The 121226-nt window shown below is 39.9% G+C and overlaps 7 protein-coding genes, 1 long non-coding RNA gene and 6 other non-coding genes across 19 annotated transcripts; 11 read left to right on the top strand and 3 right to left on the bottom strand.

The window, feature by feature from the left end:
- The first annotated feature begins 1938 nt into the window (after positions 1-1938).
- caln2 (calneuron 2) lies at positions 1939-31871 on the top strand. Its single transcript, XM_044369596.1, has 6 exons — positions 1939-2714; positions 9088-9212; positions 15058-15201; positions 17249-17361; positions 24743-24896; positions 28543-31871. The coding sequence occupies exons 2-6, from the start codon at positions 9095-9097 to the stop codon at positions 28668-28670; spliced, it is 657 nt and encodes a 218-aa protein (XP_044225531.1). The 5' UTR covers positions 1939-2714; positions 9088-9094; the 3' UTR covers positions 28671-31871.
- Positions 31872-32754: 883 nt separating this feature from the next.
- sdf2 (stromal cell-derived factor 2) lies at positions 32755-37045 on the bottom strand. 3 transcript variants are annotated; one of them, XM_044369856.1, is made up of 3 exons: positions 36967-37045; positions 34893-35089; positions 32755-34155 (listed from the first exon to the last, which is right to left on the bottom strand). In XM_044369856.1, the coding sequence occupies exons 1-3, from the start codon at positions 37043-37045 to the stop codon at positions 33856-33858; spliced, it is 576 nt and encodes a 191-aa protein (XP_044225791.1). In that variant the 3' UTR covers positions 32755-33855. The 3 variants fall into 3 exon arrangements, with proteins under 3 accessions (XP_044225791.1, XP_044225793.1, XP_044225790.1); XM_044369858.1 differs by having other exon boundaries at positions 36933-37005; XM_044369855.1 differs by lacking the exon at positions 36967-37045 and adding an exon at positions 36441-36886.
- On the top strand, positions 37007-55551 carry supt6h (SPT6 homolog, histone chaperone and transcription elongation factor). Of its 2 annotated transcripts, none has more exons than XM_044369853.1 (37): positions 37007-37109; positions 38466-38576; positions 38667-38840; positions 41012-41085; positions 41232-41412; positions 41557-41638; positions 41844-42099; positions 42315-42416; positions 42541-42654; positions 42778-42867; positions 43116-43258; positions 43412-43557; positions 43701-43808; positions 44013-44293; positions 44416-44570; positions 45093-45288; positions 45387-45526; positions 45709-45826; positions 45946-46022; positions 46109-46244; positions 46378-46515; positions 46921-47088; positions 47182-47309; positions 47460-47667; positions 47968-48115; positions 48395-48537; positions 48643-48783; positions 48999-49194; positions 49333-49478; positions 49732-49824; positions 49963-50076; positions 50219-50343; positions 50792-50904; positions 50998-51075; positions 51181-51359; positions 52406-52671; positions 53499-55551. In XM_044369853.1, the coding sequence occupies exons 2-37, from the start codon at positions 38477-38479 to the stop codon at positions 53689-53691; spliced, it is 5250 nt and encodes a 1749-aa protein (XP_044225788.1). In that variant the 5' UTR covers positions 37007-37109; positions 38466-38476; the 3' UTR covers positions 53692-55551. The 2 variants fall into 2 exon arrangements, with proteins under 2 accessions (XP_044225788.1, XP_044225789.1); XM_044369854.1 differs by lacking the exon at positions 37007-37109 and adding an exon at positions 37184-37441.
- A 205-nt stretch (positions 55552-55756) lies between these two features.
- Positions 55757-63947, bottom strand: rab34b (RAB34, member RAS oncogene family b). Of its 2 annotated transcripts, none has more exons than XM_044371645.1 (11): positions 63718-63947; positions 63188-63361; positions 62548-62639; positions 61486-61551; positions 60863-61000; positions 58787-58851; positions 58606-58657; positions 58439-58520; positions 58023-58113; positions 57783-57890; positions 55757-56687 (listed from the first exon to the last, which is right to left on the bottom strand). In XM_044371645.1, exons 2-11 carry the CDS (start codon positions 63233-63235, stop codon positions 56626-56628), a joined length of 804 nt encoding a protein of 267 aa, XP_044227580.1. In that variant the 5' UTR covers positions 63236-63361; positions 63718-63947; the 3' UTR covers positions 55757-56625. The 2 variants fall into 2 exon arrangements, with proteins under 2 accessions (XP_044227580.1, XP_044227581.1); XM_044371646.1 differs by having other exon boundaries at positions 60863-60964; positions 63718-63944.
- Positions 63948-65074: 1127 nt separating this feature from the next.
- LOC122996100 lies at positions 65075-68797 on the top strand. The gene is made up of 9 exons (XR_006406929.1): positions 65075-65352; positions 65908-65989; positions 66188-66234; positions 66438-66514; positions 66726-66792; positions 66997-67075; positions 67879-67934; positions 68133-68186; positions 68682-68797. It is a non-coding gene; the product is annotated as an uncharacterized LOC122996100 (long non-coding RNA).
- LOC122996245 lies at positions 66034-66105 on the top strand. The gene has a single exon (XR_006406967.1). It is a non-coding gene; the product is annotated as a small nucleolar RNA SNORD49 (small nucleolar RNA).
- Positions 66287-66360, top strand: LOC122996250. The gene has a single exon (XR_006406972.1). It is a non-coding gene; the product is annotated as a small nucleolar RNA SNORD65 (small nucleolar RNA).
- On the top strand, positions 66558-66632 carry LOC122996246. The gene has a single exon (XR_006406968.1). It is a non-coding gene; the product is annotated as a small nucleolar RNA SNORD49 (small nucleolar RNA).
- On the top strand, positions 66839-66912 carry LOC122996252. Its single transcript, XR_006406974.1, has one exon. It is a non-coding gene; the product is annotated as a small nucleolar RNA SNORD65 (small nucleolar RNA).
- LOC122996247 lies at positions 67707-67783 on the top strand. Its single transcript, XR_006406969.1, has one exon. It is a non-coding gene; the product is annotated as a small nucleolar RNA SNORD49 (small nucleolar RNA).
- On the top strand, positions 67988-68061 carry LOC122996251. Its single transcript, XR_006406973.1, has one exon. It is a non-coding gene; the product is annotated as a small nucleolar RNA SNORD65 (small nucleolar RNA).
- Positions 68798-78935: 10138 nt separating the features above from the next.
- Positions 78936-85216, top strand: LOC122995702 (calpain-1 catalytic subunit-like). Its single transcript, XM_044371041.1, has 23 exons — positions 78936-78979; positions 79578-79719; positions 79811-80072; positions 80207-80294; positions 80404-80519; positions 80615-80748; positions 80863-81055; positions 81135-81209; positions 81375-81460; positions 81626-81697; positions 81796-81953; positions 82096-82259; positions 82416-82427; positions 82565-82767; positions 82862-82943; positions 83041-83115; positions 83232-83289; positions 83438-83493; positions 83647-83715; positions 83923-84001; positions 84115-84228; positions 84465-84517; positions 84951-85216. The coding sequence occupies exons 3-23, from the start codon at positions 79833-79835 to the stop codon at positions 84975-84977; spliced, it is 2154 nt and encodes a 717-aa protein (XP_044226976.1). The 5' UTR covers positions 78936-78979; positions 79578-79719; positions 79811-79832; the 3' UTR covers positions 84978-85216.
- A 1-nt stretch (position 85217) lies between these two features.
- nsrp1 (nuclear speckle splicing regulatory protein 1) lies at positions 85218-90846 on the bottom strand. Its single transcript, XM_044371042.1, has 7 exons — positions 90755-90846; positions 89444-89534; positions 89179-89235; positions 88918-89046; positions 88463-88670; positions 87769-87871; positions 85218-87371 (listed from the first exon to the last, which is right to left on the bottom strand). Exons 1-7 carry the CDS (start codon positions 90772-90774, stop codon positions 86495-86497), a joined length of 1485 nt encoding a protein of 494 aa, XP_044226977.1. The 5' UTR covers positions 90775-90846; the 3' UTR covers positions 85218-86494.
- A 5558-nt stretch (positions 90847-96404) lies between these two features.
- ssh2b (slingshot protein phosphatase 2b) lies at positions 96405-119431 on the top strand. Of its 2 annotated transcripts, XM_044371056.1 has the most exons (15): positions 96405-96650; positions 101818-101861; positions 111209-111321; positions 111516-111580; positions 111666-111787; positions 111879-111944; positions 112084-112149; positions 112312-112506; positions 112709-112802; positions 112992-113120; positions 113469-113515; positions 113667-113813; positions 113971-114171; positions 114791-115835; positions 116330-119431. In XM_044371056.1, the coding sequence occupies exons 1-15, from the start codon at positions 96588-96590 to the stop codon at positions 117629-117631; spliced, it is 3699 nt and encodes a 1232-aa protein (XP_044226991.1). In that variant the 5' UTR covers positions 96405-96587; the 3' UTR covers positions 117632-119431. The 2 variants fall into 2 exon arrangements, with proteins under 2 accessions (XP_044226991.1, XP_044226990.1); XM_044371055.1 differs by lacking the exons at positions 96405-96650; positions 101818-101861 and adding an exon at positions 108298-108739.
- The last annotated feature ends 1795 nt before the right edge of the window (positions 119432-121226 follow it).

The following is a 121226-nucleotide window of genomic DNA, read 5'->3' as shown; positions in this document are numbered from 1 at the left end:
TTTTCACTTGACTCTAAGAGCTTGCAGTGATAGTTGCTACTGTTGTGTAAAGATCATGTACAGTGTTGATCTCAGTGTTTTATTATACAAGTGTATGGGGACTGAATTCAATACTAACCTTCATCAGGGTTTGTACTGCTTTTATTGTTGTGAAAAGAAACAACCATGACTTATTTTATCATGTATTAAAGACACGCAGTAAGTTTCCATCATGATTTTTTTCTTCAAATTACAAGAAAGAAGAGACTCTGGAGAGTTTTAACTCTCAAACAATGCATGCTGGGAAATTGGGAAATATTCTGATCATGTTTCTTTAGAAACTTAGTTTAAGGAGTTGAGTGAATCTCAACAGTATATTCATCTAAGTTATCATTACAAGTCAAAAGACTTGGGTGAATTAACTTGAAATATATATATATATATATATATATATATATATATATATATATATATATATATATATATAATGTTTAGCAATGTGCATGTACCTACAATTTACAAATTGAAAAAAGTTTTTGGCTATTTAAAAAGTAAGACAGTGGTCATAAAGTTCTATTTGGGGGTTGAGGTATTGTTATTGTTATAATATAGGGGCTTATTCATCCTCTGTGACATTAATGGATTTATTATAGAATTAGGGGTGAAGTATGAATGGAAATAGTCTGCAACTCTAACTCAAGACAATCCTCGTGCCTTTGAACAAACTTAAATCTAATTTAAAATTGCATGAGTCTTAGTCATTCATGTGAAGTTGTTTGGAAATGCTGACATGAGGCGCATCACTTCACCTTCACTTGTCCTGCTGTAGCTGGCACTTCAGCACCACGGACAGCTCCAAAACAAACAAACACTCGCACGTGTTCAGACATCCTCCTTTTTGTCTTGATTTCTATGAGGATTAAAGTGTCAATTTAATGATTTTGAATTTCAGATTGGTCTGATTTCCCCATGAACCAGGAGAAAATCTGTTCAAACCCTTTGTTTGCCTCATTAGATATGCCTACAGTGCTGCTATAGAGCACCAGGGTGAAACGTGCATGACTCACTTTTGTTGTCTTTACTTTTCACTGATGCCTCCACTCTCAGCGAGAAACAGCAGTCTATTGACCCATCACACTGTTAAAACCCCCGAGGCACACACATAATGTATTAACCCTTCACAATCAACGGGAGGGGAATAGATTGAGTGGTTAAATAAGTTGCTGTAACCACTTTTAATTATAACAGCGCAGCCGCACGGGAGACACAGTTTTCAACCTCAACGATAAGACTGCAGTTGAGCTGCAGATGGCAGGGGGGGAAGAAGCCTCACATGTTATATAATTAGTATAGGAGATGCAGCCTAAATGTGACAGTTGGGTTTTCTAATCAGAGGCGAAGAGTGAAAAACACAGACAGCCTGATGAGGAGATAACAGGAGAGGAGAGGAGTTATAATGCAGAAAAGAGGTTTGGGTGGAGGATGCCGCCTTGAATCTTGATCCCACGAAGAAGAAGAAAGATAAAAATTTAGGTTGGGTGGTGGGTGGGTGGGTGGGGGGGGGGGGGGGGGGGGGGCGCTTTGGATTAGACACACTGCATCATTTAAGTGCTGCGGCTGATGTCATTTCCTAAACACCATAATTGGTCATCAATGACTCTTAAAGCTGTGAAGAATGGCTAAATGAAAAGACACACTTTCCCAAGGGAGAGGTTGTTGCTGCGCTGATCCAATGAAACCTTAATTGCTCGGACCTCACGCCTTTCCTGCCTCTCTCTCTCTCTCTCTCTCTCTCTCTCTCTCTCTCTCACACACACACACACACACACACACACACACACACACACACACACACACACACACGCAGACAGACACAAACACACACACCTGCGTGGAGTGTAGCTCCGACTGAGCGCCACAGCGTCGCATATTTCCCGCTCACCTATACACACAGTCGCACCTCTGCTGCCGTGGCCCCCATGTGGCCCCTCCCTTACCGGACTGGACCGATAAATGGGTTAACTGTGTCACCGGGAGTAGCCGAGATAAATGCACCGGGAGCGTCGGGAGATCCCTTCCCATCCCTCCGCTGTTTGACCGATCTGCGCTCAAAGCTTTAACCGGGCATCACCCTCTCTGCTCCGCGGTATTGATTCGACAAAGTAGATTGAATTTAGATCAAGATTTATCATTTTACAAGAGGCGACCGGCAAACAGCAGCACCACCGGTTTCCAGACCCGTGGGCGGCTGGGTGGCGTCCGTCTGGGCGAGCTGATAGGACGAAGATTTGGCACTCTACCTACCAACTGCTTCATCCCAACAACACCCCAAATTCTCAAGATATGGCGATGAGAAGTGAGATGTAGAAGACGAATGGGAGGCCATTCATGTGGGTCTGGGCTTCAGCTGAAACGGACAAAATCTTTCTCCTCCTCCTCCACCACCACCACCACCATCATCATCCTCCTCCTCCTCACCTAACCAGTTGATATTTTTTAATAACTATCCAAAAAGTGTGGAGCACATGACACACTGGTGAATCCCCAGGGCAGATCTAACACACAGACTGAATGAGTCCATCTTTGGCTGTCGGACGGACTCCTCAAGAGCACAGGACGGATGCAAACAGGCTAAACACATCTTGGCAATTCACAAAAACACCCTCAGCATCTCCGCCAACGGTGTTTTAGCCGAGCGGGGTGAATCTCACACCGGGGGACCAGTCGTTTCACAGGTAGGTAGGCTATACCCCGACTGCTAATTAGTGTGACACCTCTGTGTTAAAGGTGATAAAGGTGATTACCACGACCGACCGCCCATGCGTCGGTCCCGCTGATGGCCGCAGAGCCGCGCAGGCGACTGCACCTGTTGTAAATATGGGGAGGCGTGCTTGTTGTGCGTGAGCGTGTGCGCGCGTGTAAAGCAAAAAAGAAAAAAAAAAAACAGACCTACATGTACAGTAGGCTATGTGTTGACAGTCAAGATGAGCTGTGCTGTTTTAATGGCTGACAACCTGACAGCACAATGATGTCTGTGCCTATTTGCATTTAGTATCCGACTATTTCAACTGCTCCTGAAAATCTCTTTCCAGCTGCTTGTGTGCGACGCGCGCGTCAGTGCGCGCTGTGTGGGCTTGATCGGTGTGATTAGGTGATTATAGGTCCATCACACACACGCCATAAGTGTAATTACAGTATAATTGTCTCAATACGCAGCAGGATGTAAAGCACTCCATCACACATCATGCTTTGTGGCTTTATCAACCGCTCTTCTGTTCACTCAGCCTGTAGCAGCTCACATATTGGTTCTGATAAATGGGGACTGGCTGCAGTCTAAAGCCCAATTGTATTCATTCTCATTGCCAGATGCTCTAAAACTCCACGGCCATAAAGCGTGATGGCCAAATCTGTCACCTGCTTCACTCACATTCATCATCTGATATCCCGGGGGAGACCCGCCTGTGGATGGTGACGGATAGAGGGTGTTATAGACGTGATGGAAGGTGGGTGCGAGCATTTTTGGGGAGTAGCGCGCATGAGTATCTGTTTTTTTTTTTTTTTTTTTTTTTAAATCCTCGGACACCCCATTCTCGGTGCAATGAGGGTGACATGTAGCAGCAGCTCGGAGCAGCAGGCGGTGTGAGTCCAGCTGCGCTCCCTCCGCTGCAGATGCGCTCAGCGTGGCAGACCATTACGGGTGTCCAACTCTTTTCCCGTCGGCTGGGACTCTTTTAACATCCAACAAGCGTCGTTTCAGACCACCTGACAGAAGATCGAGGACGCACACGTCCACGTCTGCTCTGCAGGGGCTGATGGTGAACCACCAGAGCTATTACAATTGGAGCTGATGGTGGGGCCGGATAGAGCGTGTTGGATGACCCAGGTTGACCTCCGGCAGAGGTGGCTGTAGGGGACAAGATGCACAGCCCATCCAGCGCCTCTGTTGAGGAAATGTTTTTAGAGTGCAGCCTTGATGGGTAAGAAAGAGACAGCAGAGATCACAGCTGTGTGGTGGCTGCCTATCTTTGCCCAAGGTGACTTCAGTAGGACACTGACAATGTGACATTGAGCAGAGACAGGAAAGCGAACACAGCAAGTTATTTCATTTCCATTATTCATTTCCATTATTGGTTTAGCTATAAATCTAATAAAAAGCCATTTCATTGTTGGTTGCCTGTTGAGGTGACACATGTCCTTCTTTGATGCGTAAAAATTGTCTCCTGTCTATTCTGTTTGGCTTTGTGGTTTACAGCAACTAAGAGATGACAAATCGCAGAGTTGCAGTTTACCTTTATCCAGCACTGCTGCTTCAGCTGATTAACTGTGGTCCCTCATTATTTTTGGCAGGCGGCAGGGGCCTTATCTCCAAAACAAGAGAAGACATGGAGAGCTAACTGACGCTTTAGTGGCTTGAAGTAAAAAGAGAATAATTTGTTGACGTATTTTGAAGTCCACCTGGCCATCTAACAGATCTCAGACACATCAGAGAATCCTTGGATGGCGTTAAATCACACAGTTGTACATGTTTTGATGGTAAATTGGCGGCTGTGAGAGTAGTAACAACCTGTTTTCTTTGATTTGGCGGATAAGGCTTGATTCTGTTAATACTGTTGTCTACTCTGGCTTGTGATGGCAAAGTTATGCGTGTGCTGTTGGAGAAAAAAACACTGTTGTGACCCCTCAGCTCTTTCCTGCCATTCTGCTAATGCATTTCTCTCCATGGGGACCGCGGGAGGTGAGGAAAAAAACATGATTCTCCTTTCTCCCCTTTCCCAGCTTTTGGCTAAATCTCTTTCGCTCCCTCTTTCCCCTCATCTCATCCTCTTCTTTCGTTCAGGCTCAAATCCGTTCTGATCACTTCACTTCAGACTTGAAACTCGGGCTCCCTAGAGTGCAGATGACCCCACAGTTCAAACACTGCCATTCAGCCCACTTTCATTTGCTCCTTTCATCCCACCCCCCATCTCACCTGTCTGCCTGTCTGTGTTTTTGTCTTTTTGCCACTCCTCTTCCTGCACTGAGCCAGTCAATGAGGCTTATCAGATGGAGGTTTTCAGCAAAGCTTGTCCTTGTCAGCTCTCATGTCCGTCTCTGTGACAACAGTCTGTGTTTTCACAAGAAGAAAAATCACAATCCAAAAATATATGGAAGGAAAATAGGAAGTGAGTGATAGCGAGAGAGAGGAAAGAGTTTGATGTATGTGTATGCCTGTCTGCTGGTTTTGCCATGAGTGAGTGGGTGTTTTTGCCAGCGGAACAATTGAGAGCAGATGGACTATTAAAATACATTCTCATATTAATTTCATATCATATGTCTTATTAATTTGTCTACTGATTAAATAATTGCTGGGTCCTGTTTAATTTGGGGAGTTGAAGAATTTAAGGATCTCAGCCTGCTGCTGTAGTTTATTAACAGTCATTAAATGTTCATCATTGTTGTTGTTCATCTTCCCTATTTCTTTTCCCCGTGAATATATTCACTTGTAAATGCACAGCTGATCAATACAGATCAAACTGTATGCATCATAAATCATTCTCCTCTGCTCACTGCCCCCACCTCCACGACAATCTCATCAACCCCACCCAAAGAGGAGAAAATAATTATGGTACACCTCATTTGCATGCATCTTCCCAACAGGTACACACACACAAACTTGTCTTACAGTAATACATACACAGACATGCATGCACTGATGTACCCGCAGAAATCTAAATATGCAATGGAGTTGTTCATTTACAGCTTCTGTGGAAATGCACCCAAAAATAAACCTTTTATGTGTATGCAAATGTGCATGCATGAATTCTTATTTATTTACTCACTTGAACACATTCACTAATAAATAAATGCACAACAAATCAATAGTACATATCGAGAAACTGCATGCATCATGCTGTAAATGCATAAATGCAAAAAGATATACATGCTTAAATATCCACAGTATCTGCACATATATCATAACACATGAACTTAGAAGCCAGTATCACAAGTAACTTAAGTATATGCACATGTACATGCACACCTGAAAGCCTAATCGTTCATCATTAAAAATAAATGTTGTCAGGTGAAATGTGATGCCAGGATGTAGTTATCTTTAAAAAAAAAAAAAGAGATCAAGGTTGAGACAGTTTGTCACTTCCATCTCTCTCAATCGTTGATATTGGTAATTAAACATTTTGTATAAACCATGTTACCTCCTGTGACAAAAGATGTCTTTGTTTCTTCTGGCAAGTGTTTTTGCCCTTCATTTTGGGATATGTATGTCTGACATGACAATTTTTCAGTCAACATTTCAATCACTTCATCTTCGATTGAGAAAAACTGAAGAAAAATGACTATACTGTCATTCTGTGTTGTAAAACAAACCTGAAGCTATTCAAGGTAAAACGCAGTGGGGACACTGCCAATCTTCTCAGTGATGGTTGTATTTATTCATTTAATTAAATTTCAAATCTGTTTAAATCTTAAAATGTATGTGGTAAGATGTCATTGATATTAAATGATACATTGGACACAAATATTACAATTAAGAGAGTTTATTCTGTACTTTGCTGGCAAAGGCAGACAATAATTAGACACTAATCCAAGAATGAGACCCTGGCGTGTGAGTGTCCCCTATGGGCGGCAAATGCAAACTCCCCCAAATCACTTTAAAGACCAGTGCTGGCACCATAAGTCACCATCAAATCTAGACTCTCCGCTACACTATCTGTCTGCCACAAAAACTATTTAACTTAACTCAACCCTAGTCTTTGTGCTACTACTTGTGGGGGGGTTCTTATGCACTGCAAACTGCTGGGGCAGAAAAGCAATTGGAAAACCAGCGACCCCTCTGCATCTAGGGACGTGCTCCCGAGACAACTGCTCTACCGATGTTTGCAGCCACACTAAATGTTTACATGACCAATACCCTATTTGGAAAAAGCCATCCAAACCTAACAGGGCATTAATGGGTCAACAGAAATGGCTACCCCAACCAAAACATTGTAATTCAAATGGCCCAACACTTACCTGATTTAGAGTACCTCAACCAAAACAGCCAAAGTAAATTAAACCAAAACAGGGGACAAGTGCTACTCCTCTACTCCCAACCCCACCAAACAAACAATGCTTACCCCAAAACCTGAATTCAGGGAAGAATATAATATACAATGTCATATGTGAAACGACTCCACACTTACAATAAAAGGCATGCTACTAAGGCCTACAAAAATGCCATGTGGATACCACAACATACCCAAGACAGGCCAACAAATAATCCTACAAAAAGCCAATTTGACTCAAATTTACAAAGGATTAAGTTTACCAAAGAAAAATCCCTCATTTGTCACACTCAGGTTAGGCTTTAACCTTACTAAAAAGTTTGGACGAGCCCTCATTTGTCACGAATTGGCTCAGAGTCAGCGACAAAAAAGAGAATCACACATGAGTTAAGCCTTAAATGACATTTATTGTCAACTTAAGAGAAAATATAATAATGGTAGTCAGCTAGGTCAGTAATGAATACAGTGTGTGGATGAGTGAAATGTGTATGATGTGTGCAAACAAAACAGAAAACCCTGACCCTAAATCTTAAACCCTAATCTGGCTGGTGGAGGCCTGGGAGGAAGAGAAGACAAAGATGTTGACAAGGAAGCCTGAGGTCTAAACTACCCAGGTGCAGGTAGTTTCTTGACACCCTCTCCAACACTTCCCATCGGCTCCTGAGCCAGGAAGCCAAACCAACCTCAAGCAGAAAGCAGAGAGAGAGAGACGTCATAGTTTGTATCCTTGTTGGCTGAAACTCATGTCTGCAGAACAGATACATGTTGCCGTGGTGACCTGAGTACCTTTAATGCGCAGGTGGGACAAGAGTAGAACCAGGAGCAGATGGACCGAAGAATACATTTCCTCAGAGCTCTCAAACTATGAACACACGTACACACACGCACCTCTCTGCACACACAGTGTTTGCTGTCTATCTCTGTCTCATGCACACGTACACACAGCCATCTTCACACCTGGTGTCCTCTACAGATCACCAGAGCAGACTTGCACCTATCCCACGTGTAACCTTTTACGCTATCTTTGTTTCTGCACTCAATCAGTGTCTTTTTTCCTTCCTTGGCTTTGATTCCAAGCTCCACAATGGATTTAAGCCTCAAATAACAAAGAGGAGAGGAGAGGAGAGGAGGGGAGAGGAGAGGAGAGGAGAGGAGAGGAGAGGAGAGGAGAGGAGAGGAGAGGAGGGGAGAGGAGAGGAGAGGAGAGGAGAGTGGTTGTTTATACTTTGACCATGTTTCCTGTGACAAAGACATCCCTGCTTATCTCTATCTCTCCTGTCAGCAGCGGCCCGCTCACGAAACACACTCTCGGGATCGCTATCTCTTCCTCCCTTTCTATCTTTCTTTTTTCTCTTCATAACCTTGACACAGTTCATTCAGTTCAACACTTACTATTGGCAGGAATATTACATGAAGCATATTGCCAAAGTGTCAAAATATTACAGCGGGAAAACCCTCGGAAGAGTGTCTCTCATGAATCAAAGTAGTAAATCGCTCTGATCATACGACAGCAAGGGCCGTCGCTGATTGATGACCTGTCAAGCCCTGAGGTCTCTTGGTGAGGTGTTTGGTGGCACTGGGGATTGTCTGGTGGGACAGAAAGTCAGTAGATCTGACAGGGGGGGGGTTAGAAGGAGCGATAGCGAGTGACAAGACTTTAGTGCTTTTCCTCTGTGGACCAAGGAGACCAAACAAAGAGAGAGCAGGGGAAAGAGAGAAAGAGAATGATTGTTTGATACTACCATGTTCCTGATTGTACTCTGATGGTATTTATCAGAACAATAAGAGTGGAATGTATTTTTTTGGTTCCATTGAATTATAATGTGATTACATAATTTGTCACAGTGATTCTGCCACAAGGAGACAGCAGTTTCTCCCAGAAACAAGCATTAGCAGAGTGGAAGGAACAATGTTCCCTGCACTAGAGCTTGTGTTTCTAAAAAGGGCTCCTGCCAGAGTTTCAATACACATGCACGCACTGAGACACCTCTAGCTTTCTCATTTTCACATACACACATGCACATGTTTATTTAGACTCTGTGTGTGTGTGTGTGTGTGTGCTCTGCAGGGAGAAGATGCCATTCCACCATGTACGAGCGGGCCTGCTCTATCCAGACAACTACCTGAGCAGCTCCCTGACGGAGGGCAGTGAAGCCTTCCAGCTTACCAGTATCTCCACAGAGGAGCTGGGAGGTGAGTGTGCTGACTGAGAGAGCAGGGATGTGGAGTAGAGTGTGAGGTACTAGCAATTAATGTTTCACTACTGGAACAATGCAGTTACAACGCTTCAATTCTCCCAGGGAAAAGTTTTTCCATTTAGCCATTTTGTCAGCGCTTGACTTGATGCATTGGTTTCGAATTATGGTGCTTAGGAAATAAAATCAGTCACAGGATTCAAAATGAAGCAGTGTCTGAGAGAAATGCAGTGTATATGTATATATATATATATATATATATATATATGTGTGTGTATATATATATATATATATATATATGTGTGTGTGTGTGTGTATGTGTGTGTATGTATATATATATATATATATATATATACACATATATATACACACACACACACACACACACACACACACATATATATATATATATATGTACACACTGCGTTTCTCTATATATGTATATGTATATATGTATGGATATGACTAGACTAGAATTAGGATCTACTGATATTGGGATCCTCATTCAAATTTTCATTTTCTTGATGAGAATTGATGGCACCGGTGCTCACAAAGGCCTGTTTCATTGACAATTTAAACTACAATAAAACTAAAACATCACTATAGTTAATGTAGCCTTTGTTAAACACAAGTATGTTATTTTACATTTATCTTACATGGCCTGAAAGGTTTTTGGTTAAACTACAGTCTTCTAAATTTGATAGATTAAAAAATAACCCATGTGATTTCTTTCTGATACAACACCCTTATAATTAAAGGAAGACAAAGGTTTATTTCAACTTGGGTTTTACTTTTGTAGATCTGGCCATTGGCACTTTTGGATATGACATTGTACTCACTGAATCAAGTGCTAAGATCTTGGAACGTGGCAACATCAGTTAAAATCTGGGGCAGCAAGCAGTGTTCAGACAGTCACACAGGTTGTAAACAAACCCTAAGTTAGTCAAATTTATTTTTAAGAGAAAACAAAGGTGAATGGTAAAATTTTAAGCTGATATCAGTTGTAAACATCCATCACAGTTTACAGATTGACTTCCTTGTTTGACTTTGACTTATCATTCTTGTTATTGTTGTGTGCACTCATATTTTCCCTGTGCCACAAGGGATTATTAGCTTCATTATGAGGGTGCTTGCTTCCAGGTTTACCTTCAAATAAAGTGGTAGTTTATTTAGCAAAATTGCCAGCATCTTTTCCTGTATTATCATCTCACCACTCCTGTTTGTTGCCCCATTGGACATATTTACAGTATATTTCCCTGATCTCAGCATTTGCCTCAGTTCCAATGAGTTCCAATAAACCCCAGTTTTCCTTTAAGTTCTCATAAATTGACACAGAGAAGTTTTATTTTCAAGCTGTCTGTTTGTAGCTATTTTCAAGCCCAGTTAGCGCCTGTTTTTGGGACCGACTGCAGCCTAATGCATACTGTATGTTGGGTCCTGTTTGAGGCTATCCTATGACATAACCTCATATGTGCTAATTGACCGTCCATACAAAACAAAGTCAATAAGTGCATATATTTCTGACATGGGTTGCTTCGGTGAGGAATAAACAGCTAATCTGGTCACTGAGTTAAAACCGAGACTGTAAAAGTGTGTTTCTGACTGAGACCATTTGTTTGTGTTTATACATATGGCCCATTCCAGTTTGCTCGAATGAGCTTTGGTATGAAGTACTTTGTAGCATAAATCTTTTAATCCAGTGTCCCTCATGCGCAACTCGACTCAACCCAGTTCACTGAAACAGTTGCTTTAGGAAAGCGGAGCTGGTACAGCGACTGCACCGTCTCATTATAATCATCAGCCTGTTTGGCTTCTGTGTTTTGTTTGTCAAGGGCAGCGAGAAGGGTAAAGTAGTTTGGACCTATGTAGGGCTATTATATAAATTGAATTTGGACTGTAAGACACCATACATTATGATGAGGCATTATCTAGGCCCTGTCAGCCACAGAGCCACAGAAACCAATGGGATTGTTTGATGTGGACAAAATATCCGTGGTATTTGCTGCCAGCATTTGAAAACTCCTAATCCCACTTCAGAGAGATGCCGAAGGTTCTTCTAGGATCATCTGTTAGCGCCGATAGAAGGCTAGTTAATCACCCCTGTGTTGGATCGCCGCTGTCCTTTTCTCTGGTTTTGAAGCATTTCATCAATCACAGTGAGAACATGTACAGTCCTGGGGGGTTGACTTCGTAATACACAGCCACGCACAGGCAGGCAGGCAGACAGGCAGGGCTGCATGCTCAGACACACAAACACACACACACACACACCAGGCATTGCACAGTAATACATCAGAGACCAGCTCATTCGTACCCTATTGAAAATGTACTCTTCACTGTTGAGCTGCATACAAATACATCTCACTTTGTTTTGGGAGGCTGCACAGTCAACCGCATTCCCAATCCCTTGCCTCCGATTCTCACTTTATTTAGTGAGAGAGAGAAAGGGAGGCAGTGGCATGGTGCTTGAGTCTAGTTATCAGCCGTAGGGGATATTTACAGGCTTAGATGGGGGCTGCGACTGAACTTCGGCTCTCTTGCAACTGACAGAGCAAAGACAGGCATAGGAGACAGATCTGAGACGGACTTATTACACAGAGGAAGGAAGGAGCAGCATGTCAGGACGAGAATATTAATGACACACAGACTGAGAGAGACAGAGAGAGATGAACTTCATGTAAAATTCATTGTTTCAGTTAGGAAAAGGATTAGTCTCAGGGAAATCGTGATTTAAATTCCATCGTGCAGCAGGCTATTACTCTTTTCGATTGTGTTTCTCCTGTAAAGATTTGCACAAATGCTGAACGCCAGCTGAAATGACACCCTCGCCCACCCGCAAAGTGTAAAGACCCACAGAAAAATTGAGTGCTCCTCTGTGAAAAGATGTTGAATAAAGACCAGAAAGTCTGTCTTGTCTCTGTGGTCTTTATCATGTCGATAAATTCGACCACCTCCACCCCAGCCCAAAGCGCCGCCTCCCCCCTTCCACTTCCACTCACATGATACCAACTGATTGACAGGTAATTAACCACAGATTGACCAGGGTATTTTGTAAGAAGGTCCTCAGAGGTTTAAGTAATTCTGCTGCACGTTCACTTACAATCTCAAGTTAGAAGGAAGCCTTTTATGCGGGAGAAGAGGGCCGGAAATTCTCTTGGCGATGCTAGTGGTGATTGTGTTTGTGTGGAGGGATTGGGACTGGCCCCTCTGGGATTGTAAAATACAATAAGTATATAAAGATGTAAGAGAGACAAGGAGAGTGAGTGAGGGAGGGAGTGAGGAAGGGAGGGAGGGAGGGAGAGAGAGGCAGAGCAGGAGATCAGCCTCACCTTGATTTGTCTGAGAGAAAGGCTGCAGCACTTCCCGTTAATGGGAAAACCTGTTATTAGCGCCAGGGAAGCTTCTTTAAATACCATCTACCGACCTGCTAAAATCTGTTACTCATTTATTTCCTCGCATGGGTCAGTCCATCTCACTGACACAATCTGATGGCTCACAGTTACATGCTTTCTATGAGACTGAACACACACACACACACAGACACACACACACACACACACACACCCATTTAATATTGTGTAGGCCTAAGTCTCTATTTTTAAAGCTACAATGTGTTCAAATCAAAAGTCCTCCAACCTAAATGACAACGTAGATAGTGTGTCATTGCCCTCGAAATTAACCCATATGAGCATTTTCTCATCCACCGCACTGATTGTCAGGATGTCACTGTTTGATAATTCCCTGCAGAACTGTTACAAATGACCTTTGCAAGACATGAGTCATATGAACATTTCTGATCTGCCACCACTGGTTAACCCTGCAATAACTGATTTTGGCCACTTTGGGCAGCAGAAACAAAGCTGTGAACACAGCACTGGCAAATTATTATTGATAAATTGATAGGGCAAACTAGTTTGCAAAAAGTTGCCTGACCAGACATGGACCAACTTAATTTGGAGCTGTATTTCTGGCCACCTCGCTGATGTAACTCCAATATTTACTCTCCTTTCAGCTCTGCTTTTGGTCTCTACCAACTCCTAAGAGAAATATCTGTCTCTTTAGCTGCTAAATGCTCCACTATGTTTACCAGCTTGTCACTAACTTTTTCTGTTTGCTTTTTGGTCCCGGACAAGTAGTGTAGAGTTGGTTTTGTAAAGCTTTTTCACTGAAAACACCTGTTTGCCAATAATTATGCTATGAGAATGGTGGGAATGAAACAAAACAGTTGCGGGCTTTAAAACCAAAGCAATGAGAGTTGCTATAAAGCTACATAGATAATTCCTTGATAATTTTTTGCATGAAAATCACTACAATCAACCCCTTTTACATACAAGCAGTCATATGATCCATCGTTAATGTTAAAAATATTCACTATAGGTTAATTATTCATTTAAAGATGCCTTGTGGAGCTTTCTTGTGAACAAAAGTTTACATTCAGTTTTTCTTACTAAACCACATTGTATGTATCCAAACATGTTGAGTACAGTTGCCTCCTGATAAAACATTTGCAAAGCCAATTCTTATGAATATTTTAAATCATGCATTGTTTACGTCTACATTTGTTAGTTTGCAGTGTTCTTCTTCGCTACCCTTGTAGGTGCATTGTGACACTTCTTTGTGCATTACCGCCACCAACTGTCGATCAGTGGAATAGCCTGAAACCAGCAATTATACAAACAAAATGTAGACCCACTCGTAAAAACAGCTCCATTGCGCTACTAGTGGTTTAAAACTCCACAGGGTACTTTTAAGGCTTGGTTAGGTATAGGCACAAAAAGTACTTGTTTGAGGTTAGGGAATGATTGTAGTTAAAAGAAACCAGCGCTGACTGTTGATAGGAGATGCAAACAGCTTTCTCCCATATCAATGTCACACAGTTTGATGACCCAATCATCCAGCCCGACCTCCTCACTAAGAGGTTTTGCGGTGCTATAACAACATCACGCTCCTTCTGCCTTTGCTCCTAGGAGACAACCGTCATTATTCACATGAGCAGGTCCTTCTTTGGAAAACGTAAACATAGATCATTTTAAGTTTTGAACAAATGACCGAACAAACAAGGACAGTTAAAATTTATAATGTAACAAGCAGTGTAACAATATAGACAAAAGAATGATAACAGACACTGAAGAAAAACAAAGATCAAATGCAAAGAATGTTGAGGAGACAATTTGAAAAAAAAAAAACCCAAACACATTTTACAGACTAGACGATTACAAGGCAGAAATATTGCACTATAAAAATGAAAAGAAACCTTTCAATGATATTATAAATGTTTCACAGAATAAGTCACAGCATCTCAATTATGATAAAGGTAGATGAATAAGATATGAACACAAACACACACACAGAGGACAGACCAGAGAAGTCCCTCAATCAACTATGTCCCGGCCTTGGGGTTTGTAATGGCAATAAAGAATCAAGATGAACAGATCATCTTCTATGATGAGCTCTCAACCTTTAAGACAAAACAAGGAGAGGAAAATTAATTTAAAAAACAAAGTGGAGATGAAACACATTTCCACATCTTACACCACACCTGGTAACCTTGTCCTGAACTAACCAGAAACCCACACATCAGCAGAGACATGAAACAAATCACATTTACCTCCACTCAAGGAAAAAAGGATCCAATGCTAACAAAATACATAATATATTGGTTATCTATAGAAATATTTCTGTAAATATAAAATAACCATAATATAAAAGACCATAATCACCCATAAGAGTAAAATGTGTAAGTTGTTTTTTTTAAAAAATTTTTTGGTCTAATGTCCCCAGAAGAAAGAAAAACAGGATCAAATCAGTAATGTACAGTAATACAATGTGTCTTTGTTGTGCAGAGATCCGTGAGGCGTTTCGTGTTTTGGATCGTGATGGAAATGGTTTCATCTCCAAACAGGAGCTGGGAATGGCCATGCGCTCCCTGGGTTACATGCCCAGTGAAGTGGAGCTGGCCATCATCATGCAGAGACTGGACATGGATGGTGAGGCACTACATAAGGACACACACTTGGGTGCATGCACAGAGCAAGCTTGCAAACACACAAAAATACAAAAAAAAAAAGATCTTTTCATCAAAGGACAGGTGTGACACACATAATGCATGTGTAATGTTGTTTCTGTATTAAAATATGACGTGTTCAACCTTGAAGAAGGTTATTTTCCATCCAAACAAAGCAAGCCATATGAATATTTCTTAGAAATGAATTTTAAAGTGATGTGAATAAAAAAAACACTGTTGAATGATGCCAAAAACACAGAACTTAATACCTCTTTCACTTTATTGAGGCCAAATGGGATTGTGAGTTAAAGCTATCTTCAAAATATTCCCTCTAAACTGCCTTAAGAGCAGCAGGTGATCAATTGTCAGAAAGAAATTCCCCTGGAGACAATACAGAGATAACCCGTTTGCTCCTGCACCTTAAACTCCAGCTCTGCTTCACAGAGAACTACAATTACTCCTAAGCAGTCCCTGCATCACAAACAAGCTAGTCAATCTTTCAACTGGTTCTTATCTGCTGCTCTTGATTCCACAGCTCCTGGTAAATATCAAAGGTCAGAGCTAAAAGCTTTTTGCTTTCGCTTCCATGAGTAGTCTGACCACCTGAGAGCTGCGCTGCCATTTGTTCTGAGGAGAGACACTATCTGTCTAAAAATCCTCCACCTCTGACTTCTATTATCTCTGTGTAATCGCTAATAAAGCTCTGAAAGCAGTCACTGGTACAATTAGTTAATTATTGTCAATTATTATCAGGTTTTAGACAACCAGCACAAGCCTCTCAGATTATTCATTTTATGTCATTAAATCAAATTCAATTAAATCCCTCCTTAAGAAATCTTGATCTCTTGATCTCTGGCAATATCTTTTTACCTGTCATTCAGGTTTCAGACAAAATGGTCTTAATATACTGTATAACATATGAAAGGTTAATCCGAAACTGCATTTTTGAGAAACTGCAGTCAGATTTTGGACCAGAGAACTGATGCTCATGATACTAATTATACAAGGTAATACTTCATTTTACAGTTCTGTAATTCCCTAGTCTTGTTGGAAAGAATTATGCAATTTGGCACTAATTTCCTTGGAAGAACAGCTCCAGTTAAGTAAATACTGAGAACTTAATTCTCTGTACATGTTAAATTTGGCCTGTAGACAAATTTCACATTTTTGCATGTTCAGCTGGCCTGCCTGACTAAAAGACTAGACAAATGAAGTTCATTTATTGCAAGTGCGCTGCCTCTATTTTCTCTGTCATTTGTACCTAATTACATAATTCGTTCTAGGGGACTTCTTGGAAATTACTCGGAAATTACGAACCACAAGATGATGATGAAGAAGTGTTATCCTACTAACACAACAGCACTGAGACATGTGGAGACTACTATTAATGCTTCTAATATGCTACTTATTATAACAAATAATAAACAGAACATTAGACAGCGCTATAAACTGGTGGTGTTATCAATATTGGCAATAAATAGAATAATAGCTCTGCAGTAACTCAATTTATAAGACATGCAGTCGTAAAGATGTCCAGTGAGTATTAATTCTATGGGACGCAGGCTGTTGATTGCTATCTCTAACAACATGCAGCAGTAGAATACATAATGCAAACACTTGCAAGTTGTGTCTTTAATTTAAATGTTTGCTGAATTGTCACAAAAAAAACAAACAAAAAATAAACCAATACCATAACTGTTTATGTATACACACACACACAGGCATGCAGTCACACAGGTGCACACACTTTATTTGAAAAGTGAATTAGTTCTGATGATGCATGGCTGTTTGTCATGGATGAGGGTGCTTCCATCTGTTGATCTGTCTCAGGGTGCTTCTCTTTGTTTTGGCAAACAAATAAACTTCTGCATAAAATGTGTTATTTAGCTCCGGTTTGACAGCCTCCCTGTCTGTGTGTCTGATTTTCTATTGTCTCCCTGACTGTCGTGTGTGTGTGTGTGTGTGTGTGTGTGTGTGTGTGTGTGTGTGTGTGTGTGTGTGTGTGTGTGTGTGTGCGCACACGCCTGCAGGAGACGGCCAGGTGGACTTCGAGGAGTTTATGACGATACTGGGGCCCAAACTGCTGTCATCCGACAACAGAGAAGGCTTCCTGGGCAACACTATTGACAACATCTTCTGGCAGGTGAGAAACAAAGTTGTCTCCTCCCAGCTGGCAAAGAGTGTGTTTCTCATCACTCAAACTCATTTGATCATTTATCATTTCCATCTATTACGCCTCCTCTCACTTACGCTGCCTCTGACTGTGTGTTTCAGCAGTGAGAGCAAGTCTACATCCTTAAGCACAGCCCTAGTTTCTGCAGAGACTCTAAACAGGCGCACAATGAGTGTAAAAACACACACAAACACACACACTTTCAGGCCCCCTACCTGCCTCTTCTGTTCTTTTGCAGAAACAGACACTTTTTTTTTCCGACTCTGAGCCTTAAAGGAAAAAGAGACCTGCTGAGAATTAAGCGTGTTTCCTTATGTGGGTTTGTGTATGTTTTTGGATGTGCGGGTGTGTTTATTATTCACAGTGATGCAGAAGGTATTACCATAATAAAGATTGCAGGGATGCGCCTCTGTATGTGGAAAGATATCTGAGCTTGTGTGCTTTCAAGCGTCCACACTGGGCTCAATGGTGATTAAAGCTCCAGCTCATCTACATGTTTTTGAACGTGCTCACTTTGTTTTTGAAAATTGTTGCATTCCAGATAAAAAAAATTTGCTGCTGTCAGAGTGTTTTTGCCTCTTAGGTAAGACAGGCAACAATAATGAAAAGTGCACAGTTTTGAGTGTGTGTGTGTAAGTGTGTGTGTGTGTGGGGGGGGGGGGGGGCAGCTCTCAGGAAACTGTTCTCTGCTTTCCTTGAGTTAAACGAGAGGAGAAGCATTTAGAGGGTGACTCACTGAAATGAGGAGGTGTGCGTGTTTCAGGTTACAAACACATACTGGGCCACATTTACATAGACATGCTTCATCATAGATAACATTGTGCAATCACTTCAGAAAATAACATTAAAAAAACCCAACTATTTATGCCATTCACACGTCATAAAACAATAGAAATTAAAACAAAAAAACCCCCGCAGGACCATTCCTTTCTAAATCAAGTGAAATATGACACCTTTTATAAATGAGACCCATTGCATCTATAAAGGAGAGGAAGACAGACTACAGTGTGCCAGGAAGGGAGGCTGAAAGAGATGAGAGAATAGAGAGGCGAGCTGGACAATATGTGGGGAAGGGGAGGGTTGGGGTGGCGCGGGAAGGATGCCCCACATAAAGATACAGGAATATAAAGGAAAATCACAAAGGAGGAGAGTGGGAGAAAATGAAAGAAGAGGTATAAGCGACACTGATTCATGAAGGTCGCAGACAGTGTGCGTCTCTGGGGTGATTTAAAATGTTCACCTCCCACAAAAGGAGAGACAGACCAAAAGAAAACAGGAAGAAGGGGACAGGAAAATAAGAGATGCAAGAGGAGAGAGGGAGTGGAGCAATGAAAGCAGAGAGCAAAAGAATATAGGAAGAGAGATGAGGAGGATGAAATGGTGGGAGGAAGTGTGTCTCTGAGGACCGTGAGAGCAGCGTTTTGTGTGTGTTGTTGCGTGTGTGTGTGTGTCTGTTTATATTTCACAGACCTCAGAGGGAGACGGGCAGAAAGGGAGAGCCATTGTATGGAAAAGAGAGAGATGGAAGAGAAGGTGGGCTATAATGACTCAGTTCAGTATGTTCAGATAATATCCTCGCACTGTGATGTGCGATGTGTATGTATGATTGACTTCATTGGGGAGACTGGAGTTGGTATGTTTTGTGTGTAATTACATTACACCCCACGTGTGTGCATTTGTGTATGTGTTGAATAAATTGCGTGCATCCTTGTTATTGTATCTTGCTTGTTTGACTCGGTGTACCATTGAAATATATGAGAAACATTGGTGTTTTTCTGTTTATTTTTCACTGAAGCATGGCCCGAGTAAAACCTCTGGGAGATTCAGATATCTGCTTTGAAAAACTCCTGACTCAAGTTATCACATTTCTGCTGACAGTCAGTAAATTAGATTTGAAAAAGGAAGCAACCAGTCTTCCACTGCAAATTAAGCTACAGCGCCTAAAGATAGTCATTTTCAGCTGTGTTAAAAACAACATTTTTTTTAGCCAATATCATTAGTGTTTAAAGCCTATAAGAAATACTGTATGTTTGTGCAGAGTGAGTGCAGGATAAAAGTCTGCAGAATCTTCTAGCGTGTTAGAATAGCTGAAAAAACATTGTTCGAATTAAACCAGCCAGTGTTGTCAGTAGCCAGCCTTACATTACATTAACTTGACAGATGCTTTTTGATTTAAGTGATTCCTACAAGTCAGGAGCAATTTTGAGGTTCAGTGTCTCGCTTAAGGACGATTCCACATGTTGGAATGAGGGATTGAACCAACCATATGATTAATGTCCAACCTGCTCTACCACTTGAGCTGCTTCCACCCCATTGTCCACCAATTAACAAACCATGTTGAAGCCCATTTACTACAAAACATGCATATTTTAAGAGGGCATAACATACACATTTCCGGGTGTATATGCTTATTCTGGGGCTATACTGGAATATCTTTGCATGATTTGCAGTTCAAAACCTCCTTATTTATCTTACACTGGTCCTTTATGCAGCCCCTCAGTTCAGCCTCTGTCTGAAACAGGCTGTTTTAGCTCCTGTCTCTTTATGTCTCCCAATGTCTCCCAATTAGCTCACTTTGTTCTGATTGGTTAGCTTCCGCCAGCTCCAGAATTTGCTTATTTTTCCCATTTTTTAAACAAAATATAAATTCAAATACTTCCGTATATGTTCAAGCCCTAATTGATGTGAATATGTGAGTGGACAACAAGAACAACCAGTGGAACAACCTTAGCAACAACCTTAGCAACAAGCGCTACAGTAGGGACAGCCATTTGTGGGCATGTGTGAACAATCTCATCACAAGGGGGAAGCAAAGGGAACTCTGCAAAGCGTTCAGAGCAGGTTGAAGTCCTGGCTTTTGACTTTCAGGAAGCATTTTTACATATGTTCACCTCAGGTTTTGGACCTTTGACCATGTTGAACATAGACATCTGACATCATAACAGTATAAAAATAAATGAAAATCACAAAAAGCACATTATGTTCCCTTCAAACTAACAACTGGCCATTTTGAAAACCTGCCGTAGTGTTTAGTTGGTTATAGGGTTAATTTTAGTAATATAAAAACATGTTAGGGGAAGATTGTTGTGATAGTTTAAAGTTGACTGTCAGTAGAAAATGGGACGTCCTGGTTTCTGTCTTTGTACGCCCAATATCAACCTTGACTTTTTGCAGTAATATTCAGTAACACCAACACTCTAGGTCCACCCTTGTCACCCACCCTTGAAGCAGTTATTACTCCCACAATTGCAAGAGGTTGCATGCCAGATCTTTTTTTTTTTTTTTAAGTGAAGACAGTTTCTCCAGGCAGCCGTTGGTTTCAATTAATTTGCATAAAGTAATAAAGTCAAATGGGTCTCTTGATTGCGTTGTAATCTACTGTATCTAATTGAACATCAGTTCTGCACAAATTTGTGCCGGTAATTACATTACAAGTGTTAAGTCAAAGTTATGTCAAGTTACAAGTTTTTATGAAAGTTTTCTTCTATTAACTTGTAGTCTCGACCACCTGTCAGTATTTTTGTCAATGAAAACAGTAACTGAAAAGAAGGGTGAAGGAAGCAGAATGAGATAGTCAGTGTCAGGCTTAGCGCTGCCATCTACATCTGTTGAGACAGTCTGCAACGCACATACTGATGACCAGTGATGCCAAATGTAGAGTAATTTTTTTTTTTAAACGTGTTGAGTCTCTGTTACATAATAACTGCCATTTGGTGGATGGTTTCATCCAAAGTGCAGCACTGTGAGTAATTATTTTAAAAGTGACTGGGACAGAGCCTGTTCAGTTTCAGCGCCTCGACTGTGGAATAGTTTGTGTCAGATTTATTGAATATGATGTTATTTTAAAGAGTCATATAAAAACATATTTTTATTCCATCATGTACAGTTGTAACTGATTCTTTTTTGCGCATCTAATTTATCTATTATTCATTTGTGGTTCACTGTAGTCTCTGCTTTCTTTATGAAAAATAACTCACCATACCTGCAGTTTTATGCTATTACAATATGTGTCCTCTATGTGTGTGCATTTGTATACATAGAGGACACATGTGTGCGTCTTTTTGTATACATTTTCCTTTTGGTTAAAGCACTTAAAGAATAAATCTTGAACTTAAAGGCGTCTAACCCTGATAACACTGAAAAACAGGAGAAAAGGAGTACTGAACAAAAGAAAGAAATGCCTGCAGGATGTTACTCTGGGTGACTTTTTAGAGAAGGGTCAGAGGACAAAGCAGGTGGACGACTGACGAAACAAGCTTGTGCTGTTCGAGGGCAAGCAGGATTAGACTGGAAGGATGGTGTGTAAGCACCTGTTCCTCTGACTGATGCGTCCTGGCTCCTCCAGTATGTCACCGGTCACTGCTCACGATCCCCGGCTGTTTTCCTGTCACACGCACACTCACATGCACCCACACAAACACACGTCACATACTGTAGTTCATTCAGTGAAAGACAAAATGCACTGACAGGCAAACTCTTGAGTTTTCACATCTCCTGTTCATCACTCCGTGTGTGTGTGAGCATGTGTGTGTGTGTGTGTGTGTGTGTGTGTGTGTGTCCTTCAGAGACTGGGCAAGGGGAGAAATCACTGTTGGTTGGTAACAGGTTGCAGCTCCACTGTGGCTTTTCCCCCCTCAGACAGACAGACAAGAACATTGTACATTCTCCATGCTCCTGCCCTGAGCTGTCAAGTTGTCCGTCCTGCGGCTGCAGTCCAAGAAGTTTTACCTCCATTTTCCTGCATCTACTCAAGGCAGAGACAGTTTTGGCAAGAAGGGGAGCAGAAATCAGGCAGCTCAGTCCCTTTGCCCGCTGCTGCCACTCCCTGTTTCTCTGCCCTGAAGTGCCAAACAAGGCATGCATGAGTCAGAGCGTGTGAAGATCCAATCTGTAATTTCATTTCACCACATTAATTTGAAGTATAATCACATAGATAATTTAAGAATTTTAAATATAGGCCTGTTTTGCTGCTGTGTCTGCAAACATTACTGATGCAAACAACCTTAAACAGCATCAGAAAATATTGATAACTGGGATTAAGTTGATGTCTTGTGTCTTAAACATCTATCACATTGGGAGTGAGAGGTTCCAATTCTTAAATTTTGGTGGTGAAGAAGCACTTTTGTTTACATCTAGATATTTTTTTTTCTTTACTCTGTCTAAGGTGCTTATAACTTATGATGCTCTTTTTTGTTGGTTTTCTTTGTGTATAACTGCTTCTCTATCTTTATCTCCTCCAGTGCTTGTTTGCTATTTCAAATAGAGTATCTGCTTGTGTGTGTGTGTGTGTGTGTGTGTGTGTGTGAAACAGAGATAGAAAAACGAGACAGAGACTGAGCAATTTCCGGAACGTGAATCGTGAATTCTTACTTTATTTATTGCAATATCCCAGGTTTGCTATTAATCTTGTGTATGTTTGTGTTGTACCTGCACCTGTGTTTGTTATGCATGTTTCCATAATTACAGTGTAAATCACCTGGAAAGGCGGCATGAACGGTTAGATTGGAATCAATACACATTTGCTGAGTTTTTTTGGCTACACGTCAATGCACACAGAGGCAGACATGCAATAAATTAATAAAGAACTGATTCAATAATCCTGGTTTTATGCAAACATAAAATATGTGTTTGCATGTATGTGTTTGTGTATTGTATGAATTGGAATATCTTGGTTACGTCCCAGTGATTGCTGTGTTGCAGTGTTGAAATATGACATTACAGAGAACAGCAATCAATAGGGATGGGTATCGTTTGAAATGTTTGTGATACTCAGGCTAGAACAGCTCCTTCAACAATACTTTTCTCAATACCTTACTCCGAGAAAGGTTTTTCTACAAAACCCTTTTTTCATTTAAAACAAGTGTTTGTGTTATATAAACACAAACCTAAATCTGGTTGAGGAATAGTTTGACACTTTGGAAAATATGTTTATTCGCTTTCTTGCCAAACATTAGATGAGAAGATCAATACCACTCTCATATCTATCCGTTAAATATGAATTTACAGCCAGAAGACAGTTAGCTTAGCTTGGCATAAAGACTGGAAGCAGGTGGAAACAGCTAGCCTGGCTTTGTCCAAAGATAATAAAAGTGTGCCTACCAGCACATCTAAAGCTCACTAATTTACATGTTATATCTTGTTTGTTTGTTGTTGAATGTAAAAATTACAGCTTGTGGTTGTCTAATGAGTTGTGTGGTAGAACTATTTCTTGGGTGGGTGCAATGACTTTGCTGGTTGTTTGGCACCTCAAGGTGACTATTCATTTAAAGAATAAATAAACTACAAATCTGACCTGGTGTTTGATGTCAAGTTTCAATAACATAAATAATAATGTGTTTTGATTGTCAGTGCCACAACAACATTTCGTTCAGTACCAAAAAAGTCCTAGTAATACAATTTGAAATTAGCTAGATTAGCTTTATTAGCTAGATTTCCTTTGTTACACAAGATCTGTTGCTTTTAGCTTAGAGCATGAGTAAAATTATCGTTTTCTCGCTGAAATGAGCATCTCCTCCTCACTATCACAACTCTTTTATGTCCCTACCAGCATTATCTGCCAGTTCTGTTTTCTCCATCTGTCCCCCCTCTACTTCCTTCGTCTTCAATTTTCTCTGACCTCGCCATACTTTCATCTTACAGTATCTCTCTCTTCCTCTCTCTATCAACCCCCTGTTTTCTTCCTCTTTGCCTCGTCTGCCTCAGTATGTCCATCTGTTGTGCTAAACCAAGCGACTGATTGTATTTGAGGCTGTCAGTGAGGTAAATAATCTAGACACATGCTCGTGGGTTTGAGGATGGTGTGTGCATGTGCATCTATGGATTGGAGGAGGTCAGGGGTCTGTTTTGGAAGGGCTGAAAGGACGTGATGTTTTGGAGGGGAAGAAAGGGAAAAGGACAAAGGCTAAGAATCAAGTCAGTGATTGCTCAGGGCCTCCCAAGTTATTTTAAACACAAGCATGCACACACAACTAAGAATACAATCACCTACAAGAGAGTAAATGCACCAGCGTTTCCATTTTAATTGATGGGTCCATTAAGCGCCATGTGTACGCATACATATATCCACCTATATCAGCATACACGCACAGGTTGCATACTGATTCGGGCACAAAATAGCCTCAGTGATGCATACGCAAACACGTTGCCATTACATTACAACTGACACCTTCCCTACTTACATACTGTACCTGTACATCACACATTGAGGCAGTAACATACAAATCACACATGTCATCATTTCTTGCAGCTTGTACATTTCACACCTCAGTCTTATCTTCTGTATTTATCTGCCCTCATAATGCCAGTTTGTGGATGACTGTGTCGCTGCATTGATCACCTTGTGTCCCTGCAGTTTGACATGCAGCAGCTGTCTCTGGATGAGCTGAAGCAGGTGCTGTTCCACGCCTTCCGGGATCACCTGACAATGAAGGACATAGAGAACATCATCATCACTGAGGAGGAGAGCCTCAATGAAACCTCAGGGAATTGCCCTGAGTATGAGGGAGGTGAGGAAGCTTTTCTCATGGAAACTGTACTGTATTTCATATGTTTTAGGTACTAATTTGAGTTAAGTAAACATAATCAAAACATTAATCCAAGTAACTAAGCGTATCCTCAATCAAACTGGAAAGGAGTCATCTGGGAATACACATACACTTATTTGCTTTCTACAGAGAGTTGAGAGTCAGGGAGCAATTAGCTTAGCTTAGCATAATGACTGGGAGCAGGGGGAGACTAGCCTAGACTAGCCTGTTTCCAGACTTCTGAATTACTGCCTACATCTCTAATTTGTTCAGTAATTCGAATAGGTCTAGTGTTGTGCTCATTGACGGCTGTTTCTGCTAGCTGGAGAAACAACTGACCAAGCAATGCTTAGTTGACAGGATTAAGAATAGGGACGTCATCTTCCTACATAGCTAGAAAGTTATAGCAACATCCATGATAAATAGAGACAAAGAAATTGGAGCAAGCGTGGGCAAGATTGTTGTTGTAAGTTAAATTGACATATTTAGGATTAGTTTGTTTACTGCCCCAAGCAACTACTATTGCAACTTCTGTATCAACTGAAAATCACTTCACTATTGATTAGTATGGCTCATAGACTGTATGGGTGGAAAACATAAATAGATACCCTACACCCTCTCAACAAGAAACTAGCTAAAATGAACATAATGTCAGGTTGAATGAATGAAGTGAAACAACATGGCAGTTAAATCTGTTAGCAGGCTAAGACGAAACAGCTACACACGCCTACAATACCTCTAAAGCTCACTAATCAACATGTTGTAATTTGTTTTTATTACTCCATACACAAATGGAAAGTTACAGTTTTATGGGGAGTTACATGCTGGAACTATTTGTTAGTGACCAGTGGCCGCTGGTTGCTGGCAACGTCACAGTAACAACGACAAGACAACAAATTATTATGTAATTGTGCACAAATTAAACAAACAAGATGCAACTTGTTAATTAGTGAGCTTTTACAGTGAATTTTTGAACTTTGGACAGAGGCAGGCTAACTGTTAACTGCTAAGCTACTTAATGGATCGATATGAAGCTGGTATTGATTTTCTCATCTAATTCTCAGTAAAAGAGCGAATAAGTGTACTTCCCAAAATGTCTGTTCCTTTAAAGCTAAATTATAGAGAAAAAGACAAAGTTGCAAATCCATTTGACATGAATGGAACAATGGTGTGTATTATAAAATCCCAATTGATGTCACAAGTCAAGGTGTCACCGAAAACTCATTCTGAAGTCTAAAGTGAAAAAGACAAGTGCAGTGTGTAGAGCGTGTTAAAAACCAGTTACCCTTACTCCCATGAACATAAAGTACAAGGACTTGTAAATGACTTTCTTGGCAAAATTCAAGGTAAAATCCTACATTTTTAATTTGCTGCTATTTTAACATGAATACACACCACAGAGTTTTCATCTCAAAGGTCTCAATGGAAAGGCCAAGAAAGCTGAGGCATATTCAAGAAAACAGATGTAATATTTAAATATTAAAATCTGCTAATGTCGAGGTCACGCATTAGTTTCTTAGACCATAAAGCTCTAGTGCCCAAGTAAAACACTGAGGGTATTTTCTTGAGACACAAGACCAAGTTGCTTTAAGCAGAAGAGAGAAACAAAAGCTCAGCTCTGACCCCCTGTTAGTTTCGGTGCACATCCAGAAATTGCCTTTCCGCTGTGAAACATCCACCGAGTCAGGATAGGACAAAGGTAAAGACAGATCAAATGCGCTAGCAAACTAGGAAAGTCTTAATGAATCCATTGAGTTCTGGCCTGCAGTTTCAGGGAGACCTAAAAAGAGACAGCTGGGAGGAAATGAAGAAACTTAGCAGAGAAGGGACAGTGAAGGAGGTGATAAGAGGCTAAAGAAGGGATCAGGCAACTGCTGGGTGGGCATTCTCACAAAGTTTCTTGTGTTGAGGGAAGGGTGGAGTTAGGGAGAGGGAAAAGAACAGTATAAAGACATAGAAAGAGGAGAAGTAGGCAGGAGGAGGATAGAGAGGAGATGAAGAGGTATAGAGCCTCTCACGTAAAGATAAGCTGTATGTCTCCCCACATTTAACCTCGTCAACTTCTTTCTTTCATGCTTGGTTTCTTCCCATCTTCTCTCCTGTCCGGTGGGAAGTCAGCGCCCTTCACAGTACCCTGTTAGATCCATGACTCAGAGCTCTGACTTGATTTATTGATGCGGTACAATATGTGATTGTAACAAACTGAGACAAGAGAACTGACAGAAAGGAAGCTTTTGGTTATTGTTCTTGCTGCAAAGCCTCCTTTCCTCTTTCGATCTTCAGAGATTATGTCTTTGGGGGAAAAAAAGGCTCTCAGTCCAAACAGATAGGGTCAGATAACAGCACAAAAAGTTCCACCTTACTCTTCTTATTTCTTTGTAGTAGTTGCCTCAGTTTGTGCCTTTTTATCTAATCATTTTTTTCACATTGGAGATGCCACAATAGGTAGCGACTAGATATGTCGGCTACTATTTAATCCAGTTTCCATCTCTGTTTGAGTGAAAAGAGAAAGAGGTCAAATTTCTTAATCACTGTACACCAGTCTGAATATTTTTATGAAGACATAAGAGAAGAGAATGTCTTTAACAAACAGTGTAGTTTGTTAGTTGTTTTAAATAGTTTTACTTAATTTTTTTTGATATGAGGATGAAAAATTCACTCTTGTATGTGTGACAAAACAACTCAAGGGTCAACTTAATAGCATTTTCTGAACATTTGATCGCATATCACTCAGCGAATATAAGCGGCTCAGGTGTCATCATGATCTGAGTATGACGCCTCAGATACGTGGTAACAAGTGGTCAAGATCATAACACCTGTCTCAGTTAAAGTATGTTCTTTGGCATCAAATGTAAACTTAAATGGCCTCCTTGGTCTTTCTCCAGCCATCCACTGATGTTTTTTATGCTGTATACTTGACTGAAATGCTGGTGCATGATCGTATTGTTCAGTAATTGGATGTACTGACAGGAATGTATCGATTATATAACATTTTTTGGACCTAATGCTTTCATTTAATCACTTAAAGGAATAGTTTGACATTTTGGGAAATACACATATTTGCTGTCTTGCCAGGAGTTAGATGAGAAGATCGATACCACTCTGTCTGTACATTAATTTGCAGCTAGAGACAGCAGCCAGTTAGCTTAGCTTAGCATAACACCTGGAAGCAGGGGGAAAACACCCAGGCTCTGTAAAAATCTGTCACTCAGCACTTCTAAAGGTGTTAAATCTTGCTTGTACATAATGATATATGCAAAAATGTCAATTTATGATTTTAGGGGGGGGTTGGGGTGGCTGAACTATTTCTTGGCCAGGTGCAGTGACTTCCTGTAGTATCCCCTGGCTGTATAACATGTTAATTGGTGACCTTTAGAGGTGCTGCTTGGCAGATTTTTTAACCTTTGGACAAAGCTGTTCCCCTGTTTCCAGTCTTTATGCTAAGTCAAGCTGTCTCCCTCTCTCAGTAAGAAAGCGTGTTTCCCAAAATAAACTATTCCTTTAAAGTTATATTGTATTTATTCATTCATGTGTATTTTATTGTTACACTGGTGTTAATAAATTAATTACCTAACCATACAATTTTCTTTCTTTTCCTTTCTCTTCTCTTCCCTTCCACATCTCTCAGTCCATCCTAAAAAGAAGAATCGACAGACATGCGTCAGGAAAAGCCTGATCTGCGCCTTCGCTATGGCTTTCATCATCAGTGTCATGCTTATCGCGGCCAATCAGATGCTGCGGAACGGCATGGAGTAACCAATTGCACTGTGAGCATGGGAAGTGGACAGAACAGCCATGACCTCACATCTTGTCTTTGCAGCCAAAGCTGGACCAGCCACAACCCAAGCACTTCTCTGAACAATCAGTTGTGTTTTGTTTTTTCATTTAATTTGAACTTATCCTTATAGAAGCAGACGATATGAGTGAAATGAAGAGAGATGTGTTTGTTTTGCATTGAAGATGTCACCATGTAAAGTATCTGGACTTACTGATTATAGAGAAGAACCTGAACTGGAAAATAATTATGTTTTTATATAAATTGTGAGAATAAATAGACGGTTTTATTTTGCCGTTCTCAAGACTAAGAATGCCCTTTAAACTTGATTTTCTAATTACCGAAAATGTTTCTAACATTTATCAGGTGCTTTGAGCCATTCCTGATTTCAAAAGCAAACACTGGTTATTATGGACAACTGCATATTTACCCCAGAGAAGTCGCTCTGAATGTGAACTGAGTGAATGTCGTGCACAGCATTTAAAAGCATTGTAAATCCCTCACATTTCATACAGTCATGAATGAGCATCACACTTTTTGTGAAACGTCACACCCTCGACTCAGTCTGCAAATCTTGGGGCACATGAAGTCTTTACATGTATCTACAAGGAACACAACTCAGTAAGCACTTGAGAATCACCACTGTCCCGCTTAGTCTACTCTTTAGTCTTCGTACTGATTGATTGATTGGTTACTTAGCATTTATGTGGGCGTGTATTAGACAGTATTGTCCACATAAGCTCAGGCTGTGTGTGAGGAGTAAAATATATGATGGTCAAAAACAAGAGACAGCTATGGTTTTGGTTAAGTTAGGACCGGGCTGATATTTTTTAGCTATGCTTTGGGAGAAAATGTTTCACTTAAGCATCTCATTGTAATACTGCCCAACTGTGGTTAAATATAGACCACACAAAAGCATGCCAGTACATACACTGCCATACCAAACACTACTCTAACTCCAGTTTCCCATTGATTTCACTGTATATATAGCACTACTTACTGTAGCTTGTGTGATGTATAATTCCTCTCAACAGCAGAATGTATAAAGGTTAGAAACTAGTGAGATAAATCAGGGATCTAGAGTAGAGCTGTGACACACTGTTGGTACAGCTGTTCTCTTAGAAAAGGTTGCATTCTAGTGGTTTAAATGAGAACTGCAGCTAAGTGTGTGAACAACCATGTTTACAAGGTGTTCAGAAGTGAAGAGCAACACCGCTGAATTTAATCTTTGCTGTGTGTTGTGTCAATGTCACAAGGGCAGTTTGGTCTGTATTGGTGGACATTTTAAAGGCGGAGACCAAGAACATTTTTTTTCCCCACAACCCTAATTGGTTTTGCCGCCTGCACCAGTGTACAGTACAGCTCAGGATTGGTTGTGAAAACTGAAAGTAACTGCTGCAGTACTCGGGGTTGTTTCTGGGGTCATAGCTATGTTTTATGATTCAAACCTGTTAGCACTACAATTTTATAAAGCTCACTGGAATGAAAAAAGTTTGAGAACGACCTTGTAGGAGGTTTACAATCACCCTCCTCTTCTTTTATAATGGAGCCGCTCAAGGTTGAACATCCCAGTGATGACAGAGATTAAATTTGAAGATTAAAATGTTTTTTTTATGTGGATGTAGGGCTGGGCGATAATGAAATGTCATTGTTTATCTAATGTAATTATCATAATGATATATTAATTTCTTGTTATTTTACAAAACACTGTTATCCAAGTGAGCGATTCCAAGCAAAATTTCATTCAAGCTAAGATTATCTGAGATTAAGTTTTTGACACATTTAATGAGCTTTTTCTGATGTAATGCATAACAGTGGAACACATTACATCGCAGTCAACAGTCTGATTATTTTACTAATCAATATCATAGAAATATTTTTATTTACTAATATATTTCAATCAAATCACCCAGCCCTATGTACAGTAGATGCTATCTTGGTGATAGACTTGTGTCTGTTCATTACTACTGATTGCAACACTACATGCCATAATGGCAACAGTGAATTCCTAAAGTGCACGGTGCTCCCCTTGGACATTATAGGATCAGAGACTGATTTGTTCCCATTAATACTTTGGAGCAATCATTTGTTCTCAAGTCTCTCGCCAGGGTGGATGAATACATGATATTTCAATCAAACCAACCGTGTAGGTTTATATGATGTCCAGGTTAGACAAAATATGAAGAAGGCAAGAGGGGAGAGGGCTTTCTTTTCAGATAAAAAATAGCTTTGTAAGATCAAGAATTACAGCAAAAATGTATTATACTGTAAATCAGTATGCATGTTGTTGTTTAGATTTTCATGTCTTTGAAAGGCAGGGAAATCCATTTAATCTTTCTTTGTGGTGGCACAGCCTTGGTTTACATGTAGGTATGTATGTACTACTGTCACATATTTGAATTTCCAATTTATACTGTAATAGCCATTTTTTCTAGTTTCTACCAGCTATTAATCAAATCAGAGTGCAGGAGAGGGCATTTTCATAAATATGCAAATACAAGGTCACATCATCATCATCATCTCTGTTTCATCTCATCTAAGGTAGAGTCTGTAGGCCTCACTGTGGACGGTTAAAATTGACACTGAATACAATATATCGTGTGTTCTAGTCACATTAGGTTTTTATGGTACGTTCTCACTGCCTCATTGTCCTGTATAAACTGCTGTATAATGTAAGCTACACTTCTCCTTGTAAGTCAGTTTATGTCTTTGATTTTCTCAGCACATTCACATTTGACTAATGGACCATGTTTCCACCTTTGTCTATTAGCATCTTGGTCCTTTTGAAACCAGCATAGACCATTTTATCTTAACAACTATCTAATAATTGTGCCACTCAGACATCCTTGCATGGCTGTGTAAGGGGAAACTCGTTTGAAAGACCTTTTATCGACACTTTTGAAGTTTACATGGTTATACTGTACATCTCTGGCAAGACAGAATCAGTTCATGAATTTCATGTTTTTGAAAGTTGCTTTTGAGATTTGTTTTTACCAAAACATGTTTTTACCTTGTAGATTGTATAGAGATAAAAACTAAACACAGATATGTAATACAACCTTGGCATGCTGCTTAGAAAAGGAGAAAGAAAACAGCAATAGTTACCAACTGAATGGATATTTAAAAATGCAAATAGCAAATTTAATCTGTTTAATCTAAAAAAAAAATATATCCATATATGTTTATGCAATAAAACCTTGTTTTGATAGAAACATAAGGCATCTGTGTTTACTTGTGAAAGATGTTTGTGCCTTGGGATACTTTGGAGTACAAAAAAAACGTCCAAATGTCACCGGTATGAATAGAGTATGAAATTATTACTTGGAAGAACGGTGAAACGTTCTTTAATAATGGACCTAAATTACATATAACTTTTGACTCATACTAAGCTGGTGAGTCACTGACTGTTACTAATAGTAATATAAAGTAGGCTTGTTGCTTTACTTGTTATCATCGTTTCAGTGTCATTTTAAATACCAACTTTAAATATAGAATGACAACATGCAGTGGTTCCACAGAGCGCCCTTCACTACATTTCCCCATGCAGGTGCCAGAGCACACAGAAAGGAGCTGTGAGTCAGAAGAGCAGACTCTTCAAAACCAGAAAACTCACTGCTCTGATATTATCCTCGCACAATACACACAGGTCATGGAGCACTGCAAACATAAATGCATTGAGTGGAGAAACCTTGTGACAGATGTGCACACAAAAGTTAACCTCCCGCCATTGAAATCTGCATAAAACTCTTTCCCTTGATGCAATAAGTAATGGCAAAGGTGCAAGGTTGGACTTTACAACCTGCTTAACTGAATGATCAAGTAAAAGGGCACACGTAAGAAAGAAATAGCTACTGTCTATATTGTAGTTGAGTATTATTTAGCTTTTATCTCATAATGCATGTCAGTGAGTTATTTATGTAGTAATCAGTAATCAGGAGAGACAGAAAATATGAATTTATCATGCAGAAAGGACCACATGTGAAGAATAGTCAGATCATTTCAACTGTCATGGTGACCAAATGCAAAAATTGAAAATCCAATAAAGAAGTCACACTGATACTGATATGCATAAAAATCTATTTATTATGAGGTATTTATTGCAGTTTTGTTGCTCATATGAACCTCTTGAATAGAGTTAATCCAACATGTAAGCATGCAGAGACAGCATGAATGTAAAACACCTGGAAACTGATCAAACAATGACAACAAGAATCCAGTTCAATGATGTAAATTCAAATAAGGCATGTGGATTTCTGCTTAGTCACGGTTGTAGAAGAACCATGTCTGCTAAAAGGGTGTTTATTCAGGCTAAACAGATCCTCCACATACAAGACTGATTATTCTCTCATGTCAGTTAGAGTAGGAATAATTTATAACAATACTGAATCTGACTTAAAGAAAAAAAAAAGAAATTAACACTGTTCCTCCGCTGTCTGAGTATAATATGGCTTACAAATACTGTAAAAACACAATAAAATTCTTGTTTCCAAAAGTTTAAAAGGCTCCACAATGTAAACACCTACTACATTTTAAAACAGGATAAAGGCACACGTGTAACAATGCATTTTCGATTGAGTCCAACAAAACACAAAACTCCCTTGTTGACTTAAATGTACTGATCTGCAAAAACTGTGCTGCCTTCTGTGTTGTAGTGTGACTGCTGATGGAAGTTATTCAACAATAAATAACAGCTGAGAGGAGCACCTCTTCTTAGATGTAAAGTGTCACAGACTATAATAAAGATGAGTCTTTATACAGTCAAACAGCTTTTATAGTAACTTTACTTCTTCTTGTACCTGTCAAGGCAAACTACAGTACTATTCAAGTATTGCAGCTGCTGAAACTTCAAGGATGCGATAGTGTTTCCAAATTAATGTCCACAGATATTTTGTCTGTTAACATTAAATTTAAAACACAATGACTGTTTGAAGTTGATAATGATTGATAAAATGAAGTAGTTGTACTCTGATCCATGATAGACTTTGGCAAAGTCTCCTCAAAAGATGACAGACAAAGGTTTATGAGAGAAAAATGCGAGAAGAAAAGTGGGGAAAGAGACAGATTTGAAGGCTGCTGGTGCCGATGTAATTTGAGACAGAGGTAGGAAAACAGAGGTAGACAGGGAGGAAAATGGGAAGAGACAGAAGCAGAGAAGAAACGTGAAGCTCAGAACTCTGTGTGTGAGTGACTGTAGTCTCGGCTCCCTGCCGGGCTCTCGCTGGGCTTCATGAAGATGCCCTCCATGGCCTTCCACAGGCTGTGCTGGCTGGGGTTCGACATGGCGTGAACTTCTCTCTGACCATGGATCGGCCGTCCATACTGCTCCCCTGTCACGGCCAGTAATGCGTCAGTGGCCTTGTGACGAAAGTGGACGGCCTCCTCGCGCTTCCATACGGATCCCCCGCACTGAACTGTCCACTCGTCCAAGTGGTCCCCTTCCCCCTCTTCACCGAATGCACTCACCTCCTGTCAACAAGTGAGAAAGAGATTAGAAGACAAGATAGAGAGGAGGGGAGGAGGTGCCTTGCTTTTGTGAAGCAAAAGAGGAACTTCAACACCATCGATGCAACAATCCCATAAATCAAAACGTCTCATAAAGCAGACGTGTTTGTTGATTTGCAATATTGTCCACAATGATCTAATACACCCCGAGATGTTACAGGAATACCTACCTTAGTATAAACAGCATGGCAAAATGTCTGATAGTTGAGAAATGTCTGTCATCTCACGTTACAAATCGTTCAACCCTGTTACACTTTCGATAGACAGTGTTCATACTTCCTAAAAATTGGAGAGGCTTTTGCTGAACTGAGATTTGTTTCCCAGAGTGTTTGGTATGTCTGTTGAAGTGTAAACACTGCTGTCAGCTCAGGTCCACTTCTAAATGTTGTTCTGGGTTTCACTTCCAGTATACTCCAGTGCTGTTCCCCTGGAATCTGCACTAAAAGCACTTGGTATTTTACATCTCTGACTACATTGAATTTAATCTTACAGCGTCTGTTACTTGGCAGGGTAGGAGTGAATTATCAGACATATCACAAACATTCTCATAATCAGCTTATTTAAATTAGGCTGGAAATGTCAAAACCATCGTTCAGACTCTAACAACATCCTTTGCCAATCTCTGCAGGGAGCTGTGCGGATAATCCTTCTCATAACACCAAATGTCTCCTCTTTCTCCATATGTTTTTCACACCACCCACCTGATTAGAGGAGAGCGGGGAGGCAAAGTAGTGGCTGTGCAGGTTACGGCCTGTGTTGACATGAGTGAGACGGATTGTCTGCCCACACTTGACTGGGGTACCCCGATGGCACAAGGTGTCACTTGTCCCACGAACACTCCAGTAGCTGTTACTGTCTTCCACTGCAGTCACTCCTGTTACAGATTGCTGCCCGCTACCTGTCACACACACACACACACAAACACAAACATTGAGCAGAAGACTGTTATAGAGATACTCTAAGTGAACAAACACTGGGGAAAGTGAACAACAAAACTAGGTTTTTGGCTACATAATCTATTTAAATTGATGAAGAAAATGGTCAATCTTCTTGTTTTGATCATGATTTGAGGATGTGAAAAACACTTGAAGAGTTAAGTTAATCAGAGTTGTGTTGGGTTTAACTTTGAACCCAAGGGCTCATGTTGGCAAACAGCAATCTCAACAGCTTGGGTGGTTATCTTTGAAGGCTTGAGTCTGATATTCCTCAGGCATGATATTTATAACAACAAAGCCCCTGAGTATCTCAGTATCTCCAAGACCACCTTTGTAAGGATGGGGGGGCTTCAATACGAGAGCCACTGTGGCTGCCTCGTGCTTGCCTAGATTTAATACCATTCATGTTCTTTTACCTTACCTTTGCATAAAAATTGGATACAAACATAATAAAAAAAATAAAAAAATAAAATAATAATAATAATAATAATAATAATAATAATAATGGTTAAAACATGGCTTGCAGTAAACTTATTAGTGTAAGCATATCATTGTAGTTATAACTTGTTTGAAATTTTTATAATACAGTTTCTGCTGTTTGATTGGAGGGATTTTATCGATTATAATTTAGTTACCTTAAATGACCACAATCAAAATAACTCTTCGACTTTATATTGTAATAACCTGACATTTTGTAGTTGTGTGTGATTCAATGTTGGATTGGAGTGGATAGTCTTTATTGTCCCCAAGGGACAATTTGCAAACAGTAGTCAACACAACCAATACACATCATAAAAAGAAATAAAAAGACATAAATATATATAATAAACATACCCTTACGTCGCCCTTATCTTAGTGTCAACTCAACAAGAAATGATAAGTGAAAGATGTATTGGAAGGTAAAGACTAACCATTAAGATTCAGATTTGAATCTTTGTGAATTTGAAGTAGGTAGGCTACTTTGTTATCTAGGCTGATTAAACAAAAAATGGATATACTTTTTGACGGAAAACCAGTGGTTTTTCATATAATGTCTATTTGTTTCATCACTTGAGTAGATATTTGCTTTGTAAATATCACCATTTACAATCATCATTGTGAAATTGTACACACAATGGAGTCGACATGAATTATATGTCAGCTTGACACCAACTCAGTTAACCTTTGTGGATAGAAATCAGTCATTTCTAATTTCTCATCGCTCAACACAATTATCATTACAGATCGACGAGGGTAGATGAAGTTAGTGAATAACACGATGCAACTATTTATTAGTGTAAATAATCTGTTAATGACAACAAAAAAACAACTCACCGGACCCGTAGCGTACGTCGTGCGAGTGTAGTCTCACATTGTGCTTTATATTTAACAGTTTAATAACTGACCCGCATGTCACAAAACTCAGCTCCGTACCGGCTGACAGCCCAAATATACAGGATAACAATAATAAAAAGGTGGAAAGTGCAAAGCGTGGCAGAACAGCGCCGTTTAAGTGACCCATTCCTACTACAAAACCGAGCTGCCTCTCTCAGATTTGTATTATTTTTCGCTACGTCATTAAAGCGGTACAGTATGCCAACGTGAAGCTACACGAACAGTGCCTCTAGCGGCGCGGAGTGGTCACTGCAGGGATCCGACTATGTATTGGTTTATTTTGGGGTTTATTTGGCGTCGCTGTGATTTATTTCTATTTTTTGTGATAATATGACAGTATCTCTATTAAATATTACCAGTGGCTAAATTGTGCAGTCTTATCTATGTGTTTTGTTATGTGTTGTTATGGTTGCAACCAGCAGGGGGTGTTACCGCGCTCAAAGAAAAGGATGGAAGTTCTTCTCACTCTCTCGCCGCATCCCGGAATTGTCATCACGCCGCTCATTCTCGGCCATTTTTACAAGTACAACAGCTCCCCGACACATTAAACACAACACAACCCCATTAACACTGTAAATATATACGGACTATACCACCGCAGTGAGACGTGTAAGTCCAATTTCACACGGTCCTTTGCGATCTTATTGTTGCGTTGCTTAGCAAACGGCCGTTAACTGGCGAATACAGTTAGCTGTTGTTGTCGTTGCAGCTAATGCTAAGCTAACGCGCTGTGATAGATATACGAAAGCTTTGAGTAAGATAACGGTAGACTGCGAAGTTGGCTCATTAGAGGCCTTGGTTTATTTCTGTGATTATGGATTGAGTTCGTTTATTCTTGTATTGTCTGCTGTTGTATTGTTACGGACACTATTGTTCAGAGAGCCGACGTGAAATTTGAACACCGGCTAACCTGCTAGGTAAAATGCTGCATGCAAGCTAACGTGAGTAACAGCCTAGTCGGTGGTTGACGATAACCAACGTTGGTTATTGTAATTTCCAATATAACATCATGGTGTGTCGCTCATCAGCTAATCTAATGTTAAAGGAGTAATATGTATAATGTTAGCCACCGTTAGCAAGATTAAGTAATCGCCTGTCATCTTTGTCGATGTTGTGTGTGTGCGCATTGCGACATCTTAAGGTGTTGCTTTTTTTTAAAAAAAAAAACACTGTCCTGCCAGGTTATTCTAGTTTTTTTGTAATTTACTGGCATATAACACCACTGCCAGCGTGTAAAACCATCACCAGGTCGAATACAAATGTGAACAATAAGCGTTGTTAATTATAATTTAATAGGTTTAACGTTGTCTGCCAAGAACAATAAGCATTAACGCTAAACAATTAAGCGAATATGCCAAGAAACGTATTGTTAGCTTTCATTTGTAATGTGTTCACCTCAAATTAAAATATCACTGTAATGATCAAGTTGTTTGAAAAAACAGTATCACGTTGAGTAAATATTATCCATCATAGATGACAGATTGTACATATTCGTACAGACAGGCATGGCAGACCTGGAGTCTGTAAAAACCATACAACCTTATTTTAAATTCCGGAGGAAACCCAAAAGTTTACAAAGATACAAAAGGAGTCCTGTTGAATTCTGTTCAGACATGCACAAAATAATGCACAAGACATCCAGAATATTTCTACTTGATGGAAAGGTGTAGCCATAAAGAAGTCTTGGGTTTGAATATATCACTCATTGTCAACATCTATGGAGAATATATATGTAATACTATCAGTTTGAAATAAGATGATTGTCCAACCTTGAAGCTTCTTAAAGGTTAAATGAAAGGAAACTGGATGTTAAGGGGTGTAATGGCAGTTACAGCACAATGTTATAAAATATATCATGATTTATTGTGTGTTTGGCTTTTATATTTGTGACTAGCCTTTGAGTACAAAGTAATACTCGGCTGATTCTTAGAGAGTTTGCTAACAGCATTGTGCACTCCTCTGCAGGAACTGCAATCATGTCAGACTTCATTGAGAGCGAGGCTGAGGAGTCAGAGGAGGAGTTTGAAGAGAAAGACCTAAAGCCCAAGAAAACCCAGAGGTTTATGGAGGATGACGGTAAGATTTGAATTGTTTGGTTCTGGGTTTGTGTTTCAGAGGTGGGGGTTGTATGATGGTGTGGACCACTCATCTGTCATTTGCCAACAGATGAAGAGGAAGAAGATAACACAGAGGACCAGGATGAGCGAGGCAATTTACGTGGACTGATCGATGATGGAGACGTGGAGGAGGAAGAGGAGGAAGAGGAAGAACCCGAAAAGAATGCAAGTCCAGCGGGCAGTGACTCGGAAGAGGAAGTTAGGCACCGACGTAAAAAGCGCAGTGAGTTCATTTGATGTTTTTAAAGAGTTGCAATCATTATACAGCGTATTGTTGCAGGTTGGACTTAGTTAAAAGAAGTCCTGAACATAAAGGTCATGCTGGCCAGGAACCTTTCTATATCTGTTGCTGCTTTGGCCTGTTGCAGTTCAATCATATGGGGTCACATTCTTCTCTGAGCTCCCATCAGCCCCTCAATGACAAAAAAAACATCAACATTGTTAATTGTCTTTGTGAAAGGTCTATTATTACGATACTTAATGTTGGGGCTTTAGTGTTGAAAAAGCTAAAAACACCACAGAAGTCTCTTACTCTATTGCTGAATGTTACCTGGGTTTGTTGAGTCAAACCCGTCTTGATTGACAGTGTTAGTGCTCTCTTACCTCATCACTTCAATAAATAATATATTCATGTTCATTTAACTTGGTAAATCAGTATGAGGTAAGCACTGATTTTAACCATCGCATGACACAGGAAGCTATAGTGGTTATAGTGGTTTCTATGAATGAGAGAAAAAAATCTTGCAAATACAGAGGTCATCAGAATTGACAGTGATCAGAAAACTGTGTACTTCTAAGATTCTGTGTACTTGGTTATTTAATGGCCCTTAGAAATGATTGCCTCATGTTGCTTTCTACTCTCAGCCCTTCAGTCGTCTGTAAAAACATGTGCCTGATTTATTCAGAATCTCTTTGTTCAGTCAGTTGCACAACATCGTTTTATGTTTTAGCAGTGTTTTCAGTAAATGGCAGATACTGAACGCCTGCTGTTTGACTGTCATGCCGTTTGCACTGACATAACATTAAAATCCACTGCAATTGCACTGCATATCAACAACAGTGTACAACAACTGAACATACATTACATGATACAATACATTTCTGAATAATCAGAACAGACCTAAAACAAATTTCTGGCATCTGTTGCACAGGTAAAATAACGACTTCATCTGCTTTCAGCTCCATATATTGTGGAGCCACATGCGCCCACATATTGGTTGCATTAACTTCAGCAGGTGCTGCTTAATGTTACATTTCTGCTGGTGTTGTGTATGATCTTCCTTCATATTTTTTGCTTTGCCCATCGTATCGGTGCAAAATATGGATTTAAAGTCATCATGGTCTAAAGGTGTGAATCATATCTGAATGGATTTTTTTTTCCAGCAGCCTTGTACTTCAGCATTTGATTTCTTCAACAAACTATCATGCATATCTTATCGAGGAGAAAATCACAATTTTTATAGTGGTAGAAATGCAGTATATGAAACGTCAGTGAAGTCTTTTGTTGATACTTTGAGTAAGATTTGGAGGCAGATAGAAAATCAACTCTTAACACTGAAGGAAAAAAAACACCTACTGTTAGTATGCTTTTGAATGATAGCTTTCATGGCTGGAAGCCCACTTCTGAAAAAAAACATAACATGGCAGAAAAAGGAGAAAAAATAAACTGTGCTGTAAATATGTGTTATGCCGCTGTCAGCTGTAATGACCAAAATATTGGTAAAAATATTCTGCTTACCCTCAGTGAGACACTTGGGCTTTCTTCTGGGAAATGATGAGATCAAGTTGTGGTGGGATGGGTGAGAGGCTGAACCGCAGAGTAGCATTTACAGTTTCTTTCAGTTTGTTCCTTCCAGTTGGTTTTGTGACAGTCACAGTGGAAACCCCTGACTCACATAAATAGGTGGTGGTGAAAGGAAACAGAAATTTGATCACCCGTTTTGACAGAGAGGGATATTGACTGGCAGCCAGTATCCAGAATGAAGCAGGGTCAGCTTGTGTGAGCTGAAGCTTCAGGCTGCCGTCTGCTGATAGTTCCATCAGTTCATTTTCCAACACAGTGGATAGAGCCATGTTTCCTGAAGCAGAATCCACAGAGAAAGCTAGCTAGCTAGCTAACAGTGGCAAAACAGGTAGTTTGTGTCTACCTGATGATGTGTCGTGATATTCAAACATAAATGGTCATTGAAATTATGCATATTAATTTGACGTTTTTTATTTATGTGAATTCTTGAGCCCATGTAGATAGAAAAATAACAAGCTTTGTTAATTAGGAGGGAAAAAAAAATAATTTAACCACTTGGCAGTCCCACTGCCTCCGTGGTCTACTGGATGCTGCTCTGAGGCCCACCGGTTGAGAATGGCTGCTCTAGCTGACACTTATCCTCTTTGCAGATTATGACGACTACCTGGATGATGATGATCTTGACCTTATTGAGGAAAACTTGGGTGTTAAAGTAAAACGGAGGGTAAGAATCATTTGTCATTACTATCTTCTCTGTAGTTAAGCTTCTCACATTTAGCTCAACTTCCAACGTTTTCATGTTTTCATTTTTGTACTCTTGAAAAATTCTAAGCGAGCAGTGCTGATTCTACATCTGTCAATGTATTACAGAAGAAGAAATATGACCGTGTGAAAACACTGGACGACGATGAAGAAGATGATGATGAGAAGGACTTGATCGCAGATGAGATCTTCCATGCGGATGGAGAGGGCGAGCTGGATGACGGCGAGGCTGCCGATGAGCCTCTCCAGCAAGCAGATGACGATGAAGAAGGAGAGGACGAGGAGTCAGGTACGGCAGGAATGAAGGATGTTTAGATCTGTGTTTGAGTATCTAAAAAAAACAGATAAATAAAAGAATAATAATGTAAATTAGTCTCATGCTTGATGTGGTATACAGATGATTAGTTTTAAAATTTGTGCTTTTATTCCACAGATATAGACGATTTTATTGTGGATGATGATGGTCAACCCATCACCAAAAAGAGGGGCAAGAAATTCTCAGGATACACAGATGCGTGAGTGTCCTGTTTTTACTGGTTTTCACCTTCGTTTTCCTTACTGCCTTAAATGTTCTAGTTGGGATCAAGTATCATCTACATCCATCAATACAAAATACTGATATATTTAGCAAACAACAAGATAAACAACAGATAATGGCAAGCATGAATTAAGAAAATACATAATCTTTGCTACTTCTCATCACTGTTGATCCTCCCACAGAGCCCTCCAAGAGGCCCAGGAGATTTTTGGTGGCGACTTCGACTTTGCTGACTTTGACGCAGATGCCTACGATCAGGGTGAGGAGGAGGAAGAGGACCAGGATGAAGAGGGCTGGGACAGACCCAAGAAACAGACAAAGAGGAGGCAAGGGAGGAAGAGCATCTTTGAGATCTACGAGCCCAGTGAGCTGGAAAGTAGTCACATGACTGACCAAGACAATGAGATCCGCTCCACGGACATGCCCGAGAGATTCCAGGTGTGTGTTTGTTCATCTGTTCCAGTGTTTTGGATGCTTTCACTGTTGTTACATTCTAATATGGGCCATATAGGTTTATAATGACCACTTTTTCTTTGCCCATGTTCACCATGTTTATGAATCAGCAGTTAAGTCTTGAACGCCTCTTATTCTGTGTTTGCCTAGTGTTGTCTTTTTGAGTGAATGTCTTTCTGACTCCTTTCTCCCTCTTTTAGTTACGATCCATCCCTGTTAAACCTGCTGAGGATGATGAGCTGGAAGAGGAGGCAGAGTGGATCTTCAGACATGGCTTCTCCACTCTTACTATCTCCATGCAGGTACGACCTTTGCTGTTCACACTTAGGAAAAATGCACACACAAAGAACTTTCTTGGATTGTTAGTCAGATCTATCTCCTATTTATCACTTTGTGAATCTTCCTTTTTTTCTGTGTCCTAAACAGGAGAGCACAGATTATCTAGACAGAGGGACCACCACAAACTTCAGCAGGAAAGGCCCCAGCACAATTGCCAAGATCAAAGAGGCTCTCAACTTCATGAGGAATCAACAGTTTGAGGTACATTGAGCTCACCTTACACATATGTATCATCTGTTCCCTCCGTTCAGCGCTAACCTTGTCGGGATACAAAATGTGCTGCTGTTGTAAACAAACCATTTTATCCAATGTTTTTTCTTTCAGGTTCCATTCATAGCTTTCTACAGAAAAGAATATGTGGAGCCAGAGCTAAACATCAATGACCTGTGGAAGGTGTGGCAGTGGGATGAAAAGGTATAGTTGGTGGTGTTTTTTTCACAGAAAGCCATCATTGGGAGTCATTATGAAAGGGTGAATCCTTTGGGTTCACAGCTAATCCTATAATAATCACTTCAATAAATTCTTCTATAAGTTCTAAGAAAAATTAAATAAATTCTTCTTCATTGTTTTAAATCATGCAGAATACATTTCTTTCTTCAACCTGGCACCCATATGTTGGTTCTGGTTTTGTGACTTTAACATTTTCATTCTTTACTCACCAGTGGACTCAACTGAAGACCCGGAAGCAGAACCTGACCCGTCTGTTTCAGAAGATGCAGTCCTACCAGTTCGAGCAGATCTCTGCAGACCCTGACAAACCTTTGGCTGATGGCATCCGTCCTCTGGACACCGCTGACATGGAGAGGTACGTCTCTGTGACACCGGAGGGCTGAGACTGAAATGATTACACGTCATCTCTATTTGGTTGTGACTGCTGGGAATAACTGTAGGACATTAACATGTAGTAAACAATGCTATACACCTGTCCTATTTAAACCCATTTTCTCATTTTCTGTAGACTGAAAGATGTGCAGACTCTCGAAGAGCTGGGTGATGTGTACAACCACTTTCTGCTCTACTATGGCCGAGACATTCCCAAGATGCAGAATGCTGCGAAGGCCAGCAAGAAGAGGCTCAAGAAGATCAAAGAAGAGACAGAGGATGGTAAGATGGAAGTTGCTCAATGGGCGTGCTCTGTAGATGATGATGGATGGATACTCCAGAATTCTTGTGTTGTAATTGAAACAAGTGTTCGCCCTGTTTAAATGATTTACCACAAGACTAATTCTGATGGGCTCCCCCCTTAGGTGATGAGGAGGAATTGGAGGTGGAAGAAGAAGAAGAACAGAAAGGACCTGACCTGAAGCTGGCATCTCGTAGGGATATGTACAGCATCTGTCAGAGCGTAGGACTTGGTTAGTCTTTGTTTTTTTTTACCCTGCACAACACAACATCAGTGTTTCAGTGCCTCTGGTATATATAATGGATATTTACACAATCCAGCTGCATAAGTTATATGGCTTGGACAGAATAACACATCAAGGTCAGATGGAAAGCAGCCCTGGACAGTAACTTAACTCTGCACTTTAACTTCTTTATCTTTTTCTTCCTTACTGCAGATGGCTTGGCTAAAAAGTTTGGGTTAACTCCAGAGCAGTTTGGAGAAAATCTGAGAGACAGTTACCAGCGTCACGAGACAGAACAGTTCCCAGCTGAGCCTGTAGAGCTGGCCAAAGATTACGTCTGCAGTCAGTTCAGCACTCCTGAGGCTGTGCTGGAAGGGACCAGGTACATGGTGGCCATGCAGATTGCTCGAGAACCTCTGGTCAGACACGTTCTCCGACAGACCTTTCAAGAGAGGGCCAAGATCAACATCAAGCCTACCAAGAAGGGCAAAAAGGTACGGACACATTTCATTGATGACTTTTGAGAAACAAAAAAATTGAAGATATTTCATCCTAAACAGAAAAGATTCCTGAACACCGTCCTAAACCTGCTTTGCTATTTGATTACTTCTTGTAGGAGATAGATGAGGCTCATTTTGCCTACTCCTTCAAGTATCTGAAGAACAAGGCTGTAAAAGAGCTGAATGGGGATCAGTTCTTGAAGATGTGTCTGGCAGAGGACGAGGGACTGCTTACCATTGACATCTGTATAGATCTTATCGGGGTCAAAGGGTAAGTACAGTGATGACACTGATGACCAAAACCAAAAATGGAGGAAGATCAGTAGCTTTATGTTGTTCTTCTGCGAGATCTGCATTTGATGAACCTCTGCAGTCGAGACTTTGTGATTATATTCAGACATAGGATTAAGACACATGTATCAAGTCAGTTTAAATCAACTAGATGTGGCAAATCATAAATATACAAATATTCCCAGGTCTTATAATTTCTGTTTTGTTGCTCACATCCCTTGGCCAGACCAAGCACAGGATCTGATGTTACTAACTGTTGTGCCATTTTTAGTATCTGTACAGAAACCTAGCTTGGATGTTGGGGGGAAAGGAGGGTTGAGAAGTAGGATAGGCCCCCTGAGTTTAATTTCTTTAAATTTTAAGACGCTGCTTTTTTTTTTTTTTTTTTTTATCCACATCCTTGTCAGCAGTGCACGGAGCTTTTGAATTATGACTCTGGTAATACTAAGGCACTCTGTTCTGTCTCTGCTTCTCTCTGTGCCTTCCCTCTGCTTCTCTTCAGGTTTGCTGGGGACCAGACATACTTTGATGAGATCAAACAGTTTTACTACAGGGACGAGTTCAGTCACCAGGTGCAAGAGTGGAACAGGCAGCGAACCTTAGCCATAGAGCGAGCCCTCACTCAGTTCCTCTACCCTCAGATGGCCAAAGAGCTCAAGAGCAAACTGATCGCTGAGGCCAAAGAGAGCATTGTCAGGGTAATTTGGCATGAGAATCATTAAACTATGAATGTTTGTATGTTTTTAACCTTAGAAATCATTATGAACCCTATGTTGTACTCCATTTCTTCTTGTAGTCCTGCTGTCGCCGGTTGTATAACTGGCTTAAGGTGGCTCCTTACAGGCCAGATCAGCAGGTTGAGGAAGACGATGATCTGATGGATGAGAGTCAGGGCAAAGGCATTCGGGTGCTTGGTGTTGCCTACGCACCCAGCAGGTATGTGTCCACAGTATTTGCATTTTTTCCCAGATATATCAGTCACTCTAATGTGTTGGAGATATACTGTATGTTTGTTTCCAAAAAGATGTTTGAATTGTAACCATATAAGACTGAGCAATGTTTGTAAGTAAAAAAACTATGTTGTTACATCACCGTTTCATCTAACTTTGCTCTGACAGAGATACTCCAGTTTTCTGTGCTCTGATCAACGGAGAAGGAGAGGTGGTGGACTTCCTGCGTCTGCCCTACTTCATGAAGAGGAGGAATGCCTTCAGGGAAGATGAGAGAGAGAAGAAGGTACAAGCAAAGAAACAACTGTACTTCTATACAGTTAACTGCTGTTTTTTCTGTTTTAGAAGAACATGTTACTTGATGCATTTTTGAGATGATAACTCATTTGTGTGTGTCATCCTCAGGCCAACGACATCGAAAATCTCAAGAAGTTTCTGTCCAGCAAGAAACCTCATGTGGTAGCTGTAGCTGGGGAAAACAGGTAAATAATTGATTCCTTTCTGTGCTGTAGAGCTTCATGTATACAGGTATAAACTTTCTAATTAAATATTGCCCATGTTTGTGCAGAGATGCGCAAATGATCATGGAGGACATCAAGAGGACTATCAGCGAGCTTGAGCAAGAGTCCTCTCTGCCTGCTGTGGGAGTGGAACTTGTTGACAATGAATTGGCCACACTGTATATGAACAGCAAGAAGTCTGAGGTAAATAATTAATACCTCGCCATACTATCCATACCACATCAGTGGTTTCGTTGTTGGACTGTGGCAGAGCAATATATTTTTCAGTCCTCCCACTGCTCACTTTCCCCTGACCCTCTGCTGTCTCTCTGTGCAGGTTGATTATAGGGATTACCCTCCCTTGTTGAGACAGGCAGTGTCAATAGCCAGGAAGATCCAGGATCCCTTGATAGAGTACGCTCAGGTCTGCAGCACTGACGACGACATTCTCTGCCTCAAACTACACCCACTGCAGGTGAGAGATGGAAGAAAATGATGGAAGTTTGTACTTTCTACGACATCACTTAAAAACTAAATTAATTATTTTTGTTTAATGATAGAATTAGAAATTTTGGTGGATGTGATTTTCGGCGGTTGTTTTTTGTATCACATTATTTTGGCCACTTCCAGGTTTGGTCAAGGAGTTCTTTTTTGTCCACCACTCAACAATCTATTCATTCTATTCTATTCTGATCATTATGTATCAACTAATCAGTGAAAATTGAGATGATAATGGGACTCGCGGCTTCTCTTCCCTTCTCTTCTCAACAATAACTACTATTAAAACTAAACTTTGTAGATATCAAGTGAAACATGATGACTGCAGCACAGCTTTGTGAAACCATCGGTGTCTTTTTTTTTCCTCTCCGTTCTGTCTCAGGAACATGTGGTGAAGGAGGATCTGCTCTGTGCTCTTTACTGTGAATTCATCAATCGTGTCAATGAAGTCGGAGTGGATGTGAACAAGGCCATCGCCCATCCTCACACTCAGAGCCTGGTCCAGTATGTTTGTGGTTTGGGACCCAGGAAGGGCTCCCACCTGCTCAAGGTTTGTTTTGTTTTGCATTTGTGCTGCAGACATTAAGTGCTCATATCTGATCTGATGACTTCATAACCGTCATGGTCCTTTTTGTTTGTGCAGATTCTGAAGCAGAACAACACTCGTCTGGAAAACCGGACCCAGCTCGTCACAATGTGTCACATGGGGCCCAAGGTTTTTATCAACTGTGCTGGTTTCATCAAGATCGACACTGCATCACTTGGAGACAGGTCTGTACAGAACAGGGTTTTGTACTTAGTCCTTCGTCTTCATGCATAATCATGTTACATTGTTCTCTCTAAGTGTGATCTACCATTTAGCCTTCTGCAAGGTTATTTTTAATCAGCGTCATTATTTCCTCTCTCTAACCCTCCACACAGTACCGACTCCTACATTGAGGTTCTGGATGGGTCTCGTGTCCACCCTGAGACTTACGAGTGGGCTCGCAAGATGGCTGTCGATGCCCTTGAGTATGATGAGTCAGCAGAAGACGCCAACCCAGCCGGAGCTCTGGAGGAGATCTTGGAAAATCCAGAGCGTCTCAAAGATCTGGACCTGGATGCTTTCGCCGAAGAGCTCGAGAGACAGGTCAGTGTGTGTGTGTGTGGCTTTGACTGTAGAAATGTGTCATACATTCTGCTGCCAAAATAACAGTCTGAAAAAAATTATTTGAGTATGTCGCTCTGGTTTATAATTGGTCAGACTGAGAGGGTTGTTCAGACATCTCGCTTTGCAAGGTGATGACAAATCTTAGTAATTTGGTAGCAGAATACTGTATACATCCTGACCAAATGAAGCCAAAAGAAACTTAAACCATCTCTCACATCCACTCACCTCTCCCCAGGTCTTATCATAATTTTTGTTTTCTTCTTTGTTTTGTTCCTGTAGGGTTATGGCAACAAGGGAATTACTTTGTATGATATTCGTGCAGAGCTGAGCTGCAGATACAAAGACCTTAGAGTTCCCTACAGGGTCCCCAATACTGAGGAAGTGTTCAACCTGCTCACCAAGGAGACTCCAGAGACCTTTTATATCGGTAAGACACGCTGCACTGAAGCACACACATTTATCTCTTGAATTAAACTTCATCAAAGATCAATAATATATATTGAATTCCTAACTCTCAGCACTTAGCCTAAGCACTTGGTATTGTAGTAATAGCACATGACCTTTAAAAAAGGACTGATGTTTTTGAAGTACCACTAATTGAATAGAACTGCAGCTCTATATTCTGATGTAGTTTTATTTTTACTTTTACACTGACATGGTTGATGTTTTTAATCCCTTAGTTTGCTTTCTTACTGTGCATTTCCAGGTAAGCTGATCACCAGTGTAGTAACTGGTATCGCTCACCGGCGGCCTCAGGGAGAGAGCTACGACCAGGCCATCCGTAACGACTCCACAGGACTGTGGCAGTGTCCCTTCTGCCAGCAGGACAACTTCCCAGAGCTCAGTGAGGTACCAGAGACACCTGACTTTTTTTCTTTTGGCATGCAAATATTAGAAAACAGCTGAGAGTCTGATATCAAAATGTCATCTTTTTTTTCTTGTTTTGTGTAATAGGTGTGGAACCACTTTGACAGCGGTTCGTGTCCCGGTCAGGCTATTGGGGTGCGGTCCAGATTAGATAACGGCGTCCAGGGATTCATTCCCACCAAGTTTCTCAGTGATAAAGTGGTCAAACACCCTGAGGAGAGGGTGAAGGTGAGACATGGTTGTTGTCATCCTTTGATTTGCTTTTCTTTTTCTTTTTTTAATCTCACCTTCAAAATTTGAATGTTTCCTGGTAGAACCAGTTATACTAACCAAACCCAATAGATATATGATTCATTTTTGCATTTCTGACCTGCCTGTCTTGTTTCTTTCGATTGTGGCATCTGTGTAATACTTGTTTGTTCTTTTTGTCTCTCCTCCTTCAGGTGGGCATGACAGTTCACTGCCGCATTATGAAAATCGACATTGAGAAATTCAGTGTGGACCTCACATGCCGCACCTCAGATTTGATGGACAAAGCCAACGAGTGGAAGCTCCCGAAGGACAGCTACTATGACTTTGACACAGAGTCGGAAGACCAAAAACACGAGGAAGAGCTCAAGAAGAAACAACAGCGGACACGTTAGTATAAGAACAGGATTAATAGTTGTTTGAATCCAAATAGCTTTTTGGGGATTTTTTTCCTCATGATACACTGTTTTTACATCACTGTCCTTATTCTGTTTGTCTGCTCTTTGTTTGCTCTCTCTGTCTCTCCAGCATATATAAAACGTGTGATCGCCCACCCCAACTTCCACAATATCAGTTTCAACCAAGCAGAGAAGATGATGGAGACCCTGGACCAAGGAGACCTGATTATCAGACCCAGCAGCAAGGGAGAGAACCACCTCACCGTCACCTGGAAAGTAAGAAACAGAAAGAGGGCTATAGATGGGCAGTAAAGAGTGAAATTAAAAAAACACAACTGAATGAATGAATGGATGGATACAGAAAAAAGACGCTGGGTAACAAAAGGCAAAACTTAACAGTAACATGAGAGATTAAATATAAACACAATATGAGAGCACTTTAATGTAGATAATGCAGTCACTTAACTTTGACGTACATAATTTGTTTGACACAATGTATTCCAGTCTGATTCTGTGTGATGTTTTGTAGGTGGCTGATGGTATCTACCAGCACGTGGATGTGAGAGAAGAAGGCAAAGAGAATGCATTCAGCTTAGGGCACACTCTCTGGATCAATAGTGAAGTAAGCTGTTCCCTCCTCCTCCTCCTCCTCTTTGTTTAGAATTGGCTTCCTTAACAAACTAAGACAAGATGTATTATGAAGCATCAGTTTTGTTGTGGCTGCTGTATGTTCTTAAAGAGTGTCTTTCATTCTCTGCAGGAGTTTGAAGATCTGGATGAAATCACTGCTCGGTACATTCAGCCAATGGCGTCATTTGCCCGAGATCTACTGGGACATAAGTACTTTCAGGAGTGTCATGGGGGAAGCAAGGAGGTATACACCGATTTTCTGTCTTTGCATCATTATATTATTTTCCGAGTATTTAGGAGTCTTTGAATAATAATCTTACCACTACCTGTTTTTGCCACTAGTTGCATGTCTCATATTCCCTTTTGTCTTGTTCTGTCTTTAATAGAAAATGGAGGAGTTATTGATCAAGACGAAGAGGGAGAAGCCCACTTTTATTCCTTACTTTATTTCGGCATGTAAGGATCTGCCTGGAAAGTTCATACTGGGCTACCAGCCTCGTGGAAAACCACGGTGAGCAGAAATGTTCTTGTCTCCTCTGATTTCTGCTTACTCGCTGTAATGATGCCACGGGTGGAAAATAATTGGAATACACAAGTGGGACTGTTGTCACTGAAAGTATTTGTTCATGTTGATTTTTCCTCAAATTTACAGTAAACCACAGAAGCAGCAGATGATGCTATTCAGTGGTGTAAATGCTCACAAATGTCAGTGACATATGGTAACATGCAGAGGTCCGTAGCTGCTACAGAAGCTCATATTTGCAAATCTAAATCTGTCTGAGTCATATCAGAGCTGTCATGCCAAATTACTCAACACCACACCATTCTTGTCAACTCTCCCACACAACTGCTCCACTGCCAACACATTTATATCAGATGGTTACTGGTTTGATTGACAGCAAAGTTGACATGCCTGTAGATCTGAATGTCAACATGTCTCTCTCTTTTTTTTTTAACAGCATTGAATATGTGACCATCACCCCAGATGGCTTCCGTTACCGTTCACAGATATTTCCTACAGTGAACGGACTATTCCGCTGGTTTAAGGACCATTACCAAGAGCCTGTTCCAGGTATGAGAACAGTATACCAGTGGGTTATAGCGTATCTTACAACAGCTGAAATATACAGTGGGTGATTTTCTAACATTTTCTCCTCTGTCAAAGGAATCACACCCAGCAACAGTAGCCGAACAAGGACACCTGCATCCCTGAACGCAACCCCGGCCAATATCAACATCGCAGGTCAGTCCCGCTCTCTTCCTTCCTCAAACACAAGTCAACATTTTCAGTACAAGTAGAGTTGTAGTACATGTTTTTGTATCTCCTAATATATTCCTTCCTCCCCAGACTTGACACGAGCTGTCAACGCCCTCCCACGCAACATGACCTCTCAGATGTTCAGTGCCATCGCCGCAGTCACAGGCCAGGGCCAGAACCCAAACACCACCCCCGCACAGTGGGGCTCCAGTCAGTACGGCTACGGTGGCAGCACAGGAGGAGGAGGAGGGAGCTCCTCTGCTTATCATGTGAGTGCAGCTTTTAAAATTAAAAACTACTGTGAAAGGAAAGAGGTTGCAGGAAACCTGAAGTTGCTGTTTTGAGTTTTGGAAATGTTTGTGGCTCTTAACAGACCAGAACAGAACATTTGGTTCAGGTCTTTATAAACTGTCAATACCCTGGTGGCATGTCCTGCAGATTCATGAATCTAATATTTTCCGTTTCCCAAAAATTTGGACAGAATTCCAACATGAGACAGGATGTTATTTGTTTCTTTATGTTGTTTTTAATGATACAGTTCTTAGTTTTTCTTAAGAAGAAATGTATTTGTTTAGTCCAACAGGCTCACACTTTTTGTGTTTATGTTTAAATATGTAAAATGCTTAAATGATAGGTTCACAGTGTTGAAAGTCTTTCTTAAAACATATAACCAGGTGCCCAAATGAACATTAAAACAGGTTTTACTCATTGTAAGTAGTCATTCTGTTCATATGAAGATCCCCACCAAATGTGCTTACATTGTAAGTGATGGGGGACAAAAATCCCACCCGTCCACGTTTTGAACAAAAATATGTCTAAATGTTTATCTGAAGATAATATGTGGCTTGAGTAGTGCGAGTGAGTCACATAAAGTGGATATCTTCTAAAGTTACACCTGTTTTTGTGTAAAAATTTCCCTCTTTGTGTCACAATGTTTTCCTGTTGAGCTGCAGTGGAAGGATCATAACAAAAAGAGGGAATTTGGCTCTAAAAAGATTGTAACTTTGAAAGATTTTGACTTGATTTGACTAATTTGGACTGCTGAAGCCACATATTAATTTCAGACAAACTTTTAGATAGGTTTGGAAGGAGGGCTGTGGATTTAGTCTCCCGTCACTTACATTGTAAGTGCATTATGAAAGGATCTTCTAATGGTCAGTATGAACAGGAAGAACGATTACAGTTAAACAAATCATGTATCAATGTTCATTTGGGCATCTGACTGTTGTTTAAGTAGTGACAGTGTGACATATAGTGACATGGATTTTCTCCACTCACTGAGCCCAGTTCATGAGCTGTACCTCCACCTCCGCAGGTATTTGCCACACCTCAGCAGCCCATTGCGACGCCCATGATGACACCCAGCTACTCCTACACCACACCAAGCCAGCAGACCCTGGGCACGCCGCAGTACCCGGGCTCCACCCCGCAGTCCTCACATTCTCACGCACACGCCCACCCGCACGGAGGCCACGCGTCACACCACAGCCATCACGGCCACAGCAGTCACCACGGCCACTCCTCTGGCACACCGTCTTCATCCACCTCATCCAGAGGACGGACGCCACAGCAGCAGCCAAAGTAAGTACAGGCTGAATGTGTGTGAGTGTTACAAATTCACATCCTCATGAAATTCTGTGCTGATAGAGCTTCACTAGCATAGTCATTTAAAGTTTATTTGTGCTGTAGTGCCACCTAGAGGTGAAACACCATCAAAAGTCAACACTCAGGGGGGAGGTGTCTACCACATAATTCTTGTCTCTGCCTCACAGTTCATAAGTCATTTGGCAAAACACAAAGTGCTTAATAACTGGGCACAAGGTGGAGCTATTGGTGCCAGGCTTCAGTATGTCATGCACATGCTCAGGGAGAACATGTTTATCAAATGTCATTTCATCAAAGACAGCAGAATTGTTAAAATGTCATGTAATATTTTTACTGTAGCGCCCCCTGTGGGCTGAATTGCATCAAATGTTACATACTTGTGCAATATGGCTGAATGTACAATATTCCCAAAATTGGTTGCAATTGAATTATGTTTTCAGAAGTTATGTAAGTTCGTTCAGAGTCATCCAAATATGGTATGTACTAAGTGTTATGAACATTAATGAAATATGTGCCAAAAGAAGCAAAAAATGTGTTAACTAAAATATTGAAAATGGCAGAAAAATTGTATAGGTGCAAATGGGCGTGGCCTATATCAATTGAGCCTTCAGCTGCGTTGACTGTAGGGAAGTCCACACCTCAACCACTTCAACTCAATGACCATTTTCCCCCCTCTAGATGGTGCTAAACACACAATCTGCATCATTTTAAAGCTAAGCAGCAGTCCGCCATTCAACCTGGCTTCCTTTCATGCACTGTCCTTTGACTAAAAACACCTCCCTCTCTGTCCTCCTTCCCCGCAGGCCCAGCAGCAGCAACTCCTCCGCAGTGGACTGGGGCAAGATGGCCGAGCAGTGGCTGAAGGAGAAAGAAGCAGAGGGGCGGAAGAAAGCCCAGAGGATGACGCCGCGACCATCCCCCAGCCCCATGATCGAGAGCACACCGATGTCCATCGCCGGCGACGCCACACCCCTGCTGGATGAAATGGATCGATAGGACATAGAGGGGGGCGTCGATACAACCCCCCCCTACCCAACTCCATCCTTTGTACTGCTTCTTCATCTGGATAACTCACCCAACCCTCCACCCTTTGTCTCTCCCACAGTCCATCCAGCTGACTCCACTCATACGTTCTCTCTACTTCCTGATATTGTAGCACCAGTTCATCAATCTGGTATCATGGCTCATCTCAACTCCTTCCTCCCTCTTGTCTCCTCCTGTCTACCCTCTCATCCCAAATGTTTCACCTCCTCACCTCCAGCCGACTCCTCTGGCTGCAAAGTATTTTGTATAGTCAGACTAACACTGTATATGTCACGCAGGAAGTCAGTACAATGAAAAAAAAACAACAAAAAAAACCTTGAAATATCCGACAGCAGTTAAATATAGGATATGGACCTACACAGACTTTGTCAGACAAGCTGTCCTGCTATCTTTATTTCAGCAATTTGTTTTAGTTTCATCCATGAATGGTTTTGACAGAAGGGCGCAGTTACAGTCTCAAGAACCCACCTTTCCTCCTTTTATGGTTGGTGGGTTTTTGCGAGCTGTTGCCAAAAGAGCGCCTCGCCAAGCCAATCAGGAAATTGAATTTTTGTATGGAATGCGTCAGAATGAATAAAGACTTGTGTTTTTTTTTTTCTGTTTGAATCTTAAGCCTCCGCTGTTCACATCCTGTCAAAGCAAACACATCTGTGACTGAACACACACACACACACGCTGAGTGTGAGGGATGAGGCTGATTTGAAAAGCAAAATTAATTCAAGGAGAAGCTTTTACGTCAGCTTGAGTTTCTATCACACATGAGTTACTAGTTGTCTGTACCACATGCTGTATTATGATCAGCTGACTATTTTGGCTTCTGTAGATAGTCTCTAATGTATTGTTTGACTCTATCTGGAAATACTGTGTGGACGTTGTGTCCCACAAAGGTAACAGTGGTTGTTTTTGGTTAATTGGTATGAATTCATGCGAGGCTGTGAGTAAGAAGTTAGTCCACATTTTAAAGCAGTTTATTTTAGCAACAAGTTTTCCAGGTGGATGTACCTCGCTGTGTCAAGCAAGCATTCATTGCAGTTTGTCGGAGTGTCATTTTTATAAGTTTACTAAAACTTGTGACATCCAGTTATCATGTTCGCCACCTTGTAAGATGTGATCTCGTACACCGCTGCTGCATTTCAGTCCCAGACAGTATCACTTTCAACTTGTCCAAGATCCAACGGGATGATCAAACACCAAAAAAAAAAAAAATGCAGTTTTCTTATCAGGACAGGTGTTTTTCTTCACAAAAACAGGATTATGAAGATTAAGATGTTTCAGTGGATGAGTTTTAATTACTTTACAATAAACCGTAACACTATAAGCAGACAATACTATAACAAACTGACTATCCACTGTGTTTATATTCCTAACTCTGTATAATATTCTCAACTGCACGCAGTTATTTCAATAGAATGAATATATTGTTAAAAAGACATCTTTTGTGATTGTCGTGCCCCAGTTTTAGGCCACTCTGCATCCCTCTTGCATTTTTTTTTTTTTTTTTTTGGTTGTGCCTCTGTGCCACAGTACAAACAAGCAGCGCTGGTATTCAATGGTGTGCTTCATTTTGCAGTGTGCAAAAGTATCATGGTCCCATCATAATATGCATATTGTTATATATAATAATATGGTTTTAGAGTAAACTCACTTGGTTTTACGCCTCTTGCCAGATTAATATATCGCATCTTTCTCAGCAAGACTGTGATTGGTTGTCAGCAGCAGTTGGTGATAAGAGAGAGAAATGATGTCTCTGGCACTGCTGATGACCTTTTCTACCTGTGATCCCTTTAATAAAAGTGTTCATATTAAACCTTTGTTCAGTCTTGTTCATGCTAATTTGGGAAACAAACGTGGACATGTGATGTGTGTGAGTGGGTGGGTGTTTACATTCTTGATTTTCTTCATGGTAGAAATATGATTATCTGGGAACAGAATGTGAAGAATTTCCCCCAACCTTTTCGCTTCATGTTTTACACCACCTTGCTTTCCTGATTTTTACAGGAGGAAAGGGACAACACACTGATCAAAACCAGTTTATTTACAATCCATTATCTATGAGCTATAATAAAAGTATATCTACTTTTAATAGGACAGAAGAAAGAACATATGCAGGCTTATGACAACATCTTAACGAGCGCTCGGCAACACTACATCCTTCTGTCTGACTTTACTGAGCGAGGAAATCAATTGGCTTCAGATGAAAACTCACTGCTCATTTCTGTGCTTGCAAACAATCTCTCCATTTTCGAGATCATGGGAGCCCTTATGTCAGAGGAGAGAGATGCGTTTGTGAGTATGACCGCGGTCATGGGAGCCGGCGTACGCATCACATTAGCAGCACAGAGACACATGACAGGAGACCAGTGAGGAAACCAAAAAAATGCATTAAGTCTGGTTCTGACATTTCATCCAGAAATGGAGAAAAATGTTACTGGAGAGACAGACAGACAGACACATTTATGAAAGCATCAAGCAAGTGCAGTTTAATGGCGGTATGCTGCCAAAAAACAAACAAACAAAAAAAAAAAACAGAATAATCTTCCTCTTTTGATAAATGTTTACGTGGCCAAGCATATCACAAAGCTTTATTTGTTGTAGCCGTGGCCAACAGTACAAACATTCCTCAGAGGACACTATTCAGGTCATTCTGCTGACTGACTTCTTGTTGTTTACAACTCAGAATTCAACTCCCGACTTCCCTCTCAGATGATTTGCAGAGTGCCACTAATGCAACACAATGTAGTTTATGAGGTCTATTCATGATACCCGTGTCCACACTGAGCACACTGAGTCCATATTTCAGTTTCATTTTCCTGTCCAGTGTGCTGTTCTGTGTAGCTGTGATGTTGGTGCAGTAAAGTATCCAGATGGTCACTTTGTTCTCTCTCATCAGCAGCAGTTGGGTTTCCTCTTGCTGGGTTTGTGATCATTCTCTGTGCTGTCTGTGATCCCTGTTTGGAGCACACATATTTAAAAAAAAAAAAAAAAGGGGGGAAATGTGAGTTAGTGGGAAGGTTTAAATGATAAGGCTGGCAATATTTTATATTTTTACTTATTGTGAACAAATCCCACAAAAACGCCAAAACCAACAATAAACTGGCTTTACTAATAAAATAACCTACAATTATAAAAAGACACATAAATAAGCCACAGTGTTGGGTGACATCTTCCTTCGTTATGAGCCATTCAAGCTGCTGTAAATACACTAGAATAGTGGTTCCCACAATAAATCTCAGTGGCCACAAGATGATTAAATGGATAAGAAAGAAAGTTTTTCTTACTTATTTCTTTCCTTTTGAAAAACTGGCTACTTTCATATGTTCAGGCCTCTAAAAAAATCCTTCAAGTAAAATAAAAATAATTTTTCGGTTGAGCTGCTCACAATTCCATAACCTGTGATGAGGGGTCATAAGTACACATTGCTTAATTTTATGGGGCCAAAAAAGGTTGCAACCACTGCACCAGAGCACAAAATGTGTATCAATCCACATCTGAAAATAGACCCCAGCAAGTGCAGAATTTACATCTGTTTGATTTATTTTAAAGATCTTCAGTAGTAACTGACAGGTTTGCAGTTGAGTGCAACAGACAGAGTAGGGAGGTCGGAAAGTACTGAGAGATGGACTAACATGTTATATATTTTGTTTTTTCATGGGATTTATTGACAAGAAGAATAATAAAAGGGAATAACGCCAGCATCGTCCTCTAAATTCTTTGATTCCAACCTTACGAGGTGTAAGACACGCAAGAGCCATAGAGCTGAGTTCATCTGTGTCATGAGGAAAAGCTGAATGCCATGCTTCAACTATATCTGAAGAAAGGTTCGCCTGGGAAAAATCTGCAACCTTTGAGCTTGTATGAGTTCCAGGATAAATGGTTGTCAATCAAAAAACAAGAGTATCATCATTACTGAGAACTTGACATTTGGAGACACAGTCGTTCCCATGAAGAGCTAATTGGTTGGCAAATGAATCAAAGTATAATAATATGAAAATGTGATGCCACCCTTTTGAATAATGACACTTTTTTGGAGCGAACCGACTCACTGATAATGTCACCGACATGCCTCGACCCACTTTTCTCCAGCTCAGACAGAACGTTCGCCTCAAAAGTCAGAGAGGCCACACGGAAGAAGAAATCCCTGACACCATCTCCTGCAACGATAAAGACAACAGAGGCAGGAATTTAACGAGACAAGAAGAGGATAAAAACAGAGCCTGATGAATGCGGGAGTCAGCCGGTGGGAGATGGGGATTTATCTGTGTCAATGTGTGTTTGAATCCCACCTGACTTTGCAGACACGGCCCAGTACTCTGCTTTGATTTCCTCAGAGAGTCTCATGGCTTCCTGCTCAACCTGAGCCAACTGATCAGGAGACTGAGAGAAACAGAGAAAGAGGGAAGTGGGAACAGCAAAGAGGTAGTTTGCGATTAATTTTCTGCCCCTCGACCAATCGACTAATCGTTGCAGCTTTAATATAATTAAGGTTATCATAAAGTAAGATATTATATATTTCTGACATTTCTACTGTATTTTTTTTATTATTACTGTTAAAATCTCTCCTGCCAAAACTACTTTACAAAAATAGAAACTACATGAAACTAACTTAAAACATAACATTGATTTTTTTTTTAAATCTATAACTTCAAATACTTTGGCTGTCACTAATATTTTTGTAATTTTTTTGACAAATTGTACCCACACTGAGGTCCTTCTTGGTACCGACGAGGAACAGTAAAACACTGGATGGGTCATTTTCCTTCATAGCGTCTTCCAGCCACTGCCTACACACACACACACAAGTTATCATATCACTTCTAATGGCATTTTAATGGTATAATTATTAGATCATAATATAATATTCCTCACCTGGCATGTGCTAAAGAGCTCACACTGCTTAAGTCAAACACCACTATGATAGCTGGAGACAAACAGTATGAACAGAAGTAAAACAAAGAGCATGTGTTTGCTTTGTCACCATTCAGAGAGACAACACTGTTTCAGTCTTTAGTCAAATGTGAGGGGTGTATTAATGCACTGCTCATTTCACCTTGTGCTCCTCTGTAATACGTGGAAGCGATGCACTTGAACCGCTCCTGACCTGCTGTATCCCACCTGAAATAGATCAGATGCAGCTCTTATTATTCTCAGTGGGATATTTGGTGTCAGATCCTTTCATGTTCAAACTAACATGAAGTGTTTTGGTAATGCAATAGACAACATTTTGGGGGTTGAGAATGGAGCCATAAGGAAATAGTAGGACCAAAAATGATCTTTTTGAAGGGGTACTCCAGCTATTTAGTATTTCACACCCAAAAAGTAGGGGACTTGCATTATTATATACTTAGTGCACTATTTAGTGTGTAAATTTATCCACTAATGCCCTCAAATTTTCCAGCAGTGGAATGAAAAAAGTAGTGTCCCCTGGTTGTACTCTACTTTCTACTAACAATCCCACAATATCAATACAAAAATGACCATTGTGCAACTCTACATCTGTGAACAATGATGATGATTTATAAATGTCATTGTCTTGATTTACTGCTCACTATATGGTGAACAACTCCATGTCTGTTGGATGTAGTGAATGAGTGAACAGTCTATAGCTGACAGCTCTGTGAGGCTGTATTTATGCACAGCAGTGCTTTGAGCTGCTAATATCAGCTTGTTAACAGTGACGATGCTAACATGCTGATGTTTAGCAGGTATAATGTTTACCATGCTCCCTATCTTAATTTAGCATGTTAGCATGCTAACATTTAATTAGCACTAAACACAAACTACAGCTCAGGTTGTTGGATTGATGTTGATGTCATCAGTTTTGCAGTTAAACCAAAGTTGGACAAATTATAATTTCGACCTGATGGTGTCAATGAATGAAAGGCCAGGGGATCATCAAGTTAATTAGGACATATCATCTGGGAACCATGAATGTCTGTATAAAACTTTGTGCCAATCCATTTTGTAGATATTGAGATATTTCACTGGATAAGTCAAAACTTTGATCTGCTTGTGGCGCTAGATGGAGAGTCATGGAATCATCAAAGTCAGTAAGTAGGACTTTTGAGTTGCTGAGATATTTCAGTCTGGACCAAAGACTGACACCCACTGGCATCCTTAAAGCCACATTGTGGCTAGAAAAGGATTGACAGAGTTGAAGCAGCAGAGATTAAGATATCCTGACTTTGTCTGATAAATCAAGATTATAAAACACTGGATAAGAACAAACTACATTTCCCATAGTGCAACTCAAGCCTCCATTATTAGACCACCCCCTGACCCCTAGTCCTAACCCTAACCGTCTCACTGCTCATGCCTAAACCTAACCAACTGGGTGTGTCATGTAGACACTAAGAGTCCGCAGATAGACTTACTTGTACTTACTGGGTTAAAGATCATGAGATCACACATGTTGGGTTATTGTTACAGTAAATGTCCCGTTTATAGTGCAGGTTTTGTGTCAGATATTTGAAGTCACAAGCCTAACTCAAGAAAATAATCCTTATGACATCATCAGGGGTTATTTTCTCAGATGTTTAGAAAGTTCCTCCAGAGCTACAACAGGCATCATACAGCTGAGTGGTATTACTTACTATGATATGTATATACAGTATAAAATCAGTGGAGTGCCCCTTTAAAAAAGCTCAACATGGAAAAGAAGAGGAAAGGAAGGAAAGAGTGCCAGAAGATAAAACATTGATGATTCACCACTGGAAGAGTAAAGTCACTTTAGAGGTTCACTTTGAGTTCAACTCATTAACTGTCCCATGCTGTCAGTCTCTCTGGGATATTAACCTTAAAATTACATAAGTGTGCACTTTCATCCGCGGCTAAAGCCAACACAGTGAAGGCAAAACGTGTAATTCAAGGTCCACTTAACAGTCTAAACATCATCAACTTAATTATACAGAGGATGTTCAGTAGACTCAGAATTAACAAATCATGCAGTTTCATTTAGATACAGACTGTTCAGATGTCCAAGAATTTTAACTTCATCATGGTATGTGATCAAATGTTGGACCTTGTCAACCCATTTGAGCCCAATTATCTGTTAACACAGTAAGTGAGTTCTGTTGGGCTGAATCAATGAACTGAATGTTTCTCTGACGTAAAGACAAATACTTACAGCTGTAAACTGAAGGGAACACCGAGCACCTCGAAACGCTCCATCTCAAAATCCACCCCTATGGTCGCTTTGTAGTTCTTCTCAAACGCACCCTTGCAGAACCTTACAGGAACCGAGTAAAGAGAGAGAGAAACTATTCTAGGCATGCAAAAAACAACTGTTATTCTCTATTTCTATATCAATTAATCTATCAGCTATTTTTGATTGATTAATTTATTAGTCATTTTGGCTATAAAATGTTGAAAATGTCAGAAAAGTTTGTGTAAACCAAAGTGATGTCTTAAAGCTGATAATTCTGACTGATCAATACTAAAAACCCCAAACTAATAAATTACTTTTTATCCTACATGATATATTGATTAGAGAAAAAGGCTCATAAGTTTGTGTCATTGTAGTCGTCACCTTGAATGACATTTCAGATCTAATGAAGGTATAAACTGACTTAATTTTGCACATCTTACTCCTGTATCATCCTGGAGGTAACTCACACAAACTCAGTTAAAACTTGAATGAGGATTTGGAAGAAAACTGCAGCTACGACTACAGAGGAAAAGTCAGAGTGAGGGCTACTGCTGAATCACATGATCCTGTATTTTATCTGATTATCCACGACTGCTTCTTACCTGCTGATCAGACATGTTTTCCCAACTGCAACATCGCCCACTACGATGACTTTGGCGATATTAAAGCTAGAAACACAACACCAAGTCTGTCAACAATCATTCAAGCATGTAGCATGAAATACACAGCAACATGATCACTGTTGACTAATTTACCGTCTTAATTTTATGTCTCACACGCCTCCTTAAACTTTTTATATTCTTTTATGGCATATTGTGAATAGAATACGTAACTTTGAACCTTAAATGCTCCTCAGTCTTCTCTTATGTTGAAGATGAAGGATTTTATTAACTTAACTAATTTAACTAATTTATGTTTGATTTAAACAGCCTGTCCCCTGTTCTACTTAAAGCACAGATGTAGCTCTAACTCTGCTTTATCAATTTAATTCAGTAAATCTAGAGTTTGCATGTGTGTGTGTGAGAGAGAGAGAGAGGACTTTATACACAAATCTGATTCTCAAAGAAAAAATTACATGTGTGGGAGGTGCTGTCTACTTATTTTTACATGTTGTTACAGATGAGTAATTCATGAACAATAAGGGAGAGAGCTGTTATTGACGGTGGTGATGTCATCAGAGGGTTATCATCCACAAAATGCTCATCAAAGCTGCTTAGAAGAAGAGCAGAAGTGACCCAAGTGGAAGCTGTTGTGGTGGCGAATGTGAGGCCATGAAAAGACCAAAAGATATACTCACTAGAGCACTAAATGTGTATTAATCCACGACTGAAAATAGTCCCTAACAAATGCACTATTTACTCCTGTTTGAGTAATACTTGCTAAAAAACTACAGTGTCCTGCTGATTTAGGTGATTACTGAGCCTTCTTTAAAAATGAAACTACTTATTTTAATCTACTTATTTTAAAATATAAAGTGTCACCAGCCTTATTCTTTAAATAAACCACCTGATCAATGCAGTGAGATGTGATGGGTGTGGCTGTCAGCTGATATAGAAAACATAGCATGACATTAAAGAGCCCTGCCAGAACTAATTCAATTCATTTTAACACATATCACAGTGAGTGTGTCTTAGCAGGATGGACAGCAGGGAGTGTGATCTTACCTCACTGTGTCTGTCTTTTTTACCTGGCAGACAGCCTTCACCTGTGGGTGGAAGGCATCTTTGATGTGCAGTGCTGCATTTGGACTGAAACACTGTAAAGAAAATGAGACACAGAAAGAAACAAATGGGGGAAAAGTAAAAGATAAAAAGGGTATGTATTTCTTCTTGGAATAGGGGTGCCTGGTAAATAAGACAGCCATAGAAAATCCAAAAATGGAGAAGCAGCTACTTCCCCGAACTAAAACCACTACAACCTTCCTCTGGTTCATTATCTAATCATTGCTGTCCAGTGAAAACCTTGTATTTCCACCCTGCTTTCATTTAGACCACAATAACTTTCTAAAGTGTATCTACAAGGCCTCATTTGACAAGTTGAGTAGTGAAGCTTTCTTAGCTCACAGAAAAGAATTAAAAAACCTTCAAAAGGAGTGAAAGACATGAAAAGGACAGAGACTGGAGTTACAAGGTTTGCAGAGGACAGCAACATTTTGAAGGAGTCTAGTTCAGAGAAGCAAAGAGACTCTAAACAACCTCATCATCAATAGTAACACTGTTAGAAGTAATTGCATTACAGAGCATGTGTGTGTGTGTGTGTGTGTGTGTGTGTGTGTGTGTGTGTGTGTGTGTGTGTTATTCTAACCTTTGGGAGTTGAGTAATAATCCGGTCCTTCTTCACAGGTGGCAACATGCTGCTACTGTGGATCAATACACACACGCATGCACACACACAAGCTGCCAAACACTGCTCATTCACTTTAAGAGGACACACACACACACTTAACTCTTTTTTTCACCACTCCTTCAACAAGTTTTCCTGAAATAGAGCAAATATCAAAGAGTTAAAATGTTGATTTCATATGTGAATAATTGTTTGGTTTTCCATCTGACAAACAGGAGCAGACTGAAGTGATGCTCAACATGATGCCGCCCTGACAAACTGTAATTGCCGCCTTGTAAACTGTACACTATTCTGTGTATTTAATAGGTTAGAATACAATAAAAGCAACACTGTAATTTCTCATTTAAGTTTTCATTGCTCAGTTTGTAGGTCAAGGTTTGAGGATGGTGTGATGGAATGGACCATCCGCAGAGCAGGAAAAGAGAAAATTAGTTGTAAAACTAAAACGGTCTAAAAATGTAAAAGTGTTTAAATAAGATAAATAACGTTACCTGACACTGCTGAATGGTAAAAAAAAAAAAATATATAGTAATAATAATAATAATGCTGAGTCTTGGTCCGGAGATGATGTGATGTGATATCCAAAGTCTGCCGAGAAAACAAATCCAGAACAAAATGACGCCCACAGCAACGAACTGAGTCTGCAGACAGACAGACACGCAATTAATGAGACTCCGTGTAATTAGTGAGGAGAGGAGAGACAGAGGCTGACCTGTCACACAGCGCCATCATGTGGCCGCAGTGAGCAACAAGGTCAATATACAATATGGTAAAAGCTGTGGATAAAAATGTTTGGTTTTGTTGTTGTTGTTTTTTTATGGTTATGATTGAATTTTAGATAGAAAAGAGACATCTGTGAATAAAAGAAACTTGCCTATTATAATCATCACATTAACAATAAAATCAGTGTTAAGGTCTTTAAATTCAAAATATATTATAACTTCTTTAACAGAAAGTTTAAAATTGTGTTTATGATGGAAATGACAACTGATTACAATTGAAAAAAAAGAGGGGGGAAGTGATTCATTTATACAGAAAGGAAAACGTGAAACAAAAACATTTTATATTATGTAGGATTTTAAAATGTATTTCTCTCAAGCCTTACTAGATATACAGAATTTATATGGTCATAAACCAAGTTTTATTCTAATTAATATTCTCAATTAAGTGATTCCAAAAGGACTTTCCTCTTGGAGAGATCTTTCTTTATTTTGTATAATTCATCTCAAATATGTTTATTCTTACATTTAGAAGCTGTGATATTTAGACCTCCGATAAATGGTTTGTGGTCTTAACATCTTTATACCCAATATAGCTTTTCATTAAGTGGGACAGACCATCTGGAATAGCTTTAAAAACAGTAGCAAACTCTCGATATGTGACAGGAAAGTTATAAATCATCAGAAAATCATTGTAAGTATATGAAAATCAATTATCATTAAACAACTCTGATACAAAATCAATACCACGAAGGTGCCAATTCCTAAAGAATACGGATTTGTTTTTGGACAAAATCATTTCATTGTTCTAAATGTTAATTTTATGAGGACTAAAGTTGTGTACAAAACATAACTTCCATGTCAATGTTGCTTGTTGGTGATATTTAGAAAGTTTCAAAGGCAGTTTAGATGGAGGAAAGTCACAAGACAAAACAAAACTTCCTCCTAGTTTGTTAAAAATGGTGTGTGGTGTAAACTAGCAAATAATCAGAATTTAATAAACAACTTTGAATCCAATTAGTTTTGAATATGCTTGGTATCTTTTCACACTCCGGTACAGTAGGTGGCGACAGGACGCTCTTACGTCAATTTGTAGCGCACCAAAGAACGAAAAGAAGAAGTGACGTTTCATTTCCGCGACGGTCAGGCTTTATAAACTTTGTCATCACCGTTCTTCCTCCTTTTCGTTTCCTCTGTCATGGCGTTAAGTCGCCCCGGTCCTCTGCAGAACATATTTAACATGTTAAAGAGTTTTAATAATAGTGCATGATCGTTTAATTGTGAATGTGAACACGTGCTAGTTAAACGTCAGTTTGTATCTTTGGTGAAAACGTGGTTTCACGTTAGCATCTCGTGCTTAACGGGCCTCAAGCAGCCACGTGGAGTGAAAGATGGAAGACAAACTAAGTAAGTTTATCAGCATTAGAAAATCCCTCCATAATGCACTTACAATGTAAGTGATGGCAGTTAAAATCCACAAGCTTCCTTCTGTGCAAAACTATTTAAAAGTTTATCTGAAGCTAATATGAAGCTTCAGTCGTCCAAATGAGTCAAATCTAGTAGTTATCTTTCAACGTTACAGTATGTTTAGGTGCCAAAGTCCCTCTTTTTGTAACTATACTTTATCGCAGCTCAACGAGGAAACACAAAGAGGGAATTTGATGCTAAAAAAAGCTGCAAATGTGGCAGATATCCACCTGATATGACGAACTCAGACTGCTGAAGCCTCATAAGCTTCAGATAATCTTTTAAATGCATTTTTGCTCAAAATAACATTGAATTTGGTCCATATCACACCGAAAGCATATTTGAATGGGATCTTTTAGTAGCCAGTATGAACAGGAGGAATGATTAGTGAGTAAAAACTTTTTGCAGTGTTCATATGGGAACCTGACTTGCAAAATTGTGAAACTGTCCTTTCAAGTCATTTATGTTAAACCATGAATGTCTTTTTTTCCTCAGGTGGTCTTCAGTGTGACAAGTCACTTCTTGAGTCAAACAAATGTCATATTGGAGTCATCGTTGGGTCTTATGTCCCTGGGAGGTGAGTGACTGACGCACACTATCTGTCGTATTACTGCAGTTTGTGTCAATGATGAAAACTGTGAATAGGAAGTGCCGTCTGATGCGATAACTGACGATGTTTTTCAATCACTGTTCTGAGCGTCCAGAGCTGCATTAGAGTCTCAGCATGATTCATCTTTACATACTTGTCACTGAAGTTACTTATTTGTTTAAACAGGTGAAGCTGAGCCCAGGCCAGAAGATGGGAAAACCCAAAGTGAAGAGGTTGGTTTAATAAGTCTGTTTGGAAAAATTTTCCAGTTTCCATTTTTAAATGTAGTGATGAAATCTAAACTGAAATAGCTGGAATTACCGGCAGATTGTTCAGTGGTGACTCTCGGTTTTCTGAATATTAAATGATGCAGTTCTGTCACCTGTCAAAATTGGTGAAACTGGTTAACATACCATAATCTTGTTTTCTTCTGTAGCTGAAAACGTATGTGAGCTGCCTTAAAAGATGACACTGCCAGGAAAATACACCTGCTGGAGGCCTGGAGTCTGACAGGTGAGTTAACTTGCCTCCATCAGCACAGTAATCATGTAGCTCTTCCAGTGATGAAAACCTTGAGTAGGAAGTGCCGTCCGACGCGACAACTGACGACGTCTCATCCACTTTTCTGACTCTTCAAAGCTGTCTCTTGTTTCTAAAGCAGTGTAGTTGCCTTTCTCTACTTATACTTTTGTCTCTTTTTTTGTCTTTTTTTTTTTTCTCTCAGGTTGCCATGCAGGACAGCAAATGCTCCCAAGTACACCAGCTAAATGAAAAGGATTCATTTCATTCAGGTGAATTTGCATTTTCTGTCCTAAAAATGACAACCGGCTGCTTCTGTCATGATGAAATCTAAACTGAAATAGCTGGAATTACCGGCAGATTGTTCAGTGGTGATAATCGGTTTTCTGAACATAAAATGAGAACAATATCAGTCTCAAATTGACTGGAAATCTGCTAGTATTTCACAACTTTCAATTTTCTTCTGGTTTCTCAAGGTCGGGCTGGTTACTGAAGAAGATTCCTCAGGAAGAAGTGATTCATCTTCTGATGGACTGCAGCTTTGAGATGCTCCTCGTAAGTTTAGAGTTTTAGATACACCATTCTGTAAAGGTGCAATGTGTAAGAATTGGCCATGTGATCCAAACAAATGGGGAGCAGCATCCCCAACTTCAGTAGATACCTTTGCAACACAATACATAGATGTCTTTGACATAACATCAAAACTGTCATTTCTTAACACTCTGATATTTTTAGTTCACTTTTGAATGTTTTAAACTAAAATTATGGCGAATTCTTACATTGTGCTTTTTTTTTTTTAAAAGTCAAAAGCTTCTCTACAAGCTCACCTTTTGTACAGTGAAAACACTTTAGTACTGTGTTGATTAAACACCTCAACACACTTGTTCAGCATTATTAAGCAAACAACACATTAGCAGACTGGTAAAATCCTAATGATGGTGATGATGATCCCATGTAATGACTGATTTGCAGTAAATCAGGAGCTGGTGCAGACCTGACATTAACCACAAAACTGCAGGATCACTGTTCACCCTCTTTTTGTGGCAACCTGCCTCATTTTTCACAGGTGGTTAAATTTTGAGCCACTTCCAACAAATCCTGTAGCTGATAAATCCCAAATGACTTTTGTCAAAGTGCTTTGACTTTTGTACAATGGTGACTTAATTGAAAAGCTCAGAGTAGCTTTGTCGGTGATGAAAACTGGAGTAGGAAGTGCCGTCCGATGCGACAACTGACGATTGTTTCTGATCCACTTTTCTGAGACTTACAGCCACACATTGTGGAGATGTTTTTTTTGTTGTTTTTTTTTCTATAAGTACAATTACCTACTCAGATTTCCACATTTGTTTTGATTGCAGGTGCAGTTCTGCCAGTGTGATCCTGTCCCTGAAGTCTGAGAAGTAAATTATGACAGGTAATTGTTACACAATAGTAAATGGCTTGTCAGCTTAACTGCCAGCTGTTTTGTTATGATGAAACCTAAACTGAAATAGCTGGAATTACCGGCAGATTGTTCAGTGGTGACTCTCGGTTTTCTGAACATTAAATGGCAGCAGCACGTTGCACACTTGATGGAAATTATTTTGTCTAACTTTCTTTTTTTGTTCACCAGAATTGGATCCAGTGGCTGTAGTGACTTTGTCAGTATGCCTCAAAGTTTCATGTGGTAAGAAATCTCATTTATTTGTAAGCTGAAAATGACAAAATGACATAATGTCTTTTTTTAAGTGGAGGACAAAGCAAATATCTGCACCACAGAAATTTCATTCAGAAAGACTTCAAACTATAGGACATGCATATCCCTTTACTATAGGATGCCCTCTACAGGAGAAACTGGGTCATTGCAGCAGTCCATCATAACAATACAATTAAACTGATGACAGTAAAATGTGGACAGTTGAATATTTCTTTACACAAACTCTAAACTCTTTAGACCTTTTTATTTTAAAAAAAAAAAGACAAATGCTACAATTTTTTGACAGGGGGATTTGCGGGCAGATTTTTTTTTTTCTCCCCTTCCCACCTACTGTCAGGCTCTTTCTGTTGCATGTTAGCTAACCTGACTTTGAATATTGAGTGACACTGTAAATAGTAGTGTTATTCAACCCAAAGTCCATTTTATGGTTTGAATTAACAAATCTAATCTGCGTCTCTTCTGCAGGTGCCATGGACTCATGAACACTGTCTGAAGATGGATGTCAACATGTTTGTAGAAAAAACATAGAAAATACACCTTGTAAAAGCTGATTAAATAAAGTCAACAGTCTTATAAACTAACTTAATGGTTTACTTTTTTTATTGAGCCTCTAATACACACATCTTTAAAAGCCAATGTAAAGGTGACGCCAATGTACCCATGTAGGAACTAAGAGCCAAAACATCTCTACCGTTAAGTGATCCTTCCCAAATTTTGTGCTTTCTGTCAAGGAGACACTACTGACAATAAAACCACCAGCGAGTCTGTTCTGCCACATTCAATAATATTGAATGTCTCATTGTGCCCCTCACTTATTAAATATTGCGCCCAGCCTCCTCTACATTATCAAATTAACTTTAAACAACTGCATCAGTGTGTACAGATGTAGTCATGCAGATTGACTTCATTGTTCCTGATGTCTGTCCTTGGTAGACTTAATATTCAATAGATTGGTGATTAACTTTATTACCTATAATGTGGAAAAATGTCTTATTTTGCTAATGTAACATTTTGGATGCAACAGATAACTCAAGACTGGTCTTAATTTAAATTCTGAATATTTGTTCCAGTAGGGTGTATTTTTCACCTTCGCTCCAAACTGTCATCAAATATACTGAGTTGAGGCTTGAAGTAATGCGTCTCTATGGCAACTTGACAGTGTACTCTGGTACGACCATGTTTATGTTTCAGATAAGAGAACAGTATGTGTAGGTTATTGACTGCATGTGTTCCCGGCCACTATGATCTCACGTGTCTCCAACAGTGACTCTTTTATTATTTAGTTTTTGTATCTTGTTTTTCCATACCACTTGCTCCGCCCAGTGGGAGTGCTGTTACTTTATTACATTAATTGTGACCTTCATTAAATCCTTATCAAAGGTTGTGGATTGTCAGTAAGAAAAAAAATCGGATTAAGGCTTTCAAAGTTGACAGCATACGCCCTGAAGTGTGTAGATTAAATGTAAGACAAACAAAAACTAGTTCTTCAGGATCCAAGTATTTGCTTTGAAGAAGATAATTGCAATGTCTGTTTATTAGCCGCATGTTTTTTTTTTTCTCATGCATCTTGCCTTTAGTCACGAATGAGTGAGAACACACCTGCCCTGCAGTCTTAAACATGGAGAATGTTCTGTTCTCTTCTTTCTTTCAAATCTCTTTATGTAATGGCAACTTCACAACATGGTGAACTTAATGAACCTTAATCTAATTTTAAAAAATCCAGTAAAGGCTCAATATCATAGAGAAATACTAAAAGTTTCAAGAGCCCTTAAGATTAGCCAAACCTTGTAATAAAACAAGTCATCCAAAACACACCCAACAAGTCTATAATGACTACGAGCAGCTCAGAACAATGTCTGGGTCTCAAGTGGGCAGAGAAACTGGGTTTCCACCCTGTATGCAACTCCAAAACTGTGCCACCTGCCACTGTGTTTGACCAATAATAGGCCAGGTCCCGAAGGACTGTGACCCCTGTGAAAATTCACAATCGTGTGAAGCAAACTGTTCTGAAACACACACGTACACTATATATACACTCACTGGCCACTTTATTAGGAACACCTGTTCAATCTAATACAATCCAATACAACAGCTCTGCCACACATTCTACATTTATGAAGCTTATACATTCATAGTTTTTGTTGACATTGTGAGAAAGGTGATAATTCTCCTTTATGTTTACTATTGAGGTCGTCGTGGGTGGTGGTGTACTGGTGTGTGTTGTATTGAATGGTGTTCCTAATATTTTGTCCACTCTATTAACATACATGAGGAGGGCAAAATATTAGTAACACACTCCAGTACACCACCACCACCACCACCCATTATGACCTCGATAATAAACATAAAGTAGAATTATCACCTTTCTGACAATGTCAACAAAAACTGAAAATGTATAAGCTTCGTAAAAGAATTTATGGCAGAGCTGTTTTATTAGATTGCACAGGTGTTCCTAATAAAGTGCTCGATGAGTGTACAGTATAAGATTGTGTTTTACTGTGATGAGGTTGTGCAATAAGAGCTATAAACCATCTTGTTTTGGTATTAACATACTTTACCGTTTCACTGTACATACCTTATCATAACAGATGCTGTATTGTTCTCTGTTGCAGGCCTGAGACTTCTTACCCCTCATTAAACTAGGAGTGAGGATTGATGATGCAGATGCATACATCATACCAACAACTGTAACTAAAGATGCTGTTGTAACATGTACAATATATGCAAAGATTAATTTTGTATGTATGTGTTTTATTTTGACCTTTAAGTCAGCTTGAGGGACTCGTCCTCTGCCAAAAATCTAACGGGTGGATAATCTAAAGGGTGTTGTCATCATTGTCAGTGTCTGTCATTGACGCATATATAATAATAGTTTAAATAACTTGCTTGATATACCGGTTTGTCACACTGTACTTGGACAGTTGCCAGGCCCTAACTCTTCAGGTAAATCTATAATAGAGAGTGACTGACAGGTGCTGAAAGCTTTGCTCAGAGCCAAGTTTCACAGGTGTCGACTGATCTGAATGTAGTATGAACTACATTCAGATCAATCAAGTTGAGACCTGCTAGTATTTCTACTTTTTCATGTAGTCACTGGTGTTTTTTTATGCTGCAAGTTACTTTGATTTAGATCCGCAATCAGTTGTGGGTGAAAGAAATTATGCCTTTATTACCTGACCGCATCAACAACCTAATCATACTGATCACGCTGTATTGGAACAGTTTACCACTGACATAGTTCAGCATTTGGAAAACCTTTCCCCGTTCAGTTCTCTATCTATAAAAACATCATCTTTTATCTTTGCAGAAAACATGAAGCGTTTGTGAGTATACAAAGATACATACATACACCTGCATATCAAATTGTCAGAGGTGACTCTTTTTCCTCTTTTCAGTGTAGGATTGACTCGCTGAGAGCACAGAGCGTCATGAATGAGAAAACTTATTTCACATATTGTAATCAAAAGGTGAAATAATAAATCCTTTCACTTTCTAAATGCTGTTGTGTGATTTGAGTCAGTGCTTAATTTATTGCTAAAACGTGTTATAGCTCACATAAGTGCAACTGTCATATCATGATTTCGTTAACTTATTTATGCGACATGAACATGCTGTTTACTCAAATATGGTGGAGCACAGACACCTGAAGGATACACTTAAAGCTTGTGGATACCCTAACTGTACCTTTGTGAAAGCAGCCACAAGATCCAGGAAGAACAACAACCCTGCAGGTGGTGAAGAAAAGAAGAATAAATGCAACTATATTGTCATTTCATACGTGTCCTAGAGTATCTGAGAAACTCAGGATTTTCAACCAAAACTGCATCCCATTAAACAAACACATGGCTCAACACAGGAGGGCCAAGTCGTCAGTGTCAAGACTCAGCAGTTTGCCTTCATCTGAAAGATGAGGAACACTCTTTCAAGGACAACAACATGCATGTTTTGGATACAGAGGACAGATGTTATTAGCTTAGAGTTTTTTCTCATGCACTATTGCACTTTGCACTACGTTTAGTTTTTAGTTTAGTTCATTACATTTATATCAGAGACTGTGTACAAAATATATTAATCTCAATACAAAGAGAAAAGATGCTTTGTACCAGATTTAGCACATACACACACACACATACACACACACACACAGGAATAAATACAAAGCAGAATACAAATATCAGAATATTACGCACATATATCCAAAGTTATAAAAAGCAGGTTGTCAGAATGTCAAATTAATGCTGACAAGACTGATTACTTAACATCCTTTTTTTTTTTAACTTGACGGAAGAAAATGTGCAAATCTATGCAGGTTTTCAGATTGACAGGTGGCTTATTCCAGTCTTTAATGGCTTTGAAAGAAAAAGCAGATTGTGATAAGGCTTATCGCTACATTTTCCCCTTGAGGCAGACCTTCAAGCTCTGCTCATTTGTTCAGAGCGGAGGTGATCAAAAGCTCTTCAACTGTGGAGGAGCAACATTATGGATTATCTTATGTAAACCGACACTTGAATGCAAGCTTTGACTTGTCAAAGCTAAACATTCTATATTTAACAAGTATATCACAGTGATGATACTGTCGTGATTTCCTGTCCAGGACTTTCAGGGCTTATTTATGAAGTAACCTGATTGGTTTTAAGACAGTGTTGTGTGCCTGAGACCAACATGATATGCAGTAATGAAAATAAGAAAAAATCAATTGCATTCAGATATGTTTTGTTTATTCATAAAATACATGGTCACTGTTTTCTCAGTAATCAGAGTGAGACACCTTTTTCCATCGTTAATGACAATTTGCCAGCAACTTGTTCAGTGTCTTTCCTATGTGCATATAAGACTGTGTTGTCTGCACACATCTGTAGTTGCTTACTTCCTGTCTGTCACCTGATTTGTATACAAGTGTTACAATGGCGGTCTTCAGAGTGCTATAGGGAATATGCTTTTGTCCAGTGACTAGTTTATAATATGAGTGATGGGGGTAGTTAAATCATCTTTATATTTTTTTAAGAAAAACAGCATCAAGTCACTAAGTATCTTTAGCTGTTGAATTAGACAATGATGAAAGGATTTTATTTAACTTTGCCTCATCTGTATATAGCTTCATTAGTTAGTAGAAACACTGGATGCTGGTTTTCTGTAGAATTGCCAGCCAGTTCCAAAATGGAGTTAATAAAATAATCATTAAAAGATCTTGTTATTCTTGTTGGATTCTCGATCAACTGAGTCAGCTGAAACTTATTGGCAGTGTCCTTCAACTTCGATAAATTACCAAAGAACACATCCTCTTCAGTTGGTGGTCGATACAGTCGCCTACAATTACATTAAAGGACATCTCATTGGAGAGAGTAATGGAAACTCCAACATATTCCAGAGTATCACTGGGCAAATCAGTTTGTTTACACTGAATGCCTTCTTTAACATAGATCATAACACCACCAGCCATGTTTACAATCTCATCTCTAGATGCTATAACCTGGAACACTTTAAAACACCTGATGGAGTTGTTGGAGTGAGCCATGTTTCAGAGAGACACGAATAATCATGGGTAGAGTCCAACAGTAATTGTTCAAGTGGTTTCATCTCTGACACAATACTCCTTTTATTTAACTGTCCACCAAAATTCCCCTAAGTTTTTACTTTCAGGTCCCAGAGCACTTTCACATGATTTACAGTCTGACATATTTTGGTTATCTGCTGTTTTATGGTCATGGCATCGATGGTGAGTGACATATTTGTTGAAGAAGGGACCATCGTTTAGTTTATGTGCAGAGTTAATCACAGAGTTACCTTGTGCAGAGTGGGAACGTGTAGGCCTAAGCCCCGCAGTCTTAAACATGGAGGCAACTTCAATATGTGATAAAAATCCAGTGACGGCACAATGTTCTAGAGAGATACTAACATTTTCAAGGGTCTTAATATATACTGTGTTATGTCATACTGTACTAGCACAGTTGGATAGTTGCCAGGCCCAAACTTTACATGTAAATCTATAACGGAAAGTGACTGACAGGAGCTTGAAGTTTTGCTAAGAGGCAAGTTTCACAGGTGTTGACTGATCTGAACATAGTGTGAGTTGAGACCTGCATTTATTTCTAGTTTTGATGTGGTCGCTAGTGAGAAAGTAAGCATATACACTTTTTTTTCTGCAGCAAGTTAATTTGATTTACATCTACAGTCAGTTGTGGGTGAAAGAAGTCCCATTGTTCCAAGAAGTTTTATTGCATGACTGACCACGCTGTACTGGAACAGTTTATCACTGACATAGTTTAGCATTTGCAAAACTTTCTCTATAAGAACATCATCTTTTATCTTTGCAGAAAACATCATGAAACATTTGTGAATACCAAGGCCGTAGGTTTGGTTTTAACCTCAGTAGGGAGCAAAATAATTGCATATGTGTACTTGCTCTTGATCACTCTTTTCTCATTCATAGATGTGCACACACACATACACACATAAAGAGCCTGACTCTGCAAAATGTTTACCTCACTGAATATGCATTTCCTGACTTGCCTGAAACCAGATTAGTATCATGATTTTTTCCTCTGACTACTTCACTATAAATCTGAGGCCAGAATTTAAATAACATATCATAAACATAATAATTGTCACAATAAACTAAATGTATGGAAGCCTGTAGGTAATGTGCAAACCTCACCTGAGATTCTGTCCTTCTTTCAGTTTGTGGATTTGGGCGACACAACTCAAGAGTTTCATGCCACAGTGACGCTCAAACCTTCAAATCTTTAAATCACCTCAAAACCTATTTGTATTATTGTTCATTCAACTCCTGAACTTATGGCTAGATCTTTCACTATGACATCAGAGCAAACCCAGCAACACACTAAGACAGAAACTGGTCCACCTGAAAGACGGCACACCCAAACACAACAAAAGCAACCAAGTGTATGCAGTCTAATGCAGTAATGAATGCACAGACGTGTATATCAACCATTAAACAAACACATGACTTAACACGGGAGAGTCAACTCAGGTCAAGACTCAGCAGTTTACCTATGTTGACCTACCTACCTATGAACATCTTCAAGTGTCTACAAGTCCAGTTGCCCTCCATTCAACTCTCCTTGGGTGTACTGGAGAATTTTATGACATGTTTTTATTTTTATGGACTTCCATTGAAACTTTCATTGGTCCGCACCTCACTGTGTGTGCAAAGATGTTCACTTAAATGACTAAAAATCATTTGAGTTTATGCACTTACAGAGAAGAAAAATAGAGAATGTAAATTTACACGTTTAAGATGTACACACGGTATCACTGATTCCTGTTGCTTTGTGTGAAGGCTACAACACAGATCCTGTTCAGTCAAGCCCATAAATGTTTTTTTTTTTTTTTTTTTAACAAAATAAACAGACAAGCTTGACATGACAGGAGACAATGTCAATGTCAGATGACACTTCTGTAGAGCTCATGATTTATAAAAAAAAAAACCCAAAAACTCACCTTTTACAAATAACTCAGCTGAATAACAACTTTCCCCAACTTGTTGTGCAGGCATTGATTATATATGACATGAACATGATATATTTACATAATTAATTAAGGTTTACAACATCCCTAACTCAGAGCCAAAAAAACAATCTTAAAATAAATTATAGTGTAGACTTTCCTTTTTAATTTCATGCCAAATCTCTTCTCACTGTTAATATCTACAGGCTATTTTTATTTAGCTTCTTCACCGTGTCATAATTCAGCACTGGCAAACATTTATGTAGACCTGCAGGATGATGACAGAAAAGTAGAAATGTTTATATGAGTAGCAGACTTATTAAAATTATATTTATAGTCTCAGTGGAGCAGGGATGGCGCAATACGCTGTGTTACTGCATGCGTTGTATGCATTCCTTGTAAATTGTTGTTATGGTTTCAAATGCCCATTTAAACACAGGTGAAAGCAAAGCTAAACTGACTGTGAGGTGCTGAAAGCTTTGCTTGGAGGTAAATTCTGCTTTCATGAACCGGTTTGATCGTAGCATGAGTTGAGACCTACTGTCATTATTTATTAGTTCTGCTGCTGTGTACTCGCAGGTGAGAAAGTAAACACGATCACCATGTAGATCTTTACTATGACCATGATAACAGCTTATAGCATGCGCATTTATATTCGGTACTTTTCATGAACAGTGTCGGGAAAACGATGTAACACGCTGCTTTGCGAACATCCTGATGTCCCAGATAGCAATATTTCAATATTCTTGCTTTCTGCTGTGAAATGCTTGATTGATTTTGTGGTCCATGGCTCAGTAATTGTCATGACTAGCATTGATTTAGCTTCTCACGTAAGTGGTAGAGTTACCAGAAATTGATAACCACAAGTTGTATTTAGTAGAAGAAGCCAACGATTTGAAGTCTTACAGTCAAACGAATGAAGGCTGTTTGATAAATGCAGAGGAAAAACTTTTTTTTCTGGATTTATGTTCAGTAATATTTAATTTTGATTTCTCGTTTTTGGTGAAAAACGTCTACTAAGCCTTTATCTCTGAAACAGCCTGTTTTAGGAATGACATGTTTGGAATTCATACTTTTACCTTGAGGGTAAAGTTTATCATGTGAAGAATGTCCAGACATACAGTATGAACCGACATGTCAGAAGGTGGGTGAAGAAAAAAAAAGTTTTTGTTGTGTCACTCATGACTTCAACCTTGTGGGAAAGCATAAAAAAGAGCATAAATAGAGGAACTACTTCATTAGTTTCTACTTAAAAAAAATTCTAAATAATACCTCAATACAGCAGTACTGCACAAAGCAAGTTTTATGGGGTTGATCATTCAAAGAAAGAAAGAAAGAAAGAAAGAAAGAAAGAAAGGTGCAAAAACAAAAATCTGATGTGATGCATGAAATCTGGGCATTGCGTGTGTAAAAGTATGTAGACATGGGAGTCGCTATGTGATGATGTGCACGATATCTTTCCACATTTTGCACCAGGACACCCAAAAACAAAACAGAAAAATGCTCATTCAATGTCTTTTCTCTGAATGAAAATTATCACATCATCCAATATTTTATGTTCCATCATTATGACTTGTCTGCACATCACAAACATTTTTAAAGACCTTGTCACCATAAAAATACTCGTTTTACAGCCTGGAAAACACTGACAGCACCACCCACTAGAGTTTACCTGCATGTTTGCATTTTGTTTTGTTTTTTGGTTTCTTTTATTTTTACTGCTACAGTGTTCATAAGACTAGAGGAAGATTCAAGTAATAATGCAATTACACTGAATTTCTAATTTTATATACCCGACTCTGTTCAGCTGTACTTCATGTTCTGACTCTGTCTTACATAATATGTAATATGAGGTTAGAACTGCAGTACTACATGCAAATTATGAACCACCTGTCTGTCTGCCTGTGATGGATATATCTTGTTTGGACACCATTTGTCCCAAGGGCAACAGTGAGCCTTTGAAAAAAACATGTAAGGAACAGACTGAGAATTATTGTCATGTGTTGAGACTTGTTGATGGAGCACAGATTCCCACAGCTGTGCGCTGTGTGCACATACAACATTTGCATTTAACATCTTCATATTCTTCTTTTGTTGTTCTGGTTGCATTGCTGTTTATTAATCAGTGTAATAAGTGTTTAATGCATGAATACTGCTACCTAATTCAGTAGTTTTTTCACAACCCAAGTCCGAATTGGCATAAAATCATTATTAGGAATATACAAAGGGGAGCCACGGAGTACCTAAAGGGTGTGTACACGATAAAATCTTACAGCAGCCCCGATATTTAATACTCTTAATGGAGCTTTTACTGATAAAGTTTTGCAGGTTAGTGCCATAGATGTTATGGTTATGTTTAAAACACTTTGCACCTAATGTACAGGTAGCATTTCATTTCAGTATCCCAAACAGTCTGTATTATTGCATTGTATGAGCCTATTTCTTTTCTTTTATCCATTTTTCACAGGGCTATTTGTGCTTTGAAGGCTATAGGTGTTGCCTGTATTGTGCCCACCCAGTGTACATGTTTTATTTCATCTTGAAGCCTGGTCCTGTGCAGTTGTTTCAGGAGAAGGGTTAAATATGTGATGTGACGCTTTTAATTATTCCAATAATCTTATTATTCTTTAACCACTTGAGCTGAAAACGTCTCAAGACTTGAAGCATTTGATCGCTGATGACTGATCTATTTGACAACTCCTAGCAGTATCACATTGCTTATGCTGTGCATAGTATATGTGGCGATGATGCAGTTGTACAAATTTCACATATTTTAATCAAAAGGTGGTTGAAATAAGCAAGTCTTATTCATTTTTTCTTGCTCTCGTGCAAATATTTTTATTCTTGTTTCAAAAGAATGTTTTAAGAACTTTTTTCTCTTGTAGATCGCTGTGTGCGTGACAGTCCTTAAGAACAAATTTTGCCACAGGCAAGTCTCAGTAATCCCAGCAGCACAGTAGAGAGAAAACATATATTTCCCAAATCCGTAAATGCTGCCATGTGATTTGAGTCGGTGCTGATTTCATTGCTAAAACAATGTGTTTTAACTCACATAGAAGCTACAAGTGCAACTGTAATATCATGATCTCATTTACTGCAAAGTGAGCCGCATACTAAAGATCACATAGATCACAAGTTCATTTAATAAAGTGTCAAACATCATATTCCTCAATTCATTTTTTTCTTGCTTTCATGCAAATATTTTTATTCTTATTTCAAAAGAATATTTTAAAACATTTTTTTTTCTTGTAGATCGCTGTGTGCGTGACAGTCCTTAAGAACCAATTTTGCCACTGGTAAGTCTCACTGATCCCACCAGCATAAAATAGCCTAGAGAAAAATTCCCCCAATTGTTGTAGGCTAAAGTCACTTTTTAAGAGAAATAGCTCAGTTGAAAACAACTTGTAAAAACAACTGTTGTACATGCACTGAGACATAAACATGCTGTGTACTCAAAAATAGTGTTTTGCAGAGTTTCGCAACATGTTTTTTATTTTTATTTTTTTACATTTTTTTAAAACTTTATTTTATTTAAGCTCACATTGATCTGCACCTCACTGTATGTGTGAAGATGTTCCCTTAAAAGACCATGAAATATGAAAAAAAAATCAGTCAAGTTTATATTCTTACAGAGAAGAAAAACAGAAAATATAAATTTACATGTACACATAAAATATACACACAGTTTCACAGATTCCTGTTGCTCTGTGTGAAGTCTTCAACACAGCTCCTGTTCAGTCAAGCCCATAAATGTCCAGAGCTTTTTATAAAATATGTAGGCAGACTTGACATGACGGGAGACAATGTCAATATCAGGTGACACTTAAGTGGAGCTTGTGATTTATACCAGAAAACCAGTTTTTCCAACCAGAAACCTGTAATTTTAATATTTAGGGGCGGGTCTGACTCTAGACTTATGTAACACGGTGCGAATATAAGTGAGGGACAGTCTGCTGATCGTTGCACAGACCACACTGGGCATCTCCAAGAGACTTCTCTTGTAAGGAAGCAGCAGTTGGTTGCAGCAGTCTCTCAGGTAATTATCTACATTCATCTCTGAAACATAGATTTTGCATTACAAATTAGATTCAGAATTCTCTTATTTTGTCTTTCTTCTTCTATCCCAGAGATCTGAAACCTCTCATCAACATGTCTGGATCTGGAACTTGCACGTCCATCATCAACTTGCGTTACCAGGATGGCAGTGAGGGAAGCTCATCTAACCCTGCCAAGTACGACAACCAAGACTATGCGCAGCTGAAAGCTAACAGCCTCCGCAGAGGCAGGCTGTTTGTGGACAGAACCTTCCCACCTGACAACCGATCTCTGGGAGACCTGCCTGATATGAGCAGCTGGAGAGAGGACCAAGTGGAATGGCTTCGACCATCAGTAAAATACTTTAAAATATGCCTATGTTTTTTCCTCCTCATACATATTCTGAAGTTAGATTTTTTTTTCTTATGTTTATGTTTTTACATCTGTGTCTACATCTGTTTTTTTTTTCCCCTTGTTGTTTTGTCCAGGACATCCTGAAAGCTCAAGGCATTGACAGCGAGCCTGTCTTCTGCGTGAGAGGAGCCTCACGGTTTGACTTCGGTCAGGGCAGTGTGGGTAAGCAGGACTTTCTGGCTTACAACTAAAGACAACATATCTTGCTTAGGTGAAATTTTGTACTATGTGGCAGTGTTTGAGAAAAGCATATGTTTTCTTCATTTACTAGGTAACTGCTGGTTTCTGGCTGCAATTTCTGCACTGACATTCCAGAAAGGCCTGATGGTGCAAGTTGTACCTATGGACCAGTCCTTCAAGGACTATGCAGGAATATTTCACTTCAGGGTAAAAAATTAGTACATAATGCTTTCACAATATATCTGCACAATACATTCTGGTCATCGGCTAACTTTAATTGTTACTTGTCCTTTCTCTATCAGTTCTGGAGGTATGGCAAGTGGGTGGATGTTGTCATTGATGACTACCTGCCAACACTCAACAAGCAGCTGCTCTCTGTGCGCTCCAAAGGTGGAAATGAGTTTTGGGCTCCTCTGATGGAGAAAGCATATGCCAAGTATGTAAACAACTCACTCACCCTCATGTAGAGCAATTTAGTAGGTCACTATAGGTTTTTATAACCAGTTGCATATATAGCATTTGCAAACATCTTTTTTTATGTCTCCTTCAGGGTGTGTGGCTCATACGCAGAAATGAATGCCGGGTTACCATCAGAGGCCTGCAAGGATTTCTGTGGAGGCGTGCACATGACCTACCCACTCAGGCAGGTCCATGATTCTTCCCATGATAAGGAGCTGTGGCTCGCACTGAGCAGAGCCACTGGCTGCAAGTCAATGATTTGCTGTGGAACAGCACCGAAAGGGGTAAGAACCAGTTTCTTAGAGGAAAAAAAATCAAAAAATCAAACTCATTGGAGTAATTTAACTGTTTTATCTTTTACAGGATAGGATTGTGAACACCGTGGCACACACCGGATTGGTGGATTCACATGCTTACTCTGTCACAGCAGTCACTGAGGTAAACTGTAGAACTGCATAAGTTAATGTGCTCATACGTAAGAGCCTTAGGAGTTTAATTTCCAGCTAGATTTTGTCAGCAATAATTTGGTATTGGCTAGAAGTTCCATAATAGAAGCATTACAAGTTTCCTATTTCATTTGTTAATTTATCATTTCATCTTAAGGTGGAGTATTATGGCTCCAAAGTGAAGCTGGTGCGAATCATGAACCCTTGGGGCAGGCAGGAGTGGAACGGAAAATGGAGCGACAAGTATTTGAATTAATCATCCATCCATAAATATATGCATGTTATAGCAATAAAATAGCTTACACTGCAACTGAAGACTTATTATTTTTCTGTGAAGAAAAATAACCAATACTGTTCAGTCTCAATATGTTGAATTGTGACATTCATTTATTTTTTTCTGGTGCCTAGGTCAGATATGTGGAGCAGAATAAGCCCAGACGATCGGGCCAAGTGTACTGACCGCGAGGATGGAGAGTTCTGGTAAATAAGTTATTAAATATACCATGTTTTCTTGTAAAAACACACAGTTGTATTTACAGTAAGGTTCAATGAATGCTGCGCCTGCCTTTGTGTGTCAGGATGGAGTTGGAGGACTTCTGTCAGTACTTCAACATGTTGAGCGTCTGCTGTGAGAACCCTAACTTTTTGGATGGGGACTTCACCTGCCAGTGGAAGTGCATGATTTACGACGGCAGCTGGATATCCGGAAAATCTGCAGGTGGCAACGTCAGCTACTGTGAGTCAAATTCACTCCCTTACCTTTAACTGTAACTGCAGGGACATGTTTTTTGTGTCTTTTCCCTTTATGTATGCAAACACAAAACACCACACCTCTCTGACATGTCATCTGCCTTGTTAATGTTTCTCATCGCCTGTAGCCTCCTTTCGGACGAATCCTCAGTTCCGCATCCAGGTGACCAAAATAGACAGGGATGAGGAGAAAGACAACAACATCTTGATTTCTCTGATGCAGAAACCTCGAGAAGAGAATCGCAGAGACGCAAAGCAAAGACATCACCCAATTGGCATTACCGTCTTCAAGGTCTGCACCCTGGATTTTACTTCATTAAATATTAGATGTTCCTTCCACTAAATTAATAGTCATTGTTTTAGGCTATTGCTGTGACAAGCATTTTTGACTGATTTGAAAACTATATACAGTATAATGACATTTCTCTTCTCATTTCACATCCAACAGGTTCCACCAGGGGTAAGGACATAGAAGAAGAAATATCACACTCTGCCTGTGCACACAAAGCAAATATCACATTTAAATAACCTAAATAATGCAATTTGATGCCCAGGAAACAATTTCATTACATTTAATACAATTCATGTTCTTTTCAGACACCATCAGGACGTCTGGGTCGCTCCTTCTTTGACAGAAACAGGCCTATTAAGCGTAAGCAAATGTACAGCTACGAAAGGGATCTGATTGAGCAGCACAGTCTGGAACTTGGGGAATACGTGATCGTCCCCTCCACCATGAAACCCTACCAGACTGCAGACTTTGTTCTCACCGTCTTCTCCAAGACCGAAAGTAAAATCACGTAAGAACTTTGATATTCGCCATAAAAGTCCAAAACGGAGACTTTTACTTTGGTGTAGTAGTCTGATTTTTAATATATTCTCTTCCGCTTCCAGTCCCCATCATGGAGGTGATGATGATGATAGTGATGATGATGACCATGACCATGACCATGACCATGACGGGGATCTTCCTGAGGTATGGAATGAAAGAATATAGCACTCTTTACCGTGTGTAATCTATCTAAAAACTTTTGTTTTTTAGTAACGACCTGATACATTTTGTTCCCTTAAAGCCGCCATCTGATGACGACGACGATGACACAACCAGGGACCCCACCCGTACCCTGTTCAAACGCTACGCTGACCAGGTGTGGTGTTTTTCTCTGCTTTTCCAATCTGTCTTCACTCATCCGTCTGCTTGTCTGTTTGTCTATTTTTCTGATATCGATTGATCAGTTGTTGTTGTTTCTGTGTCTGCTGTCAGAGGGGTCAGCTGACTGCCAGACAGCTCAAGAAGCTCCTGAATGACAACTTCCCTCATGGTGAGTTGATTTATTTCATGTGTGTGCTTTCAAAATATTCAAAATCCTAATTCATTTGTTATGAATGGTCACTCAAAATCTTTTGGCAGTTTTACAACCAGTCGAGTTTCTCTGGGGATTTGAATTTTTCTGTGTCTACTGTTCACAGGAACCTCCTATGGCTTCGGTACGGACACCTGCAGAAGCATGATTGCTATGATGGATGTATCCTACAAAAAATAATGTTTTACCGCGTTTAGATGTTCTTTTTGTCTTACAAATCACCCTATATTGTCATGCCAGAAAGTAAAAACATTCTGATTAGGAGTTTAATTGTTTTTTAATCTATTTTTGATGAGACTTCCTTAACTTACAAAGACTGACCGAAACATGAGGATGGGCTTTGCTGAGTTCTCAAAACTCTGGACCAAGATGGATGAATTCAAGGTAATGCAGCAAAAAGGCCACGATGAAGACATATTTCAAATAATTAATCTCATTTTCTGAGTTAGTTATCCAAGACACATTTCAAAATTGTAGACACAAGCTTGATGTGTCTGTGATGTGCACTTAATAATTAAAAAAAACAACAAAAAAAACCATGAAAATCTGACAAACATGTTCTTAGTTTTACATTCATCTTTCTTTTTTCAGAAACTCTTCCATCGCTCAGATTTGAACAGCAGCGGAGCCCTGTCTGACTACGAGGTCCAGAAGGCAATTGAAGCTAAAGGTAACAATATTTATCGGATACTGAAACCTAAAAATAATCTTTACCAATACAAGATAAGGGAACATACTTCATATTCTCAATTGTAACCAGAGTTCATCTTGTGTTTGTAACAGGACTGGACATGAATGATTTAACGGTGAGGTTGATGATTTACCGGTACTCAGGCTACTCATACACCACCTTGGAGGACTTCATTACTCTCATGCTGCGCATGGAGAATAGATCGGGTGAGTGATGGCAACCACCAGTTGCACCGCTTTCAAAACCACAAAATTTAGGCTCGTGTTTGTTCAGCAGTGAGGTTAAGTGACAAAATCTGACTTGAAATCCCCAAAATAGTCTCTGAACAAACTCAAACACACATCATAGATTTGAAAAGTGTGTAGTGTTAAAGTTTATAGAACATTTAGCTGAAGTGGAATTTGCCTGATTTTGTGATGTTTCTGGGTCGTTTTCCTCACAGATCTTTTCAAGAGCACCTCATCCGACGGAATGATCCACATGACCTGGGAAGAGGTAAGTTGAATCCCAGTTATGGATTTACTCTGCCATCATACAAACAGATGATGTGTGAACCATTTTGTGCAATGCTCCATGTGTTTAAGTTAAAGGTATACTATGCAGGATTTGTGGTTGATGTTTGTAAACACAGCATTCAAAGTTGGCCCCTCCTCCCCAGTTCAACCAGAGTGAGCTGAGAGAGCGCACTGTTATTGGCTGGGGGCAACACACACACTGCCCAAGGGTTGACGCTCAGAAGCGTCCCGAACACAACGAAATAATAAGAAAATACAGGGCAGAGTCTCTGCAGATAAATACACCACCACACACTTCTGGTGGCTCATAAGTGATGATTGAGAGAGATTATTTTTGTATGCAAAATCCTGCATGGTATAGCTTTAAGATATCAGTGCCTTAAGGATACTAACTGCCTTTTCTTTTGTTTCAGTGGTCCAGCAGCACATTGTACAACTAGACCAGAGTTGACAGCAGAGGAGAAACAGAAGAGATTACTGCAATCAAACATTGGTTTTACTAGTAACACAAACCCTGTGAAGCAGTAATACATCTCTGTGATCAAACTGTTGTTTTGGAATAAATGTTGTTAGCTTGTCACTCTGAATAATGAGGTGGGAAAATCACATAATAATCCTGTGCATGTTTTACCAATGAACTGCAAGTGATTGAAGAATAAACATTAATCAACTGAAGAAACTTTGGGCTGGAAATTGTTTTATTAACTCAGCGCTGACTACACCAGAAAAATACAAAACCTCAACAAAGCTGATCAAATGCATCACTGCCTCACATGTCACTCCACATTCATCCATCTTCCCAATTAATTAATAAGATATAATTTCCTGTACACACTCGTTCATGTATGATGATGATGATGATGAACCAAGAGGCTCAAAACACATATTTATAAATCAGCATTCCTATTTAACAATAATACATCAAAAATCACCCAAAGAATCTATTATTGTCCATGTCTTTCTCTTCTCTCGTCACTAAAGGTCATGAGCACACTCTGCTGTATGAATCTGTCCATTGCAGTGCATGGTGGTGTCAGTGGTTACAGGATAAGGTTGGCTCAGTTATACTCAATAATGTTCTTATTGTCAACAAATCCCATGTAAAGACTAAAATGTATGAATTCTACAAACAGGTTTGGCCAGTGTAGCCAGAGCTTGATATGAATGATTCCTCAGTGCTACGGACGACCACTGTCGTCCAAAAACAATAAAAAACACTTTAACTACTGCTTAATCTGCCAATTATTTTCTCAATTAATCAGATAATCATTTGGTCTATGAAATATCAAAAAGTAGGGAAAATGCCCATCACAATTTTGTAGAGCCCAAGGTGATGTCATCAGATGTATTGTTTTGTCCCAAATCAAAACATATTCAGTATAGCACCATAGTGTAAGACAGCAAATTCTTACATCTGAGGAGTTGGAACCATAAAATGTTTTGCATTTCTGCTTGAAAATGAACTTCAACCATTACAAAATAGAGACCAACAGTTATTCATTTTCTATCAATTTATCAAATAATCAACTAATTGTTGCAGCTCTAATTGAGCATCACTGTCCTTATGCTGAACATGGGCACTAGTTTGCTTCGCCATAAATACTCAATAGTGAACTAAAAGTGTATTCATCTGCAGCTGAAAAAAAAAATCCCCAACAAGCGCACACTTTAGTCCTGTTTGAAGAACATTTGTTAGAAACTACAGTGTCCAGCTACATGTAAATATATATTTGTGATCTGTTTTTAAAGACACATTTTGAGTAAAAACAAACACACACAGAGTAGAGAAGTCAAAAAGTATTGAGAGATTAACTAACTTGTTAATCTAACTCTAACGTTTTTGTTCGTGGGATTTGCTAACAACAAGACATATAGAATAATGTCAGCCTCATCTTCTAATACACCATGCAGATACGGATGAGTTTCAGGGATGTTTGCATCATGAGCTGGACAGCTCTCAGTCCTCCTCCCTCTCGATATAGGTCTTACAGGTTGAGCGTGCCATCTGTCTGGCCAGGTACCTTTCTCTCGCCGAACTCACAGTCTGATCAGTGCAGCGCTTAGCAAACTTGTTCGCCTTGTCCTCCGTTTCTTCTTTCTCCTCGCCTTCCTTTTCCTTTCTCTGTTCTCCGACTGCTTCCTTCTTTTCTGGATCTTTGTCGTCCCTCTTCAGTTCCTTCTCTGGGTCCATCCTTCTCTCCTCGTCTTCAACTCGATCTTTATCTTTCCGCTTGTCTTCTTCTGGGTTCCTCCTCCTTTCTCTTTCCCCATTCTTATCCCGCTCTCTGTCTTTAGGGCTCCTCTCCCTCTTCCCGTGCCTGTCTTCCCTCTCTGTATTCCCTCTGCCTCTGCCTCTGTCATCTTCTCTGCCTCTGTCTCTGCCTCTGTCATCTTCTCTGTCTCTGTCTCTGTCTCTGCCTCTGTCTCTGTCATCTTCTCTGCCTCTGTCTCTGTCCCTCTCCCTGTCTTTCCTTCTATCTCTGTCGTCTCTTCTTCCTCCATGCCTGTCATCCCTTTCCCTTCCCCTGTTTCTGTCTCTATCTCTGTCCCTCCCTCTAACTCTGTCTCTGTCTTGTTCTCTGTGGCTTTTCTTTTGTCTGTCCCTCTCCCTCTCTCTCTCCTTCTCCCTATCTTCGTCGCTCCCTGATGAAGGCGACCTCTGTCTGTACTGGCGTTTTGAGTGTGTAGAGCCAGCCCCGGGTTTGCTAAATCCAGACTTCTGCTCATGCCCCTCCTCACTGTCACTACAGGAACTCGGGATATTGTCATGGGATGTAGGTGAGGGAACAGGTGAGGTTGTCTCTGTGTCTTTTGAAACCTTTGAGGTTTGAGTTCTGTGGAAGCAAGAACAGAGATACAATTAAAGGCTCAGAATATTTTAGCTTAGAGTGTTAGCAAACCAACATTTTCTACTTAACACAAATTCTAGCTGACGTTGATGGGAATGTCATTAGTTTTTTTTGTTTGTTTGTTTGCTGCTAGCATGGCTAAAAATATGCTGCGTAGTTATGACTGAAATTTCAATAAATGCTCAAATAATCCAATATTTCACCAAAAATCAAAGATTAGAGAAAAAGTCCAAAAACTAAAAACAGATTTGTGTATCAGAACTTTGTTTTTTCTTCTTTCTTCTCCCATTAATCATCTCACGACTACTCACTGGACCTAACTAGCTAACTGTATATGAAGTAGTTCAAACGAGTGAGCCAGTGCTGCGTAGTTATGACTGACCTGTTTGCTGAGCGATCTGGTATCGCCTCCTCTCCTACAGTCTGATTCAGCAGGTGTCGGTAGAAGCCACTCAGATCTTTTTGTTTCTTCACGTCCAAAGCAGCTAAGAAAAACAAAAATAATTAAAAACAAGGTATTTGTTTTACTGATATTGCCTAGCTACAGTATACAAAAGGGTTTTGACTTCAGAAGAAAAGCAAAAAAAATCAAATCAAATTTAAGCTGTACTCATAGATGGTTTAAAATCTGAGTTCAAAATCTTTGGTGGTCCTGAGAGCTCAACACACTGAAACTTAGACAACAAATGCAAATGAGAAAAACATTTTCACAAATATAACAACACGTGCATTTAGGGGAAAATAAAAAACGCAAAGTGAGGAAAAACAAAAGACTACAGAAACACGCTGCAGATACAGAAAACAGAACCAAATACAGAAATCAGAGGGTAGATGTGAGTGTGTGGTGCTGGATAACTAATGTTAGAGAGACAGACAGACATAGATTGCTTCAATATGAAAACAGGGTTTGCATTGTGTTTTTCTGATTACAGATATCGGTCCTCAGTGTTTAGCCAGTAGTTGTTCCACCCTCCTGCTCCATTATTTGGTTGGGTTTTTTGTTTTTACAGCACATTTCTGTTTTGGTTGTTTTTTTCTAACTGAAAAAAAAAAAAAATTGTCATAAAGAGTCTAACCTTCCATCTCTGCCTCTCTCTTCTCCCTCTCCTGCTCCTCCTTCTGCTCCAGCAGTTTTTGCTTGTAAGCTGAGGTAACGTAAGCTTCTTTATCAGCAAACTGCTCTCCCTCTGCCTCCCTTTCCTTCTGGATCTTCCTCTCTTCCCGCCGTTCTTGTTCCTTCTTTCGGTCCTCGACTGCTCTCATTAATTGATGGATATACTTTGGCTGTAAAGAGAAAACAGGAAATATAAATGTTCATGAGTAAGTTCTAGCTCACATTTTGCTTTTTCTCCTCCGCTAGGATGTCAGAATACAGTATCAGTTAAACAGAATCTTGCTCCAAGACATTTTAGTAGGATGCACATTGGCTGGTGCAGGCTCTTCAAGGAAAGTCTCTCTAACCATTAGATCACTCTTAAGTCCCAGTGTTGACAAATGCAGCAATACAAGTGTTCAGCATAAACAACATTACCCTTTTGTCTGCCCCTCCGAGAACTTTCTTGTTGCTCTCAAGTCTTTGTTTTTGAATGTCATCGTACACAGAGTCGTAGTCATATACAGTGCTGTCTTGTTCCAGGGCCTTCTGCATCTCCAAACGTGTCTTTAGACAGAGAGAGAAAGACCAGTGAAATGTCAATCACAGAGATATGAAAATAGTTCATAACACTAAGTGGACTCAAGTCATGTAAAACCTTTTCCAGTAATATAATAGTCATATAATCCCTATTCTCACCTGCTTCATCATCTTCTTCTTGACAGCTTCTCTCTGCAGACTCTCCCCAACTGAAGTCTGAGGAACCAAACATAACAAAACACGTTCAATCTCTTTGGGCAGAAATTTCCTAAAGGCCAACTAACAGCTGGATATGTTTTTTTCCCCTCAATTGTGCTTTTAGCTTGCATAATAGTGAACATAACTGAATCGCATGCAATGGTTGGTGAATGAAAAGAGTTAAGTTATACCGTCCTGCTTATATCAAATCCAAAATTACACCCACCTCATCATCAGAGTCATCCCCAAACACTGAGGGTTTCGGCAGGGTTGCTGTCTTTGACGCTCCTTTCCTCTGTGGCAAGATTAGCCCGTACCTGAGGACAATCATGAAACAAGGTCTCTTAAATCCTGTTCAGTACTCTTCACATGTTTATCACTTGCAAAACTTCCACACGTACATATTTATGAAGAGGAGTGGCATCTCTACAGGGTTCTGATATCAAAACTAAAGCAGCCATTCAAATGAACATTAAAATGATCACTGTTCACGTAGTGTTTTATACTTCATTTTCAGTGGTGTATTTACTCAAGTACTGTACTTAAGTACAATTTTGAAGTACTTGTACTTTACTTGCGTATTTTCCTTTATACATCAACTTCACTACATTTCAGAGGGAAATATTGTACTTTCTACTCCACTACATTTATTTGACAGCTTTAGTTACTTTTCAGATGAATATTTGACACAATGGATAATATAACAAGCTTTTAAAACACAACACATTGTTAAAGATGAAACCAGTGGTTTCCAAAAAACTGAAAACAGATTTGTGTATCAGAACTTTGTTTTTTCTTCTTTCGCTCTCATTAATCATCCCATGACCCCTCAGATTTATCTGGTGACCCTTTGGAGGGGCCCGACCCTTAGGTTGGGAACCACTGGACTAAACTAGCTAACTGTATATAAAGTAGTTGAAACTAGCTCCACCTCCAGCAGCTACAACAGTAACATGCTGCTTATACACTGATGCTTCAGTATTAATCATTTAGTGATGTCATATATAATAATATATCAGTCAGAGGGACCAAACCACTACTTTTAATGCAATAGTTAAGGTATATTTTGATGCTAATACCAATATATATGCTGAACCTGTCTTTTAAGTGCACTTCCCATTGTACAGTATGTCATGCACCAAAAAACAGAAACAGCTATGTGAAATCGACCACATTAACTGCATTTTGAGTGGCTAACGTTGGCTGTAAATGTTGTCTTAACTCTCCCTTACAGACTGTCATTAGTGAAGCAATACTCAAAAGGACCATGTACCGGATTTTCTGGTCAAATGAAGAGGAAATTGATAAATATATAGCTTGTATGAGTTTCGTAAACGTGAACTAGCTTATCGAGGTTAGCTTATCGTTAACTAGCTTAGCTGCAGGAGCAGCAACGGGTGAACTATCGCATTTAAAAACAACACCACGGCTGCTACAGTGAATCAGTTTATTTAGCACGTCTATAACTACAACTATAAACCGAACCAAGATATTTAATCACACACATCATAACCATGTTAGCATTTTTGCAACTTACTGTTTTGTAGGGACCGCCATCTTGCTCTGCTGTTTGTGAACGACCACGGCAGATTCGACAAATTATTTTAGTGAGTTCATTCAGTCTTTATTTAACTCCATTCTGTTGTTTTATTTATTTCATGTTTTTATTATTATTTGTGTTCATTCATTTACACTGACTATAACATTTGTTTCTATTCGCCGCATATCTGTTTGTCAGTCTGTTGCGAATGTGCGGACTTCAATTTACAAATAGAAGCAACATGATCCTGATGAACAAAATGGGATTCATCACTGATTTTGGCTATTAGAAAATGACAGAAAATGCCGTCGGATCAACACAAAAAACACGAGATTATCATAGATCCCTATGCCAACTGTAAAAATATATTTAATTGTAGAAGTAGTAGTGGTTTATTACATATTGTCAACCACTAGATGGCGACATTACTCCAGATTGACACTGATGTTTGCTCCAGATAGATTGCATCAATCTCTGACAACAAATTACAGATGTATTAATCCAGCGTTCAGATATGCACACGGAGAATCCAGGAGAATCCGTGGTTGAATCCAGGAAAGTGTCTTGACTTGCAACAGCTTTCTAACGGAGGTCACCTATATCACCATCTATATTGTGATAGACTTATGAATTTGAATAATTTGAGGATAATCATTTTAAAACAAATGAAATAGTATCCTCAATTTAAAATTCTGGGATTGTTCTAGATAACCGTTATCACTGAATTTTAATGATTTGATCTATTACTGATCAGAATTACTGATTATGAAAAATGTAGATTACATTCTGCAAATAGCCACAGAAAATGCCAAATCTCTATATAACATTTGCAATGAGTGTAAGCAAACGTAACACCATATACATACAATACTCCACTACTGGGATAATTTACTCTTTTTGAACTATAGGGATATAACTATAGTTGAATATTGGACCAAGATCAACTCCAAACTATTTGTGATGTCACAAATCCTGCTCCTTAGCCCACTCCTTAAAATCAGATTTTCAGAGAAACTTTCCATTTTCAGCAGATGAATGAGAAAACAGCCTTCTAGTGTCAAACTCTGAACATTAGGCCTTTGTATTATCCAGAATACAAGAGCAATATTACAATTGTTGTTGTGTGAAAACATTGCAGCTCCTGTTTAGGTGATTTTACTGCTCTCAGCTCATGGTCCTGAGTTGAGGAAAACTTCTGAACTCTTGGGCTAATGAATCCCTTTCCTAAATAATGCCAAAAATGAGTTACTGAAAAGTTTTCTAAACACACTTTTTTCACTTGCTGGTAAAATTTAATCCAGTATCAGGGGCTCCCAATTTTTTATTTATTTTTTGCCTATGACCCTGTGATACCAACAAAAAATAAGATACTGTATGTAGCAGAATGTAGATTTACTTCTTTTTTTTTTTTACTTTCATACCTCAATCATTTTGTGACCTCATAGGTTAATCTCAAGTTTGGGAACCACTTTCTATATCACCACTATTACCAGAAACCAAAGTGTCAATATTATAAGAAAGGAGGTCAAGACAATAGCAGGCTTACAATATGCAGACGGGTGACAAATTAAAGGAATTACCAACATAAAGTGCCTTAGTAAGGTGTTGGGCCACCAGAACAGCTTCAATGTGCCTTGGCATTGACTCTACAGTCTCTGAACTCTTCTATAGGGATGAACACCAATTTCAAAAAGATATTCCCTCATTTGGTGTTTTCATGATGGTGGTGGGGAGTGCTGTCTAACACGTCGGTCCAAAATCTTCCATAGGTGTTCAGCTAGGTTGAGATCTGGTGACAGTGAAGGCCATAACACATGATTCACATAATTTTCATATTCATCAAACCATTCAGTGACCCCTCGTGCCCTATGAATTAGGGCACTGTCATCTCGGAAGAGACCACTCCCATCGGGATAAAAATGTTTCATCATAGGATAAAGGTGATCACTCAGAACAACTTTGTATTGATTTGCAGTGACCCGTCCCTCTAAGTGGACAAGTGGACCCAAAACCATGCCAGCAAAATGCTCCTCAAAGCATAACAGAACCACCGGATCCTCTCATTGTAGGTCAAGCATTCAGACCTGTGCTGGTTTTTCCTTTAATTTGTCACCCATCTGTATCTATTTTCTATTCTACTCCTGTGAACACACATCATATACCAAAGTGCTATAGAGGGTATGATGGATTGATGGTCTCAATAATCAATCTTATTGTTCCCTTTGAATTCTGTGACACTTGTCTGTATACATTTAAATTTTGTTTACTCTTTCTTGCTATTTTTTGCCAAATGCCATATTATTTTGTTGAGAATTCATTCTAAGCATATTTTAGCCCATGCACAGTACATGAAGAATATTTTTTGTTTAACTTGTCAACTTCTATTCTCTGCTTGTCTTGTTTTTATGCTAATTTATTGCTTTGTCCTCACTGTGGGACAGCAGGAAACCTGCTGGAAAACAATTTCTAAACCGAGTCAGACCCACAGCTTGTTGATGTTTTACATTTCTGCGCTGTTTTTCTCGGTAAAAAATAAATACAATGAAATGCAATGAAAAAAATATTATTGAGAATAATTACAATGAGCAGACAGAAGCTCAACACTTTGAGGGAAGTCAGTGACATGAAGGACTTCTTTTAGAGATGAACTGTGATGACAGATACAAGTGATCCTGCTGTTTTGGGCTGAAACCATGAATGTCAGTCTGTGGCTACTATTGTAGGAGCAAAGAAAATTGCTCTCATTTCATTTTATTTGCTCATGACATTTGTTATTTTCAACACTATCAGCTGCTCTGTTTTCTAAACCAGTGGCAAGTCATTCCCTTAAATCAGATCAGAGAGCACATGGCTCACCTGTGATTAAAGCTGCAGCTTTGAGTTCCTGATGCCTCCCGTTAGTGACCCTAAATCCAAACACCATTATCTCTGTCGTAATCTCCATCTCATCTCCTCTCTGGCCTCACTGCTAATCCCTCTGGTACAAACAGAATGACCAAAGCTGCCTGATGGATGGATGAATGGATGGAGTCGTGACAGAATGAAATCTGGGATGTGTGGATAAATGGGTAGATTGACAGGGTGGTTGAAGTGATGAGCACACACTACAGGTGGTAAAGTGAGGACCAAAAATCAGAGAGGACTGACAAAACAAATGCTGGCACTATTCTTTCTGGTTTCAATAACTGAGGCACATTCCTCCTATCTTTGTGTAATGATGTAGCAATAAAACACAACAAGTCAACACAGAGAATGTTTTGCATTATTGTGTATTGTTTTAGCCTGAATGTGCTCATTTTATTTTTAATTTAACTCTTTTTGATTGTATTAAAATTAAATTGTAATTGTGTGTTTCTTTTACATTTTGTTTTGATGCCCATTATGTTTTACATAAAGCACTTTGAATTGCCTTGTTGTTGAAATTTGCTATGCAAATATATTTACCTCACCTTGAACCCAGACCTCTGAAATGCCACCCACATCTGTGATTTTTGGCAAGGAGTATTAGACCAGTATTGTTTATGAGTAAGAGGAAAGGGAAGACCAGGTTGTACAAGCTGTAATGATAGTGGTAGTGCTGGTGCTACGCATCTGTGCATACCTGCATGCACCGGTATCTGGGTAGTGTTACGTGTGCTGATGACGCACACTTAAAACTTGAGTGTGTGGTTTGTCACAGGCTATGGTTGCTGCTATCCTTGATCTGTACCCTCAGGCAGTGAAGATAACAGTGTAGCAGTACAGGTTCAGACAGGCAGGCCACACATCAGGAGTCATGAAATATCACCTGGCATTTTCCCTTGGTCAGTGCTGCACCCACTTCATTGAAGCTCATATCTGTACACAAAAAGATCACATGACTCCTGGCTGATAACCTATAGGTAGGAGGGGCTCTCTTTTTTCTGAACAGCAGCCTTGAGGGTGAATTCCAATGATTTTACATTTTACATTTTTACTGTTCACAGGTCTTGGGGAGTACTACTGCGTATGTGAAAAAAGTTGCATGTAATCTTTTGTGGATCCAGAGGAAGCTGTGCAAATTGCCTCAAGTGATGCCCATTGGCTGCTACAAACATGATGCACCTGTATCTCTGACTGAACTATCAGTCATCTAGTTGCAATGTGGGCAATTTAGACACCAATTTTGGCAAGCAACTAGAATGCGATCAATATCTGTGATTCTGTTGCATCAATTTTGATCATTTTTTAATGCTAAATCGTTACTCTTTGGTTTAGAATAACTCTTAAAACAACATGTGAAAACAAAATTGTGCACACTGTTGTGCAGTAAACCTACATACAACATACACATAAAGTTTTCTCATATTTTTATTTTATGCTTGTTGACACATCTGTTGAGACTAACGCAGGGTCTAAAGACTTGACAAGTCACTTTTGGTACATCCCTGGGCTGAGTACACTATGCATTAAATTTGTTAGTATGTGTAATAATAGTTGGGAAAGACGTGTAATTTATGCAAATAGGCAAATACTTTAGGATTAATAAAGAATCTTGAGATTATTTAAAGGGCACTCACACAAGGGCTGATTTTACACATCGTGTTCAGTTTGCTCATAGGTGGAGTACTATTCAGCCTTCTGTCCCTCTTCTGAAGTCTGAAGAAAAAAGCCCCTGCTGAGTTCATGAAGATGATCTTGGTTTGGGTTTGAATCTTTCAAATTTTGAATGAAAACCCTGACTTACAAACTGGGGGCATACAGTTTGAAGGCCATGCAGGCCTGGAGGGTCTTAAGATGGTAATCAGTTGCATCATGGGTAATGTTGGATCCAGTGTTTTGAGAGTCTCACCAATAGTAGAGACTACAAGTCAGGAGATTTTGGCCTCTGCTGCATCAATTTTGATCATTTATTTTAAAATGTGTGTCTCACAGGTCCCCAAACTTTAAGTAAGTACAATACTACAGTACCTCTTCAAAACTGGCACCAAAAAGAGTGACCACATCACCCCTGTCCTGGCCGCCATCCTCTGGATATAGGATTGATTTTAAGATTCTTTTATTTGTTTTTAGAGCTCTAAAATGTTTGGCACCAGCCTAGATCTCTGATCTCCTCAGTCCATATTCTACATCCATACCCCTCAGATCATCTGATCAGTTACTTCTCTCTGTTCCCAGTCAAAATCAAAAGGTGACCGAACTTTTTCCATTGCTGCTCCCAAACTGTGGAACAGTTGGCCCCTGAGCATCAGATCTTCATCTATCACCACTTTTAAATCCTAGCTAAAGACCCACCTTTATAGAATTGCTTTTGAGTCCCATTCATTTTTTTTTATAGCATATTAAAATGTTAATTGTGTCTATTATAATTTACTTATATTTGTTTTGTTTTAATTCAACTGTATTTTTTACTTGTTGTAAGGCACTTTGGTCAACTCCTGTTGTTTTTAAATGTGCTCTATGAATAGCTTACATTTGACTTGACTTACAACATATATTTTCTTAATTGAATTGTTGTGGGCTTTTTGCTAGGCGCTGGAGGTCATAATTAACTCATGTGTTAATATAATTCAGCACTGTCAGTTGCGGTCGGTTTATTGTTGACTGACACTACTCATGACTGCTTTGTTTACGTCCAGCACACACACGGTTAATCGGGATTGACAAGTTAAGGCTAGTTGCGCATGCGCAGGTGGCGCTGACAGAGGAAGCAGCCGGGGAGTAGTCAAATAGTCCACGATCAGAGAGAAAGACAGAGGAAAACGAGAGAGGACCAACAACCCGAGCTCAGCTGGGGTTCCTGCCCCTCGAAACAAGTATGCTCGTCTCGCCGCTGTCGCTTCCTCTCAGGTGTCCGTTTCCCGGTCGCTGAATGGCGCTGGTTACCGTGCAGCGTTCACCGACCCCCAGCACCAGCTCCAGCCCCTGCGTTTCGGTAAGAGCCGCCTTTATTGAACCCTCCTCCACCACCACCACCGACAACAACAAACCTAAACCTCTTTGCTATCGACGGCTACGTGAAGCTTCATTTCCGCTGTCTTTTTTTCCCTCGGCTGCTGACTGTCATAAAGTGCCTTGCCTTTGTACTCCTGCGCATGCGTGAAATAGAGCAGCTCATCATTGTCAGTTACAGTATCCGAGTCTTAACTCGCCGTTAAGTTAACCGTCTGGAAAAAAAGGTGTTTGTTGCTGCTGTATGAAAAGACAATACAACGTTGTTAGCTTAAGAGCAACTTTTGCCAGTTTCACCTCCAGTTTTAATTGTTCTCCACTGTTGACATGGTCCTTAGGCACATTTCCGCCAGTTCAAAGGTTCAAGTGGCAGTTAGCTAGCTACTATACACTCAAAATTAGAGAAGCTCCCGACTTTCATTGTTTGCGTGGTGAATATTGGTGGCTTTCCTGCTCCACTATGTGACTCCAGATTATAATGCTGTCTATCTAATGGTTTTTAGTTGCTGGGTTATGTCTTTTAGCTATATAACTTCAAAGAAATATGTCATGCACTTCCGCTCGCAATAAACGCCTTGTGACACGCATGGACACTGGTATTTTACTCTTGCTGTATTGTTGTGGACGTGTGGCTTTCTAGCTTCCTCTCTGCATGCTTATTATAGTTTTCTGTCACCTCCCCAGACTGTATTTCGTTCCTTGTCTGAATGTTTCTTAATCTGTCTGCCTCCTTCTTCCTGTCTATTTCTCCCTGTGTGTGTGTGTGTGTGTGTGTGTGTGTGTGGTGACGGCAGGAGAGTGTGCCCATGCAAAGCAGCAGAGGAGCAGGTGGTTTTCCTGTTGCTGTTGCTCTCTGCTTGCCTTGTTTTCTACAGAAGCAGAAAACTCCATCAGACAAACAATCAGGGAGAGAGTGAGGAAGTAATATGCTTGCACACACTCTCTGTTTCCCATTACATCTCTTTGTCTGTTTCACACAACTTTATACACTCCCTGTGTACATATGTTATTGGCAGCCTGTCGTCCTTTTCTTCGTCAGAGTTGAGCGGCCAGTGTGATGTTTAACGTTGATGTGCTTTTCTTCCCAGCGCTGGTTGAGTAGCCATTGTTACTGTCACTTCTGTTTTGGTAGAATAAATCACCCAAACAATAAAATGTATAGCAATGGGCGATATAGATAAAATCCTCATAATTGTTTAAATAAGGGTTGCAACTAACGACTATTTTCTCGATTAATCGATTAGTTGTGCGGTCTATGAAATGTCAGAAAATGGTGAAACATTTCGATCACTGATTCCCAAAAACCCAAGATGACGTCCTCAAATGTCTTGTCCGTAACAGTCCACAATACAAAGATAGTCAATTTTGTTTATTGTTTATAAAACGAAAAAGAAATCAGAAAATATTCACATTTGAGAGGCTGGAATCAGAGAATTTGGACATTTTGTCTAATCAAATCGTTACAGCTCTAGTTTGTATGTATAATTTTAAATTCTGACACCTAAGTATATTGTGATAAATAGCTTTCATGGATGATATAACACACAATTTAGTGTCTGTTTTGCTGAACAAGTGAATTCATTACCTGATAAATGATACTACTTCATCACATCGTTGCAAAAAATGATATAAAAGTTCAATATTGCTATAAAGCTAATTGATTTGTGGCTATAAATGCTCATGGCAAAATCTTTGACAGATGACAAAGCTTATACTGGCATAATGCCTAACACAAATCACATTACCTGTTGCCTAAAATGCATCATTGTAAACGCAGACTTTCACATCCGTTTCCTTGATAGACAGACCCAGGTGAAGATTAGAAATTGTGTTTGAGAATACTTCACTTACTACCCCTAACTGCGTCACAAATAACAAACTGCAGTCAGGTTATTTTTACCAAGAATGTCGGTCCCAAACTGTCTGTGGTAGTTTTGGCCTTGTCCCTGTCTTTCACACCTTTTGTGTTTTTCCGAGCAAAACAGGTTCTGTGAGTAGGCATAATGATAACTGTCTTGCACTGTGTACGCATACATTTGTTCTGACTGTCTGTCTAGAGTGACGAGTATATGTAACAAGAATTTTTGGATGGTCGACGTTAAGCAATCAATAGGAAGGAGTGCAAGGGTCAAAGCAAAAGGGACTCTGAGCATAGCGACAGTTTCTGTTTGATGAACGGTCATATATGTTAGAGATGTAATAGTGAAACTTACAGACTTTCATCATGACAGTGGTATAAGCTATAAAAGAAGAGGAAGAAGATAAGTATTAGTGTGATTTAGCAAGGTCAGGCAGGCAGGGGCGGTGAAAGATGTGAACTGTTTTCTTGTGGAAATATGCTTTCAAGTTTGAACCCGCATACATACAGTGATAACGCATTGCACAGACACATGTCTGGTTTCCTGTGTCTTGCTGTCATGTGGTGTGTATGTGTGTATGTGTGTATGTGTGTATGTGTGTATGTGTGTGTAAGTGGAGTCTTGTGCAAAGTTTCTCATGAGATGCCTGCTAGCTGTTTTTTCTTTTTTTCCATCATCTTTACTTGAACTGTATGTTGAACCTGTCCGGCCTCATTGTCTCTGCCTCGTAATAAGGGCGTTTGTAGGGAAAACAAACACACATACTGCGCACACTTGGACACATTCATTTGGCCTCACTAGTTTTAACTTGGTGACTCCAGATATTCTCCGCTGTAACTTGTGACTCCCGTCGCAGTACAGACTTGTCCGCAGTTGTGCAGATCCTTGCCCAGTCTGCAAGTTCAGACTGCACATTTCCATAAGCTTTGGAAAAATCTCCTCACATTTCCATATATGCAAAAACCTCTGTGTCTTCTCATCTAAACAAGAGTACACAGTGACATGGAACAACAGCTTTGTCTAATCTGGTGAACTAAGAAAAACTCAATTATTATACATAGTAGTTTACTGTACAAATGGAAGAATACATATTTTTTCAGAGAGATGTCCCCTCACTCATTCTCAGTGTTGCTCTGTGTAAAACTTTTTTGTCAAATACATTATTTCCCAGCATTGGTTGCTAAGCTGGTTGTAATTATAGACTCAGGTATGTAGCACGAAGTAAGGCATTGAATTTTTCTTTTCTTTTTTTTTTTTTTACTTTTAAAAAAATTGGTTCCAGATACTTTTACATGAGGTGTTCAACAATCCACATGATCTATTTTAAATATCTATTGCATGAGTTTTGAGAGCCCGCAGTGGAAACCTGCTTTGAATACTGAGGCTGGGAGAGGGTGAGCACATCACAGATGTAACACTGAACTGGATCTGCAACAGTGTCACAAGACCCAACAGTAAATTCTGGCATTCAGACCCCTCCTTACTTTGCTTCAACAATATCTAGGACAAAACTCACTCACACAACAAATTAAATACAGTGTACACAATTTGCATTGGCTGCATCAATCTTAATGGTGTCACAGATAAGAAAAAGGTACTGTGATATGATTTTTCATCCTCATATATGCATATTTTTGTCTATGGTCATTGTGGCCTATCATCAACCTGTAATCCACGTCTTCCTTTTTATGAAGCTGTTAATGGTTTTGTAATGTTGTTAAGCCTACATACACTGTAAACAAGATAAGCACCACCAGGCATTACAGGATAATTACCAGGTGTTTATCGGCCACTAATCCTTCTGAATCTGCAAGGCTTCGTTTTCCACACTTTGCTGATTAGATATGTTTGGGATTTTCCTCTTCTTCTTCTCTCTCTCTTGTCTCCCCGTTTGTTTTTGTGTGTGAATATGTTATTCTGTGACCGGCCACACCTTAACAACAGACTGAGGTCATTTTCCTGGAGAGTGCACAAATTGAGTTGAAGCTGAACTCTGCTCTCCCTCTTGTCTCTCCGCGCTGCCGCTCTGCTCTCTGCTCATTCAGTACTGAACACTGTGTTGGATGCTATTTGTGCTTTTTAATGTGTTTGTGCCTGTATGTTTGTGTGTGAATATAGAAATACACAATCTACTCTTTTTTTGTTTGTTTTAACTCAGCATAGAACATTTAATGTTGCCAAAACATTTCACTATTTTAGATTATCATCTTCCTCATTTGAAGGTGGGCTTTACTATAATAATCATAGCTATATTTATAAAGCACTTTTCTAAAGTAACTTTACAGAGCATCGTCTTGCAAGACCAACATTATGCTTATGATCGCAGTTAGTCTTCATCAATTTTTACCTTCATTACTAATAGTTTTATGCATCACATATACTGTAGTTTCCTCTATAACAACCCAAAAAACTAAAAATAATTTCTTAGAAAAAAGGCTGGTCTGTTATCTTTTAACTAGGGCTGCAACTAATAATTATTTTCTTTATAGATTAATCTGTCGATTATTTTCTCGATTAATCGTTTTGTTATTTGCTCCATAAAATGGTGAAAAATGTTGATCCCTTTTCTCAGAGCCCAAGGTGACGTCTTTTAAATGTCCTGTTTCCTCAACAGTCCACGACCCAAATATATTCCGTTTTCTATCATAGAAGACTAAAGAAACCAGAAAATATCATTATATGTGAAGCTGGGATCAGAGACATTTTTTTTTCTCTTAAAAAATGACTTTGGAAAGATACTAAACCCCAAATTGCTCCCGATGGCTGTGACATCGATGTGAGAGTGTGTGAATGCATTAGATTCTTCTCCTCATGAGCAGGTTGGCACTTTGCATTGCAGCCTCTGCCATCAGTGTATGAATGTGTGTATGAATGAATGAAATTTTAGTGGTCAGAAGACTAGAAAGGTGCTATATGTATGTATACAAGTGCAGTCCATTAAAAAAATTATTCAAAACCATTTAATAATTGGCAATTAATCGACTAATCGTTACAGCTCTGTTTTGAACAAAAGAATTGTGATGTAAATAAAGTGCTACACAGTTAGGTGATCTAAATTAACTATTAAAATATATTCTAACTAAAATCTCTCAAATGAATCCTGAGAAATTCAAATGTACGTACGATCAATTATTCTAACACATAAACATCAAAATAGTGAACATATATGTAATAATTATATAGATTTTAATGTTAAGTTGTGTCTCTTCCTTCAAGCTTAGTTATTGACCATCAGATGCTGCACTGTACTTCAAAATTATAATGTGTTATTTTCTCATTTTATCTCCTCAGGAGTCCGGTAGTGGGGAGGATGACCGCCGCTCTCAGCCAAGGAGGTAAGATATTGACTCGCTCTGTTTCAAAGCGCCATCATCTTCCCCCTTTCTGAGCTCAGCATTAAAAAAAAAAGAAAAGAAAGAAACTTCCTCTTGTGTCCTCACAAATATTAACCAGAAGTCTGGATCACAGTGGTGTTTACTGGTGGTGATTTAAGAGACTTGCCTTCAATAAGAGCATCTACTGAAGTGTCAGTGAGCAAGATGCCAAATCAGAACAGAGGGCCTGTTCTGTTGCTGCCCCTGACCTCTGACCTGGCTTAGACGAACAAGGCAGAATATTGTCTTTACCTGAAGTAGCACTTGATGATTAATCATTACATGTTTCTGACCCTGCAGGACTTCCTTCCTCTCCTGTTGACAAAGAGCTCTTGTGCTATTGTCGCGTCACAGTCCTGGTCTGTCCCTTGTTGCTTCGGGCGTTGAACTGGAGTTGGGAATCTGGTTCATCCTGTGTCACTTAACCACAAATGCAACTTTTTTTTTTGTCCACCAGCGAAATCAGAAATTCTCTCCCACTCCCTACTGTGTTTATTTGTTCTAGATACACATGATACCAGTGAACCTTAGCTGCTGTAATACTCGTACTTCCGCCTACGCTTTATTTGTCCCTTTAATAACGGATGAAATCCTGAAATCCTCTCATGTATGAGATAACTAGCTGTGGTTTGCTGGCTGTCCAACAGAGGGCAGCAGGGTCTGTGTGAGTCAGCTCTGTGTATGTGGGTCAGGGGAGCTGCACTGCTGATCCAGGGGCAGATTGTTAGCCACTCCCAAAGTCAGAGTGCCTCTGTGTCTGTCTGGTCATTGGAGCTCTGTGCCATCCGACTGAGAGGGCTGTCTGTATTTGTGCAGCTGGGAGTGAAATCTATATTCACATGCTGAGGCCGTGTGTGTGAACACAGAGATAGGAACTGGTCATTTTGATTTAATGTGTTTTGTTAACCGATCATATTTTCAGTGTCTTGTTTTGAAGCCCTACTAGTTTTACGTGGTTATTTGACCACTGTTTACACTCTGTTAGTCATTTTATCTTTTGTATCTAACTGTCCGGATGCCTTCATGCTCCCCTTTCATACCGATATACGCATTTGTCTAAATGTGACACTTTCAATGGCAGTCAGGGGTCCTCTGATGCTTTCTTTGTCTGTATTCTGTACCACGAAAATATGGATATATTTTTAGTTGTATGGACTTTTTTTGTCAGCTGCATGGTGGATTGTTAGATGTTAAGACTGGCAGGTGTCACGTTGGTTGAACTTGCTGTTGATGTGTTTCTAGTCAGTCTTATGTTTTGGATAGTATTGTTTCTAGTCAAGTCTATAAACGGAAAAGGGTCAGGAATCCTGTTTAGATTTAAAATCATGGACGTTTTGTGTTGAGATGAACCGTTCTTGGTATTCAACATATAGATAAAGCCTGGGAGACCATTAAAAATTATGAAATATAGGGAAGTAACAGTGAATTGTACCTTTCTTTCTCTTTTTTTCAGTACAAAGGTATGTTTCTCTTTGTACATCTTAAACTCCAGAAACATATTCAGTAGTATACTTTGGCAGGCACATATGACATGTTTTTTTTTTCTTAACACTTCTGTTTTCTTTTTGTTCGCTGATTTATTCCAGTTATATAAATTCTGCTTCACACTTAAAGATGCTGGACGCCCAAACTTCATCTGCTAACTTTACTGCATGTTTTGAGTATCTTTCAATATCTGGAACAAGCCACAGAGTTGATAAGAGCCAGATAATTAAGGAAAATGTATCATGAGTCATTTCACATAATGTCAACAGTCTGAACAATCCTGTTAAAAGGAAGAACATTTTGCAACAGATAAAGAGAGCCAATGGAGATATTGCATTTTGTTTTTTAAAGAAATACACTTAATTAAATCAGAACATGAAAAGTTTAATAATCAGACAAATATGTAAGTTAATTTCTCCTCATATAAATCCTCAAGAAGAGGGGTAGAAATTTTGATTTTGATTTTTTTTTTTTTTGGCCTAAAAGACACATATAGACAAATACAAACGATATGTGGTGTTGACTGGAATGCTAGATAATGTACCAGTAACTCTGATTAAGTGTTGTTTCTAGTCAGTCTTATTGTTTGGATAGTATCTCACTACCCAAAGCAAAAAACAGCACTATACATTACATGTATAATAAAGGAGCGTCACAAGAGAGAAGTTCTTGTATCTTGTCCAGTAACCCGGTCGCATATTTCTTGCCGAGCAATCATTGACTTAATAACTGCCACAATCGCTGATTTCATACATGTACATCATACATTGGGCTAAAGACAGTCATTAATCAGCATTATGGACAAATACACTGTCTGCTGGTGGTGATGTACCACAGCAAAAGCATAAGAGAGGTCATGATGTAGTGGAGTAAAATGAGTCTGTGTCAGTTATGGTGGTTAGTTTGGGCCAAGATCATTGTAATTAATTTTCTCAGTGTTGTCTAGTTCTCTCAATACAATCCCATGTATTGCTTTTAATTCAAAACTGCAGTGTAGTTTACAAAGAGAGAAGACAAATTCAATAAAATGATGCCCGTGCACTGAATTAATGCTCCCGAAATCCAAGGAGCAGGTTGACTGCTCTCAGCGTCACTGCTGACGACAACAGGGCTGCCTGTCGTGCCGTAGAAGTCAACAGCTGCTGCAGAGCTGATCCCAGACACAGGTAGCGACACTGAGTCAGACTGGAATAATGCTGTAGTGATGCTGCGTGTCTGCGTAAGCAAGGCCCACTGCAGTGCTGCTGATTGAAGCCAGTGACATCAGCAGAATAATGACATCAGCCAGAGCAGCAACGTCACTGCAGGATCTACAGAAGAGAAATCAGAGGGAGGAAGAGGAGTTTATTTCTGGTCTTTTATAATCTGTATGGTTCTTTAGTCGGATGAAAACAAATGAGGAATTATTTGTCTGAATGGGAAGGACATTGAAGGAATTACATTTGTAGTCTTTTGTTTTTCTACACATGTACATTTGCCTTACAGCTTACAGTTTGTGTGCCTTTAAGACTCCAAATCAATGTTTTCACTCACTTTGTTGTAATCAAATATGCTGTCTCTTACTACGCCTGGCAGATTGATTTGACTATAAATAATCAGACTTCCTGTTGTATACAAATGCCTACAACACTCAAATGCTGATAGGATAGATGCTAATCAATTGTGTGTGTGTGTGTGTGTGTGTGTGTGTGTGTGTGTGTGTGTGTGTGTGTTTCAAATAAATAGCAAATACCAAATACCTGGTCTGCACTGTATTGTATATCTGACGTTGTGATCACTAAGGTGACTCGTCTGTGTGTTTGTATACATGGAGACATAAGAGCAACAGAGTAGTGTCTGGTGTCTGTCTGCATGTAACATCCACATCCTGGCCTTCGCTTGTTGTCACTGGATGGTGTGAGATGGAACTTGAGATACGGGTCCAACAGCACAAACATAAACATGTGTGTTGCTGAGAGTCCATGACCACTACGACTACCTGACCCATGCAGACTGAGAACAGGATGATGGCCCAGGACAAGTTCTAAGCTAGACCTGCAACGCCTTGACAAAACGAAACAAACATTTCTGTCTCCAGCAGAAACGTGTATGACTTGATTAGTGCACGTTAGACAGAAGGTGTTGATGTTTTGTTTATCTGAGACCAGTTGAAGAATGATAATAGAGAGGCGGAAGTGGTTCTCAAGGGTCGATGTTGTGAGAAGAGTCAGCCAGACAAAAAGAAAGCAACATCATGAGGAAAAAAAAAAAAGGTTGTGGTCAGTGTTGAACAGGAAGCTGAGGTGTTGATTCGGTAACTGTCAAATTAAGCAGCTGTTATCAGTCAGTGATGAAAACCTCTGGATGAGTATTTAAGTCTCATAGTATAACATTAATGGACCGTTTAATGTTTATATCTACACTAAACTCTTGTTCCTCTGCTGGATATCTCTATCTCCTTTTTAATGTTTCCACTTTTCTGCTTGACGCTGTTGTTACATCATCTAGTGTATTTGATATGTTAAACCACTCATGACTCAACAGGCTAATAAATAAACAATTTCCTACTTGTAAAGATCACAGAGCCTGTAACATTATGTTGAGTTAATAAACCCACTTCAGCACTCCATCTTGCTACTGAATCACACCACCTCGCTGCGTGATTAAGGAGAGCATACACGTGTTAAAAAACATAATAACACACACAGCGCATACTGTGTAAAAACAGCGCTGCAGTTGTTGTTTATCCTGTGATATGAAATGGCAGTCAGGTGGTGGCCACACGTTTACCCTCGGTTTGTAATCTATCCTAAAAATTGAAACCACGAGGGATCAACAAACAAGTCTAAGGTCAAGTTTCTCCTCAGTTCACAAGTTGCCTGATGTCTCCTTTTTTGATTTCTCAATCCTTTTTCTGTTGTTGTTGTTGTTGTGCTGTTGTTGAGCTGTTGCTGGAAGAAGATTAGGTGTCAAGTGTTGCTGACTCTGGTGAGATTTTTTCCTAAAGGCAACAGACCCAGAGTTGGTTACACAATGTCGTCACCCTTCCTCCAGCAGCAGGGTTCAGACAACACAAATGTGATCAGTGTGTGGCTCGCACTCCCCAGAGGATACCCCTCCGAGTATGGGTAGTAATTAATACTTAAGCAGGAGAAGTGTTGTCATGGAAGCTTAGTCACCAGTTTTCCGATGCTGTTGTCACTGTGAGAAGAGAAAATTATCAGTTGGGGGTCGGTGATAGAGACAAAAATGACACTAGACTATAACCACGAGACCCTCTCCTGACAGAAAGGGACTATGTCTTGAATATCTGTTGAGGCAGAGAGAACTGTTTCATGTTGTGTACTGTAGTTGATGTTCATAAAACTGGACTGAAGGAAAACTGAAAGTCAAACTAGTCATTTTCAGCTGGCAGTCTAAAGTTAAGTGTTGAGGGATTTGTTAGTTTAGAGGCTATAGTCATTTGAATCAGGCTAGAAAGCTGTGGTCCGCTGAATAAAGACGCAAAAGGAAAATGAATAAGATGAATAAGCTCTGTTGAATAGAGAATACAAGTTCAAGTGGTCAAGACAGGATGGAATAGAGGAAACTGTGAACTGTGACAATGCTTAATAGGAATCTGACTGATATAATCAACCACAGCGTCTTCAAGCAAAAAGAAAAATCTAAAACAAGGGGGTGTCCTGCTGGCCCAGTGGTTAAGATGCATACCTTATGTTGTGATTGCAACGAACCCAGATAGATCCTGGCTGGGGACCTCTGTTGCATGTCATACACGCATGTCATTTTAAAAATGGGAGCTCAAGTAAATACCATTAAAATAAACTCAGAAGAAGAAATAAAACATATCATTCCACATTTACTTCCCTCAATGGGTCTCATGTCCTTTAGTATAGTGCCTATATTTTGTCTGTTTCATACCTGCTTGAACAATTCAAATGCAGTGTTATGCCATAATGCTGGATCATATATCTGCCTCACATATACAGTATGATACAGTATGAGAGGGGCATGCCGTCAGGACCTGTTGTTGACATGGATGTATAAAGAGAACTGGATACAGTGTCGGAGGCGGGGCCTAGTTCATTTCTGTGAAAGTTGCTCAGTGGCGCATGAAGCCAAAAAAAGCCACGTCCTGAAAACATACTGCGCACGCTCTATGGGCCCAATGCACCCATGAAGCATGCTCACTACAGACTTCTGCCAGCCAAGACGGCTAACTTTCAGTTTAGCCTTCCGGCTAACTTGAATGGGGATAAAATGATTCAATCATGTGGCTCCTCTAGACTTTTGAAATGTTATCAGACTGAACGGCTCAAATTCTGATAGTGAAACGAATCATTTCGTGGGGGTTGTGACGCTCAAAAAAATGTATCTGCTGATTTACAGATGTCTCTATGACAGTGTAAGTATATGGGAAAGTGTTTTGGGGCCCAATAGCATCACGTGATGTTTGGCCATTCTGTCAAATTTGCTTCAAAGCCCTCCGCTGTTCCTGTATCCAGTTCTCTTTATACATCCCTGGTTTTTGAGCAACCACTTCCTGTTGCATGGTTTGCAGTAGGCTACACTATCAGGGACTCTGGGGAGTCATTGTACAAGGAAATCCTCATGAATTTCTGTAACATCTTGAAGATATTGTAAACCAATGTGTTAATAAATCTTGGAAAGATACTGCTATAACCCCAACTAATCCTATAAAAACGTTGTTCTATTATTAATTCATTTATAACTTTTCAAAAGAATTGACTAATTTTGTTTTCTTCTCCCTGTTTAAGCCATCCCGTTGTCAATGGCTGTCATACATTCACCACGGCATTAATTACCTCTCATACAGCCGTAGACACACCGCTGTTTTTCCCGATTGGACCATGTGTGTCTCCTCCCCTCCAGCGGCAGGATTTACCGCAGCCTGCTGCAGATAAATCAAACACTATCACAGAGCAGATGTTACGAAGCACCTGCTCTACATCAGCAAGTGCCAAATAACTGCATGTCCGGTCATCTCTGCCGTCTATAAATATCATATTACCGCGTTTTGTTTTGTTTTTTTAAATCTCGTGTTTGGTGTCATGTAGACAGATATTTACAAAATCCGTTATTTAAGGCAAGACGTAAAGGTGAGTCGTTCCTGTGTTTTTACAACAACCCTGGCACTGCGGAGTGACACCCTCCACACCATAATAGCGACTATATCGATAACTACAGTCCGCTTCTGTGCGCCCTGCCCCCGCCACCGGAGCAGCGATGCCTCCCGGTGTTGTGACCGCGCCACGGAGCTCATCAACCGGCTGCTTCTGCGCCTGCTGCGCGGGGACGATGAGACCTTATTTCACCGAGAACTCAGTGATCTCTCAGGGGGAAATATATCAGCTGTAAGTTCACTGAATGAATACACTGTGCTCAGAGTCCTAGGCTTTCCATGTGAAGTATTTAGCCTAACTGTTAGTTCAGATGGTGTGATGTCTATTTGTAATGTGGGCTGCTAGAATCTGGTTTTATTGCACAGCCAGTGGTTTGACAAATTTTTACTGACTTTAAGCTTACTTGGACAATCCTCTTATATCCTGCATTGACACTATTAATGTTCTCAGTTGCCCTGCTCTTCAATACTCGGTTACAGTAATCTGGTATGACAAAGGCATGTGGTTTTTCCATGATGACTCAATGGGAAGGATATGACAGCACAGCAGCAGCAAAGACGGTGACTGCAGGAAGATGTTTCCTTCCCTTCTGCTTGTGAAATGTGTGCCAGATCCCTTGATTCGTCCGCTCACTTTTTGTTTTAAACGTTGAGCCTTAAATGCACCTTGAGGGGACTCAGCAGAAAGGCACACAGTGTACCTGAGACAGACTGTTCCTGAGGCAGAGGATGTGATTAGTCTTTCTGCCCAGAGTCGTCGAAGAACAAATGACAGGAATGAAACTGGCATTTACTGGTAATTTATTTGACGTGGTTTCTTTACACTTACTGTAACCAACCATCATTTTCACTCGTAAATGACATCTGTGTGTGTCTGTGTGCATTAGTGAGAGAGTGCAAACTCAGCTATCAGCATCCTTCCTCTGTCACTGACTGTTGAGGTCTGAGGATTTGTAGGGTTGGCACACAAAAGTGTTATGATTAAAAAAGGAAAAATTCCAAAATATATGGTATATGGTTTTCACAACTTCTGTCTAGTGTTGTCAGTGTTTCCAGTGTGCACAATCCCCGTCGCTGTTGATCCCCCTGCTGGCCTGGGGAGGGCGTAGAGGCTTTTTCACTTGAAAGGAAAGAGTTAAATTGGGAGATGATTATACTTGCAGACATTCATGCTAAATGCCGCAGACCTAGATTTAGTTTGCAAGAACATGTATAGCCTTTTGATTTCACCATGATGGAAAGTGAGTGAGATAAAACTGTAAAATAAATAAATAAATACATTTTAATGATTGTAACATCTGTGGATGTCACAAATGTCTCTACAATTTTCCAACTTGGGAATGTGACTGGACTTTAAGGCCCATTCTGAAGATGAGGACTGTCTAATTACTGTCGTTCTCACAGAAGAATGGGACTTCCTGTCTCTTATAGACTTTCCTTAGCGTCTTCCTATATTTATCTCTGCCCTCAGCATTGAGTGGCAAATAGAAAGTCAGGGATCGCTGGTTGTGAATCTACATTCACCCCATTCTTATAAAACATAAGGAGGCTTCCTCTTCTTCCACTCAGCTTACTCTCAGGGCCACAAAACTCTTAGTTGAGTATAAGCAATGTGCAACATTGAACATGCTTGCTTGCTATGATTTGCCTTATTTACAACAACTTGAAAATATTCAGTAAATTCCAGAGAAGTGTGAAAATCAAAGGAATGCATCAGGGATCCAAGTCCATCACGTAACTCTATTGTTCAGTGAACAGTAGCGCCAAGTAGCTTAGCTGGAGCTGCCCATTTCATGCCACGTACTTCTTCAGATATGTGTCATAAAGAACTTAAGTCTAAGTCTGAGCTAATTAAGTTGTGATAGCTTACTGAGAAGAAAGATAAGAACTGCAGGTAGGTCTGTTTGTTTAAGGGAGAGGACAAGGTTGATGTGGAGAAGATAATAGGTCAGTTAACTGGGTGGAAAAGAAAGTTGTCTTTTTTTTGTCCTCTATAACTCAACATGCCTTTGTGTTTTATGCCTCATGTCATTTTTATGAACAGTTAAGATCATTTAAGCCAGCACATGTTATTGGAACCAGCTGGTGTTTGTTGCAGTCAAGTGTCTTGAGGTTGTGTCTGTCCATTATTGTTTTGTATGAGATGTTTGTATAGGATATCATGTGTATTTTGTAAGAAAACATAAGATTAAATCACTATTATTGAAACATGTTCCATTTTTAGACCACCAAATCCTTCATATTCAATATTCAGCAGATGTTTTCATGCTGTAGAAAAAAAAAACTACTGCTTCATAAGGTTTAGGAGATATGCAGAGAGCTGGAGAATCACCAAATGTACAATTTAGTTCTTTAAAAATTGGTTTAGTTGGAACAAATCTGTAGTGTTTTTGACTGTCGGGGAAACTTCTTCAGCAAACAAGACTAGAAGAGTCTACAGCCGTGCTCGCGGCTCTGTGAGGCTCATAATGACAAAGCTAACCGTGCTGATGTTTAGCAAGTATGTTTATCATTTTCACCGTCTTAGACTAGTGTGTTAGCATGCTAATTAGCAATAAACAAAAAATACAGGTGATGTGAATGGGGGAAAAAGTCATATTTCAACCTGGACCAAAGTGGTCGACCAACATTGCCATCCCAGGATGAATTGCATTATCGCCCCTTATTTTATTCCATCTTCTCTCTCTCTCTGTCTGTCCAGCATCAGTGAAAGTTTCCTGACAGTTAAAGGAGCTGCTCTCTTCTTACCTCGAGGAAATGGCTCCTCCGCTTCCTCTGCCTCTCGCTTCTCACAGCTGCGCAGCAAACATGCAGGTGAGGTCAAAGTGCTTCCCCGAGCATGTTCAGTATCAAGCATCATCCCACCGTCTCACAGTTTAAATATGTTCTTTTGTTCTTGAAATGTTAATTTAAGCACCTGTAGTAATAATTGGTAAATAGGGTTTCATTAATTTACTTAATTATAGCTGCAGTTCTTAACACTGATCAGATTACTCTCGTCTTACCAGGAGACATCCAGCAGCATCTACAAACCATGTTCACTGTCCTCAGACCAGAGGACAACATCAAACTGGTGGGTACACACAATGACACACACACAATAATCTTAAGGTTGTCAATCAACTGTCAAGGCACCAATTATGTTTCTCCCGTTCCAGGCGGTCCGTTTGGAGAGCGCCCATGCTCAGGTCACCCGCTACATGGTGGTGGTTTCAACCAACGGTCGCCAGGACACAGAGGAGAGCGTGGTACTGGGTATGGACTTCAGTCCCGTAGACAGGTGAGAGACTAGTATCCAGACGCGTACCTGTGCCTGCCTGTTTTCATACAGTGCATAAAGTTGTAACATGGAGACTTTTTCTCCCCCCCAGCTCATGTTCGGTAGGGCTTGTTTTGCCCTTATGGAGCGACACGTTGATACATCTGGACGGAGATGGGTATGAAAATTTCCAACATATCATGCTTTAATCACAGAGCCAACACACACCAAATGCGAGGCTGCTAAGATGGCTGACAGCATCTTTTTCTTTTTTTTTTTACCTCTCTCCTCTGTGCCCACTCTCTTCTTGCTCTCAGGGGTTTCAGCGTGTCAACTGATAACAGAGTGCATGTATTCAAGCCTGTTTCTGTGCAGGCCATGTGGTGAGTCACACTGTATTAATCACACGACTCGGTAGAAATTGATATACATTCAGTATCTGCCCTTTTATTAATTGCAAGTGTTGGTTTCGGTATCTAAAGCATATCCCTGCCATTTATTTGTCTCTCTCCACCTCATCTCATATTCACTCCACTCTCACACAGGTCGGCCCTCCAGTCGCTCCATAAAGCTTGCGAAGTGGCTCGTTGTCACAACTACTTCCCAGGCAGCTTGTTCCTCACCTGGGTCAGCTACTATCAAAGTAGGGTCTCCTCCGACCAGGCACGAATCAACGAGTGGAACGCCATGCAGGATGTGCAGTCACACCGTGCCGATTCACCCGTCCTCTTCTCTGATGTGTAAGGATCCCTTTTTTTTTTCTCCCTCTGTTTTTTTTTTTTTGTGAGGTGAGTTACTGTCCATGCTACTACATCTACTGAGTTTGTAGTAGGAGGTTTGTTCATATGTCTCCTCCATATGACTGTATGTTAGCAGTAACGCTACATGTAAGGAAATCGGCTAATTTCATACATTGTATTTCAATGTCTGATGTTTCTGCAGACCTACCGAAAGAGAACTGACAGAGCGTCAGATCAAAACCAGTTTGAGGGAGATCATGATGCAAAAAGACCTCGAGAATGTCACCTGCAAAGAGGTGAGTGTCTGCTTCAGATGCTGGACTTGAAGGTCCCTCCCAAAGTATAATTGTATACTAATTGTAAACTTGCATGTTCAAGTTCCTTTTTAGTATCAGAATTTAAATGTAATGTGCCTGCGTTTGAGGTTTAAGATTTTCTGTTTTAAGATTTTATCTGTGTGTCTGCTGGATGGATGTGTTCTGTAGATCCGCACAGAGCTGGAAATGCACATGACATGCAACCTCCGAGAGTTCAAGGAGTTTATCGACAATGAGATGATTGTCATTCTGGGTCAGATGGACAGCCCCACAGAGATCTTTGATCATGTCTTCTTGGTAGGTTGAACCCAGAACATTGAAATCCATAAAATGATTAACTGCTTAGCCGGATCACAAGTTAATTAAAAGAACAGTAGAGAATACAAAGTGTCTCATGAATAATTTATCTCTACTTTTAAGTGAAATGTATGAACACTAGTGATATTAGCCTTAATCCATGTCTCGGGAACCTGGCAAAATATGAGATAGTCTTGTGTAATCCTGAGTTTTTCCCAATTTCAAGGTACTTTGTTCTTGTTTGGTTTGGAGGGCCAGTGGATGTTAGGCTTGTCTTGCCACAGGATTTAAGCATTATGAAACACTCAGTTGAAGGCTCTGAACTAGGATTGCTTTTGTTTCCTACAGGGATCTGAGTGGAATGCATCCAATTTGGAGGAGTTGCAGAAGAGCGGGTAAGGAAGACAAGAAAACCCAGAGCAGAAGCTCTATTGAAGTCAATAAAAAATATACAATTTTGTTTTAATGAAATTTAAATCTGATGTGTTAAAATACTCTTCAGTCTGCCATCCACATAGGCTCTGATTTTCTAATCTCTCCTCTCAGGGTTCAGTACATCCTGAATGTAACAAGGGAGATCGATAACTTCTTTCCCGGTGTGTTTGAGTACCACAATATCCGTGTTTACGATGAGGAGGCCACTGACCTGCTTGCCTATTGGAATGACACCTATAAGTTTATATCTAGAGCCAAGTGAGTTTCCTGTTTTTTTTTTTTTCTCTGATCTGCTGATCTTGTTTGGGGAAAAGCAGTTAGTTCCTTTGGAAAAACTTGACAGAATCATATTATCTGCCTTAATGTTCACAGTATGTGAAGGCTGATGTGCATGCTTGAATCATATCTAAACCAGGAAAGCCGGGTCCAAGTGTCTGGTGCACTGTAAAATGGGTATAAGTCGATCTGCAGCCACGGTGATCGCCTACGCCATGAAGGAGTACGGCTGGGATTTGAAAAAAGCCTTTGATTACGTGAAGGAGCGTCGAGCTGTGACCAAACCCAACCCCTCTTTCATGAGACAGCTGGAGGAGTATCAGGGCATACTGCTGGCCAGGTACCCACGCACTCACACGATTATATTACATGTGGATGGGTGGATCTAGCATGATGCTTACACTGCACGCACTGTACGCACTTTGATGTTAACTGAATAAAACCTAAATCCATCGAAGGTGTTTAAACAGAAACAGGCATATTTAGTCTAACCATTTTAAATCACTCCAGGATGTGCTCAGGTTTTTTTTTTTTTCAAAATTCACGTCCTGTTTATGCACAATATGTGTATTCATACAGCAAACTAGGATGTTTTCATTTAATTTGGTAATAATTCTATAGACCCTATGGCTGGAAAACTGAGTGAAAGGAGCTTAAAACACTCTGTAGAGCTAAAGGGAACTGCAGAGCTGGTTGTAATTCTCTTCTCCTTTCAAATTACACACTCATCTGATCCATTGTTAACATGATGATATGGTTTAGTGCAGCCTTAAAGTGCATTTCATAACATATCTATTATTGAAATTATATTTTCAACAATATTCTTTTTAAATAACAAACTGCATGTATGTGAATGTTTATGTATATACGTATAAATAAAGAGAAAAGAGGTGATATGAACAGACAATAAAATACTACATTTTTGTTTATCCTCTCCCCTTTGTGACATACTCCTGCAGCAAGCAGAGGCACAACAAACTGTGGCGTTCTCACTCCGATAGCGACCTGTCAGAGCACCATGAGCCACTGTCTAAATCCTACGCCCAACCGCACAGCCTGGGCCGCTCCGACCCCCATAACCAGGCCAGCAGCCCACTCGGTCCCTCTGTGAAAGAGCTGCTGGAATCACTGGGGACTTCATCCAGCACTGGCAAAGCAACACACTCCACTAGCCAGCCTGATACTGGCATCCAGTTCAGCTCCTCATCCTTTGAGGGGGTGGCATCACTATCAGGTGACACTGAAGCTCGAAGCCTTGTGGCTCCCTCTCATTCTGCTGTAGCCCAGATCGACCCCCCTTGTCCTGAGTCCGCAGCTGGCTCTGTGTCTCCGCTATCTCCTCCGCTCTCCAACGGCGTATGTGACTCTGAGGTGCAGCCGTCGTCACCTCCTCTCTCCCAGCCAAGGGCCGCCACTGTGGTGCCTGAGCCTCAAAAGACAGACATGGTGACTGTTGCAGAAAGTGTTTTGCTGGGCCAACCTCACCCACCTCCATCCCTTCACCACCTCCCCCTCTCTCCAGCTCCGTCCCCGACTCCAACCTGCGCGGATGAGGTTATCAAACCACAGGTGTCGTCCTGTTCTCTGCCTGTGATTAAACCGATGCAAGCGTCAGTGCCTGAGCCCATGACAACACAAACACCAAGCACACAACAAGCTGGACCCCAGTGTCTGCCTGCACCAGTGCCTGTCAGAAAACAAGACTGTGACCCACACACGTGTGGCTCGTCTTTGGATGGTTCAGCAGCCCATCCTCCCCTCACTAGTGATTTTAACAGCTACCCCAGTGCCATTCCACAAGACAACAAAGTGTTGTTCGGCCACAGTGCGGATCACATTAACTTTTTCAGTGCCAGGGAAAAGTTCAAGGGAATGACTCAAGATGGTAAGACTCATAGTGCTGCGGTGCAGCAGTCGGCCCAGCTGAAGAGTTGTGGCAAGGAACAGCAACCACTGCCTCAGGAGGTCTCCGCTAGTGAGGGAAAAGAGGAGGAGAAAAGAAAGGTAAGGATGTAGCAAAACTTTCCAGAATGACTGCACACCTATTTCCATTGAAAGCACCAGAAAGATTGTCTCTGTCATCATCTTCTCCGGTTTATGTGACTGGAAGCTTAGACAAGAAATTGTGTTTGCAATGGAGATAAGTGTGCAGATGTTTTGATCTTTTTTAAGGATTAAGCTTGTGTAATACACTCAATACAATGTAATATTGATTATCAAACGATTTTTTGGATTCAAAAAATGTAGGATGTTTGGGAGTTTGTTAAACCCACAGCAGTTACATATGGTTTCCAGTGATTCATTTGTTCCAGTAGTTAAGCTTTTGGGTTACTGAGTTGAAGGGTGCCACCTGGTGGCGTAAAGGTAGAACAGTCCATTGCAGAGTGTCTTCACATCTGAATCAGTTCTACTTAAATGGCTTCTGAATAAAGTGGTGGATGTACTGATAATTTAATTTTCAACTTCGTTATTTTTCTGTCTTTTTCCTTTTTTCTTAGCAAATCCCTGTGCAGGTCACAGGACTGAAGCCTGCAGTGCACACAGAGGCTTCACCTCCTGGCCCTCTCAGCCAACTGGGTCATGAGGGCCCCCAGGACCAGGAAGTGAGGAAGTCAAAGCAGGAAATAGAGGATAGTTATGTTTTTTCACAGAAGGAAGCTCAGAATGTAAAAGAGGAAGTGAAAAACAAAGAAGACGAAGAGGCGGCTCCTGCTCGTCTCTACAGCGATTGGACAAGGGGCTCTGTGCGACGTGTGACGCGACAGCTGGAGCAGCGAATGAAACAGGAGCATGACTCTCCATCACCCTCTTCGTCCCCGCCGTCCCACTCCAGCAGCTCTTCCTGCTCTCAGTGGCGTCCATCCGGCGCAACAATGTCGCAGGTGTCAGTGGATAGCGCTGTGCAGGAAGACAAAGAGGAGGATGATGGGAAGTTTGGTTCAATGAAGAGGGAGAGTGGTGATGTAATTGAGACGGGGAAACTAGGAAATGATGACGGAAGCACAAAAGAACACAAATTCCAGCCTGCTGATACTCGATCGCTCTCTACCTCTTCTTCTTTCCACCACTCAGCCCACTCTCCCTTTGCCTCTGTGAACTTCCTGTGCTTGGAGGGCGTGACAGAACTGGAGTCGGGCACGGACTGGGACTGCTCCACAGAGGTACCCCATAGTGACATTATCATGAGGGAGACATGGGAGACTTTGTGCGAGCTGGGCGCCTTTCTGCAGCAGGTGAGCGTGGGCGGAGCCCGCAAGGCCAGGTGTGTGGACCAGGTTTTTGGCCTCAGCGCTGGAGCAACACAGAAGCGAGGCAGCAGCACCCAGAAGAGGGTCAGAGAGGTGGAAGCCAGGATCCGCCAGGCGGGGCTGACCCCTCCATCCCTGATGAAGCGCTCAGCATCTCTGGCTAAGCTGGGCTGTCTGGAGCTGCTAGCCAACGACCTGAGTGAGTGGGAGCTCAGCCGCTCCTCTGTGGCTCCGTCCTCAGCAGAACCTCCCATCCATACAGCTAGTGATGAGTCCAAGAAGCAGCGGGTCCACAACTCTCCTTCCTCAGCCAGCCAGCAGCCTGAAGTCATCGGGATCGGTGCAGAGAGGCTTTCCGAAGCTGGAGAAACCTCATCAGGAGTCTCTCCATCAAATCAGACTCCGCAGAGCTGTGTACTCCTTAACTCTAGCCAAGACTCTCTGCATTTGCCTGGGCCCACACTTATGACAACAAGGCAGCAATATGGAAGGACTCACCCTCTGAGGCGGCTTAAGAAAAGAACTGTTAGTACCCTTTACCACACCATGTAACCCTCACCATATGTCTGTCTGTCTGTCTGTGTGTGTGTGTGTGTGTGTGTGTGTGTGAGAGAGAGAGAGAGAGGGATCTTGTGCACCTGTGAGAAAATGGAAATTTACAGCGTATGTTGGACTGATTCAGCAAAACGAACCAATGCCTCTTGCCTTAAAGGATATGTTTATTAGTTTTCTGTATGTTTTTTTTTTCCCTGCAGATCCGCCAAGAGCGTCTGTGAAATCTGATATGAGGCACTTGTCTCAGTGCAAGAACAATTACAAGGCTATGAAGGTTAATTTAAATGATTCAAATTGAAACAAACACTGTGTAGTATAAACACTTGTAACATAAGTCATTCAAAAAGCAACAAAACCAATCATCGAGTTTTATACGAGTAACTTGTTTTAGACGTTGATAAGCCTGAGCCTGTATTTATTCACTCTCTACATCATTGCTGGTTTTTCCATTCTCAACTTGACACATTTACTTGATCGCTGTTGGTGGATTGAATAGTCCAACCTGGTGTTTGGTGGAATGTAGCCTCTGTTTTCCTCCTCTTCATGTCTCTTCACCTCAATGTTTAATAATTGTGCTGGATAGCTGCAAAGGAAATTATTCGGCTGTTTCTTCTGGTACAAGCTGACAGGTAAATGAATCCATTCAACACTCCTGCACCGACGATTACACAAAACAAACATGTACAGATCAAACTTGGGAGTCATTTAGCAGAAATACTGATAATAATGTCAATCAAAGTCAGTTCTGCTGTCTTGAGACTGATGCTAAATGTGGGGTCGTGGTAGCAGCTGCGCATTTAAACATGTGAGAGCTCAGGTGGAATCTCCGACCACACAGGTTAGCGTTTTCAGCGGCTGTTAGGTGTTCAATCGTTACATTTCTGCACATTTGAACTAACTGGCTCACAATGAATCCCAATAGGAAGGCAAATCCAGAGCCGGTGACAGAAACATCAGCTAGGTTTATTGCGATTTATTGAAAGAAATTGGAAAGAGAAGAGGGATGCTGTGTTCGTTTGTTTTGTTTTTTTTGTTTTTTTCAACTACACAATACCTCAATAAGTCTGAACCAAATCTGACCTGCACACAACTGTCATGCTCTGGATTCCTGGAATGTCCGTCTTAATCAGCAACTGTTTCAATTTCCCTACTCAATAAACTGAGGTAAACTCATCTCTCTCATGTCTTCTCACAGTTCTGATGCCACTGAAACTAGATGTTTTGTTTTTGTATGTGTTACTGTGTCGGGGAGGAAGGGTTAGGTTGGGGAGTTGGAGTTAAAAGGCAGAGTGTATATTTGTGAGTTTCCTGCTTTGTTCTGTTCTGGGATGTAAAGATCTGTAATGTGAGTTGACATTTTAGGAACTGTACATGTTTTTATATCTGGCTTAAGTCTGTGTGAGAAGTGACTGTAGCACAACTTTACCATGTGGGTGTGTACTTTTTTTTTTTTTTTTTTTTAAACTGATTATTGTCCCTTTTGTATGCATTTTAGGGGTGTGCCTGTGACTGGCAAGTGAAGCTTCTCTGCAGTCTATCAGAAATGTCTGTACAGGGAGGTCTGTCATACATGCACTTTACTCCCTTTTTAATTTTAATCTGTTTTTTTTTTTTTGTTTTTTTTTTAAATGTATGGTTGCTACTTTCGGGGAACATGCTTAGGTAGTAAGCGGTTGTTGGGTATGCGTGTGTATTATTGAAATCTTTTTTTTTTCCCTTTTTTATTTTAAACTATCAGTGTAAATATTCTTTTATATTATGTGCTTCAACTGTGACCATTAAAACAATGGAGATTAATGAGTCTGTTTTTGCTGTGTTTGTGTACAGTGATGTGAGGTAGTAACATAACATTGTCAACAATAAGAAGAGGTTGACAATAGTACAATAATGTGTGATTTTCTTCTTCTTTTTTTCTTTTTGAAACATTCTGTCAAAAGTTTGGACACACTTTCCACTTCACTTGATGAGAAAGTGTGTCCAAACTTTTGACCGGTACTGTGTATGTAGCAACGTCTAACACATTGTAAAGCATTGTGGGTGTTTTTCATTCTATAAGATGGGTATTTTTCTCTTATATTTTAAGTTTGGTGATGTTAAATACTTGGATACTGTAACAAAAAAAGGACATTTAAAATTCAACAGAAGAAAGTCTCTCCAGAATTTAGTGTCCAGGTTGCATAAATCAAACCAAATTGTCAACAAGGGGCTTTTCTTCAGTGAGAGTAGTTTCAATGAAAACTGTTTACTGATAGTATTGATTGTAAGTAAACTGTTGGTATTCATATCTTTGAATTGAGAAAAAAACCCAGCTAGGTATAGTACAGAAAGTTAAAATATATCAAATATGAAAATAGAAAAATGATTAAAACCCTGTTCATATATATATACATATATAAACTCAGGATTGATACAGGTATATATAGCATGTTTTTTCATGTGAGAAGTCAGTTCACAGCATATTAAATCCTTGTGTCCAAGACCATAGCAATATATTTCAAACTTCACAATAACTGTTTGAAATTGTTGTCCTTTTTGTCATAATAACACCAGTGAAAATGTCTTGAAACACTATTGGAGAAAAAGACATTAGGATATTTTTTATCTCCATAGGTGCACAGATGGGGTCAGAATGGCTCTCACTTTTATGAAATGTTATGTTTTGTGATTCTTGCTATGAACATGATACCAGTGTGCACCATTTTCACTCACTGACAAATACATTTAACAAAGAAAACATTGATTGGAGCCTTTGCACAGTGACACATCGGATATTCAGCTTTCCTCTTTTCCTTTTGGTCAGTCAGTCATGTAAATGTCTCAGTCAAATTTCCTTCTTCAAGTTAGCCGGGAAATTGGAAAGTCAACACAGCAACAACTGAAGTCCTGAATGTTATCGCAGAGACTTCCTATGAAACCTGGTGAATACAGTAATTATTTTGCAAGGTCATTCTCTTTTTTTTTCTTTCTTTTTGTCTTAACAGCAGGATGCAGGGGATATCTGTATATTTTGTGAGCAACAGTGTTGTGAAGAGCTTGACTGACATACTGAGTCCAGCTCAACATGCCCTTCAGGTATCCAGGTATGTTTAATGTGTAATGTCTAAGACTAATAAAACAGACCCATGTTGTAATATATCCATCTTCTGCCTTTGGACCAACTAGCACAACAAATTTTATTAAGACATCAGAAGCAGCTGGAAGTGCACAGATCAAAACTATACTGTCCATCATTTCCTGTTCTCTGTAGCTGACTTTAACAAGTGTTCCTGCTGCCTGAGACCTTCACTGTTATAGCTACTGAGAACCAGTAGAGGCAATATGAAGTTATCCTCAGCAACAGGAGATAGCTTGGGGTCCATCAGTATAGGCTAATTTGGAAAAACAGTCACAATACTCAGATTTTTTAACACGTGAACCCTTCATCTTGGGTCTCTTGAGATGAGCTACTTGCTGTCACTTTGTGAATTGGCCATTATTGAAGTTTCAGATTTGTATGAATTTCTTTGGCAGTTGAACCCACATTTAAGACAATTCAATTAATTTAAACTGAAGGTTTTTTGTATTTGCAGTGGCCTACATGTGTATTTTGGGG

The sequence above is a fragment of the Thunnus albacares genome, chromosome 13 (genome assembly GCF_914725855.1).
Source record: "Thunnus albacares chromosome 13, fThuAlb1.1, whole genome shotgun sequence".
Taxonomy (NCBI): domain Eukaryota; kingdom Metazoa; phylum Chordata; class Actinopteri; order Scombriformes; family Scombridae; genus Thunnus; species Thunnus albacares.
Note: the sequence above shows the minus strand (reverse complement) of the source record. Positions and strands in the feature narration are given on the sequence as shown.

Coding starts and splice junctions, on each gene's coding strand:
- nsrp1 (XM_044371042.1), bottom strand. CDS start 90,774: ATGGCGGTCCCTACAAAACA. Junction 89,236..89,443: donor GGGATGACTCTGATGATGAG/GTGGGTGTAATT, acceptor TTGGTTCCTCAG/ACTTCAGTTGGGGAGAGTCT. Junction 88,671..88,917: donor TCGGAGGGGCAGACAAAAGG/GTAATGTTGTTT, acceptor TTCTCTTTACAG/CCAAAGTATATCCATCAATT.
- rab34b (XM_044371645.1), bottom strand. CDS start 63,235: ATGTTGCCACCTGTGAAGAAGGACCGGATTATTACTCAACTCCCAAAG. Junction 61,001..61,485: donor AAAACATGTCTGATCAGCAG/GTAAGAAGCAGT, acceptor TTGCATGCCTAG/AATAGTTTCTCTCTCTCTTT. Junction 57,891..58,022: donor GGCCGTGTCTGCAAAGTCAG/GTGGGATTCAAA, acceptor TTATCGTTGCAG/GAGATGGTGTCAGGGATTTC.
- supt6h (XM_044369853.1), top strand. CDS start 38,477: ATGTCAGACTTCATTGAGAGCGAGGCTGAGGAGTCAGAGGAGGAGTTT. Junction 38,841..41,011: donor GCACCGACGTAAAAAGCGCA/GTGAGTTCATTT, acceptor TCCTCTTTGCAG/ATTATGACGACTACCTGGAT. Junction 46,245..46,377: donor TGAACAGCAAGAAGTCTGAG/GTAAATAATTAA, acceptor CTCTCTGTGCAG/GTTGATTATAGGGATTACCC.
- ssh2b (XM_044371055.1), top strand. CDS start 108,612: ATGCCTCCCGGTGTTGTGACCGCGCCACGGAGCTCATCAACCGGCTGC. Junction 111,581..111,665: donor CAGAGGACAACATCAAACTG/GTGGGTACACAC, acceptor CTCCCGTTCCAG/GCGGTCCGTTTGGAGAGCGC. Junction 112,507..112,708: donor CCCGTCCTCTTCTCTGATGT/GTAAGGATCCCT, acceptor ATGTTTCTGCAG/ACCTACCGAAAGAGAACTGA.
- caln2 (XM_044369596.1), top strand. CDS start 9,095: ATGCCATTCCACCATGTACGAGCGGGCCTGCTCTATCCAGACAACTAC. Junction 9,213..15,057: donor CTCCACAGAGGAGCTGGGAG/GTGAGTGTGCTG, acceptor TTTGTTGTGCAG/AGATCCGTGAGGCGTTTCGT. Junction 24,897..28,542: donor TTGCCCTGAGTATGAGGGAG/GTGAGGAAGCTT, acceptor CACATCTCTCAG/TCCATCCTAAAAAGAAGAAT.
- LOC122995702 (XM_044371041.1), top strand. CDS start 79,833: ATGTCTGGATCTGGAACTTGCACGTCCATCATCAACTTGCGTTACCAG. Junction 80,520..80,614: donor CAGGAATATTTCACTTCAGG/GTAAAAAATTAG, acceptor TTTCTCTATCAG/TTCTGGAGGTATGGCAAGTG. Junction 83,290..83,437: donor GAATGACAACTTCCCTCATG/GTGAGTTGATTT, acceptor TACTGTTCACAG/GAACCTCCTATGGCTTCGGT.
- sdf2 (XM_044369855.1), bottom strand. CDS start 36,627: ATGGGTCACTTAAACGGCGCTGTTCTGCCACGCTTTGCACTTTCCACC. Junction 35,090..36,440: donor CGACGTACGCTACGGGTCCG/GTGAGTTGTTTT, acceptor TGTGTGTGACAG/GTAGCGGGCAGCAATCTGTA. Junction 34,156..34,892: donor CCCCGCTCTCCTCTAATCAG/GTGGGTGGTGTG, acceptor ACTTGTTGACAG/GAGGTGAGTGCATTCGGTGA.